Genomic DNA, 139,827 nt, shown 5'->3' on the forward strand with positions numbered 1-139,827 from the left:
AGCCAGGCTCAGCTCTGCTGCTTCTGCTCCTCGGCTCCCCCTGCAATGGGGACAGGGAGGAAGAGGAAGTCTGGTGCTGGGGAGGGCTGCGGTAGGGAGAGGAGCTGCAGCAGCAGAGCCCTGCACATCCGCTCCTGTGGGATGGGGGCACCCCCAGAGCGTGAGCAGCAGCGCAGGGAGGGGATCCTGCCCCTCTGCTGGGCTGTGGGGAGACCTGAGAGCAGCTCCAGTGCCTAAAGGGGCTGCAGGGAACTTGGAGAGGGGCTTGGGACAAGGGATGCTGGGATGGGAGGAGGAGTAATGGGTTCATCCTGGAAGAGGGAAGAGTTAGATGGGACATTGGGGTGAAGCTCTTCCCTGTGAGGGTGCTGAGGCGCTGGCACAGGGTGCCCAGAGAAGCTGTGGCTGCCCCATCCCTGGCAGTGCTCAAGGCCAGGTTGGACACAGGGGCTTGGAGCAAGCTGCTCCAGTGGAAGGGGTCCCTGCCCATGGCAGGGGTTGGGGCTGGATCAGTTTTAAGGTCCCTTCATCCCAACCCATTCCATGGTTCTGATTCCCAGGAGTGCCTGAGCTCCAGGATCCCTCCCTGAGCACCTTCACTGGGACTGCCCCAGGCCCCACTCTTGGGCCAGCACCTCCTGCCCTCCCCACTCTGGACATCCCAGTGCAGGCCATGGGCACACGGTGCTCCCATGGCCCCAGTACCTGACACAGGGAGCCTGGAAAGCCAGGAGCCCTCTGCAGCCCCTCACTGGGGCTCGAACCCCCCCAGCCCCTGGCAAGACCCCAGTCTGACATGGCCAGAGCTGCACTGGTTCTGCTGGGGACCTCCCAGGGGTGGAGAGGAGGCATTGCTGCACCAGTGCTCAGCATCTTTGGGCTCAAAGAGGCTTTCTTCTTCCCACTGCTGGTGGTGACACAGGCTCCAGAGCATCAACCCCCAGGGTCAGGCAGGCCCCAGTTCCACACTGCAACACAGGCGTTTTGGGAGTGGAATGTCCAAGCCCACCCAGTTTGTGCTGGGAGAAGACCCATGAGAAGCTTCCCTGTGTTACCCAATGGCAGGCAGAGGTTTGCAGCCTCAGCCCCCGCAGGCAAACACGCGTGTCCATGACCCAGCAGTGCAGGTCAGTACAGCGCATTCCCAGCTCCAAGGCTTCCCCCAGCACAGCCTTCACCCCAAGGCACCCAGTGCAGCACCCAGCCCTCTGCACCCTCCCGACTGCAGACACAGGCAGGGGGGGACAGGGGATGTGGGGTGATGGGAGGCAGGATGCAGCCTGGCACCTACTCTGTGAGCCTTTGCACTGCAAGATGCAGCTTGGATGCTCCAGTGGGAGCAAATCCCAGTGCCAGAGCAAGGCAGGGAGCTCCTGCCTGAAACAGGCTGGTTTCCATGGTCAGGATAAGGAGCAGAGTCCCCCCTCACCTTGGCAACAGAGTAGAACCAGTGCCTGGCTTCCTGAAGCCCATAAATTCCCATTAACTCCATCCCATTTCAACTCTCAGCTGGGGGGGAAAAGCACCCCAAGATCCCAGTGCCTTTGCTCAGGCAGGGGAAGGACAAAGCCTGCAGCAGGCTGGGGCTGCAGGGGTTGTTCCTGTTCCTTCTGCAGGCTGTGGCTTCCTGAGCAGAGGCCACCCTACTCGTGACACACACGCACGTGATGCTCTACCAGCACCCCATGGGGTGCACAGCCCTCCCCTGGGTGCTGCAGGCGGGGAGACAAGGGGTTAAATATACCACAGAGCAGCTTGTTTCTTCCAAGCACGCCTTTTGTGGTGGCTCTTTGCTTCTGCAGAGCTCATGTGTGACAAGGCAGGCCATGGGGGCTATGATAAACCCGTGGCAGGATGTTTGCTGTCAGCAGATACAAGCAGGATACGACGCTGCCTGTTGGAGACAGGAGAACAACCTCACACCACCAAGAGTTCCCATTCAACAAGGGCAAGTGTAGGGTCTTGCATCTGGGGAAGAAGAACCCCATGCACCAGTACAGGTTGGGGACTGACCTGCTGGGAAGGAGTGAAGGGGAAAGGGACCTGGGGGTCCTGGTGGATAGGAGGGTGACCATGAGCCGACACTGTGCCCTTGTGGCCAAGCAGGCCAATGGCATCCTGGGGTGCATTAGAAAGGCTGTGGTTAGTAGGTCGAGAGAGGTTCTCCTTCCCCTCTACTCTGCCCTGGTGAGACCCCATCTGGAATATTGGGTCCAGTTCTGGGCCCCTCAGTTCAAGAAGGACAGGGACCTGCTGGAGAGAGTCCAGCGCAGGGCAACTGAGATGATGAAGGGAGTGGAGCATCTCCCTTATGAGGAGAGACTGAGGGAGCTGGGTCTCTATAGTTTGGAGAAGAGGAGATTGAGGGGTGACCTTATTAGTGCATATAAATATATAAAGGGGGAGTGTCCCGAGGATGGAGCCAGGCTCTTCTCAGTGGCAAACAATGATAGGACAAGGGGCAATGGGTGTAAACTGGAGCATAGAAGGTTCCACGTTAACATCACGAAGAACTCCTTTACTGTGAGAGTGCCAGCGCACTGGAACAGGCTGCCCAGGGGGGTTGTGGAGGCTCCCACATTGGAGATACTCAAGGCCCACCTGGATTCTGTGGTCTCTGTTTCAGAAGAGCTCTCTGCAGTTGGTCCTGGTCTCTACATGCAGCTCAGCACAGCCTGTGCATGCAAACGGCCCCATTGCAGCCTCCACCTCGCAGCTCACCCCAGGTACAAGCTACCCACACGTCCCTCCGGGCTGAACCCAGTCCCAGATGCTCAGGGAGCCATCGCTGGCTGCTGATAGCAAAGTCCTTGGTTTCTGGGGGTGCCACGTGTGAGCTGTGACCAGGGGAGGGTCTCCATTGCTGTCCTCTTCCCCAAACGTGTGCCCTTGGTGGACAAAGGTTGGCTCTGCTGGTTTGGAGGAGCTGGCCCAGTTCCCAGTGTCGTACACATGCACAGTGCCATCGAAACCTGAGGAGAAGGAACAAGAGACAGCACAAATCAATGGTGTTGGGGCCGTGCTGCTGAGGGAGAAACCAGGCCAAAGGCTCAGCCTCAAAACCTGTGTGAGCAAAGCAGCCAAAGCCTCTGAGGAGCTTGCCTTGAGCTCCCAGCTGCTGAGGTGAACGCAGGCCAAACCCCCCCCCAGCTTCCACATTCACTGCGTGGGTTTTGCAATGCTCTGGCCCTGTTATCAGCAGTGTCCCTGCAGCCAGGAGGTCACTGGCACCCTCAGGGCAGTGTGTGCACAGGGCTTGGGGTGTTTGTGCTCCTAGGGGGGAAGCTGGAGCCCCCCCAAACCCACCCAGGCTCCACCAGTGGTTGCTGGGGAGAAGAAGGAGTAGAGGACATTGAGCAACCAGGTCTGCTGGCTCCAGGGGCCACCGCCTGCCTGGGGTGTTTGAGGTGGGGTGGAATTGGTAAAGACACAGCTCAAACTGTCCCTGTCTTTGTAAGAGGGTGGAGCAGCTCCTGTATGGAGCCAGGCTGAGAACATTGGGGCTGTTGAGCCTGGAGAAGAGAAGCTGCGTGGAGACCTCAGAGCAGCTTCCAGTGTCTGAAGGGGGCTGCAAGGATGCTGGGGAGGGACTCTTCATTAGGGACTGCAGTGATAGGACAAGGGGTGATGGGTTCAGACTGAAACAGGGGAAGGTCAGGTTGGAGATAAGGAAGATGTTCTTCCTGTGAGGGTGCTGAAACACTGGAACTGGAACTTATAGAACCATAGAATAGTTCGGGTTGGACTCTTCATCAGGGACTGCAGTGATAGGACAAGGGGTAATGGGTTAAAACTGAAACAGGGGAAGTTTAGATTGGATCTAAGGAGGAAATTCTTCCCTGTGAGGGTGCTGAGGCACTGGAATGGGTGCCCAGGGAGGTTGTGAATGCTCCATCCCTGGCAGTGTTCAAGGCCAGGTTGGACAGAGCCTTGGGTGCCATGGTTTAGTGTGAGGTGTCCCTGCCCATGGCAGGGGGTTGGAACTGGATGATCTTAAGGTCCTTTCCAACCCTAACTATTCTGTGATTCTATGAAAGGACCTCAAGCATCAAGTTCCAACCCCCCCTGCCATGGGCAGGGTCACCTCGCTCTAAACCATGGCACCCATGGTCCGACCTGGCCAACTTCAGTGCAAGGAAGAGGTACATGCCCCATCCCTGGCAGTGCTCAAGGCCAGGTTGGACACAGGGGCTTGGAGCAAGCTGCTCCAGTGGAAGGGGTCCCTGCCCATGGCAAGGGTTGGAGCTGGAGCAGCTTTAAGCTCCCTTCAACCCAACCCATTCTATGACTCAAGAAAAGCCTCCAGCAAAGGAGCTCTGTGCCCAAAGCACATACCTGAGACAGCAAGGCAGCCTTCCAGAGCAGGAGCCCAGGACACACACAGGAACTCTGCATTAGAGCTGGGCGAGGGAACGCTGCACTTCGCTGAGGCCAAAGGCTCCGAGGGTTTCCTTACATCGGTGAGGGTGAGGTGGCCTCTGTTCGAGAGGCAAGCTATGGGCTGGGAGCTGGAGGCAGAGCCTGGAGCTGCCTGCCTGACACCCATGCACCAGTGCTCATCACCCAGCACCCAGGGCACAGACACAGCCTCCAAGGGAGCCTGCGGCTGCCGAACGTCCCCCAGGTACAGCTGCCCCTTGGCACAGCACAGGAGCAAGGTGTTGCAGTCCAGGAATGCCAGGCCACTGAGCTCCTCGCTGCTGCTGGGGGCTGCAAAAGAGAGCAGGATCTCAGGTGGTGTGAGGGGCATTTGTCTGAGCCTTGTCCCTGGGGGGGGCTTGCAAAGCACTGTGTCCTTGGGCTGCACCCCCAGAGCGTGAGCAGCAGGTTGAGGGAGGGGATCCTGCCCCTCTGCTCTTGTGAGACCCCACTTGCAGCGCTGTGTGCAGTTCTGGGGTCCCCAATACAAGAGGGATGTGGAGCTGTTGGAGTGAGGCCAGAGGAGGCCATGGGGATGCTGCGAGGGCTGGAGCAGCTCTGCTCTGGAGCCAGGCTGGGTCGGCCTGGAGAAGAGAAGGCTCCTGAAGGGGAGACCTTAGAGCAGCTCCAGTGCCTAAAGGGGATGCAGGGAAGCTGGAGAGGGGCTTGGGACAAGGGATGGAGGGCCAGGCCAAGGGGAATGGCTTGAACCTGCCAGAGGATATCACAGAGTCACACAGAAGCAAACCGATGCCAGTGAGCGATGTGAGTCTGAGGCCAGCACCTCCCTTGTCTGGGCCAGCGCATGCAGCAGCATCCCTCTGCTAACCCAGTTCTGTGCACTGAAACCATCTGTGGTGCTCTCTCAGGCCTCAGATCTGGGGCAGAAGCCTGAGGAATCACTGTCATGGGAGCAGTGAGAAGCTGGAGGCAGCCCAGAGCACTGTAACTTCTATCCAGATACATCTTTATACCCCTGGGCATGTGTCTGCGAGCACCCACGCAGTGAAGTGTTTGCTGCTCGAGCAGTTCCTCTTGCTTTACCCAAAGCTTTGCACCAGCAGACATCTGACTTCAATACCTGCCATGTCGATGCTTTTCCTTGATTCCACCTCTGTAATGTGGACACTGTCCAGGGTTGATCCATGCAGGACCCACTGGGCTCTGGCTGCTGTGGTTGCAATTCTAGCCCAAGGATGCCCATTTTCTGTCGGTATGGCACTTAGAGGTTTAATAACATCTGTTGGGAGATAAGAGCAGCTGTAAAGCACATCAGGAGTCAAGTAAGCCCTGAGATTAAGCTGTTTCACAAAGCTAAAACTGACCTACTAAAGCAATAAGGAAGCCAATTACAACTAAAGCCCTCACCAGTATAAACCCAGTGTGCCAATACATCCAGCCAGGATTACCACGGCAAATCCAGCCAGACACAGGGGAAGCTGTGAAGCAAGATGCTGATTTTCAAGGAGGAAGAGTAAGAAAGCTTTTCACAACGTTTTGCACTTCCTTTCTGGTGGTTTCAAAGTGTTTCTCAATGTGCTGCTTCCCAATTTTGCTGTAGCAAAGCAACAGCGACCCTTTCTCTAAGGCAGATGGAGGCTTGGAGAACTGAGGTGTTTTATGGGGTTTCAAAGGTAACACTGTGCCAATTGGATAAGGAAGGGGTTTGTTTGTATGATTAAGAGCTTACAACTAAGTGGAAAGCCACTGTGAGAGGCCTAAATCTCCTCCCTCCCTTAGGAGGTTTATGCTGGCAAGTCCCCATCTTTCCAAGCCACCAGAATTGGCACAGACCCTTCTCTTGTGCCCTTCTCCAGCCCCTGCCATGCAAGGGCAGTCACTCAGGATGTTACCTAATGGGATTGGTGCTCCTCTCCTCATTTTATACCCAGGCAAAAGGGGAAGCTAAAGATGCTCGATGCAAAGACTGCATTGTGAAACTACTCCAACTGAGAAACGTGGCTGTTCCTTACTAGAGTCCTCTGCTGACACCTTCCAGAGCTGCAGGGAGCTGTCTGGTGGGCCACTGGTCACCAGCAAGCTGAAAGAACAAAAAGAACCCCATAGAACTCTTCAGGAGCCTGGGACAAGGTGCTCTGCTGCTCCTCCTGTGCTCAGAGGCTTTTCCCTGTGCTTGGAGGCAAGAAGGGGCTGGAAGGACTCCTCACACCAGGGTAAACACAGTGCCAAGGAATGGCATTGAATTCACAGCATCACAGTATGGTAGAGCTTGGAAGGGACCTCAAAAGCTCATCCAGCCCAATCCCCCTGCCGGAGCAGGAACACCCAGATAAGGTTACACAGGAACGTGTCCAGGCGGGTTTTGAATGGCTCCAGAGAAGGAGACTCCACAACCTCCCTGGGCAGCCTGGTCCAGTGTTCTGTCACCTCACTGAGAAGAAGTTTAAGTGGCACCTCTTGTGTTCCAGTTTGTACCCATTGCCCCTTGTCCTATCATTGTTTGCCACTGAGAAGAGCCTGGCTCCATCCTCGGGACACTCCCCCTTTATATATTTATATACACTAATAAGGTCACCCCTCAGTCTCCTCTCCTCCAAACTATAGAGACCCAGCTCCCTCAGTCTCTCCTCATAAGGGAGATGCTCCACTCCCTTCATCATCTCAGTTGCCCTGCGCTGGACTCTCTCCAGCAGGTCCCTGTCCTTCTTAAACTGAGGGGCCCAGAACTGGACCCAATATTCCAGATGGGGTCTCACCAGGGCAGAGTAGAGGGGAAGGAGAACCTCTCTCGACCTACTACCCACAGCCTTTCTAATGCACCCCAGGATGCCATTGGCCTCCTTGGCCACAAGGGCACAGTGTCGGCTCATGGTCACCCTGTCGTCCATAGGACCCCCAGGTCCCTCTCCCCTACACTGCTCTCTAACACATATTCCATAAGTGCTAGACTAAGGATGGTGCAAAGAGCCCCAGGGTAGCATTGGGGGCTCGTGTGGGAGGAGAGAGCTGAAGGGGTGAAATGAATCAGCCAGAGGGAAGTGTATTCCCTTGGCCTAACAGCAGGAGAGGGCCCCTTTGTGAATACACACACAGAGCCCCTGGGGCTGGCAGGGCTGCAGCAGCAGGGTGCAATCCATTCTCATGAGCACCCCAATCACTGCTCCTCTCCAAACACCAAGACAAGGGGCTGGGAGGAGCACTACACGTCACTGGCCAGCAGCTCCCCTCCGTACTCATAGCTAGGTCAGGAAGCAAGGAAGGAAAAGGAGCTTTCTCCCAGTGGATGAACTCCTTCTGCATGTCCAATACACCCTGGAAGGGCCTCAAGGCCTTACCTGGTGCCAGGCACACACTTCAGGCTGTGTATGGGGCGGTCGGAGAATCCACCACATTCCACCTTGAATTCTCTCTCTGGAAACAGGCTCTGGAAATCAGAAGCAAAGTGGTTTCTTACCAGTTAACAATGCAGAGCTTGGTGTGGTTGGGTACCCTGATAAGAAACAGAGACAAGCCACCCCCTTCTGCCTGCCCAGCGATGCCTGTTCCAGCCGGAGCTGTAGGATTGAGGGATCACAAACAGCTAAAGAGAATCTGGAGGAAGCTCCTGTCAAGAATCATATCATAAAATCCCAGCCTAGTTTGGGATGAAGGGACCTTAAAGCTCCTCCATTCCCAACCCTTTCCACAGGCAGGGACCCCTTCCACTGGAGCAGCTTGCTCCAAGCCCCTGTGTCCAACCTGGCCTTGAGCACTGGCATCCAAACCTTCTCCATTCATCCCATCCCAGTCTCCCAGCACCATCACAGGGAAGAGCTTCTGCCTTGTATCTAACCTGAATCTGAATGCTCCATCCCTGGCAGTGTTCAAGGCCAGGTTGGACAGAGCCTTGGGTGCCATGGTTTAGTGTGAGGTGTCCCTGCCCATGGCAGGGGGTTGGAACTGGATGATCTTAAGGTCCTTTCCAACCCCAACTATTCTATGATTCTATGACTCTCCCCTGTTTCAGTCTGAACCCATCACCCCATATCCCATCGCTCCAGTCCCCGATGCAGAGTCCCTCCCTTCATCCACATCTCCCCTCCATCAACTCAAAGCCTTTCCCCTTTCCACTCAGACCCTGGCCAAGCCCTTAGCAGAGCACCAGGGCACCGGTGAACCCCAGCCTTAGCTCGGCCCCTGCAGACACCGAGGGCCGCAGCACCCACCTTGGGCACCACCTCCCGCATGGGCGGCGGCGGGAGCAGCTGCAGGATCTCGTTCCCACCGGCCTCTGCATACCCGGCCACGAAGACACCTTGAGGGGGGGGTGAAGCACAGGCACACGGTGACCGCCATACCCCGGCCCTATGGGGCTATGGAGCCCTGTCCCGACCCCATGGCCTCCCCTTTCCACCACCACCACCACGGCTCCCCTCAGGCCCAGCGCGCACTCACGGTTCCCCGGGGCCCATTCGAGAAGGCGGGTGGGCTCCTGGAGCTCGAAGAAGTGCAGGTCCTCGTACCTGCGGGGATAAGGAGGAGGGAGCGGCAGAAGACCGGGAATGGGAATGGGAATGGGAATGGGAATGGGAATGGGAATGGGAATGGGAATGGGAATGGGAATGGGAATGGGAATGGGAATGGGCCCCACTCACTGGCTCAGGGACTGCACCAGCCACTCGTCCTCCCTCTCCATGGCGAAGCCCGGCGCGGCGCTGACGTCACTCGGCGGCGCGCAGCGGTGACGCACGGCACCCGCCAAAGGGCGGCTCCGGACCGGATGGAACCGGTTGGAGCCGGAAGCGCTGAGGGGAGAGCGGGGAGAGACCGCCGCCATGAGGGGGAGAGGCGGCGGGACCGCGGTGTGCGGGGGGGTCGGCTGTGGGGAGGGGATCGGCTGTGTGGGGATACCCTATGGGGGGGATACCCTATGGGGGGGATCTGCTGTGGGGGGGGATCGGCTGTGAGGGGGTACCCTATGGAGGGGCTCGGCTGTGGAGAGGATCGGCTGTGAGGGGTATCGGCTGTGGAGGGGATACCCTATGGAGGGGATCGGCTGTGGAGGGGATCGGCTGTGAGGGGTATCGGCTGTGGAGGGGATACCCTATGGAGGGGATCGGCTGTGGGGGGGATACCCTGTGGAGCGGATCGGCTGTGGGGGGGATACCCTATGGAGGGGATCGGCTGTGGAGGGGATACCCTGTGGAGCGGATCGGCTGTGGGGGGGATACCCTGTGGGGGGGATCGGCTATAGAGGGGATACCCTATGGAGGGTATCGGCTGTGGAGGGGCTCCACTGTGGTAGGGATCTGCCGTAAAGGGGGAGTGTCCATGGAGGGGGCAGCGTGTGGCGGTGCTGGGAGGGCCCATTCAGGTCGTGTTGTGGCGTTGTCCTAAATGAAACATCATTTTAATAAAGGAATGATGATGGGTGTGGATCTGTAAGGGTAATGAATAATGCAGTGTGGGTCTGTACCGCTCCTGGGGCAGCCTGGGGAAGAGAAGGCTCCTGAAGGGGAGACCTGAGAGCAGCTCCAGTGCCTAAAGGGGCTGCAGGGAACCTGGAGAGGGGCTTGGGACAAGGGCCTGTAGGGCCAGGCCAAGGGGAATGGCTTGAACCTGCCCGAGGGGAGACTGAGCTGAGCTCTTAGGCAGAAGCTCTTCCCTGTGAGGGTGCTGAGGCGCTGGCACAGGGTGCCCAGAGAAGCTGTGGCTGCCCCATCCCTGGCAGTGCTCAAGGCCAGGTTGGACACAGGGGCTTGGAGCAAGCTGCTCCAGTGGAAGGGGTCCCGGGCAGGGGTAGGGGGTTCATTCCCCCCCTCTTTGTGCAGCCTGGGTCTCCCATGTTTTTGCTGTTCTATTCTTCACCATGTGTTGTTCTCAGCTGCTTCGCTCTTCCCTGAGGAGCACTGGGCTCCATCACATCCACTCTGGTTGCCTGTGCCAAGAGGTTGCTGCTCAAACCAAGGCTCCTGGGTGTGAGCCCATGCCTGCAGGAGGTGGTTGCTCTTCCATGGATCCATTCCTCTCCAGGGAGGCTCAGACAAGGTGCTGAAGGCTCAGTGCAGGGAATCCCTTCCCGCTTTGGGCTCAGCACCGGTGATGGAGACATTTGACAATCACTGCTGATAACTGGGTTTATTATCACTGTGCTTTCTCTGCCTTCTGCCTCGGCTTCCCCCGGTGTGCCGGTGCTGTGGGGCGACCGGTGCCTGTGTTCCACAGCACTGGAAGGTGGCAGCCTCCAGCTTCTGAGGTGGCTCTGGGATACCTGGTTTGGGCAGAAATCCATCTGGATGTGAGCCTCTGGCCCTGGGCAGTGTCTCCTGGGTTAGTTGGCATTCTGGGATGGTTATTTCCCCCTCCTTTTCACTGTGCTGTCAGGGTGGAGTGGAGGTGCTTTAGGTAGGGAGGTTTCCCGAGCTCCTACAGTGCTTGAGGATGTTTCTGGGTGATGTGAAGGGTTCAGGCATGGGTTGTGCTGTCTGAACTCTCTGCCTGGAGGTGCTTCAGGGCTGTCAGTGCAGAAATGAGTGACAGATCAAGGGCAAAAGCAGGCACAGAGGCGAAGTGTTCAGTGTTGAAAGCCAGGTTGGACAGAGCCTTGGGTGATGAGGTCTAGTGTGAGGTGTCCCTGCCCATGGAAAGGGTTTGGAACTGGATGATCTTAAGGTCCTTTCCAACCCAAACCAGTCTGGGATTTATGGTCCTATGGAGCGCTGGGAAAACAAGGATGGGAAGAGGGAAGTCAGACCACGTCTTTCAGCCCCTCTAGGTTCCCTGCAGCCCCTTTAGGCACTGGAGCTGCTCTCAGGTCTCCCCTTCACACAGCAGAGGGGCAGGATCCCCTCCCTGAGCTGCTGCTCATGCTCTGGGGGTGCAGCCCAGCACATGGGGGGGTTCTGGGCTCAAGCGCTCACTGAAGCCAGGTCATGGGGGGCTTCTCCTCACCAAACACCCCAAGTCCTTCTCAGGCTCCATCCCATCTCCCCCAGCCTGGGTTTGAGCTGGGAATGCCCCAGCCCAGGGGCAGGACCTTGCCCTTGGCCTGGTTGAGCTCCATGAGGTGAAATGATCCCACCTCCAGCATTCCCTGGTCCATGTGGATTCCATCCCTTCCCTGCACAGTGTCACTGCACCACACAGCTCAGTGCCATCAGCAAACATGCTGAGGGTGTGCATGTCACCAAGCAGGATCAGTCCCGACACCAACCCCTTGTTGAGACACCTCCTGCCATGTGCCTATGGAGTCTGTAGGGCCCATGGCAACCAGGAATGCTGGTACAGTAGAATTCCTATGAAGCAGAGCTGGAACCCTTTGGAGGAGCATGGAGCCCTGCTGCCTCCTGAAAACAAGCTCTTTATTGAACAGAGAAACAAGAACAAACCCTGTTTAATGCCTCGAAGGTAACTTTGCTGTTTAAAGCTGAACAACCTCTGGCAGCCCTCATGTGCTGCAGAGAGGCTCAGCTCTGGCTCAGAACTCATCCTCTGTTAGGTCATCCTGGAGGAAGGAAAGGTCAGGGTTAGTGCAGCGCTTTCTGACTGAACAGAGCTTATTTTGGTCCAGTGGTGATGATGTTGAGGTGGTGAATTCCCCATCCCTGCAGTGTTCAAGGCCAGGTTGGACACAGGGGCTTGGAGCAAGCTGCTCCAGTGGAAGGGGTCCCTGCCTGTGGCAGGGGTTGGGAATGGATGAGCTCTGAGGTCCCTTCCAAGCAAACCCACTCCATGATTCCATTTCTAGGTGTATCACCTGCAAATGTAACCAGGGCACCTCCTCTCTTTGCTCCTCTTCCCTGGGCTGGTTTCTAACCCCTGCCCTGTGTCAGTGCTTTCCCTGCTATTCTTAACTATGTTTTCTCTCTCCAATGGCTTCTCTCACTTAGGATGCTGTCAAAATTGGAGTGAAATGCTTCAATTGCATCACTTCTCTCATTCCTGGTCTCTGGTGGTGTTCAGAGACCACACGTGATGTGTTAAGACAACATCTAATACAAAGATGTCAGGCTTATCATACTAAGAGTACTCCTGCTCTCCTCTTACTCATGTTGTGGGTTATGCTAATGCTCTGTTGAAGATTAGATTGCTCCTATGATCTCTCCATGTGACTAACCTCCTTTGCATTGTGTTCAGTGCTTCATTTCATCAGCACCTCGTGACAATGACAGATGTTTTTAGCTAACTATTGATAGACAAAAGTAACTTCCCCATCTCTCTTTTTAGGTTCACCCGTTCAAAACCCTTCTCCTGGGGGCTGGCAGTGCTCAAGGCCAGGTTGGATGGGGCTTGGAGCAAGCTGCTCCAGTGGAAGGGGTCCCTGCTCATGGCAGGGGTTGGAACTGGATGGGCTTTAAGGTCCCTTCAACCCAAACCATTCTAGGAGATGTGGTGGGTCTCATTGGTGCTGAACGTAAAGAAACAGCATTATTTTTACATCTTTCTAACCAAAATCTCTTGTTTCAGTTTAGCCTCACCCGGTTTTGTTCTGCCCACAATCAACCTAAAAGATAAGGACTCACTCGTTGCCTTGCATGGATTTGGGGGTTATTATCCCATAGCTCCTCAATCACCTCTTCGAGTTGCACAACCCACGCTTCCAGTTTTTCCTTGAAAACCATGAGTTTCCCACCCCATGGCTCTTCTCTGGGCCTCCTGGATGGGTGACCCTGCACATGATATGAGGTGAGACCCCAACTGCTCTTCTTCCTTGCTCTCTTTCCCCTTTTCTGCTTCCTGAGCTGTTTTCTGCTTTTCTAACTAGAAGCAGCAGGATTTTCTTTATTTCTATTTCTTTTCCAAGGAGCTTTTCCTTGGAAAACTTAAATCTGATCAAACTGCATCAGCTTTAGATTAGCCACATTCCTGGAGGAGTGAGCCGCCTCTCCAAACAGCAGCACCACAGCAGGAAAGCCCCATGGCCAGGACACTCTGATGTTTGCAGCCTCATAGAGCTTGTTTTGGGAGAGATCTCCTATTTGTCCCAATCTAGACAGAATTCCTGCTTTTGCTTGTGCTTCCTTCAGCTGTGCCACCATGAAGCTGTCAATGAAAGCACTTCTCTTTGTAGGAACATGCTGCTTTTCACCCTAAACTGTCTTTTGGCTGCTGCACCCTTTGCCTGTGTCCTCACTGGCAGCTTCCACCTTGCACTGAAAACAACTGGGGGAGCAGAATTACTGCGAAAGGGGATGGAAGTTTGGAAGGTTCCAAGAAGCTAAAGCCCTTTGAGAACATGGATTTTAACACTTACATCTTTCAGAGAAGAAGAACGACTCCTACTGCATCCTTTGTCCTCTCTTCTAAGTAGCCACCTACGATACCTATAACATCAAGTGTGCAGTGAGCATGGACTTTGGACAGTGGTTTCATGCAGCATCAGCTGCTTTTGTTGATGGACAAATACCTTATGAGGAATATTGGGTGGGGTTTCCTTGTTCTCTGACACTGGGATGTAAAACAACAAGGAAAGAGAGCTATGGGAGAAGTTAAAGCCTGTTTCTTACCTGGTTTCACATAAGGTTAAATCCTGATCTGAGATTAGACCCACAGGTCACTGTGGTAAGGGGAAAACATTCATTCAATCTGCTCTGGACACTATCACATAGGGTAGAGGTCCTAAACTGGGAGTACAGGAGATAGCTGGGTACCAACACAAGCTTGCTGCACAGAGCAGGGCAAATCTCAATGGGAATCTTTCCTGCTTCCTGGCAGGATAAATGAGCCCACCAAATGTGAAGCCTGTGGACGTGCAGAGATCACAGAGGGGAATGCGATGGCTCATTTTCTGGTTTGGGATTGTGAATGGGTTTGTGATGACACCGAGCTGTGTGGTGCAGTGACACGTGGAGAGAAGGGAGGGATCCACATAGACCTGGACACACCGCAGAGGTGGGACTGTGTGAACCTCATGGAGCTAAACCAGGCCAAGGGCAAGGTCCTGCCCCTGGGCTGGGGCATTCCCAGCTCAAATCCACACTGGGGGCGATGGGATGGAGCCTGAAAAGAAGGACTTGGGGTGTTGGGTGGGGAGAAGCTCCCCAGTGAGCGCTTGAGCCCAGAACCCCCCTGTGTGCTGGGCTGCACCCCTAGAGCGTGAGCAGCAGCTCAGGGAGGGGATCCTGCCCCTCTGCTCTCATGAGCCCCCACTTGCAGCACTGTGTGCAGTGCCGGGGTCCTCAACATAAGGAGGACATGGAGCTGTTGGAACAAGTCCAGAGGAGGCCACGAGGATGCTCAGGGGCTGGAGCAGCTCCTGTATGGAGCCAGGCTGAGAACATTGGGGCTGTTGAGCCTGGAGAAGAGAAGCTGCGTGGAGACCTCAGAGCAGCTTCCAGTGTCTGAAGGGGGCTGCAAGGATGCTGGGGAGGGACTCTTCATTAGGGACTGCAGTGATAGGACAAGGGGTGATGGGTTCAGACTGAAACAGGGGGAGTTCAGGTTGGAGATAAGGCAGAAGCTCTTCCCTGTGAGGGTGCTGAGGCGCTGGCACAGGGTGCCCAGAGAAGCTGTGGCTGCCCCATCCCTGGCAGTGCTCAAGGCCAGGTTGGACACAGGGGCTTGGAGCAAGCTGCTCCAGTGGAAGGGGTCCCTGCCCGTGGCAGGGGTTGGAGCTGGAGGAGCTTTAATGTCCCTTCCAACCCAAACCAGTGTGGGATTCCATGATTTTCCCTCTGTGCAGTTACATTCCCATGTTCTTTCAGTTAAGCTTATAAACCAGTTTGACCTGGGAAAAATGTGCAGAGCAGTAAGAGGATAAGAGTGTTTATCCTCCACAAACTGTTGTAAAATATTTCCTGTTTTTTCCACTGTTATAAAATCTTTCTTTTTCCTTTGTTTTTCTAACTTTCATTTGCATTTTTCAGTGAACTAAAAAAAAAAAAAAAAAAAGGGAAAATCAAAGGAAAAATCTAGAAAATGGGATTGAATATCCCAAAAGAATTGCCTTTTAGAAAAAGCTGAACTTTAGGACAAAATACCCTGAAATTGGACAATTTTAGTTTCAAAATCTCCATGGAAAACCTCCCAGAAATGCCAGGAAGGATTGAAACCTCTTCAAGCTGGAGCTGCCCTTTTGGGATGAGAGGCAGGAAGCTGTGACAGAGCCCTCCTCACGGATCAGAGCCCATTTGCTTGCATTACCTTGCGGGTTCTCTCTGATGCCAGAGGAACCTGGCTCACACAAAGGGTGGCCAGCATTGCACTGTGAAGCCCTGACATAAAGGCTCTCCATGGAAGGGGATGCTGAGAACCTTGGTGAGAAGAGGTGGGATGTGGAGCTCGGTGGAGCTGGACTCACCTTTGGAGGCAGTGAACAAAGGCAGCCCTCTTGTGCAGCAGGAAGGCCAGGATGAAGAACAGCATCAGTCTAGCCGTTGTGATGATGTTCCTTGCAGATGTGAACGCTTGGGATGGAAGAGAGAAAGGAAGAGCATGATGCTCACGATGCTGCGTGCACACTGGGCATCCCTGGAAGCATAGAGCTCTGGTGGGAGCAGCACTTGTCATGGGTGTTCAGATAGTCAGGAGTGCACAACCCTGGACCAAGTGATGCTCACTTGGAAGTGGTGACTCCCCATTACTGGACACTGTTAAGATTGGGCTGATAGGGTGGAAAGTTTGGAGCAGGAGATCCTCGAGGTCTCCTCCAACCTGATGCTCTATGATTCTATGATTGTCTCTAAGTTCTGCTCTCAGTCTGGGTCTCCAAATGACCTCCAGCACTCCCTGCTTGGGAGCTACCATTGTTCTCATCCTTCTGAGAAGCAATGAAAAGCCTTGAGTGTACAGTGTGGAGACTGAAGTAATGTTGCATGGAGCTGGAACCAGCAAGTGTTTGGGACTGCATGAGAGGAGTTTGTGGACATAACGAATGGGCAGGAAGGTCTCCTGTGTGGTTCCTGATAAGGACACACAGATGAAGGATGTGGGGTGCCCAGAGAAGCTGTGGCTGCCCCATCCCTGGCAGTGTTCAAGGCCAGGTTGGACACAGGGGCTTGGAGCAAGCTGCTCCACTGGAAGGGGTCCCTGCCCATGGCAGGGGTTGGGGCTGGAAGAGCTTTAAGGTCCCTCCAATCCAAACCAGGTTGGGATTCCATGAGGAATACAGCACTGAAGGAAAAGGCAATGTGAGCTGAGCATCTCCTTCAGCTAAGGGCTGATGCTTCACTGTGTCATTAGTGTGTGGGTAAAGTCATGTAATCACAGAGTGGTTTGGGCTGAAGGGACCTTAAATCTCATCCAGTTCCACCCCCCTGCCACGGGCAGGGACACCTTCCACTGGAGCAGCTTGCTCCAAGCCCCATCTAGCCCTGCTTTGAGTATCTGAGAGGTGAATACCACAATGGGTTGATACTTGAAGAACAGCTGATTTTGCAGATCAATGCTCAATGGAGCTTGGTTTCTGCCTTGCCAGTTACTGCCTGAGCAATGTGGCATTGGCCTGGTCAAATGAAGAGCAGAAAGACCCACAAGTCCTTCAGCAGCAGAAGGGATGAGCAGAGAGGGGTGGGAAGAGCTCGAAGATGCTGCTGGGTTTGTGCAGTGCTGAGGGAGTGCGTGGTACAGGAGCACGTGTGCTTGCCTCCTGCCCCCTTGGGAGTGGAGCTCTGCTGGGTGCCTGTGCTGGGAGGACAGGAAGGTTCTCCTAGGAGAATGAGCATCTTCCTCAAGTGTGTGCTGACTGCTGGGGCTTAATGGAATCGATCTGCAGCTCGTGTGGGTGCACTGGGAATGGTCTGGAGAGCTGGGAAGGGCGAGTGGGTGCAGCTGGAGTGATGGAAAAGAGGTGAGGAGAGGAGGGAAGAGAAGGGAACAGAAAGAGGAGAGAGAGGAGGGGTGAGGAGAGAAGGGAAAGGAAGGGAAAGAGAAGGGAGAGGAGGGAAGGGAAAGGATGGGAAGGGAAGAGAAGGGAGAGGAGGGAAGGGAAAGGATGGGAAGGGAAGAGAAGGGAGAGGAGGGAAGGGAAAGGATGGGAAGGGAAGAGAAGGAAGGGAAGGGAAGGGAAAGGATGGGAAGGGAAGGGAAGGGAGAGGAGGGAAGGGAAATGATGGGAAGGGAAGAGAAGGGAGAGGAGGGAAGGGAAGGGAAGGGAAGGAAGGGAAGGGAAGGGAAGGGAAGGGAAGGGAAGGGAAGGGAAGGGAAGGGAAGGGAAGGGAAGGGAAGGGAAGGGAAGGGAAGGGAAGGGAAGGGAAGGGAAGGGAAGGGAGAGGAGGGAAGGGAAGGGAAGGGAAGGGAAGGGAAGGGAAGGGAAGGGAAGGGAAGGGAGAGGAGGGAAGGGAAGGGAAGGGAAGGGAAGGGAAGGGAAGGGAAGGGAAGGGAAGGGAAGGGAAGGGAAGGGAAGGGAAGGGAAGGGAAGGGAAGGGAAGGGAAGGGAAGGGAAGGGAAGGGAAGGGAAGGGAAGGGAAGGGAAAGGAAGGGAAGGGAAGGGAAAGGATGGGAAGGGAAGTGTAAGACAAAGGTAAGGTAAGAGAATGGTGAGGTAAGGTAAGGTAAGGTAAGGTAAGGTAAGGTAAAGAAAGGAGAGTAGAGACAATAATCCAACGTGGCTAAATAGCAAGGGACAGAGAGATGCCAGGACAAAGTCTGAACTGATCTTGAAGTATAGAATCAGAGACTCAAGTAGGTTGGAAAAGACCTGCAAGACCATTGTCAAGCTAAGGCAGGCAGTGCCATGTGCAGGGAGGTCCCAGTGCTTACGGTGCTGAGGAGGGGGTGGCCCACTGTCAATGCTGCCTCCGACCCCTTCCAGCTGGCAGTCCGGAGGGGCCCATCCGAAATCACAGTGACAGTTGTCCTTGTTGTTGCACACCTGAAAGAAAGCATGTGGTTTATGGCATGAAACCCAAAGAGATCACAAGTGGCCCTGTGGGGATAGGCTGTGAGCACAGCAGGGCTGGGCTGGGTGATGCTGTGTCCTGAGATGCGTTTGGTGCTCTGCTTTAGCTCCACTGTGGCAATGTTCAGCCTGGTTTGGGCACAGGTGATGGATGGGGGGCCCTGATCCCAGGCTGTTGGGGGCTGTGGGCTTGTACCCATCATTAGGTGTCTGCTGCCACCCATGAAGTGAGGGCGCTGCAAGTCCCTGATCCATCACTGAGGATCCAACAAGAGGTGCTACAACAACAGCAAGGAGATGACAGAGTAGAGAATGAGTAAGTTGGGGTTTTCTTTCAAGTCGGGACTGTGACTGCCTTGGTTGTGTATTCATTTCTCTGTCCAGGCTGGATTACTCAGTTCCTGTGTTTCCTGATGCTCACTCATGGCCTGTAACAGTGGAACCTCTCATGGGGTACAGCAAACTGTTCCCTACAAGTGCCTGAGAGGAGGATGGAGCCAGGAGGGGCTGGGCTCTGCTCCCAAGGAACAAGGGATGGGACAAGAGGAACCGGCCTCAAGCTGCACCAGGGCAGGTTTAGATGGAGCTGAGGAGCAATTCCTGCCCCAGAGGGTGCTCAGGCATTGGAACAGGCTGCCCAGGGCAGGGCTGCAGGCACCGGCCCTGCAAGGGTTCACACCCCATGGAGAGGAGGCCTCAGTGCCATGGGGCAGTGGTGGCTTTGGCACTGATGGGGAATGGTTGGACTGGATGGGCTGAAAGGGCTTTTCTGACCTGGCTGATTCTATGATTCTAATGTGGTAGGATGACCCTGTCTGGTCAGGGGACAGGAACTGGAATGGCAGGCTGGAAAGGGGCAGCTACTGGAAGTGATGCCATAAAGATACCCATATGAAACAATTCTGCCAGCATTAATGTGCCAAATGTAGGTTATCCATAAGATGAAGTGCAGACAATGTGGAACAAAATGGGCCATCTCTGTGCTATTTGTAAGGAAAGTGGATTTCTAGACTTGAACATGTGTTTTTAGATGCTCTCTGCAGTTCCACCCATGTTCCATTCCGTAGCACTGACGGGTGCAGTGAAGGGTGAAACGCTGTGATGTGGAAGTTGCTTTTCATGTTATTTAAGGGAACAGAGAGAAGTAAAAGGGTAAAAGGAACCAAGAGAAGAGTTTTGGGTGGTCAGAGCTCAGTCACGGGTGAAACCCAAATGAATCCCTGTGTTGCTGAGCCAGGAATGATTCTGGACTTCTAACAGTGCTGTTGAGAGGCCAGTTGACACTTCATGCTTTCATAGTCAAAGACCACTCCGAGGTGTCCTACGTACCCCTCTGCCATAGCATTTGGTGTCCCCACAGTCATTGTTGAGGAAAGCTGCACCAACACACATCCTGTTCATACAGATCTGCAGGAAGAATAGGTTGGGATTAGCAGGATGCTAAAAGGACAGATGAAAGCAGTGAGAAACAGCTTGCTTTCTCTAAACAAGCATTAGGGAAGCATAAAATGCAGTTCTGGGGTTCCAGGTTGAAGGTAAAGCAAAGGAGAGACAGAACAAACCGAGTGAGGGTGACAAAATGCACAGCAACCACTTGTACCAAAGGAACGGAGCAGCTAAGAGCTGAACATGATTGAAGGTAGGGCCAATGCTAGTAGGAAGGACCATATGTGCCTGTTCTGTTCATACCCTTCCATAGGTATCTGCCTGAGGCTGGTGGAGGGCTCTGGATGGATGAGCTCTTGGGCACAACCATCCTGATCTCTGGATAGAAATCAACACATTTCCCCCAGCTCCCAGCACTTTGTGGCTCTGGTCTTGTCCTGTCCCTGATGTGAACCAGACCTTGGAACTCCATTGAATAACGTGGAGGCATCTCCCAAATTTAGCAGGCACAAACTCATCTCTGTACAGAAGGAGAACGAAGGAGATGTATTTTCTACTTTTTGCCTTGCAAATGAGTTCTTTTTGTAATGACCCTTTGCATTTGGTGATGTGAAAGCCACATCTCCTGAAAGCACAACGCTACCAAAGCCAGCCCTCAGGAGCAGCTTCCCTTTCGGTGGAACTCAGCACCTCTGTTTTCCTCCAGAGTACTTTCCCTGCCATGTAATAGCAGCAGACTCATCCTTTAGTACGTCACCAGCTCAACAGGAACTTGGTTTCCTATGTGGGCCAAAGGGAAGGAGTGAGTCCTGTTCTTGGAACAACACTTTGCATTCTTTTGTATGCACAACAAATAAACGTTGGCTTTGGTAATAACCCCAAAAGAAGAACAAAATACATTTCTTTTCCCTTCTAATTGGGGAAAAAACCCCAATGATTGTATTTTTTCAATCAATCTGGGGGAAAAACCCCACAAAACCAATACAAGATGGGGTTTTTTTCAGCTGCCAAAGGAGGCTTTAACAGAAGGCACAATGGGGTTGGGATCGGAGACCATGAACATCTCCTTTAGGACCAAAATCCTCCCATTCCATCTCAATCCCTGCGCTATCCATGTATCCTCCTAGTGTTCACAGGGTACCTTGTTCCTACCACACGATGTCCCGTCCTTCACTGCCCCCTTGTCGGCAGTGCCTGGATCCAGATGGAAGTCGAGTCCCCAGCAGAGCACGTTGTCGATGGCGGTCTGCACCACGGTCTCACCATCCTCCCTGACTGGTACCCTCTTGATGTTAACACACTGCACCCTTCCACACAGCACGTTCCTGGGGCAGACAGGCTGCTCTAAGGGTTTGTAGGGACATGTGGGATGTGGTGATCATGGGGCACACAATGGTATCAGTTTAACCCGCTCCAGCTCCATGCTTGGAGCAACCCTGGGCATGGTCAGAGGTTCCAGATGTGCAGGGAGAATCCTGTTGGACGTTTTGCATCCAAACACCCCTTTTCTGAGGTTAGGACACTTAAACAGCATCCACACTGACTCTTTTAAGCCAGTTGGTGGCAGTGCATTGGGCACGTCAGCGCAGCCCTTTGGTGTATCGCTCCAGAAGCTGCAGGGATGCTTCCATTTGTCATTCTGAGTCTCAATTTCATGTGTTTTCCCCTTTTTGTATACTATGAGACTTGCTGAACCTGATGGAGTCCAACAAGGACAAGTGTAAGGTCTTACCCTTGGGAAGCCTAATCCTGGAATGCAGCCCAAGCTGGGATCTGCCCATGTGGAGCAGCTCTGGGAAAGGGCCCTGGGGGATCCCAGCTCCATAGGAGTGAGCAGTGAGCAACTGAGCAGAAACCCAGCAGAGTGCTGGGGAGCATCCCCAAGGGCATCACCACAGGGATGAAGGTGCCATCATCCCACTGTGCTCAGCGCTGGTCAGGGCACCCCTGGAACATGGGGTCAGGTTGGGTCCTGCTGCACAGCAAAGCTGTGGATGGGAATGAGTTACTCCTGGGGAGATTCCCACTGGACACCAGTATCCAGCACTTACTCTTCCAGGCATTTTGTGAAGTGTGTCCCGTTCCAGCCGCAGTTCCCACACCGGTCACCTCGGACATTCACCTCCAGGAAGCAGCTCAATGGAGCACGTTGGGCAGCTGTGGAGCCAAAGGAGATGTTCATGGAGGGACAGGGACTATTGCATCCCTTTATCCCTCTGGATCATTTCTGTGATTGCATTTGCATGGTTTATGGTTTATGCTCTGGTCCTTTTCAGGACCAGAATAGTCAGTGTAAGAATGAAGGGACTAAACAAAGAGATTTGCCACCAAGACATTGACCAATGGTCACAACGAACCATGATCATTTATACAGAAGAATATGGAGCATAAACTGGATTCAAAGCCTAAAATCTTTCCCAGTCCAATTTTTCTCTGTAAGTCTTTAGCTGGCTGCATGACACAGGTCAGTATGTGACACAGGTCACTGTACCTCCCATTGACCATAAAACCAGGATTGCCACCATTCTATTCCATATGAGGAACACTTAATTCCTGTTAGGGGTCAGAATCAGCTCAAAGATGTGGGTTTCAATAAGGCAGAACCATTTCTAGACTCCAGTTTTGTCAGAACATCTTCATGTCCATGGAGTACCAGAGGATGGAGGGAGAGCACGGAGAGCCTGAGGTCAGTGCAGGGCTCCCAGGTGTTCAAGCATCTAAAATGCTCTCAAAGTAAACCCCATTGCCCAGCTGCCCTGCAGAGATCACTGCTGGTGATAGCACCATGTAAAGGCTGGTGGGGCGATGCCTTTGGGTCCCATGTCGAAATGAGGACAAAACTGTTCTGCCTTATCAATAACCTTGTCTTCCCCAGCAATGCCTTCCATGAGAAATGCTACTGGCTTCATTTGCAGGGGTTCTCCAAAGTGCCCATAAATGGGGTAAGGCCACAGAAGAACCTGGTTTTACTTACAGAAGGCTTTTGTATGCTCATATTCTTTGTTTGAGGGTGGTGAGGCATTGGAACAGAGAAGCTGTGGCTGCCCCATCCCTGGCAGTGCTCAAGGCCAGGTTGGACACAGGGGCTTGGAGCAAGCTGCTCCAGTGGAAGGGGTCCCTGCCCGTGGCAGGGGGTTGGAGCTGGATGAGCTTTAAGCTCCCTTCCAACCCACCCCATTCCATGATTCCATGAGCTATCTTGCCTTTGCCAAATAAAGCTTTGCACTGTGCCTCGTGGCTGTGGCAGTTCCCTTCATAGCAGTGGTCATTGTCTCCACATACAGTTCCATCTTGCTTGAAGGTATCCAAGGGGCAGAGTGCTGAGGAGCCGTTGCAGTACTCGGGGAGGTCACAGATGTTGGCCTCTTCTCTGCAGATCTTTCCTGCTTGATGGAACTGTAAAGAAAGGCCCCAAGATGAGCTTTGGTGGATTCATTTTCCACAGGATCTGGCCCAATTTACTGACACCCCTGTGGCAAGAGCTTAGGAAATGCCCCAAAAGGGTAACATGAAGAACAGCGACTTGAATTTGCAATGAGTGAGGCAGATGAAGGACTGGAGGCCTGAAGTCCTTGCTGCCCTATGGAAATGGAGCCCTTGCACATGGAGACTGCTCATATTCCAGCAGAGAAACTGGAATTCTTGGTGCATTGAGTCCACAAACACCACGTTGCTGCATTTCCCTAAGACCCCAACATCAGCAGGAATAGAAAGGAGGTTTTAAAACCTCCTTCCTTTCAGGCACACTGGTGATTGATGGACGTTAGATCCATGGCACCAGTGCTTGTGTTGGGTTAGTAGGTTCTGGCCTCACCCTCTCTCTTTGCTGCTGCTGCTGCTGGCTTTGGTCTGACCCAGTTTGGTGCTTCTAAGCTCTTTGTTTCCTACCTAAGCATGAGCAGTCTCCAGTCAGCTTGATACAGCCCCAGGTCCTGCCTTAACCAGTGTCCCAATCCTCATTGAAGGCATTAGAGAACAACCTATGAGGTGTTCCTTCGGTTGAGTTTGGGATGTAGGAGGGGAACAGGATGACCAGGAAGGGTTTATTTCCTAAGGAAGTCAATGTAACCGTTGCCTCTTGTTCTTGAGGTCTAATATTGCTTGTGAGGGGAGAAAGGCTTCTTAGCAGGGGCTGTTGTGACAGGACGAGGGGTTATGGTTGTAAACTGAAAGAGGGGGATTCAGACTGGATGTGAGAAAGAAATCCTTCACAGTGAGGGTGGTGAAACCCTGGCACAGGTTGTCCAGAGAGGTGGTGGATGCTCCATCCCTGGAGACATTCAGGGCCATTGGATGTGGCTCTGGGCTCCCTGATCCCATAGAAGATGTCCCTGCTCATTGCAGGGGATTGGACTGGATGAGCTTTGAAGGTCCCTTCCAACCCAAGCCATTCCATGATGATTCTATGGTATTTTCAAGCCAGATATAGTGAGAAATAGAGGAAATAGGGCACCTCAGAGCTGTGAAACCCAATTCCATCAATGCTTTCCCATCCCTCACAAAGCCAATAGCAGTTGTTGCAGTTGAAACTTGCCTGACAATGGTGACAGCATTCACCTCTGTAGCAAGAAGCCCCTGGCACGAGCATGCAGTTGGAGGGGGAGCAGCATCCTTCATGGACGCATTCCTGCAAGGACACAATGCTGCGTCATCTCAGTATGAGGGTTTCTTACCTGCATCATTTACTCTGGCTTAAGAGACACAGAAGTAAAGGAAATGAAGGGGGAAATGGTGTTTTCTGCTGCCCTACAAGCTCTGGGCCTTCTGGAGTTGAGGGAGCTGCATCTTATAGAGATGCTTTTAAAGCAATTCACATTTCCCTCTGAACACGAGTGCTTCCATCTCATCTCCTCTGTGGAGGGATTTGGGTTCTCCTGGTATCATTCCTTAAGGCGGGTGATCCTCTTTACCAACAAGGTGCAGGATGTTCAACCCAAGCCTGGATCTAACACACAGGGATCACTTGATGGGGGAAATGTCAGTGCAAAGGCTGGGGTTTGACAGCAGCTTTGTACAGATAATGATCCCACAAAGGGCAAACAGGAGTTTCCATTGGGAAACTCCAACATTCCAAAGTGGCACAGCCTGGAGTTAGAGCTGAGGAGGTACCAACGTGCAAGGGCTTCTGAAAAGCACTTTCCCACTGACTTCAGGGTAAATAAAGAACAGAAATAGCAACATGAACATGAGTAGAGGCAGGAGGAAAACCCCTTCCCGTGTGGATGAGGTATGGAGAGGCCTCTGAACACCTCAACTGCAGGGAATTGCGCACCTCATCACTGCCACAGTCGCATTCCTCCCCTTTCTCCAAGATGCCATTGCCACAGTGTTTAAGGAGAGCTGGTTTTAAAGGGGGGATGTTGAGGAGACAGGGTTTATTTCTCCTTCTTACTTCATTGTAATACTGGTCTGAGCTGCAATTGCTGAATGCCAAGCAAGTTCTGTAAGAGAACCATTAATATATGTAACCACAGCATCTCCATGATGAATTGATGGAGCTAAGGAACAAGTAGATTAACTGGCAAAGAGGAATATGAATAAGAGAGGGAATAAGCCTTTTTCATCTCCCTTTTTCATGTATAAATCATGGAATCATGGAATGGTTTGAGTTGGAAAGGACCTTAAAGCTCCTCCATTCCCAACCCCTGCCACGGGCAGGGACCCCTTCCACTGGAGCAGCTTGCTCCAAGCCCCTGTGTCCAACCTGGCCTTGAGCACTGCCAGGGATGGGGCAGCCATAAATGAATGTGGGCATGGGAGCTACTGTAGCCAAATTGGAAAGAACTCAACCCCAAGGCTGGATCGGATGATCCTTGAGGTCCCTTCCAACCTGGTGTTCTATGCTTCCACTGAACATAGTGAATCATTGAGTTTAGGGATTCTGGAGGAACTATGGGCTAAAGGGAGAGGTTTGGAAACCTCTACATTTAATGCATAGGTTTGGATAACAGGGTTCCTATTGGAAAGGATGGCAGCAAACCTGAAGGATCAAAGCTATGAAACACAGTGCTCTGTCTTGCTGAGGTTTTCACCCAAGTCTTTGTGTGCTTGGTGCTCCTTCCCCTTGAGGAGGTGACTTCCATGTGCATGGGATAGGAGGACCATCCTAGGAGGACCCGGCAGTGTTGGATGGAGTCTTGGGTGACAGGGTTTAGAGTGTGGTGTCCCTGCCTGTAGCAGGGGGTTGGAGCTGGGTGAGCTTTAAAGTCCCTTCCAAACCAAACCATTCCATGGTTCTATGAGATGTCTTCCCTGTGCCCAATGAAGCTGTGCATTGTGGCACTCACCCTGGTCTTGATCTCATGATGCATCCTCGTTGGGTGCAGTTGCAGCTGCAGAGTTTGGTTTTCAACTCTTTCGAGTCATCATGGGCGAAGCCCAAACTGTGCCCGATCTGGTGGGCGAGTGTCATCACCTCACTGACGGTGTCATTGCCAGGGAACTGCAGGTGGGAAGAGAAACCAGAGCCATGTTTGCCCATGGTGGTGTATGGTGATGTGGGGACCTTCAGGTCCAGATCCTTCCCCCTGTAGTGGGCACTGGTGAGGCCACCCCTTGAATCCTGTGCTCAGCTCTGGGCCCCTCACTGCAAGAGAGACATTGAGGGGCTGGAGCGGGGCCAGAGAAGGGAATGGAGCTGGTGCAGGGCCTGGAGCCCAAGTGTGATGGGGAAGGGCTGAGGGACCTGGGGGGTTCAGATGGAGAAGAGAAGGCTCAGGGGGGACCTGATGGCTGCCTCCAAGTGCCTGAGAGGAGGATGGAGCCAGGAGGGGCTGGGCTCTGCTCCCAAGGAACAAGGGATGGGACAAGAGGAACCGGCCTCAAGCTGCACCAGGGCAGGTTTAGATGGAGCTGAGGACCAATTCCTGCCCCAGAGGGTGCTCAGCATTGGAACAGGCTGCCCAGGGCAGGGCTGCAGGCACCGGCCCTGCAAGGGTTCACACCCCATGGAGACGAGGCCTCAGTGCCATGGGGCAGTGGTGGCCTTGGCAGTGCTGGGAATGGTTGGACTGGATGGGCAGGTTTTTGTCATCAGTTTTGCCTGGATGGACAGGTCTTTCCCAAACTGCTTGATTCTGTGATTCTAAGTCCAGCATCACCTCCTTTAGATGCAGTTTTGGTGTTAGCTCGTAGTGGATGAAGCCCAGGGGTTATGTAGGATTAACTCCAAGGTTTCACTGTCAATGTGAACTTTCAGGCAGTGCAAACCCATCCTTACCGAAACAACACCCATGGAATTTGGCTTGCACATTGTCCCCTTCCAGGCAAATCCCCTTTCCTTGTAGTTCTGGCCACTGCAGGGGGAAGATGTAAACGTTAAAGAACACCGAACAGTTTGTCTCAATAATGGGATGCATCCTCTGAATTACAGCTGGAAAATGATGCTTGGGGTGACAAAAAGCTGCTTCTTAAAGAAAAGCCCAGTATCACTCATTCTCTATAACACCCCCATATGGGGTGGTACCCGCAGATGCTAGGGGGGGATAATAAGGAGGCAGAACCATGGTTTATGAACTCATTGGCCTCGCCCCTATTTGAAGAGTGGCCTATTTCGATAAAATATGATTATTCAGACTGATTTGTTAAAGATTTGACAATATAATACATTGAATTTGAAAAAGAGAAATATTCAGTACTTTCATATATCTACATTTGACTCTCCAGAAGGTTTCTTCCCCCAGAATGAAGGAAAAAGGAACAGACAAAACAGACACAAGGTCTGAGACAGCGAAAGAGTGGAGTAAGTGCTATTAAACATCCTCATCCTAGCAGGGAGGTTTGAGTTGTAAACGGTGTACCAATGAGTTATTACAGCTCAAAAACGAGTGGCTTGTATAGGTGGAAATGAGTAAGAAGTTAAAATGAGATGAGGATAATTCAGTTACAGTCAAGTGTATCAGAGTTGGAAATGAGCCGAGTGCTGTGTGTGCGTGGGGGGGGACTATAACAGAGGACAGGGAAAGGGATGAGTGAGTTCTTGCAGCAATTTACATGACAAAACCCTGCTGATTAGTACATTAGGTGAAGCTGTTGTGTTCTTTTCCACCAGATACCCCCAGCACAAAAGACTTATCAGCAGATAGGTGTCAAAAGGAGAAGAGATGGGAACCCTCTTGCTTTCTGCTTATCTCCCATGGTCTGGGAGTGGGGTGATAAAAGGCACATCTCTTACAGCAGGAACTGGAGGTTGTCGTAATTGATGCGAGTGGCAGCTTCCTTCTGGGACCACGTGGAAAAGGACCTGAGCGTGCGGGCCAGGCTGCGGGATGGGGCCACTTGGTCCGACCCGGTCCACATCTCCACCGCGCTGAGGATGATGCGGAGCTTCAGGGGCTTGTAAACCTGGGGAGAGCAAGAGCTGGCAGGGCTGAGAGAGCTGGGGAGAAGAGAAGGCTCCTGAAGGGGAGACCTGAGAGCAGCTCCAGTGCCTAAAGGGGCTGCAGGGAAGCTGGAGAGGGGCTTGGGACAAGGGCCTGTAGGGACAGGCCAAGGGGAATGGCTTGAACCTGCCCGAGGGGAGACTGAGCTGAGCTCTTAGGCAGAAGCTCTTCCCTGTGAGGGTGCTGAGGCGCTGGCACAGGGTGCCCAGAGAAGCTGTGGCTGCCCCATCCCTGGCAGTGCTCAAGGCCAGGTTGGACACAGGGGCTTGGAGCAAGCTGCTCCAGTGGAAGGGGTCCCTGCCCGTGTGCTGTTTTGGAGGACTCAGAGCAATGAGGAGATGAAGAGATGGGAGATGGTACTGAGCTACCAGAAATCTTTCGGTAGCAATAATGTGCATTCCCAATCAGGTGGTTTAAAGGGGTGATTTCAAAGTTATCTTTAAAGTGACTTCACTCCCGTCTGAAGCAGTGTTTTAACATTGAAGTGGGTTTAAAAGCATTGTGGAATACCGACTGAATCATAGAATCAACCAGGTTGGAAAAGCCCTTTCAGCTCATCCAGTCCAACCATTCCCAGCCCTGCCAAGGCCACCACTGCCCCATGGCACTGAGGCCTCGTCTCCATGGGGTGTGAACCCTTGCAGGGCCGGTGCCTGCAGCCCTGCCCTGGGCAGCCTCTTCCAATGCCTGAGCACCCTCTGGGGCAGGAATTGGTCCTCAGCTCCATCTAAACCTGCCCTGGTGCAGCTTGAGGCCGGTTCCTCTTGTCCCATCCCTTGTTCCTTGGGAGCAGAGCCCAGCCCCTCCTGGCTCCATCCTCCTCTCAGGCACTTGTAGGGAGAATCCCTCATCTCTTTCCCAGGGTAGGCTGCCAATGGAGCAGTGACTGTATTCAACCACATTAGAACTCACCGTGTTCAGGAGGTTGCTGATGGAAAGGAACATGTGAAGCATCAGGGTTTCATTCTTCTTAATTTTAAACTGAAAGGGGAGAAAGGGTGATGGGTTCAAACTGAATCAGGGGAAGTTTAGATTGGATACAAGGAAGAAGTTCATTACTGTGAGGGTGGTGAGGCACTGGAATGGGTGCCCAGGGAGCTGTGAATGCTCCATCCCTGGCAGTGTTCAAGGCCAGGTTGGACAGAGCCTTGGGTGCCATGGTTTAGTGTGAGGTGTCCCTGCCCATGGCAGTGGGGTTGGAACTGGATGATCTTAAGGTCCTTTCCAACCCAACCCATTCCATGATTCTCTGCTTCTATGAAGAGGCTGTGTTCTGATGCTGGACACCAGGGTCTGCCTCCATCAGAACTGCACGCTCTAATTCCTCCTGCTTACCAGCTCTTTGTTAGTGATCAGAGCCAGCTCCAAGTATCTTGCAGGCACAGGCACCGGCTTGAGACCACCAACCTGCAAGAGACCAAAGGTGGTTATTGAGGGGCTTGGAAAGCTCCCACCTCATTGCAGAGAACCAAAGAGGCATCGCTCAAGCTAATCCAGAGTCCCTTTGGGCCAAGAGCATGGAGCAGTTACACATTAGAGGAGGACTGAGTGTGATGTGGAACTGGGGGGAGAGCAGAGAGATGCAGAGACAGAGCAAGGCTGTAGGTGGGGGGTTCTTGGTACCAGGGGGATTCCCTGGCATTGCTCAAGTCAAATCAGCTCCCTGCAAGGGTTCAGACCACCTCCTAATCCTTATCCAACTGCAGCTGGGTAATGGGTAACCTGGGGGGTTGTTCCTGTCCTCTAAGCATGGTATTGCCCCATGGCAACATTATCCCATCTGTGATGGAGGGAGCGGACAGTGAGCCGCTGAGAGCACTCAGAATCAGCAGATTTGGTCCAATAACAAGGCGGAAAAGGAGCTGACCCTGCACAAGCCTTGGTGGCAGCTGTGGCACTGGCTGGGATGGGAAGGAGGAAGGCAACTCCTGGGTAATTCCAAGGAGTTCTGACGGTACAAGAGAGGAGGAGGAGTTGCTGCCTCTCAAAGAGACAGCTCCCTGACTGCTTTGGCTGCTGCAGAAGCATGCATGGCTAACTACATGCTGCCACTCCAGCCATTGTAAGCACAGGGCCTCATGGCTCTTCCCTGGTGAACAAATACCACTTTCTTATTATTCCTGTTATAAATCATCCTCTTTCCCTGATGGCTTCTCACTACACCCAGCACAGTTGTGGCCATGTAGAAAGCTGTCTTTCCTCCATGGGAGCTGACCAGTAACCCTTCCATCTCAATGCTTCACGTTCCTATCAGGAGGCAGCATCCCTGAATGTCACCCTATTTCTCACACCGAGTGCAAGCACAAGGCGCTGGCACAGGCCAGGCTGTCACTATAGATAATCCATGCTCATAGGTACAGAAATAACACGGTCTCTCAGGCCTTTGGAAAGCAGGAGTGGTGATGACAAAGTCCGCCCCAGCTCAACCAGCATTCCCAATCCGAGCAACCTCCTTTTGTATCCAAAGGGAATCAGGTCAGGAATGCCCAATATCAAACGATGCCAGAACGAACTGAGTTCATTGCAAGCGTAGAAAGCAACAAAGCAGCAGATGGGTGAACGTGGACATCACTAAAGCTCTTTTTGGGTGTGATTTAAGCAAATTGGGGCAGTGGAGTTTAGATTTAATTACTAGAAGGTGAGTACTAAAGACACGGAGACGGTGGTTGTTGGAGCTTTATTGCTGAGATGTGAGGATGGGTTAAATGAAGTCCCAAAGGAGTCAGACCTGGGGGGGAAGCTGCTCAATGTGTACCCCAGGAGAGTGTGGCTAACACAGCGTGTGGGCAGGTTTGGGGACAGCTCCATCACAGAGGTTCAATGAATCGTGATGAGACTGGAAAGAATTCTCCTGCTCAGTGAGGGAAAAAAGAGCAGACAAATACAGTGTAGGAGCAGGAACTGTGTCAGTTCAGCCTGGAGAAGGGTCCTGAAGGAGAGACCTGAGAGCAGCTCCAGTGCCTAAAGGGGCTGCAGGAAAGCTGGAGAGGGGCTTGGGACAAGGGCCTGTAGGGCCAGGCCAAGGGGAATGGCTTGAACCTGCCCGAGGGGAGACTGAGCTGAGCTCTTAGGCAGAAGCTCTTCCCTGTGAGGGTGCTGAGGCGCTGGCACAGGGTGCCCAGAGAAGCTGTGGCTGCCCCATCCCTGGCAGTGCTCAAGGCCAGGTTGGACACAGGGGCTTGGAGCAAGCTGCTCCAGTGGAAGGGGTCCCTGCCCATGGAAGGGGTTGAAGCTGGAAGAGCTTCAAGGTCCCTTCCAACCCAAACCCCTCTGTGGTTCTGTGCTGCTGCACTGTGGGGACCAGGCTCAGCTGCAAAGTCACATCCAAGGGGAACATAAGGCACCAGGAGGAGATGGAGAGACCTTTGGTGGGTTCCCCATTCTCCTTTCATCCCCAAAGCCACAACAAGCTCCCAGATGGAATCTCCAAATGGGATACTTTCAGCTCCTGGCCTATTAGCCACAGAGAAAGGCAGAGCCACACTTTCCTCCTGCCATTTCTTGTTAGGGTCTGAAGGGTGGGATAGCCAAGCCACGGCACGCTGGGCAGAGGAGCTGTGGCTGCCCCATCCCTGAGGTGCTCAAGGCCAGGTTGGACACAGGGGCTTGGAGCAAGCTGCTCCAGTGGAAGGGGTCCCTGCCCATGGCAGGGGTTGGGGCTGGAGGAGCTTTAAGCTCCCTTCCAACCCAACCCATTCCATGACGCTATGGTGGGATCACTCCCAGTGTTTAACATAAGGGGTTCACACCCCCAGGAATGTGCAGCATCAACACGAGCATCCCATGGGTCCTTACCCCAACAGTGTGGATTTTACGACTCCCATTGGCGCGCTCCCCATCCATGGGGGGCTGATCCTTGTGCTCTGCAGGCACTTGGCACAGGCGGCGCGGGCCTCCTTCCAGTGCCCTTCGGAAGAGGAGGTGCTGGAACGTTGTGGAGTTCTTCAGGGGCTCCATCTCGTACCTCAGGTCTCCCATCTGCAGAACTCCACTGCGGGTTTGCAAGCAGAGGGCTCAGTGAGAGACGTGGACTCCAGAACCCACCCTGGTGTGCAGGGCTATTGGGATCAGCCCCTGGTTTATGCTGGTTTCCTTTTGAAAGAGGGGTATGGGAAGATTTAGCTCTTATCACTGCTCCTATGGGCAGGGATCCCATGAGGATAAACAAGGAGCTCACCTAAAAGATGTCTGATGGCACAAAAGGGTCATGGGCAAGGTTTAGGATGCATAAGAGCCTTGAGAGGGCAATCATGCAGCTTGGGGGAGGAAGAATTGCTGCTGAATGCTATGTATTAAGTGAGAGTGGGAAGGCAATAAAAGCTCCTCCAAGGAGACTCCGTCCCTAAGACATGTTTATCCTCACACAGGCAGTGTTATAGACTGCATCTAATAAGTGCATCCTAAATACCTGACTTCATTTGGACACCTTTTGGGGTGCTTGTTGGAGGAAGAAGGTGTCACACCTCAGACTCATGCCTGGTCGCAGAAGAGAAGCTCATTGGGTATTGATTTTGCCAGGGTTTGAGTTAATACAGCCCTAAAATGTTCCTGATTACTGGGGTGTGCATCCCAATGGGAAAACGTGGCCTTCTCAAACACTGAGCTGGAATCCCAGAAAGTTTTGTTAAGGAAATGGTGCCTTAAAATCCCTATGGAGATGGTGTAAAATCTGCAATGCTGAAAGATGTCTCAGCTCTGCTTGAAGAGCTGAATGTTTGTAGTGAGATGCAGCATGAAGGAATGAGGGCTCCTGGTTTAAAAGGACACAGAAATCCCTATCCCAGTTAACCACGTGCTTCTGGGCAACCTGGTCTGGTTGAAGATGTCCCTGCTCATTGCATGGGGTTGGATGAGATGAGCTTGGAAGGTCCCTTCCAACCCAACCCATTCCATGATTCTATGCTTCATTTGGGGCTGCCCCACATCCTCCCATGGGAAGAGCCCTACCTCATCCCAAAGCACGTGCTGAGGGAGACGATGGAGCCCGGGAAGCCTTCCACAATCCCCTCGTAGTAGCAGTCATCCTGCAAGGTGCAAATGTGGCTTGAGACTGTGGGGAAACCTCCCGTGCCCTGGTCCAAAAAGCCCCTACAGCAGTAAAGGGACACAAACCCCTGCCCACATCCATCCTTGACCGCTTTGAAGGGGTTGGAGCTGGATGGGCTTTAAGCTCCCTTCATCCCAACCCATTCCGTGTTCCTATGATTCTACAATCATTGCATCATGATGATTTTTGGAGGGGTTATTTTGTGATTTCTCACACAACGGAGATGGACTTTTGATGGGCTAAAAGTACTTTAAAATCTTTCATAATCTGGCAGGGCAATCCATGTGCTGATGACTCTGAAATGGTTCTTCCCATTTTTTATCAGTCTCTTTACCATTTCCTTCCTTTTTTAAACAAACAGTGTAAAAATAACCTGTGTTTTCGCAAACAGAAAGCCACCCCTTGCTTAGACCCATGAGTATATTTGAATGAGCTGAGGAGGGTCATTTATTCCTGGCTTTTGATGCAACCCTGACCTAAGCTTACCTGGATATATGGGAACTCAGTGATGAGGTCTCCCTCCTCGCTGTACTTGAACACTGGGATATCCCTGACTAACAGATTCCTGGAAAGCAAAGCAGAAACATTCCCTGTCATGGCCCCAGGCAGAACATAACAGAGGAAGGAAGCTGGGGAAGAGCCTTACTTGGCCTGTCTCAGATGGACGATGTGGTGGTTTCCTTCTGCTGTTATCAGATAGGACCTGTGCCCCTGGAATGGCCAAAGCACCCATTAATGCCACCTATTCATCCAGTGGAAAGTGTCCCAGCCCATGGCAGGGGTTGGAACTGGGTGTAAGGTCCCTTCCAACCCAAACCATTCCATGCTATCGGTTGGGAAGCTGGAGCCATCTCCTCGCCCCGCTCTCCCTCCAACACCCACCCACAGCCCGTAGGGATCCAGTCCAGGCCCTAGAGCCCTGGTTGGGAAAGCCAACGACCTCTGGGAATGCCCCATCCTTCGCCTCCAGCCGCTGGGGCACCGTGACTTCGGAGTAGAGGATTCTTGCTGCTTCAGAGGGACCTGAGCCTGGTTCTGCATGGAGGGAGCAAGGGCATCAATGACAGCAGCAGTAAGGGTTACCCAGGGCAGGAGGAGGGGTTTAGGGGCAAACACTGACAGATTGGGTCTGTTCAGTGTCGGGTGCCCATCAGTCCTCAGGGAGGGGATGCAGGAGGTGATGGTGCAAGCTTAGGATGCAAACCCAGCCAAGAGTCCCAGCAGATCCAGGGAACGCGTTAGAAAAGGGGGGGAAATGAGGTGACTTCTGTGGTTACAGGGGGCTGAGCCCTCTGCCCAGGCTTGTCCCCATCCTGCATCCCCTGCCCGTGTCCCTCCCCTTCATCTCTGCCCTTGTATCCGCATCCTTCACCCTTATCCCTAGGATGCATCCACCAGCCTGGGCAAGCTCCCCATGTCCCCAGCCTGCACCCCTCATCCCACATCCCAGTGCCTGTGTCCCCACATCCCATATGTGTCCCCCCATCCCAATGCCTGTGTCCCCACATCCCATATGTGTAACCCCATCCCAATGCCTGTTGTCCTCTGTGTCCCCACATCCCATATGTGTAACCCCATCCCAATGCCTGTTGTCCTCTGTGTCCCCACATCCCATATGTGTAACCCCATCCCAATGCCTGTTGTCCTCTGTGTCCCCACATCCCATATGTGTAACCCCATCCCAATGCCTGTTGTCCTCTGTGTCCCCACATCCCATATGTGTAACCCCATCCCAATGCCTGTTGTCCTCTGTGTCCCCCCATCCCAATGTTGTCCTCTGTGTCCCCACATCCCATATGTGTCCCCCCATCCCAATGCCTGTTGCCCTCTGTGTCCCCACATCCCAACGCCTGTTGCCCTCTGTGTCCCCACATCCCAACGCCTGTTGTCCTCTGTGTCCCCACATCCCATATGTGTCCCCCCATCCCAATGCCTGTTGCCCTCTGTGTCCCCACATCCCAACGCCTGTTGCCCTCTGTGTCCCACATCCCATGAGCGTGTCCCCATGTGTGCCCCCCATCCATGGCCATGTCCATCCCATGCACATCCCTCTGCCCACTTCCACCCCATCCCTTTCCCAGCCCCTTACCTGTGCAGAGCAGCAGGGTCACTGCCATCACCCACATTCCTCCTGAGGCTCTGCAGTGCCCGATCCCCATCCCTGCGCCCGCCTGTGGGGATGCTCCATGATCCTCATCCCGCCCGGGCCTCGTCCCTCTTCCATCCCCACCGCCATGTTTGGGCCCTGCTCCCCGTGCCCCCCAGCCCCTCTCTGACCCCCCCAGCTCCCCTCAGCCCCCTCCCATTCCCCTGCCTCTGCTCTTCCCCCCCATCCAGCCCCTCTCCTGCTCCTCTCCCTGTCCTTGGGGTCCTCCCTGCCCCGTCCCCCCCCACAGCCCCTCACAGCCCCCAGCCCAGCGCCGCCATCTTCCCCCTGCCCCCGGCCCTGCGCCGCCATCTTCCCCCTGCCCCCGGCCTCCATCTGCCGCCTCCGGCCGCCCCACTCCGCTCCTGCCTGCGCTAATCCCATCCCCTGGCATTCCCGGGCATTCCACAGCGCCCCTTCCGCAGGTCCCATCCCATCCCATCCCCATCGCCATTCCCCATCCCTCTTCCAAGCACCGCCTCGGCCTGTCCTGCCACCGGTGCCACAGGCACACTTCCCACTGCTGCCACCGGCCCTCCACACACACACACCCACACCCACACCTCTTACCTCCCACCCGCGCCTCTCCTTCTCCTTCTCCTTCTCCTTCTCCTTCTCCTTCTCCTTCTCCTTCTCCTTCTCCTTCTCCTTCTCCTTCTCCTTCTCCTTCTCCTTCTCCTTCTCCTTCTCCTTCTCCTTCTCCTTCTCCTCCTTCTTCTTTCTCCTGGGTCCTCTCCTCTGTCCTCCCACCAACATCAAACTGGAACAGGGGCAGTTCAGGTTGGATCCAAGGCAGAAGCTCTTCCTATGAGGGTGCTGAGGCGCTGGCACAGGGTGCCCAGAGAAGCTGCGGCTGCCCCATCCCTGGCAGTGCTCAAGGCCAGGTTGGACACAGGGGCTTGGAGCAAGCTGCTCCAGTGGAAGGGGTCCCTGCCCGTGGCAGGGGTTGGAGCTGGAGGAGCTTTAAGCTCCCTTCATCCCACCCCATCCCGTGTTTCTGTCTGATTCTGTCCCAAAGCAGAGGCACACAGGGAAGACCGAGGGTTTCATGGAATCAGCCAGGTTGGGAAAGAGCTTTAAGCTCACCCAGTGCAACCATTGCCCCACGGCCACCACTGCCCCATGGCACTGAGGGGGTGTGAACCCTTGCAGGGCCGGTGCCTGCAGCCCTGCCCTGGGCAGCCTGTTCCAATGCCTGAGCACCCTCTGGGGCAGGAATTGGTCCTCAGCTCCATCTAAACCTGCCCTGGTGCAGCTTGAGGCCGGTTCCTCTTGTCCCATCCCTTGTGATGGCCACTGGAAGGTGCCCAGCTCCTGGTGGGGTTTGCAGCTGGGTGGATTTCCAAGGAAGGAATGAGGAAAGCCACCAAGCAGGGAAGCTGCAGTAAAGCCTCACTTGGGAACGGCTTCCCCCTGGGGTTTGCCCATAGGGTTTCACTTCTTCTGTGTACAAGAAAAGCCCTTTTCCCCCCTGGCCCTGCCTGTTTCCGACCTCCACAGCATCATGAACCCAGAGCAAATGTCACGGAGCGCTCCAGGAGGGAAGGAATGCAGGGAAAGGCAGAGAAATCCATGCCAAGAGCAGAGGGAGAAGGCAGATATTTGCATCCCCATGTGCTGCTGGTGCAAACAGCCCAAATACGGTGTTAAAGCACCATGGAAATGATGGATCCACACTCCAGCCCCTGGGATCTCTGCTCTGATGTGCCCTGGTGGAGCAGCTGGGTGACACAGACCCAGTTCTCACCCTGCAGTTCCTATTCTATTGACTAAGAAATGGAGATGTGCATTGCTCTGCTGCAGATGCGCCATTCCCAACGCAGATTCCTGGCTCTTCAATCCATAAACAGCCCTGGGAACCTCCCTGCTTTGTGTTTCCCTGCTGTGATGCTGCAGGAAGATCCCCTGTGAGCTGAGCAGAGCTGATCCTATTGAAAGAGAGAAGAACCCAGCCCACTCCCTCTGATGCGTGCCAGCATTTCCAGGTGCAGAGCATCCCACATGGAGAAACACAAGAGGCAAGATGACTGACCTGGGAATAGGGCTCTGTTTTCCATGTTGGCTATGGAGGGGCTCAGCTGCAGAGCTTGGCTGATGGATGGGAAAGGGGGGATGTCAGCTCAGGGGGACAGGGGATGCTGCTTGTGGTACTCAGGGGCTTCTTTGGAGGCTTTTGAGTGTCCCCAGCAAGGATTGTGCTTTGTAGTGGGGAGGAAGGTGCATGAGGGTACCCTTGGGTGCCTTCTCCATAGACCACGGTGGTGGGTGTGGAAAGCTCTCATAGGATGATGGAATGGTTTGGGATGAAGAGGGAAGAGCTTCTGCCTAAGAGCTCAGCTCAGTCTCCCCTCGGGCAGGTTCAAGCCATTCCCCTTGGCCTGGCCCTACAGGCCCTTGTCCCAAGCCCCTCTCCCAGTTCCCTGCAGCCCCTTTAGGCACTGGAGCTGCTCTAAGGCCTCCCCTTCAGGAGCCTTCTCTTCTCCAGGCTCCATCCAGCAAACCAGCGCTCAGAGGCTGCAGGTTCTGCTGCTCAGTGTGATGCTTATTCACGGTTTTCTGTGCCATATAAACCAGAGATGAAGGTTTGGAGCAGAAAATGCATTATGTGAATGCAGTGTCTTGTAAAAGGCAGCGGCGTGACCCTCTGGGTATGAGTATGATGCTATTGCTGCTGATAACGAATAATAGCAGCTGGGAATGGTTCCTAGCTGTTAGGTGAAGTTATTATAGTGCCAAAGGTGATGAATGAGGGAAGAGGAGGAAGCTTTTGCCTCCTGGCTTGGTAGTTCTATTCCATAATGTTATTCAGAGTGCTGGTTCTAACCCTCTGTACCCTGTTTGCTCTGACCTTGCCCTTCAATGCAGATGCTCAGCGAGGACAAGAGAAGGTTCCGGGGTCAGCATCTCACCCCTGTGGCTGCAGGAGCTGGTTTCCACCGTTATTTGTGGTTATGAGGCATCCCCCTGGACCACCATGGGAATTTAATGGCAGCTGGTTGCATCCTACCCACTGGCTCTGGGGGAAACCCAGATACATCCTTTCTCCATGGCTTAATAGTTCTTTTCCTGATGACTAGCCAAGGGAAGAGCTCAGCATTCCCCATTTCCTCATAGACCATGCGCTTCCTCTGGATTGGAATGAATTGTTAATCCCTTCCCAGCATCCCATCCCAGGGCTTTGGGAGGCGTTTCCAAGCTGTAGATGAATAAGGATGAGTTAGGAGATACCCCTCTGGGCTTGAGCATCTCCACAATGCCGGGCTCTGCACCGTTCCCTGCTCAGTGCTATGGCTGCTTCCTCTCATTGAGGCACTTGGAAAAGCAATGCAATCAAAATAATAGCTAAAATCCATATATTTAGGGCTTTTTTTCTTGGGAATAGAATGACTTGTCGAGAATAGTAAACCAATCCTCTATATATCAGGAGGGGATGCTGGAAGCATGAGGTGAGGATAATCTCTGTTTGATGATGGTGCAGCCAATACAAGATTATTCCATTGAGTTTTTATGATTATTCTCCAAGAAGAATATTAAAACATAAAGAGGTTTTTGGGGAAAAATCGTGGCAATAGTGAAAAGTTTGGGAACTGTTACAGTGAGAGCCTCTGAGCAGTCATTCCATGAGGAAGAGGTGGATCTTCTCATCTGTGAATTCACAGGGGCAGCAGGGATCTCATCTGGCATCAGACAGAAAGTGAAATGATGGGAAGTGAATAACAGTGAAGTGGAAACAAGGCTTAAATATAAGAGCAATAAGAAAAGAACATTTATTGATCATTATGAGTGGTTCTTTGCTGCTAAACACTTTGTTAGGAGGGGATTTGGGCTGAAAACTCCACTCTGGTTGGCCTAGAAGTGATGGAGCTTTGTGCTGTCTGAGACCCAAAGGCCACATTGGACAAAGTTGGGTCCAGGGGTAGTTGAATGATCCATGGTGCCCACTCACACAGTCTAATCCTAGGAGTCCCCAAAGCTCATTAGAGACCTCCAGGTCCTTTGGAAGCTCTTCAGGCACCTGAACTTGGTGTGGTTCTTAATGCTCCTGCAAGATCCCTGATGGAAACCTCTTTCTTAACCCAAGTGTAGGTCTCCTCTCATGGGGACAGGGATCAGTGCTGGGTTTTCCCATGCTAATGGACTAATGGGCATCTCTGTTCCCATCTGGATCCTGTGGTGTCTCCTCATGTGGAACACCAGCCTTTGCCTGAGCGTGGTGGCCACTTTAAGCAACCAAGATGATGCCGTGCCAATGTCTTCAGTGGCTCTTACAAGCTCACAGCTCCTGCTTGCATGGTGATGATAGAGAAGATGCTCTGCACATTGGGGACTCATGTAGTGGGAGTCTCATGATTCTGTGATTGATCCTCACCCAGGAGTAACAGCCCAGGGTCACCTCTATCACTCATGGGGAAAATAACTCCATCCACCCTCAAAGTGTTGAATGGAGGAGTCAAAATAACACATCCTCCTTGGTGCAGTGGGGAGGGCGATGTGTAAATGAAGGTGGCACCGCTCTAGTTCAGCTTTACTCAATGCATTTCTACCCTTATTTAGTGCATGTTCATTCTTATTTAATGCAATCACAGCTTTATTTAGTGCATCCTTGATTTAGTCACTGAAGGATAGAAACCAAAGAAGAAAATGACAAGTTTTACAGCAATTCTACTCAAACTTTCACAGAAATAGGCTGAAACACATTAACACGAGATATAGCACGGCTCAAGGAAACAGAACTCCAAAGATGATGATATCTTAATGAACCAGAGGGCTCAAGTGATAAATAGCATGAGGATTCCACACTACCACACATTTATTTTACCCAAATAAATAGAACTTTATAGAAAGGGAAGAGGTTTTCTGGAAAATGGACTTTTTAACAGCAGTTTTTACCTCCTTGTTGCATAAAGTGTAAATGATGGGGTTTAGCAAGGGAGTCAAAATAGAGAAGACAACGTTGCTGATTATGTGGACATCATTAGGGATGTCTGCTCTGTAGGACACGTATGCCATGGTGATGGAGGAGTAGTGCCTACCACGAGCAGATGGGAAGTACACGTTGAAAAGGCTTTCATGCGTCCTGCTTTGGAGTTGATCCTCAGTACAGAGAGGATGATGTGCCCTTGTGGCCAAGAAGGCCAATGGCATCCTGGGGTGTATTAGAAGGGGGGTGGTTAGTAGGTCGAGAGAGGTTCTCCTTCCCCTCTACTCTGCCCTGGTGAGACCCCATCTGGAATATTGGGTCCAGTTCTGGGCCCCTCAGTTCAAGAAGGACAGGGACCTGCTGGAGAGAGTCCAGCGCAGGGCAACTGAGATGATGAAGGGAGTGGAGCATCTCCCTTATGAGGAGAGACTGAGGGAGCTGGGTCTCTATAGTTTGGAGAAGAGGAGACTGAGGGGTGACCTTATTAGTGTATATAAATATATAAAGGGGGAGTGTCCCGAGGATGGAGCCAGGCTCTTCTCAGTGGCAAACAATGATAGGACAAGGGGCAATGGGTACAAACTGGAACACAAGAGGTTCCACTTAAACTTCTTCTCAGTGAGGTGACAGAACACTGGACCAGGCTGCCCAGGGAGGTTGTGGAGTCTCCTTCTCTGGAGCCATTCAAAACCCGCCTGGACACGTTCCTGTGTAACCTTATCTGGGTGTTCCTGCTCTGCAGGGGGATTGGACTGGATGAGCTTTTGAGGTCCCTTCCCATCTCTACCATACTGTGATGCTGTGATACTGTGATGATGTGGGCGTATGAGATGGTGACAAGCAACAGAGGGACAATTGACACCGTCATAGCGATGGAGAGCCCCAAGAAGGTCTGGAAGTTGGCACTGGAGTCCAAGCATGCATCGTGTACCACTGCCAGGTGGTCACAGAAGCAGTGGTGGACCCTGGCTGTGTGTCCATAGGCTAGTTGAGATGTCTGTGTGATGACGGGCACGGGGATGAGCAGCGCAGTGATCCAGGCACTTGCTGCCAGTTGGATGTTCATTCTGCTGGTCACCTTGGTTGGGTAATAGAGGGGGTTGCAGATGGCTTCATAGCGGTCATAAGCCATGACCACGAGGAGAAGTGCCTCGGTTACCATCAGGGAGTGAAAGCAGCCTTGGAAATAGATGGTTTTAGCGTTGGCCAGGAAGATCAGCAGCATTTTGGGCATGATGGTGGTGGTGAGCAGCACGTCTAACACAGAGAGGTGGAGCAGGAAAGTACATGGGTTTGTGGAGCGTGTGGTCTATCACAACCACGGTGATGATAACGGCGTTACCAGCCAGGATCAGCAGGTAGAACAGCAGGAACACAATGAAGAGCAGGGGCTGGGAACCCCGGAGAGCTGGAAACCCCACCAAGAAGAAGACTTTGGTGGAGGCATTGCTGCTGCAGCTTTCCATGGTGGGGCTGGTCAAGGGTGAAGAGGGAGCAAGGGGAACAGGGTGATGTGCAGGAAGACGTTTGTCTAAAGAGCTTTGCAGAGGTTCTGCAAGGAAAACATGTGTTGGAAGAGCTCTCACAGAGCTGAGCACACTGCAAGCCATGGCTCATTCCCTCTTGTCTCTAACTCCCAATTAAGATGATTTGAATTCACTTTTGATGATGCTGGAGCAGCTCTGCTCTGGAGCCAGGCTGAGAGAGCTGGGCTGGGGCAGCCTGGAGAAGAGAAGGCTCCTGAAGGGGAGACCTGAGAGCAGCTCCAGTGCCTAAAGGGGCTGCAGGAAACCTGGAGAGGGGCTTGGGACAAGGGCCTGTAGGGCCAGGCCAAGGGGAATGGCTTGAACCTGCCCGAGGGGAGACTGAGCTGAGCTCTTAGGCAGAAGCTCTTCCCTGTGAGGGTGCTGAGGCGCTGGCACAGGGTGCCCAGAGAAGCTGTGGCTGCTCCATCCCTGGCAGTGCTCAAGGCCAGGTTGGACACAGGGGCCTGGAGCAAGCTGCTCCAGTGGAAGGGGTCCCTGCCCGGGGCAGGGGTTGGAGCTGGAGGAGCTTTAAGCTCCCTTCAACCCAAACCAATCTGGTATTCTATTCTATGATTCCATGCAATCTGAAGCAATAGTTCATCCTCAGTACCTTTTCTATTTCCTGAGGAAAAGGGGCATTTGGGAGGATACAGCTCTTCTGCCCTATTCTGTACTGAGGAGGAGAGGAGCCGCATTACAGACATGCCCAGCTCTCCTTTCCAAGGGAATTCAGGGCACCAGCTCAGCAGCATTCAGCCATCCATCTCTCCCTTGCTAGGTTCTTACAATCCTTCCTACCCAAAGCCGTTCCCACTGCCCTTATTCATACCCCTCTTATCTCTGCTTGGCTACCTGTGGCTCACTGCTTTTCCCATGGCCATTGCAGCACCCGGTCAATTCCTGCTGCTCTTGCTCCAATTCAGATGGAAATGTTGAATTATTCCAGGTTGTTTCCTGCTGTATAAAAGGAAAGGAATTTTCACAGTGGCTTCTTGGACAGATGTGTGTCTTTTACATTAAGATGTTTTAGAGATTCATGAAGTTCAAAGACACCGTAATAGCAAAAACCAGGAGCACGTATCCACCAGTGACTTGAGCTGGGATGGAAGGGGACTCTATGTGACAGCTTTACAGCCCTTCTATCTCTTTATTTTACATAGAGTAGTTTTACAATTGCATTGTCCATATAAACCTGTGATCCTGATTGGGTTTCTCCAGGAAAGGAGCTTGCTGTTCTTTCCCTTTATTTCACATTATGGGCTCATAAGATTCCTGAGTTATATGGATTTTCTTTCCTCTTGACAGAAATACTTCCTTTGTTACCCATAAAGATTTAATGCAGATTGGATGCCCAAACTGTATGGAATATCCTTGTTTGCTGTGGCAGAATAAAGGGGCCTTTTGGAAACTTCCAGCATCTTCTGTTCAAGCCATGAAGCAGCTGCTGCACTTCCATGGGCACAAATTCCTTTGTAATTTGTCTGTTTTCTCAAACATTGGACAAATCAAAATGAATGCTCAGAAGGAAAAAACACCCTTGTTTTCATGAGGTTTAAGCTAAAAAAAGAAGCTTAATGAAGTTTTTATGCCTTTTCTTGCTTTCCTCATCCCAATGTAAGAGAAGGGAAATAAAGCTCTCTTGGAAATGGTTCGTGCTTGGCCAGAAGTAGTTGAGACGAATGGTTGGTCTCAAGCAATTTCCTTCTATTATTAAATCTCTGCTAATTCTCAGATAGCTTTACCTTTCCCCCAGAAAGTCATCTCCAGAACCAGACGGGGAGGATCCATTTAATATTACAAATAGACAGATTTGCTGCTGCATGGAGGTTTAAATACAATCAGTATTTGCTTACTCCCTACCTCTCATCTCAACTCTCCTCCTCCATTTCTCCTTCTTGTTACTGTGTGTTCCAAACTGCTCAGCTTCAAGGATGTCATTTGTAAAGATAATGCCGTGCTATTACAAACCCCTAAGAGAATTTATTGTGTTGAATTAAAATTGCCAGCGTGGAATAGCCTTAAAATGATCATTAATTTGAAGCTGTTTCCTGACAAATTCCCATTTTTTGGAGCCTGTTGACATGTTTTACCATCATCTGAGAAAACAGTAAATCAAAGCGAAACACTTCATTAGGCTGAATAATAAAAGAAGAGCGGCAACAATAACTCACACTCTGAAGTTACAACAAGGTCTTCCCCTTCTTGAATGTCATCCTTAGTGGAAAACTCCTGCACTACATCAACAGGCAGAGCTGCTGCTGCCATTGAGTACATGTGAATGTGCCACTAGAGATGCTCCTCAGAGATGTTCTCCATGAGGTTTCCTTGCCTCAATCTGGGAGACCCACATGGCATCTTCCCGACGGAGCATCTCCTGATGGAGCATCTCTCCCTGTTGCTCACTGCAGCTCACAGCAGATGGAGAGCGTAACAACACATTTGCACAGTCAAGAGCAGCAGAGGAAGAGTTTTAGCTACCCTCAGTCTGTCGTGTGATGGACGTGGGCTGTTGTGTCAAGGCTGGTGGAGAAACACTGCAGGAAGGCCAACCTTTCCTTCCCAGATCTGGAGGAGCTTCCCATGGTTCAATAGTGGCCCTTCCTTTGGCGTTCCCTTTCCAACGTGTGGGTTGCACTCGGAAGGGTGTGGAAGTCTCCATCTCCCCCTTTACACCACCCAAGGCACCCACTGAGGATGTAGTGCATGGCCATGGCTCTCAGGTAGGGCTAACAGCAGCTCTCCCATAGACAAATTCAAATGCAACCACAGAAGATCCTGGCCTGTATCTGTTCTAGCTCCATCTCCCTTCTCCAGGTCAAGTGCATGGTGCATGGCTCAGCCTGTGCAGGAGTGGGCAATCATAGAATGATGGACTGGTTTGGGTTGAAGGGAGCTTAAAGCTCATCCAGTTCCAACCCCAGCCACGGGCAGGGACCCCTTCCACTGGAGCAGCTTGCTCCAAGCCCCTGTGTCCAACCTGGCCTTGAGCACTGCCAGGGATGGGGCAGCCACAGCTTCTCTGGGCACCCTGTGCCAGCGCCTCAGCACCCTCACAGGGAAGAGCTTCTGCCTTATCTCCAACCTGAACTTCCCCTGTTTCAGTCTGAACCCATCACCCCTTGTCCTATCACTGCAGTCCCTAGTTGAAGAGTCCCTCCCAGCATCCTTGTAGCCCCCTTCAGACACTGGAAGCTGCTCTGAGGTCTCCACGCAGCTTCTCTTCTCCAGGCTCAACAGCCCCAATGTTCTCAGCCTGGCTCCATACAGGAGCTGCTCCAGCCCCTGAGCATCCTCGTGGCCTCCTCTGGACTTGCTCCAACAGCTCCATCTCCTCCTTATGTTGAGGACCCCAGAACTGCACCCAGTGGGGGCTCAGCAGAGCAGAGGGGCAGATTTCCCAAAATATGCAGATCAACACCATCCCCCCTCATACACTTGTCTAGTTTCTACAATCACTTCTTGGAGCACCTCTTGGTGCATGATAACCATGGGCATGTGTCTCTTTATTCCCATGCAGGAGGCAGGATGTGGCTCTGCTCCATCACAGGAGAGTAAATAACATCAACCCTAAGCCATAATCATCAGCACAAACAGGACACAGTGACTGCTTGTTTCCATGCATCCTCTGACATGGACCTTCTGGAATGATCTCCCACTTGAACATCCGATTGCATCAAGTGGATGTGGGGCCCCTTACGGCAGCACTCCTGGGTCCTTGTGTTAAAAACACTGCCCATGGGCACCAGGGAGAAGTTCTGTTGCCAAACATGTTTGTTTTGAAGCACTGATTCTTGCAGTTGGGTGGCAACGCGAGTGGAAGAGCAGCAAATTGGTCTCTCGGTGCCTTGCAGATCCCTTGGGATGTACTAATGGTTGTCAGCGTAATTAATGCCCAGGGATGGTGTAATCAGAGTTTGTGTGTTCAGTGCTGGAGTGTGCTGGAACCTCAGGGAGCACAAGCCTCAGATTGCGTGGAGACATAGAATAGAATCACAGCGTGGTTTGGGTTGAAGGGGCCTTAAAGCTCATCCAGCCCCAACCCCTGCCACAGACAGGGACCCCTTCCACTGGAGCAGCTTGCTCCAAGCCCCTGTGTCCAACCTGGCCTTGAGCACTGCCAGGGATGGGGCAGCCACAGCTTCTCTGGGCACCCTGTGCCAGCGCCTCAGCACCCTCACAGGGAAGAGCTTCTGCCTAAGAGCTCAGCTCAGTCTCTCCTCGGGCAGGTTCAAGCCATTCCCCTTGGCCTGGCCCTACAGGCCCTTGTCCCAAGCCCCTCTCCAGCTTTCCTGCAGCCCCTTTAGGCACTGGAGCTGCTCTCGGGTCTCCCCTTCACACAGCAGAGGGGCAGGATCCCCTCCCTGAGCTGCTGCTCACGCTCTAGGGGTGCAGTCCAGTTGTGCCGAGCATCTCTTGGTCCTGCTGTTGGGTGGTTCATACGTCAGGCCTGCATTCACTCTATCTCCATCCCCTCTCACCCTGCTCAGGCTGCAAGTGATCCCATATATGATCAAACCAATGTTTTTGGAATAGTGAACCCATCTTCTCCTAGTTTAAAAGATGATTTCCCACCCCATTGATCCCAAATTGCAGAAGTTCTGCCTAGGGGAAAGCTCATTTCTCTTTGTGTGCACAAAACGCTGGATGTCCCCCTTCAGCTTCCCCATTTCCCTGAGCGTGCACAGTTGATTCTTAATCAAACAGCTGAAAAAGGGAAGATTAATAAATGGATCTGCTCTGAACAAGGTGACACATCTAGACTTGATGCTTTAAGAATTCACTTCCCAACAGCACATGAATACCATATAGATCATCCCCATTCCTTAAGTTGCAACAACAAGAACAGCAAAGGGATACCGAGGGAGGGTGAGAATGGAACCTTCCTTTCCTTATTGTGGTTGTGTTCTTTCTATGCATGAGGCTTGTGCAATGTATTTAGAAAGGGACAAAGGACTCAAGGATTACCCAAAACCCTGTCAGCCTGGTGCAGCTCATACCCTGCATCCTCCAGGATGCTCTTGAGTGAGAACCCCCTGATTTATAAGCAGGGCTGAGGATTTCCATGCAGTGGGCTGAGAAAATGGGTGATGGTGACTTAATTCACTTGGGAATTCAGCTGAGCAGCCCTGGCTTTGCCGATGGGGAAACTGAGGCTGGTGGGAAGCCGGGGTGTGCCTAGGACCTGCTCAGGGTGCGGGTGGGTGCGATCCCAGCTCACACAGAACCGGGAGCCCCAGGCACCCAGAGCTGCTCTTTGCTTTTTCCTTTTGCCTCCGTGGTCCAATCCGTGATTTTATCTCCTCTCTTTACCCAGAGGCGTGCACAGGACTAAAAGTCATCCCTTGCCCCAGGACCCTCTGAAGAGCTGCTGGGCTGTGGGGTGAAGGATGCTCAGGGCTTGGGGTATCCTGACTTCAGGGCACTGCAGGTTCCCTGCTTGCATCCTTCTTCTCTGCTCTAACACTGCCACCCCCAGGCACACCAGCACACAGCTTTGGGGAGCCAGTGTGCCCAGGACCTGATGGACACCTCCTCTTCTCGACCAGTGCCAGAAGAGGTCAGGTGTCCATCCATCAATCCATCCACCCATCCATCCATCCATCCATCCATCCATCCATCCATCCATCCCCTCCACAATCCATCTCCATATGGAGATGCTAAATACCAGAGGATGTGCTGGCTCTGCATGTTCACACCAGCTTTTCAGCAGGTAAATAGCACCCACTTAGTTCTTTTGGGGGATACAGGGCCCAGAGTGCTATGAGACAAGGAAGGGTTTGGGGCTGAGACTTTGAATGTGCTGGTGGAGCAAGGCTCACCAGGGTTTGCTCTGGATTCATGGTGCAAACCATGGTTGCATTGAATGGAAAAGACTTCATGGCCACCAGCTTGGCCTCCCCATCCAAACCAGGCTGTCACCTCCATGGGACAGGGCATCACATCCTCAGAGCATCCCTTTTTCCCCTGCTGAGCCCAAAGGAGCTACCTGGAGGTGGAAAAGTCCACTTGGTCAGTTTGAGCTCTGCTGTGAGACATGGGCTGGTCAGGGTCCTGCAAAGGTTGGGTGAAGATCACAGAATCCAAGACTGGTTTGGGTTGGAAGGGACCTTAAAGCTCATCCAGTTCCTATCTGTGACTCCAGGGACATCCAACGATGCCACCACAAGTTGCATCAAAGCAAAGAGGAGGAGGTGGATCTCTCCATGTTGGGGTCCCATCTGCCCTATCTTGAAGCTCCCTAATGTGGGATGCTATGAGACAAAGCAGACACAAGTCCAAGGAAGGACCTGGAATGTCAGTGGAAGAGAAATTGAGGCTTGCTAAATAGTTAATGACTGTTCTGACTCAGGGAGCGTTGAGCTGCTAATGGTTATACCCTCGGGGCCACTGTTGGACCATCTCCTGGATGGAGTGGGCTTCTGGCCACCTGGGTATGGGTGTCCTCTTCCTAATTGCTCCTGCAGCGTGTCAGGGTTCCTCACAAGCAGGGAGTGGCTCAGATGTGAACATTCTCCTCTCCTACAATTAGTCTGGTTTAATGAGAAGGTGTCCTTGTGCCCTTGGGGGTATTCTGATGGTGCCACAGCTGAGCTCGGCCCTTTGGAGAGGTGGCCAAGTGTGCTGCTCATGGGAGGCTCTGTTGGTGTAAAACAGAGATCAGTGATGGAGAGCATCAGCTTTGCTGTGAGGCTGCTGATCACTGGAAAGCAAGAAAAAGCAACATTACATCTTAATACTTTGAGGCTATTCTGTGTCACCCCAAGAGAAGGTGCTGGGGAGACCTGAGAGCAGCTCCAGTGCCTAAAGGGGCTGCAGGAGACCTGGAGAGGGGCTTGGGACAAGGGCCTGTAGGGCCAGGCCAAGGGGAATGGCTTGAACCTGCCCGAGGGGAGACTGAGCTGAGCTCTTAGGCAGAAGCTCTTCCCTGTGAGGGTGCTGAGGCGCTGGCACAGGGTGCCCAGAGAAGCTGTGGCTGCCCCATCCCTGGCAGTGCTCAAGGCCAGGTTGGACACAGGGGCTTGGAGCAAGCTGCTCCAGTGGAAGGGGTCCCTGCCCGTGGCAGGGGTTGGAGCTGGAGGAGCTTTAAGGTCCTTTCCTCCCCAACCCATCCCATGTTTGATTATCCAAGCATGCCCAAAACTCCTCTTCCATCATTTGTCTCTGTCCATTCCTCTCCACTGTCAGTGTCTGCTTCGCTCCAAGCTGTAGTTCACCTTTAGGTGAAGATTGATGTAAAAATCAATGCGGGTCATAAAATCCTAGAATCCCAGGTTGAAAGGCCCTCAAGGATCATCTGGTCCAACCTTTCTAGGCAAAGCATGATGCATTAAGACACATCCTTGTATCAAGACAGTTGGGTAGACTTGATCCATCATTATCTGTATCCCTGTTTTCTACCCCTGTTAGGACTAGCCCTACTTCTGCATGGGTCTTAACTCCTCATCTGTGTCCTGCTCCTGCCCTGCTCTCCCTGCTTGTTTCCTCTGCTCCTCATTCAGGCTCTGTGGGTGAAGGCCGGATGGGTGAAGTCTCTATGTGAAGAGCTGCTCATCATGCAACCCTATTGCATCTTCACTGGCCTCCTTCTTCCCAACAAGGTGAAGTCTCTATGTGAAGAGCTGCTCATCATGCAACCCTATTGCATCTTCACTGGCCTCCTTCTTCCCAACAAGGTGAAGTCTCTATGTGAAGAGCTGCTCATCATGCAACCCTATTGCATCTTCACTGGCCTCCTCCTTCCCAACAAGGTGAAGTCTCTATGTGAAGAGCTGCTCATCATGCAACCCTATTGCATCTTCACTGGCCTCCTTCTTCCCAACAAGGTGAAGTCTCTATGTGAAGAGCTGCTCATCATGCAACCCTATTGCATCTTCACTGGCCTCCTTCTTCCCAACAAGGTGAAGTCTCTATGTGAAGAGCTGCTCATCATGCAACCCTATTGCATCTTCACTGGCCTCCTTCTTCCCAACAAGGTGAAGTCTCTATGTGAAGAGCTGCTCATCATGCAACCCTATTGCATCTTCACTGGCCTCCTTCCTCCCAACAAGGTGAAGTCTCTATGTGAAGAGCTGCTCATCATGCAACCCTATTGCATCTTCACTGGCCTCCTTCTTCCCAACAAGGTGAAGTCTCTATGTGAAGAGCTGCTCATCATGCAACCCTATTGCATCTTCACTGGCCTCCTTCTTCCCAACAAGGTGAAGTCTCTATGTGAAGAGCTGCTCATCATGCAACCCTATTGCATCTTCACTGGCCTCCTTCCTCCCAACAAGGTCTCTTCCAGGGAAGAGCAATTCCTGGATGTTTTTTCTTGTTGCTTGGTGGTCCCGGTGAGGATGTGGTAAGAAACCACAACCATCCTTTACCTGCAGTGTTTCCTCCTATGGGGAAACCCAGCTTGAAGTGTGCTGGAGACCATCTGCCCTTCCCTGTCCCCTCATCCTTGCAGCATCACTCTCCAGTTTCAGTGATGTGCAAGCTGGTGACATCACAGAGAGCCAGATCCCCAAGTGCTTCTCTTCCCATGAGGGTTTTCACATCTCATTCCTTCCATGGGCTGCATTGATTGGAATGATGGTATCTCCCAGTCACAGAGTGGGGACTTGATAATCTTAAAGCTCTTTCCCAACCTATTCGATGCTCTGATTCCCTGATTTGGGCTGAAATTCTCCCAGGTGGATTTTCATAACATCAAAATGACTTTTTAAATGACTTTAACCCAACCAGGACGAGTCTCATTGCTGGGCCATAGAACCTCATTTTCCTTCCCACGTTCTTTCCATTCTAGGAGCCAACTGCAATTCGTCCTCATCCCTTTAGATTTGACTGGGTCTGGCCTTGGTGGGATTACATTTCACTCGGTAGGCGATAGCAGACACCTTCCAAACCAGAGAAAAAGTGCTGAAAACGGGAGGAATTCAGCGCTTTATCAGGCCTGAAACAACATTTATGCACCGAGCAATTTGTTTGGGCTCCTGTAGTAAACACAAAGTGCATTGTAATGGTAATTGAGCTGATAACAGCACAGTTCTTCTCAGGATTCCTGTCTATGAGTTAATGCAAAGCTTCACTCCAATAACAATGGCAAATCAGATGCTTCCAAGAAGCAGGAACTCACTGAATTATTCAGCACCCAGCGGTGCCCGCAGTGAACTGGGTGCGGATTCTGGCTCAGGAGCTAATTGCTTCTCAGCCTAAAATCCTTCTGAGGACAGGCTCTGGCCCTCCTCATGGTGCTGCTATCAGCAATTAGGGCATTAGAAGCAATTAAGACTAATTGGAAGCCTGCATGGATAGAGATGCTGTAGGGAACGGCAGGAGATAGCAGGACCTTGCATCTCCTCATTAGGTGTGGGTCAGGCTGCTCACGCTGGCCACGGTCAGGGGGCTCTTTCCCATACATTAAGTTCAATTAGGTTGGACAGGGCTTGGAGCAAGCTGCTCTAGTGGAAGGTGTCCCTGCCTGTGACAGGGGTTGGGACTGGATGAGCTTTAGGGTCCCTTCATCCCAAACCAGTCCATGATTCTATAATTCTATGATTCTCTGATGAAATAAATCTGCTGCCATCACAAATGCCATTTGACTGAAAGACTATGAGGACAGTGAAGGTGTTGCAAGGCACCTTCTGCATTTTAAAGCTGTGTTGAAAGGGGGACAGGTTTAAGTTGACACCCTCGACCAAGGGAAAACCTTGTTTCCCACGATGTCTGAGGTGCTTTGTAAAGAAAAAAGAAAACCAAATAGAAAACCAGATGTTTCAGGGCACTCTTGTGATTTATATGGTCGTGTTTTAGCCATATGCCCTTATATCAAGCCATTAAGTCTCGTAATTAACACCCAGCCCTCAGATGCAGCGAGCGATGGAAACCTGGACCGGCCTGCGAAGGATCATGACTTGCAAGCCGGTTTCCCCTTTAAAACTGAGTTCCAAGCAGCGTGATGGGCTTGGCCCATAACTCAGTGTCTGACACCACATCCCAAAGGAGGGAAGTGCATCAATAGGCTCCAAACGCGCCCAGAAGCGCATCTTGTGCAATTACGTGGCCACATCAATGCACTGAGCTCAGGCAGCCGCCGAGCACGGTGTTAATCCCCCCCCTGGAAGGTTTTCAAGTCCAAGCACATCACAGCATCACAGCATCACAGTATGGTAGAGATTGGAAGGGACCTCAAAAGCTCATCCAGTCCAATCCCCCTGCAGAGCAGGAACACCTGGATAAGGTTACACAGGAACGGGTTTTGAATGGCTCCAGAGAAGGAGACTCCACAACCTCCCTGGGCAGCCTGGTCCAGTGTTCTGTCACCTCACTGAGAAGAAGTTTAAGTGGAACCTCTTGTGTTCCAGTTTGTACCCATTGCCCCTTGTCCTATCATTGTTTGCCACTGAGAAGAGCCTGGCTCCATCCTCGGGACACTCCCCCTTTATATATTTATATGCACTAATAAGGTCACCCCTCAGTCTCCTCTTCTCCAAACTATAGAGACCCAGCTCCCTCAGTCTCTCCTCATAAGGGAGATGCTCCACTCCCTTCATCATCTCAGTTGCCCTGCGCTGGACTCTCTCCAGCAGGTCCCTGTCCTTCTTGAACTGAGGGGCCCAGAACTGGACCCAATATTCCAGATGAGGTCTCACCAGGGCAGAGTAGAGGGGAAGGAGAAGCATTATTCCTTCTGTGTTATTCATAAAAACAACCCCCCCCCCCATTCTCCCCTTTGGAGAGGGTTTTTCCCGAGGCTGGAGGCATCTCACACATCAGGAGATGCTCTCCCAAAATAGCCGTGCCCATGGGAGCGGGCTGGCGACAGCACAATGGGAAAGTTGGACTTTCCCCCTTTCTCTTGCTTTCCTCTGCCTTACCCAGGGCAGGGTTTCTCTTTGGCCTTTCCCAGCTGTTGCTGCAGATGTTGAAACCCAGCTCTGCTGCAGTTTGCTCTCTATAGCACTGCTCACTCCTATGGATTGATGTTTCAGTTGAATGCATTCCTCTTAGCTGCTCTAGAAGAGTTGTGGGGTGAAGTTCAGCAGCGGGACAATGAGGACACTTCCCACTGCATGTGCACAGCCTTCAGGATTCCTTTTGCTCCGGGACAGGAAGGAAAGTCCTTGGTTCAGGGACAGGAAAGGGAACCGTGAGTTCAGCCTCTGGTTTTGTCCTTCTGAACCCACCCTGCATCGACGCCTGCGTTGCTGACAGATCTCAGTGCAACCCCTCCATGCATTAAAGGCAAGGCAAGGATTCCAAAGCAGCCCCCAACATATAGGAAGTGGCTGTTTACTGCTGGTGGCCTCTGAACACCCCGTTTAGAGCCCATCTCTGCAAACAATCCCTGCAGGATTCCAAGCATTTGCCCTTGGGTTTTGGCTGGCTCCCTGTACAACGTCAGCAGAGCTCAGATGGGAAATCCCAGCCCTAATCCAGATGGTTTTTTCCTAACCCCGCATGCAGAAAGGCATTGGTCTTGGCCCCACATGTGGAAATGGGTCCCATTTCCCGTGCAGGTCATAGAGCTGTTCCTTTGCAAACCCAGTTTAACTCTTGGACCAAGAGCAGGGCTGGAGTAACCAGCAGAGCCTGGGCAGATAGGAGCTCACTAACGCGGCATCTTCCTATCAGGGAGACCCAGTTTCTTCATGTGTGGACCCGTTTAATCTCAGACATGTGAGGTTTTATGACCCCTTTGCACTAATTAGGGTTGAATCTAATGATCTTTGGAGGTCCCATCCGGCCTGGACTGTTCTATGATTGTATGGAACCAAGTGCTCCTATTGTTGGCTGCAAACTGGTTTCAGTTATTCCAAGAGCTAGTCCTCCCACCACATCCTCCAGAGGATTTAACACCACTGAATGGGCTGTAATGAGGTCGGTCTTAAAGCATATTAAAGCACTGCATGTGGCTCATTCAGGTTTTATCCCTGGGATGTTCCTGATGCTCAGCTTTCAATGGGAATGATCCTTTCACTCACCCGGGATGCTCCTGGGGGTCTCAGGGGCAAGTATCTGAGGGTCAAAGGCTTGCAGTGACCCAAAAGCTGAGAGAGATGCAGGAAAGCTCTTGGTCAGAGAGGGGCAGCAGCAGGCAGGAGACAGCTCCGAGCCGGTACCCATGGGACTGCTGCACCAGGAGAAACACGGTCCTTCTCGGGGCCTTTTTAGGAGCATGGAATGGGTTGGGATGAAGGGACCTTAAAGGGACCTTAAAGCTCCTCCAGTCCCAACCCCTGCCATGGGCAGGGACACCTTCCATAGAGCAGCTTGCTCCAAGCCCCTGTGTCCAACCTGGCCTTGAGCACTGCCAGGGATGGGGCAGCCACAGCCTCTCTGTGCCAGTGTTTCACCTGCATCCCTTTCCCACACGACGCAGCATCAATTCATCCATAGCTACATAAAGCTCTTTGCATCCTACAAGGGAAAAGAGCAGCCTTTGGGGCTGCAGGAGGAGCCTGTCTGACCACGGAGATGCAACCCAGTGCTGGGCCGTTGAGCTTGGACCAGCAACAAGGAGATGATGCTCCTCTGCCTTTGAGGGTACAAACAGCCAGGGGCTGGGATGGAGCAGCAACCTGTGCGCTGGTGAAACTCCTGCTGGCTCCCAGGAATAGGAGTCCTATGAGGAAGAGGAGTCGATAGATGGTGCTCTTCTTTCATGCAATATCACAGTGTGATCTTGATGCTGAAAGGGGCGTCCATGCTGCTTTATAGGCATGGGGGTGATGAATCCCTCATCTGGACCACTTTGAGCATCTGCCTCTTGCTCCTCTCTAGATGAAGTCTCCCCTGTTTTCCCTTGCTTATCGAGGAGCTCCCACCCCCAAATTAAGCACAGTTTGTGCATCCTGGGGGACAATCCTTGCACGCTCTGAATAGAAAGGGATTAATGAAACACTAATAATACATTCTTAGATCTAATAAAGCCTTCCTGAGATACTGCAGAGCCAATGGGAGCTGATGGAGTTTCTGCTCCCTGCAGTGCACTCTCTGCCTGATACAGCTCTGCTTGGGAGGACAGCTCAGGGTCACTTGGGCAAAGAGCATCTTTGAACGTGCTGGTTCAGCCATCTCCTGCTTAGCAAAATGTGTTTCTGCTGCTTGAGCTAATGAGGGGCTTGTTTAATTGCTGTTTAATGAGGTTGAGCAGGAAAGCAGATGATCTTCCTTTGGAAACATCAAGGCCCTCTGCCCATTGTGCTGTGTTCCCCATGGTTTGGCCATCCCACACTTCAGACCCTAACAAGAAATGGCAGGAGGAAAGCGTGGCTCTGCCTTTCTCTGTGGCTGATAGGCCAGGAGCTGAAAGTATCCCATATGGAGATTCCATCTGGGAGCTTGTTGTGGCTTTGGGGATGAAAGGAGAATGGGGAACCCAGCAAAGGTCTCTCCATCTCCAACTGGTGCCTTATGTTCCCCTTGGATGTGACTTTGCAGCTGAGCCTGGTCCCCACAGTGCAGCAGCACAGAACCACAGAGTGCTTTGGGTTGGAAGGGACCTTGAAGCTCTTCCAGTTCCAACCCCTGCCATGGACAGGGACCCTTGCATGGAGGGGATGGGACCCTTGCATGGAGGGGATGGGACCCTTGCATGGAGGGGATGGGACCCTTGCATGGAGGGGATGGGATCTTTGCATGGAGGGGATGGGAGCCTTGCATGGAGGGGATGGGAGCCTTGCATGGAGGGGATGGGAGCCTTGCATGGAGGGGATGGGAGCCTTGCATGGAGGGGATGGGAGCCTTGAATGGAGGGGATGGGACCCTTGCATGGAGGGGATGGGAGCCTTGCATGGAGGGGATGGGAGCCTTGCATGGAGGGGATGGGACCCTTGAATGGAGGGGATGGGACCCTTGCATGGAGGGGATGGGACCCTTGCATGGAGGGGATGGGAGCCTTGCATGGAGGGGATGGGACCCTTGCATGGAGGGGATGGGAGCCTTGCATGGAGGGATTGGAGCCTTGCATGGAGGGGATGGGATCTTTGCATGGAGGGGATGGGACCCTTGCATGGAGGGAATGGGAGCCTTGCATGGAGGGGATGGGACCCTTGCATGGAGGGGATGGGACCCTTGCATGGAGGGGATGGGAGCCTTGCATGGAGAGGATTGGAGCCTTGCATGGAGGGGATGGGACCCTTGCATGGAGGGGATGGGACCCTTGCATGGAGGGGTTGGGAGCCTTGCATGGAGGGGATGGGAGCCTTGCATGGAGGGGTTGGGAGCCTTGCATGGAGGGGATGGGAGCTGGCATTTGGGCTGGGGCTGGGTGAGCAGCTTGCAAAGCTCTGTCTCAGCAAAGCACAGGGGCTGCTCTCTCCTTTGGGACTGCAACTTCAGGAGAGCCCCCAGAGACCCTATAGGGAGAGCCTGCGCCAGTTTGGGTTCAAAGCACTCCGGCTTTGGGAGCTGCAGCCGAAGCCCCACCTCCGACAGCCCTCCCCACCTCCGGGCTGGAAGTTAAAGTGAATGGCCCCAGGAAGCGCTGGTAGAGGAAAAGGGCTCCCGGTGCAGTGGGATTGGGATCGGGAGAGTGCTGGAACTGTGAGTATGGCCGGGGCGGGCAGGGAGATGCTGCTGCTGGTACCGGTACCGGTACCGAGCTGCGGGACGGGATGAGGGCTCGGCCAGTGGGAAGTTCCTCACGCTGCTTTTCCCTATGGTGTTTTGAAGGCTCCCTGACCCATCTGGCTCCCGAGCTGGAGTTTTCCAGCCGCTTAAAAGCTGAAGGGGAGGAACCCCAGGAGCGATCCCAGTGCCCGTGCGCCTCTTCCATGGCGCTTTCTGCACTTGGCTGTCGGGGCTTCCTCTCTGCTTGCCCTGATTTACCCGAGCCCTTTGTGGCACTGGGGCAGCTGCGCTCGTTCCTCCCTTCGCAGGGACCTTTCCCAGCCCCTGGGGCTGCCGCGGTTCATTTCTCATGCACTTCTGCTCCTTCTCTTATGGCAATGCCTCTTCTCACCCCCCAGGCCTTGGTGGGCTCTCAGGGTGGGTGCCATGGACCTGACCTGGTGATGGGACCTTGGCTGAACGCAGGCATCTCCAGCAGTGCATTGCTTGGAGAGGAGCCGATTGACACCCACCCAGAGCAGGACCCGCTCCTGCTCAATGGCTGGATGTGATGATCTGAAGGGTCTTTTCCAACGCAGTGATGAAAAGCTGATGGGAGCTCCTGGCTCTGGGAAAACCGGTGGCAAGGAGCAGGAAAGGGTTAATGCAGAGGGAAGAGCCTTGGTGCAGCTCCAGGCTGTGGGTGAAGATGCAAACAGGTCAATGATGGGCTGCATTCCTCTGGTTTGCTGTGTGGTTGTAACCCTCTTGTGCATTGCTGTGCTCAGGGGAGAGCCTGGGGCCAAACCCGGTGCTCAGGGCTGAGGTCCTGCAGCATCCTGCTGAGCTTTTGTCTATTGGCCTAGGGGGGAAAGCAGGCTTCTGGGTTTCTCCTTGGTCTTGCAATGGTGGAGCTGTTGTGTCCCCGAAACCCTGATTTAGAGATGAGGTTGATTCAGGATCAGAGATATCAGATGGAGATGGGATCATAGGCAGGAGCTCTTCCCTGTGAGGGTGCTGAGGCGCTGGCACAGGGTGCCCAGAGAAGCTGTGGCTGCCCCATCCCTGGCAGTGCTCAAGGCCAGGTTGGACACAGGGGCTTGGAGCAAGCTGCTCCAGTGGAAGGGGTCCCTGCCCATTGCAGGGGTTGGAGCTGGAGGGGCTTTAAGGTCCCTTTGAACCCATGAGATTAAAGCTGGAAGAAGGCTCTGTGCTTCACACAACCCAGCCCATCATGTGTTGGCCGTGCTTGATGCTTCTATTGGGTTTGGTTGTCCCAGGTGGGAATGGGGACAATAGGGTTGGCAGTGCAGAGATGCTGTGGGGACACATCCCACCCTGGCTGGGGGCTGCTGCACCCTCTGCTTCCAGCCCCTGCGGATCAGTGTAGAACCATGGAATCCCAGACTGGATTGGGATGAAGGGACCTCAAAGCTCCTCCATCTCCAACCTCTACCACGGGCAGGGACCCCTTCCACTGGAGCAGCTTGCTCCAAGCCCCTGTGTCCAACCTGGCCTTGAGCACTGCCAGGGATGGGGCAGCCACAGCTTCTCTGGGCACCCTATGCCAGTGGGATCTGCTCAGCCAGGGTTAAGGCTGCTCCATCCTTAGCCGTGCATCCAAGCCGCAGGGAAAGGGAGCAGTGCTTTAGCTGGGAAACCTGAGGGCGCAGGCTCCGGGTTGCTCAAGGATCCTTTGTGTCCATCTGCAGAGGCTGTAAAACCTGTTAGTGCTCCAGTTCCGGAGCAGGTTTCTCTCTGCTGAAGAGGCACGTTATGCCCAAGGCGTTTGCAGGATGTGTGCAGGGATTCACCCTGCATCTCCCGTATCCCTGCTGCTTTGGGGCAGTTGATGTGTCAGGAGGGCACATCCCTCCCTCCCTCCTTCCTGTCTCACCTGGGTATGTGCTCGGGTACCTTTCCACAGGGTTTGCCATGGGCTTGCTCCAGTGGAACCCCTGCAGTGCACCTTAAAGCGTATGGGACCTCTAGACCGTGATGCTCTCAGGTCCTGCTGCTTCATGCCCAACCTCTGGATGATCTTAAGGTCCTTTTACATGATCTTTAGGTCCTTCCTTTCAGATAATCATGATGTCCCTTCCAACCCTAACCAGTCTATGGTTCTATGAGCTCTTCACTGCTTCGCTTAGTGCTCCAGGTCCAAAAAGGAAAACGCCAGTTGAGGATGTTGGAGTAAATCAAAGACAAATGGGGCAAAAAAGAGACATTTTGGGCAGGTTATGAGCAGCACCAGGGATACCCAGCTACCAGCAGGCCAGAGCTGAGCTGCTTCAGGAGCTTATCAAAGCCTTCCACAGCTCCCATTCGAGGCAGTGCAATGCAGCTTGCCTACTGGTGCCGGTACAGCTCCAATGGGCAACGGAGCATCCTTTCTTCAGGCTCCCATCAGGATCTGCTTTCTCACCAGTGCTCCAACCACACTGATCTGCACCAAAAGGCCTTTTATTGACTGAGTGCTGGTGTTTCATGGCTTACACTTCCTTTTCCACTCCCTCCCTCCCTGCACCAGTCTCTGGTGCCCTGTGCTCAGGCAGAAGATGCTGGAAAGGGGAAAAGCATCAGAAAGGAGCATCTCCTCCCTGCTGTGGGCACTACCATTCTATCTGTCTGCTATGAGAGCCCTCCTTCTAGTTGTTGCTTGTTACAGAGTCATGGAATCATTTCAGTTGGAAAAGCCCTTTAAGGACATTGAGTCCACCCATTAGCTCAGCACAGCCGGGTCCACCACTAACCCATGTCCCCAAGTGCCACATAGGATCATATTATTTGCTTAGTTTGCAACATATCCTCATTTCTCCTCATTTTCCCTCCTACTCTTCCCGTTTCCTTGCTTTTCCCACCCCTGCTGCTGGTTTAGGTGCCATTTCCAGGCTCTGAAGGGCTTCATCCTGGCTCAACCCAGCACCCAACTCAACTCAACTCAGCCTTGCTTGGCTGCTGGCTTTGCTGCCTCCCCTTTGCAGCAGCTTTGGGTCTCCGGGGACCTTGGTCTGGTCAAAAATAGATCCCAACCCTCTTTCCTCTGTGGTTCCTGGCTCCAGTTGGCTCCCAGTGCTCCCCTGGGGATGCTGTAGCTGTAGCTCAGCTCTAACCGGACCCAGATGCATGTGCCCTGGCTTGAGGCATCCCAGGGATTAGATTCTTGGTGTCTCAAGCTGTCACCTTGCTAAATGTGGACTTTGGAGCTCCATGACCCTCCCCAGGACCTGCCATTGCCCCCAGGCCTTGAAAATGTTCCTTTTAAAGAGAAATGGAGACAGTGGTGCAAGACTGCAGAGACCTAAGGGCAGATGGGATCATAGGCAGATGAGCTCTTCCCTGTGAGGGTGCTGAGGCGCTGGCACAGGGTGCCCAGAGAAGCTGTGGCTGCCCCATCCCTGGCAGTGCTCAAGGCCAGGTTGGACACAGGGGCTTGGAGCAAGCTGCTCCAGTGGAAGGGGTCCCTGCCCATGGCAGGGGTTGGGAATGGAGGAGCTTTAAGCTCCCTTCATCCCACCCCATTCCAGGATTCTGTGATTCTATGAAGGGGAATTTCTGGCTTGAAACATGCTTCCAACCCTGGAATATCCTCTGGGAGGGATGGATCGTGTGTGGATGGCTGGAGAAACCCTAGCTCCTAGGGATGCAGGGTTGGGCTCGCTGCTGGCCAGGCACTGCAGTGCAGGCAGGCAGCGTGGCTGAGGCCAGATGTGGCTCCAGCTGCAGGTCTGCGGCCTTCCAGGATATAACCCCCTTTCTCCCTGGGCTTCCTTGCTGTTTGTGAGCATCCCAGCCTGGAACTGCTCCTGGGGCAGCACACACAAAGGGTGTGAGTAACCCTGGCACAGAGAAGCAGCCCCATCCCTCGGTGAGAACGTGGACTTTGTGCAGTCCGTTAATATTAGATAATGGGGAAAGGACACTTGGCTGTGACGTGAATTAATCATACACTCATACAATAGTTAGGGTTGGAAGGACCTTAAGATCATCCAGTTCCTCCATGCTGCCCAAGCTATCAGTGTTGCTTCCCTTCCCCATGCCAGCTCCAACCGCCAATGGTTGCACTGGGCCTGAGTTTGCTCCAGTGCTTGCTCCTTGTGCCACCATCGCCCCATAACCATGCCAAGTGCAAGGTCCTACAGCTGGGTGGGAGCAATCCCAGGCACAGCTCCAGGCTGGGCAGAGAAGAGATCCAGAGCAGCCCAAGGAGAAGGACTTGGGGGTGCTGGGCGATGAGAAAATGAACATGAGCCGGCTTCAGTGTGCGCTTGAGCCCAGAAAGCAACCGTATCCTGGGCTGCAGCAAAAGGAGCGTGACCAGCAGGGCGAAGGAGGGGATCCTGACCCTTTATTCTGCTCTGGTGAGACCTCACCTGCAGCACTGTGTGCAGTTCTGGGGTCCTCAACATAAGGACATGGATCTGTTGGAACAAGTCCAGAGGAGGCCACGAGGATGCTCAGGGGCTGGAGCAGCTCCTGTATGGAGCCAGGCTGAGAACATTGGGGCTGTTGAGCCTGGAGAAGAGAAGCTGCGTGGAGACCTCAGAGCAGCTTCCAGTGTCTGAAGGGGGCTGCAAGGATGCTGGGGAGGGACTCTTCATTAGGGACTGCAGTGATAGGACAAGGGGTGATGGGTTCAGACTGAAACAGGGGAAGTTTAGATTGGATCTAAGGAGGAAATTCTTCCCTGTGAGGGTGCTGAGGCACTGGAATGGGTGCCCAGGGAGGTTGTGAATGCTCCATCCCTGGCAGTGTTCAAGGCCAGGTTGGACAGAGCCTTGGGTGCCATGGTTTAGTGTGAGGTGTCCCTGCCCATGGCAGGGGGTTGGAACTGGATGAGCTTAAGGTCCTTTCCAACCCTAACTCTTCTATGATTCTATGATTCTATAATGTGACCCCCAGCATTTCCTCCTGGATGTTTGTCACTCTCTGCCTCTCTTTTGCTGGCTAAGGGAGTTTGGAACTTCTCCTGTGCTCTGCTTTCGGTTCCCCCTTTGTTGTAGCAGTGTTTAGGTTAGATGGGATCCTAAGAAGCTGCTCCAGTGGAAGGGGTCCCTGCCCGTGGCAGGGGTTGGAGCTGGAGGAGCTTTAAGCTCCCTCCTATCCCAACCCATCCTATGGTTCTCTGATCTCTATGAACCACCCTTCGGTCAATCCCTCTTCCATGTGGGTGGCCAGCATCATTCCCAGCTCACAGTGAAGTAAATCTTACTGGTCTTCCCCCCACATTTGGGGATGCTTTGATTGCTGATCTATGCATTAAACTGAAAGCAGGGAAGAGCTGCCTTTGACTATCCCATGGGAATAAACGGGTGGGAAACAAGCGAATTGGTGCTCTGCATGCAATCCTTGGGGTGAGCAGCTCCATGGCCCTGGTTGCAGGGACCATGGGTGCAGGTGGAGAATCTTCCTTTGCACTGGTTTGTTACTCAGAAGCTATGGACAACATATAGCAAACAGCACCTGGATTGCTCCAGGAGGACTCTGCTCCATGGAGCTCTTGAGGCTTTCCCTCCACTGCGTGAAGGGTTTCTGCAGCATCTCCAGCTCTTCAGTTTGCAATGGCCTCCCTTGGGAAGGTTGGGTTTCCTCATTGGAGCAGGTCAGACACTGGAACCCCTTTGGCTGCTGCCTTTTCCTTGCTTTCATGTGTGTTCCTCCAGCTGCTCCTTGCAAATGGCACCACAAAGTCCTCCAGCTCTTTAGAAGTAGTCCCTGATACTGCTCCTCAGGCTTCACTCCTGTCCTAGCATAGGAGAGATAGAGGAAAAGAGCTGTTAGGAACGTATTCATGGTGTACAAAACCCCAAAGTAGGAAAGCAGTGTTTTGGGATCACCTTCCCCTAGACTTCTATTGGCAGATGTTGCTCCATGGACTCCAATACCTTGTCTGCAGGCAGGCGCCCACTGGGGAGCAGGCTTTTAGTACATCATATTTCATACTTCATTCATCATTTGAACTCCTGTCCTGTGGTTTGGAGCTGTTTGGAGCAGGGAACGTTTCCCAAACACACAAGAGGTGGTGCTAAAATAGGAAATCCCCACCGAGGACACGAGGCATGGGTTTCTGTAGCGCACATCACGTCTGGTCATCCCCTATAGCAGAGCAAGCTCAACATCTGGCACGGTCCATAGGGAGAGGGGTAACGTTATTCAATGTTCTGCATAAAATCCTACAGAGAAGGAGTAAAACTGGGACAGATGTGAGCTCCTGCCTGCACATCCTCACACACTGAGCCTAACTGCAGTGACCCACAGCTCTGCCATGGAGCCAGGCTGAGAGAGCTGGGCTGGGGCAGCCTGGAGAAGAGAAGGCTCCTGAAGGGGAGACCTGAGAGCAGCTCCAGTGCCTAAAGGGGCTGCAGGAAAGCTGGAGAGGGGCTTGGGACAAGGGATGCAGGGATGGGAGGAGGAGGAATGGCTTCAACCTGGAAGAGGGAAGAGTTAGATGGGACATTGGGGTGAAGCTCTTCCCTGTGAGGGTGCTGAGGCGCTGGCACAGGGTGCCCAGAGAAGCTGTGGCTGCCCCATCCCTGGCAGTGCTCAAGGCCAGGTTGGACACAGGGGCTTGGAGCAAGCTGCTCCAGTGGAAGGGGTCCCTGCCTGTGGCTGGGGTTGGGAATGGAGGAGCTTTAAGGTCCCTTCCAGCACAAACCAGTCTGGGATTCCATGGTTCTATGGCAACTTCCAGCAGGGACAGACCCGTGGTTCACATGGGTCAAAAAGGAGCTGTGGGAAGGTTTAATGGGACGTTGCTCTTGAGGAGAGCAGGAAGCATCCCACAAGAGCTTGGGAAGCAGCAGGAGCAAGATGTCATGGGGGGGGTACCAGACCCCTGATGGCTCCATAGCCCTGGGCATCCTTTGAAAATGAAACAGTGTGAGTGATTCATGTCACTGTGCAATCCCAGCCTCGTTGCCCATGTAACTCAATGAGATTGTGGATCTCATCCCCATCATGACCCCTGCGATTCCTCACCTCTGTGCTCTGAGCCAGTTCTGCCCTTGGGTGCTTTCCCCTCTTGTAGGGAAGGCCACCTCAGCCCCTGCAGTGGGCACCTTCCTCTTCCCAAGGATGCATGGATGATGGCAAGTGCCAGCACCGAGGTCATCGAGCACATGGGGACAGTCCCAAGCTGTGCTTCTGGCTCTGCTGGCCTTAATCTGCAGAGCAGCAGGACAGCTCCTTCAGTGCTTCAGAAATGACCCCCCAAACGACCCAGTGCTGGACTTCCCACCATGTCCTCAGGCTGGATTTGTGCTGCTTTGCCATTAGCAAATACACCTTGAACCATGGAACCCTGCACTCCCAATGGAAGGGACCTCAGGGATCATCTGCTCCAACCTCTCCAGGCACAGCATGACCTAGACTGGATGCCCAGCACCCTGTGCAGCCCCATCTTAACAGTGTCCAGCACTGGGGAGTCCCCACTGCCCTGGGGAGATTATTCCAGTGGCTGCTTGTTCTCACTGGGATGATTCTCCTCTTGTGTCCATTGGGAATCTCCCAGCAGTAACTTGTGCCCATCACCCCTGGGCTTTCCCATGGGACTCCTTGTCCAAAGGGAGTCTCCATCTTCTCTGCAGCCTCCCTTTAAACACTGGCACATGGGGATGAGGGCTCCCCTGAGCCTTCTTTTCCCTATGGAGGTGGTCCAGGGGCAGAGGTCCCCAACTGCAGACATAGGGCCAGGTGAACTCCACATCTTCATGACAGCACCCACACCTCCAGCTCCTCCACATCACCATTGGGGATGGTTGTGGTACCCCCAGAGGAGCTCCAATCCCTTCCCTGCACCTGGAGCTGGTGAGGACCCCTCCAGGAAGGGCTCCAGCATCCGGCAGCATCCTGGGGTAGGCAGGAAGCTCTGAGACCTCATCACCGCAGCAGGGAGAAGGGCTCCATCCTTCCCAAGGCAGAGGGGCTCAGGGCTGGCAGGGACCTCTGGAGGGCATCAGGGCCTGCCCTGTGCTCATCACCCGTGGTTGTTTTCATGGGTTTCAACACCAGTTTCCCCTTTCGTTCTCATCCCTGCACTCCTCCATCGCAGCTTTCCTCCTGTTCTGTCCCTGTGAGGTTGTTGGGATGTGTCATCCCTGCCACATTCCTCATTATGGGGAGGAATTGGGCTCATTTCATTTGCACTTTGGCTCTGCCAATCGGTACGAGATAGAAAGAGCTTTAGGGTGCATCTCCACATCCCTTTTCTTTCCATGGGAATGATGGGCATGCACTGTCTTCTGTTGTCTTACAGAGCATCTTTGCCATCCCCATCATCCAAACCAGCTTCACGTTTAACGTGCTTGCAAATACCCACACTGACACCATTCCTGCTTCCCTGCCAGTGAATGGGAATTGTTCAGCAGGAAGGCAGATTCTGGGGTATTTGCTGCCATTCTGTGTCCCTGCTGGGGTTTAATTTGCTGTGTTGCATTCGCTGTTATTTACCCAAGCTCTGCTGTGCTTGTGCCTGCTCAGCTCACAGGAGCCGTGCTGCTATTGCTAATAAAGGGCTTGTGGTAGGTTTGTGTCCTTGGGAACAGGACAGGATGCTGGTGCCACTGGGACCGGTCCCCTGATATCCCAGTCAGGACATAGTGCAAATCCCAGTGGAACTGGGAGGGTTGGGGCTGCTTCCACCTTGTCACGTAGGGATTGAAAAAGGGGGATGGCTTTAAACTGACACTGGGGCTGTGGTTATGGGATGCCTTGCATGCAGGCCCTGCCTGCAGGATGAGGACAGAGGCTGCTGCAAGCTGCCTTCAAACACGAGGGCAGCATCCTCTGTCCTTCCCTCCAGCCAACCCCATATACAGGGTTTCTCCATGCTGGTCTGTTGCTGCTGGCAATGGGATATTTCTGCCAAGCTGGGGTAGGTGCCACCACTTCACTTCAGCCCTGAGTGGGACACTCATCAGGACAATGTGGCCACTGGAAGCCTCTTGGTGACCAAAGGGGATGACCTTCCTCCATAGAGGGATGGGATGTCCAAGAAGCACAACGGTGGGCAAGGAGTGATGGCAAAGGCATGGTTCTCCCTACACACCTCCCCATAAAGGTGCCTTAGGAGCAGGGGGTCTCCTCCTCCTCCTGGGATGGTCTTCACCATGGATGGGAAGCAGGGACAGCACAGGCAGCGCCTGCTCCCATCGCAGCTTCACATCCCTGTCTCACAGAGCTCGGAGAAGCCCTCTGAGCATCTCCATCCAAACACTTCACCATCCATCCTCCTTTCCCCTCCTCACCACCAGCCCCATGGTGAAGCAGCCCTGCACTGCTCTCTCCTGCTCAGCTTTATCCATCATTCACACATCCAAGGGGAGAGGGGTTATCTCAGCCCAGGGAGGGATGCACGACACCAAACTGCTCTGTTGAAGCTCTCAGTGGTGCTTTTCACCTTTTCTCCCCCAAAATCCATTTGCCAGGGAGACAGAGCCACAGAGGCTGGGGCCGGGTAGGATGCAGGCAGTGGTGGCAGGATGGGTGACTGCGAGCAGTGTCACCAACCCTGGCACAAAGCCCTCTCAAGCCATTGCTGCACCCTAATGAAGAGGAAAATCACTCCTTTATGTGCCTGCAGGTAAAGTCTCCAGTGAAACTGCTTCTCCCATCAAACCCAAGGGGTTTCAATAGGAGGCCAGTGAGGGGCATGGGTGGCTGGGTTTCACCCATCCTCTTTCAGTGCAGGGGCTTGGAGCAGCTCATGCAGCAGGACCCCAACCAGCACCCATGGGTTTCACTCACATACTGCAGGGAATCCTAGCATCATGGAATCGGGTTGAAGGGACCTTAAAGCTCATCTAAAGCCATGGGCAGGGAGCTTGCATCCTGCAGTGCTCCCATCACAACACTCTCAAAGCAGTGCTTTGCTGCTTGGCGCCTGCTCCGTATGGGATAACCTTGGTCTGACACGCTGGTTTTGAGCTGGAGGAGGGGGTTTGGCGTGGAGCAGATGCTCAGCTGCAGGGATGCTGTGGAATCATTAGAAACTCATTGCAGCATCTCAGCTTTATGGTGCTTTATTGCCCAGGACAAAGTTCCTTCATGCCTGAAGCTGAGTGCACAGTGCAGGAGGTGCAGGGAGGGAGGGAGCAAGGCTTCCTACAGCACCCTTTCCTCCCCAGTATGACCAGTGCTGTGCTAAGTCAGCCCTTGATGCCTCATTCCCAGCCTTTGCCTGTCCCAGTTTATCCACCACTCCCCAAACCCATTATAGGGGCAGGCGGTGTCTATTCCCTGGCTTGTTCCTGGGGAAACTGAGGCACAGAGATGGGAAGCAGCTTGCTCTGGAATGGAGGTTGGGAGCTGTTGGCCCTGGTCCCACTGGGCTCCAGGAAGGGATGGCATTCCAAACTGGACCATTCCTCAGCTCTCCTATTCTCCTTCATGAGTGAACACAGCTCCATCAGTGCTGTCTGCTGTTTCCTGCTACCAGGAACACTATGAAGGCTGATGAGGGAAGAGGTTGGATTAACTGGATGCCAGGCTTGGAGCAACCTGCCCTAGTGGAAGGTGTCCCTGCCCATGGCAAGAGGTTGGGACTGAATGAGCTTTAAGGTCCCTTCAAGCCAAACCAGTCTGTTCTATGGTCTGATTCCGTGTCCAGCAGCTTCCTGGGCACCCAGGAGGGTTAAAGGGTGCGCACATTCAAAGTGGGGCCTCAAAAGGATGGGCAAGGGGACCAAAGACTCTACAGACCACAGGGGTTGTGGTTTGCAGGTCTCATTGAGTGCAGCTTTGGTGAGGCAGCAAAGGCATTCATATGGATAACCAGGGAATCACAGAATCATAGAACAGTTCGGGTTGGAAAGGACCTTATGATCATCCAGTTCCAACCCCCTGCCATGGGCAGGGACCCCTCACACTAAACCATGGCACCCAAGGCTCTGTCCAACCTGGCCCTGAACACTGCCAGGGATGGAGCATTCACAACCTCCCTGGGCACCCATTCCAGTGCCTCAGCACCCTCACAGGAAAGAACTTCCTCCTTATATCCAATGTAAACTTCCCCTGTTTCAGTTTGAACCCATCACCCCTTGTCCTATCCCTGCAGTCCCTAATGAAGAGTCCATCCCCAGCATCCCTATAGCTCCCCTTCAGATACTGGAAGGCTGCTGTGAGGTCCCTTACCAGCTCCATAACCATTCCCAGCCCTGGAAATCCAGGCTCAGGCTCCTTTGGCTTCCTCTCTTAGCACCCTGGCACCCTTCTTCTTCCTCCTGTGTCCCCCTTGAGCATTCCAGAGGCTCCAGCAGCAAACTCAGTGGCTGTGAATGGTTCATCCCAGCTCTGCTCCTGGAGACAGGCTGGTGCTTTAGCTCCTGCTCTGCTCAACCCTCCAGAGGTGCAGGGCAGCTTCTCAGATGCTTTAGTTCACAACCGAATGTACTGCATTGATCCCATGCTGTATTTCATTGCAGCAGCATCTTGTCCTTCCAATGGGGCTGAGGGCAGCAATTGATGCTTGCAGAGGATGATGTAGGGGTCCCCTGTGCACTGCACTTAATGCTTGTATAAATGCCACTGTTAAGCCTCCTCTTGCTAGAATACACATCACCCCATTCACTTGCTAATTTGAGGCTGTGCTACTCGCTCCTTTGCTTTCAATAGGGGGAAATGGAAGGACTCAGTAATGCAAAGCCTTTCACCCCCTTTGCTGTAGATGCCACTGAGATGGAAACATCGATTACAGTGCGCTCAACAGCAAGCCTAATGGGTTTAACGTGCCTCCAAACAATGCAGCTTCCTGAGCAGGAAGCCTGGTGCTAAAACCCTACCAAGGCCTCATCCTCCCGAGCATCCCAAGCATCATTCGTGCCCCAGATGGAGCTGGTGAAGGGAGGAGGGAGCTCAGCTCAGTAAGGAGAGGATGGAGCATTCCCATGGATTCATGTGTCTTTGGATGGTTAGATTGAGGTGACAGGGACCTCCCATGAGGAAACACCAGGGGTGGAAATGAGAGGCTGGAAAGGACAGTTTTGGTCATAGAAACAGGGAATGGTTTGGGTTGAAGGGACCTTAAAGCTCTTCCAGTTCCAATCCCCTGCCAGGGGTGGGGCAGCCACAGCTTCTCTGGGTACCCTGTGCCAGCGCCTCAGCATCCTCCATCAGAGACCCAGCGTATGGAGGGGTGCAGAAGAGCTTGCTGAGCCTGCAGGGAAGTCCCCCAAACCCCCCCTCAGACAGGCAGAGCAATGGTTGTCTATTGGGAAGGCAGTTTGGCCAGCCAGCACCTCCAAAACCGCTTGATGTCACTTCTTCACCCCATGCCCCTTGCAACCATCAGCCTTGGGAGCTGAAACCAGTTACATCCCATGAGGACATGCAGCAGCCATAGCTGGTGAGCTCAGCATCACCTTGGTGGGATCTTTATGTCTGGGCAGATCCTTTATGCTTGGCACAAGACTGGTCCAGCACTGTCCAAGGGCTGAGCTAATGCTCACATGGGGCTTTCTTCTGAACCCCTTTTCCCATCTGTCCAATGCCATGGGTATTTTACTCCCTCCATAACATTGACCTTCAACTACACTATCACCATGTGATGCATATTGCAACGGGCCTGGAAAGCTGAGGCAGCTTATATAGAGCTTATATAGAGCACCCTCATAGGGAAGAGCTTCTGCCTAAGAGCTCAGCTCAGTCTCCCCTCGGGCAGGTTCAAGCCATTCCCTTTGGCCTGGCCCTACAGGCCCCTGTGCAGAGCCTGGATCCTGGTCTCAGTTGTATCTGACCAAATCAAAGGAGCTGCTATGGGACAGTAGAGTCCCATGGCAAAGAGAATAAGGCTCAAGAAGGTTTGCACCAGGACAATGGAGACCAGAGCCTGCCCTAGGCACTATATGAAGCCCTTAGGATGCTCTTTGCAGCCAGGGTTCAGGGTGGGAACAGGGGGGTGTGGAGATCTGCTTACAAATGTAGATGGTTGATATAGGCATGTGGTCAATAACAGACAAAAAGAAACCAGGATGTCTTGTGTGATTGAAGGATATAAAGGGTTTGATCAGAGCAAATAGAGTCCTATAGCTTGGGACAGTAAAATATTACCCCCTTTCCCCTATGGAACCCTGATTGCAGGATCACTGGGTGGCTGAGGTTGGAAGGGACCCCTGGAGATGAAGGCAATCCTCCTAATGCAGCCCAGCTGCCTTTCCCTGCTGGCTTGTGTTCAACCCTACAGAGCTGGTTGACCAAAGGACCCTGCTGGTGCCTCCCCAGGGGCAGGACTTGGCTCTTGTCTGGGTTGGACTCCATGAGGTTCCCCATTGAGGTCCCTCTGAAGGGCAGCACAACCGTTGGCTCTATCAGTTGCTCCTCCCAGTCTTGTATCTCCTGCAACTGATAGAGGTGTTCTCTGCCCTTCACCCGGGGCACTGATAACTGGTAAACAGCACTCACCCCAGTAAAAGACTGGGTGTTTGGGTGGAAGGGAGCTTAAAGCTCCTCCAGCCCCAACCCTAACCACAGGCAGGGACCCCTTCCACTGGAGCAGCTTGCTCCAAGCCCCTGTGTCCAACCTGGCCTTGAGCACTGCCAGGGATGGGGCAGCCACAGCTTCTCTGGGCACACTGTGCCAGCGCCTCAGCACCCCCTCTGCTGAAGGATGCCTGCCCACTTCCTAGGTGCTTGATCCTGCCTATTGAACTTCCCCATATCTGACCAAAGTCTTCATTGCTGCATCTTAACCCCATAGCTGCTGTGAACAGCAGAGATCAGGTTATTCCTCTTCTCTGTGCTGAAGCCCTTCTGGAGGAAGACAAGGTTATGCCGTTCCTCTCCATCTCAGCGCTCCATCATGTCCCCTGAACCACGTTCTCCAGTACTCCTGCTCTCTGCAGCTTGTGTGAGCTTGAAGCAGATGAACTGTTTCTGCAGGAACCTTCTAGCACTGCCTGGAGCAGAAGGGATACAGCAACCCCTGCTCTCATTAACACCAATTAGCACCTAATTATCAACCTAATTCTGATTTGCCCTCTTCATCATAGAAGCATGGAATGGGGTGGAAGGGACCTTAAAGCTCATCCAGCTCCAACCCCTGCCACGGGCAGGGACCCCTTCCGCTGGAGCAGCTTGCTCCAAGCCCCTGTGTCCAACCTGGCCTTGAGCACTGCCAGGGATGGGGCAGCCACAGCTTCTCTGGGCACCCTGTGCCAGCGCCTCAGCACCCTCACAGGGAAGAGCTTCTGCCTAAGAGCTCAGCTCAGTCTCCCCTCGGGCAGGTTCAAGCCATTCCCCTTGGCCTGGCCCTACAGGCCCTTGTCCCAAGCCCCTCTCCAGGTTTCAGTGTTCAAGCAGTGCTGTCCTTGCACTCATCAAACAGTGTGTAACCCCTCAGCACCCCCAGTCAATGTTTTGCACCAACTGCTGCTTTGCACAAGCCAAGCTCAAGGAGAAAATGAAAGCTGGGGATAATCACTGATTGCTTATGAGGACCATGTGCTGCTGGGGGGGTGCTCACAAAGCACGGCAGGGTCTGGCTGTGCTGAGCAAGGTGGATTCAAGCAGAGCCACTTATCCTTGTGCTGGATGGCTTCTTTTGGCAGGTGGGTAAGGCTGAGCCGACAGGATGACAAGTACCGGCACCAAGAGCAGCTACATGGAGCGGTCCCGGAGAGTGCTCTGCAGGAACCCATTGCTCAGTATCAAGGTAAACAGCTCCTGCTTTCTGTCACACCTCCGTGTGTTACACAGGGCATCACCTGGGGGAGAGGAGTTTGGCTTTCTGCAGAGGATGCTCAGGGGCTGGAGCAGCTCCTGTATGGAGCCAGGCTGAGAACATTGGGGCTGTTGAGGCTGGAGAAGAGAAGCTGCGTGGAGACCTCAGAGCAGCTTCCAGTGTCTGAAGGGGGCTGCAAGGATGCTGGGGATGGACTCTTCATTAGGGACTGCAGTGATAGGACAAGGGGTGATGGGTTCAGACTGAAACAGGGGGAGTTTGGATTGGATATAAGGCAGATGAGGGTGCTGAGGCGCTGGCACAGGGTGCCCAGAGAAGCTGTGGCTGCCCCATCCCTGGCAGTGCTCAAGGCCAGGTTGGACACAGGGGCTTGGAGCAAGCTGCTCCAGTGGAAGGGGCTGGAGCTGGATGGGCTTTAAGCTCCCTTCCAACCTCAAACCATTCCATGGTTCTATGATAATCCAGAGCCAGTCTGTATGGAAGTCACCAAGGCAGAGGGTTGCCAGCGCTGCAGGCACAGCAGAGGGTGCCATGCAGCCCTCAGGGTTCACCCCATCCTATTTCCACCCATTCAGCAGTTCTCTTTCCAGTCACCAGCAAGATGGGCTTTAAAATCCACCCCATTGGTTTTTTCCCTGTGCTGATGCTCTAAAGGGGTTGAAGCTTCAGAGATCCAAGGTGCTGAGGTGCAGTCAGCTTGGTCTGTGAGCATCTCCTTTGCTGTGAAGGCAGATGCAGAGGAAACTCTTTGGGGGAGTATTTCAGGCCAGACGTGGTAGGGCAATGCCCATGTCTCCTATTGCTTATGGCTGTTCTGGAGCCTACCCTGAGAAGGGCAGAGGTTTTGGGGGGGAGCAGCCCTGCTCCTGATGGACACCCCACTGCTTGGGAAGCTCAGCAGGGAGATCCTGATGGATCTTTCCAGGTCACAACAGCATTGCAGGAAGCTGCAGGCATCATTGCAATCACAGCATCCTCAATGAAGCCATGGCAGAGGTTTTGGGGGGGAGCAGCCCTGCTCCTGATGGACACCCCACTGCTTGGGAAGCTCAGCAGGGAGATCCTGATGGATCTTTCCAGGTCACAACAGCATTGCAGGAAGCTGCAGGCATCATTGCAATCACAGCATCCTCAATGAAGCCATGGCCAGGCCTTATCCTGCCTTTGCCAGGCATTACCCTGGCTGCAGCCCATAGCCAAGGAGATCAAATCCTCCTTTCCAATCCTATCCTTCACATTCAAACCACTTCAGGACCTGTTTCCAGCCCCGAGGCACAGCTGACCTGGCCTCTTATGTCCCTAGCACACCGCTGGCCTCAGCACAGGATGTTTTTCCCCAATCTCCTTTCTTTTAGTGTGGTTTTCTGGGGTGGTTTTTGGTTGTTTTTTGCTTTCAAGAAGTTAGGTCACCGTGTCCGCTTTCTAAATGACTTCCTCAGAAACCAGCACTTCAAGGCCAGGGTTGGAATCAGAAGCACGACACCATTGCACAATGGGGTTTATGGGCTCGACGTGGCTGGAGGACCAAAACTCACAGCGCTGCAGGTTGTATATATAGATGTATCCCCAGAGAGAGGGGATGTGACTTGAAAACGGGTTGCCACGTGTTGAAATGCAGCTGAGAGGCTGTCCTCCTTGGGAATGATGGTCCCTGAGCCTTTAGGGGCACTGGGCATGAATCCCTATGGTTAAATGAGGTTTGCTGCTCCTCCCATTGAAGTCCAACGTCTTGTCTTGGCTCCAAGCAGCGTTAAGCATCCAATGCTGGATGCATGAGTTTGGGAAAAGCTGCTTATGCAAAGACATGGAGAAGTGCTTTGGGATGGAGATGGAGACTGCTGCAGAAGGAGGAAGCCTTTTGGGAAGACTGTGTGGTTATTATGGTACAGCTCATCTGCAGATGAAGGGGAAGGAGGCTGGGGGTGATTCATTGCTTGGCAGCAAAGCATAGCCCATACAGTCAATAGAAAGAGCTTTTGTCCAATACAATGGGATATCTGGAAGACCTGCAGGGCCACTTGGACTGTGGTTGTTGGTGTGCTCACTGCTGGGTCATCAAGGTGCACGTTTTCAGGCATCGTGCCATTGATGAGCTTGATGAAGCCCCTCTTGGAAGGGGCATGGGTGGGAAGGTGAGCAGCCCCATAGGGGTGGCATAGTCCCATGGACACGTGCTTCCCATCCCTGCCTGTTGCCATCCAGCACCTTGAGGATGTGCCCAATGACTGTCTCCCTCTGAGACAGTTCTGCATCCAGCTCTGGGCTTAGAGCAGCTCCAGTGCCTAAAGGGGCTGCAGGGAACCTGGAGAGGGGCTTGGGACAAGGGCCTGTAGGGCCAGGCCAAGGGGAATGGCTTGAACCTGCCCGAGGGGAGACTGAGCTGAGCTCTTAGGCAGAAGCTCTTCCCTGTGAGGGTGCTGAGGCGCTGGCACAGGGTGCCCAGAGAAGCTGTGGCTGCCCCATCCCTGGCAGTGCTCAAGGCCAGGTTGGACACAGGGGCTTGGAGCAAGCTGCTCCAGTGGAAGGGGTCCCTGCCTGTGGCTTTAGATGAGCTTTAAGCTCCCTTCATCCCAACCCATTCCATGACCTTAATCATAGACAATCACTCTCTGTAACAGCTTCAACTCTTGATGTTCTCTGCTCTATGCTTTAGCTAAGAGCAAACCAGAGCTTTCCCTGCCCCAAGCCTTTATTACCAGTGGATGTGCCCAGTGGCAAAGGCTTTGTGCCCCATTACACGCAACTGGTTTGGATTAAACTGGAACAAGCTGATTCGTCACGGACCCCTTTTCCCCTCTCTGTAAGCACAGCCCAAGCACAAACCCCTTCCTTAAAATAGCAGCAGAAGTCTCCCATACACATGGGAGCAGCGTGATGGGGACTTCCCTATGGCAATGGGGCAGGAGTGTGGGGCTGTCAGAGCCCTCGCATGGAGGATCTGCTGCCAAACTGCACCACCAACACCAGAAACACAAGGGAGGCTTCGTGGGGTGTCTGCAGAGCACCAAGAGAGGAGGTGTTGGGGTCTAACCCCAAGGTCTGCAGCTTATGGGATGCTGAGGGGTTGAGTTGTTCTCAGTCTCTGTTCTCTTACACATATGGACTGGGAGCAGAAAGAAGTCACCTACGAGATACAAGGCTTGGTAGGGCACAGCCTGCAAACACACAGTTAAAAATATATAGAGAAAATGCATATTTTATATATAAAGTATATAGAATATATATGTAATTACCTATAATATAACTAAATATAATTATAATATAATTTATAATTAAATTATGTTATTTAAATTATATTTAATAATGTAATTTATAGAATATAGTATATAATTTAATCATATATTTAATACATTTATAAATAAAAATATAGAGAAAAGCAGAAAATAAATCAATGATGGCAGAGAAACTCCTCCTTCAGTGGTGGTAGAGGGGAGATGCACCCATCCCAGGGCTGATTGTGGAGGATGCAGGCACTGAGTTAGGACATCACTGCCTATGGGTGAAGGCACCTCAGCAAAGACCTGGCAGGGATGCTGCTCTTCCCTCTGGGAAGATGCCCTCTCCGTGGTGGGAAGTGGTGGTGGCACATCCCCAGAGGAGGAGGGTTGCTCTTCTGGCACTGCAAAGGGGTTGTCAATGGTAGGGGTTCCTTGGTACCAAGCACCCCCTGCCCTTGCTCTGGTTGCTGTGATGGGAGTGATCCCAACACAGAGCCTGAGCAGGCTCTTATACACCCCCTCCCAGCTGTTTGTTAAAGCAAGCCATTAATGAACCTCTCCCTTCCTTCCTCCTCAGCTGCACCAGGGCCCGGTTGGATTCTCTGGGTTGTTTCAGTCCGACTGATGCTAGGAGCAGGGCTGAGCTGTTCATGGGATGGAGCTGGGCTTGGGTTCTGCTCATGGCATTCCAGGCCTTGGGAAAGGGTTGGTGTCTGCGCACCTTCAGACCCTCTCCTGGGGTAGCCCATCAGACCCAGGCTGGCTGATCCCAGGAGTCCAAGTCCAGGCATGGAAGGACCCCAGCCTCAAGTCCTTGGGATGGCAAAGGTGACACAGGGGATCTGCCTGCCCTGTGACAGGGACTGTGTCCCAGATCCAGCTGGGAAAGGCATAGGGTGGCATCTGAGACTGTGTGGTCAGCTCTCAACCAATTACCATGGTCCAAATACTATGGGAGGTTCCATAGGAGCCCTGGGATAGATGCGCTGCTGGGGCTCGACCACCCACCACCATCATCCCATTGCAACTGGGAATCACACACTAGCAATTACCAGCGCTCTGTGCCTCACCATGGGAGTATTTCCCAGCTTAAAACTGCCCCGTGGTTGTCCACAATGACTCCCTGAGGAGCAAGAAGGAGACTTGTAGGGCTTTAACTGCAAGAGCTTCCATTTTGCTGTGTTAGGAAAGCAAATCACCACCATGGGGAAATGGGAAACACACAAACCCCAGGAGATCCTGCAAAGAGCAGGGTTTTCCTATGTGATTTCCCAGAACCGGTTGAATGGAATCCCTATGGCAGCTGGAGAACAATGGTCTCCGCATTCCTCTTTGTTTCCTCCTTCTCAACCATTTCCACCTTGATTTTGACTTTAAATGTTCCCTCGCTTTCTTTGGGGTTCTGTGTCTAAACCCCTTTGTGCAGTTCCCACGAGGACATCGGGGTTCCTTATAAACCCCTTGGCCTTTGCTCTTTCCCCACACGCAGTGCAAAGCGTTAAACGTTGGCTCCTCTCATGCTGGGGTTTTAGCACTCATTGTATAAAAGGGAAGGGATGGAAGTGTTTAATGAGAACCTGCTCTCCATGGCTTCATCTCCAGCAGCTCCACTGAGCAGCCCCTGGGTATTTCCTTCCTCTCATCCTGCTCTCGGATGCCTTTGCAGCTCTTCCATCATCCCTGCTCCCTCCGTTGGGCTTGGTGCCTGCCTGAGGGCTCCTGCAGGGCTGTTTTTAACCACCCCACAGCTCCTGCTGCTACCCAGGCCTCCTGCTCTCCACCTCCAGGATGCCTTCAGGATGCCCCAGCGCCAATGCTGCCCCCATACCCTTGCATTGACCCTAGCTTTACTCATCCCTATTGCTCCTTCCCCAGGACCTGTGGTATGGATGGCATCTCCAAACCCAAGCAGACTGCAGGCACACAGGTCCTGGTGCTCTGTGGGCTGCAGAAAGCACAGGATCCTCCTTCCAGTGCTGGGTTTTGGTCTGGATGAGCAGAGCTGCAGGCAGAAGCTTGTTGGGAGGAAACCAAGCCCCTCTGGTGATGAGCATCGTGGTGTGGTTGCGTTTCTGGGCTCCTTAGAGAAGCTTCCAGTATTTAAAGGGGACCTACAGGGAACCTGGAGAGGGGCTTTGGATGAGGGCCTGTGGGAACAGGCCAAGGGGAATGGCTTTAACCTGCCAGAGGGGGACTGAGATGAGCTCTTAGGCAGAAGTTGGGACTGGATGAGCTTTAAGGTCTTTCCCAACCGGTATCTGAAGGGGACCTATAGGGATGCTGGGGATGGACAACTCATTAGGGACTGTAGTGGTAGGACAAGGGGTGATGGGTTCAGACTGAAACAGGGGAAGTTTCGATTGGATATAAGGAGGAAATTCTTCCCTGTGAGGGTGCTGAGGCACTGGAATGGGTTGCCCAGGGAGGCTGTGAATGCTCCATCCCTGGCAGTGTTCAAGGCCAGGTTGGATGAGGCCTTGGGTACCATGGTTTAGAGCGAGGTGTCCCTGCCCATGGCAGGGGGTTGGAACTGGATGATCTTAAGGTCCTGTCCAACCCTGACTATTCTGTGATTCTATGATTCTGTGACTGAAGAGCAGGACCATTCCTAGCAAGCATTTGGGGGGAAACCACCCTATTTTGAAGGCTCAGTGAGTTTGGTAGGATGGATGCAGCCTGTTCCCATCCCACTGACCTTGCTATCAGAGAATGGACCCTGGCCTGTTTCATTTACAAGTATAGACTCACCCTTTGGGACTGGGCCAAAACTGAGCTTGCATTAGAGTGGAGGGGACCTGAATCAGGGCTCTTGGTGTCACACTCCTCTTCCAAGCCTGCAGTAGGTTTGTGAGTGGACAGGATCCACAGCCTGTGCTTTGAGGGGATGGGCAGGGATGCTCTAGGTTGGGATTGTTTCCTAGGAGCTAATAAGCCCATATAATGGGATTTTAATGTGATGCCTTCATTCATAACAGCCCTGCTGTTTGCTGCCTCCCCCTGCTCTTGCTGGGAGCAGGAAGGAGGAGGCTCTGGTGACAGGAGAGGTTCAGATGAAAGCAGGCTTCCTGCAGGAGAAGCTGAGCATCGTGTGTGCAGCCAGAGCATCAGATCTGGGGTGCATGAGTCTGCTCCTTCCTTTCCTGGCACCCCAGCAGCCGTGCTGTGATGGGATGGCAAACAGCAAACAGCTCCTGGAGCCAGCACTGGGGTCCTTGCCCGGTGCTGACACCAAGCCAGTGCTTTAAAGTGCCAATATAGGGGAGAATAAAACACCAGAATCCCATTCCCAAGCCATTTTGACCTCCTGAGCTGAAGAGGATGGGGGGGCAGTGATGGGCAGCTGATGGGAACCATCATGCCATGAAGATCCTGGATACCCATTGAGCTGTGTGCTATGAATCCCAGGGTAAAATATGAACCTAGCTTTGGAGTTTCCATCTGAACTCGTGTATTCAGGAAGCAGTGGCTGGGAATAGCCAGCCTGTCCTGCTGGAATGCAGTTTTAGCAAAGCTGGCTCTGGGGAAGCTTCCCTTTGGCTGGGTGACACTGTCCTGGTCCAAACATAGGTTGTGACATGAGCCAGGAAAGGGGAAGATGCTGCACTGCATGATGCCAACGCATCACTTGTGGTGGTGGTACCCGTGCTCCCGTGCGCCAGCTCTTGGGGAGCCAAGGGAGCTTCACCATCCTCTTGGTGTCCCTGTGCCTACAGAGCAGCCCAGTTTGGCAGTGAGCACGCTTCAGCCCTGGGTCAGAATGAGACACAGCAGAAACCAGGGCCAGGCTGAGCAGCTCCTCTGGGTGGGAGCTGGCTGCAGAACACACAGAGCCAGAGCAATGCCCTGCCCTGGCCAGGGACTGGGAGCAGGGCTGCCAAAAGCAGTGCTTGTGGATCTGGGGTTGTACCCAAGGCTGAGGGCAGCAGCTCTGCAAGGACCCAGGGTACCCAGTGCAGTGAGAGGGCTGCACCCCAGAGCGTGAGCAGCAGCTCAGGGAGGGGATCCTGCCCCTCTGCTGTGCTATGGGGAGACCTGAGAGCAGCTCCAGTGCCTAAAGGGGCTGCAGGGAACCTGGAGAGGGGCTTGGGACAAGGGCCTGTAGGGCCAGGCCAAGGGGAATGGCTTGAACCTGCCCGAGGGGAGACTGAGCTGAGCTCTTAGGCAGAAGCTCTTCCCTGTGAGGGTGCTGAGGCGCTGGCACAGGGTGCCCAGAGAAGCTGTGGCTGCCCCATCCCTGGCAGTGCTCAAGGCCAGGTTGGACACAGGGGCTTGGAGCAAGCTGCTCCAGTGGAAGGGGTCCCTGCCCATGGCAGGGGTTGGGGCTGGAGGAGCTTTAAGCTCCCTTCACCCAACCCACCCTGTGACTCCATGACTCTATGAGCCATCCATTTCCTTAGGGAATGTGGCTGCTTGTGATGCTGTTTGTTTCCACTCATTCTGGGACTGGAAGGATGCCTGTGAATGAGCCACGCAGCAGCAGGAGAGGAGATGCTTTGCCAGCTCCTTGCCTTTGCAGGGCTGTGGGTGAATGGGACGTGGCCTCTGTCCCTATCAGAGCAGTTCATTTGGCACTTGTGTGAGGAGCAGGAAGGTGGATGCTGCTCTTGGCAATGGTGGGGCAGCTTGAGCCGTGTGTTTTCCTGGGCAGCTGAGCACATCCCAAAGCCTGCAAGGGATGAGGTCAGATGTTTTTGTGGGAGGTGACGGTCTTTGACACCATTTCCTCCTCGAAATAGAAAAGAACCGTCATGTTTTCCCAATGGAGATGTGCCCTTGGGATCCGGAGCTTCACAAAAGGAAAGGAAATCAGGGAGTCCCAATTATCCCCCCTGCTCTTCTCTCCAAGGGAGCTGTTTGCTGCTGTGTTTGGAAGGGCTCGCTCCCATCCCAGCAGAGCTGCTGCCAGCACTGGGAATGGCTGTCTGCCTCGGGCTGGACCGGAGCAGGAGCGTTGCGCAATGTCCCAGTTCCACTGCTGGATCCTGAGGTCGAAGCCAACACAAACTTGGAGCGTCCCAAGTGAAGGGATTTGTTGGTCAAAGGCACTTCCAGCTGAAGGAACAGCACCCTCCTCGCAAGCACTGACCCTGTGGTCACTGCTGGCGTGTTCAGGGGCCATGGCCCCGTTTCAGATGGCCATTGATGGTGGGCAGTTCAAAGGCTGATGGGGACAGGTTTATGCCCAACGATCAGTGGGGTTGAGTGCGCCCCCAGCCAGTTTGCTGATGGCACCAAGCTGTGTGATTGGGTTGATGCGCTGGAGGGAAGGGATGGGATCCAGAGGGACCTTGACACGCTTGTGAGGTGGGCTGATGCCAACCTCATGGAGTTTAACCATGCCAAGTGCAAGGTCCTACACCGGGGTCGGGGCAACCCCAGGCACAGCTACAGGCTGGGCAGAGAAGAGATTCAGAGCAGCCCAAGGAGAAGGACTTGGGGGTGCTGGTCAATGAGAAAATGAACATGAGCCGGCTTCAGTGTGCGCTTGAGCCCAGAAAGCAACCGTATCCTGGGCTGCATCAAAAGGAGCGTGACCAGCAGGGTGAAGGAGGTGATCCTGCCCCTTTATTCTGCTCTGGTGAGACCTCACCTGGAGCACTGGGTGCAGTTCTGGGGTCCTCAACATCAGAAGGACATGGAGCTGTTGGAGCAAGGCCAGAGGAGGCCACGAGGATGCTCAGGGGCTGGAGCAGCTCCTGTATGGAGCCAGGCTGAGAACATTGGGGCTGTTGAGCCTGGAGAAGAGAAGCTGCGTGGAGACCTCAGAGCAGCTTCCAGTGTCTGAAGGGGGCCTATAGGGATGCTGGGGAGGGACTCTTCATTAGGGACTGCAGTGATAGGACAAGGGGTGATGGGTTCAGACTGAAACAGGGGAAGTTTAGATTGGATCTAAGGAGGAAATTCTTTCCTGTGAGGGTGCTGAGGCACTGGAATGGGTTGCCCAGGGAGGTTGTGAATGCTCCATCCCTGGCAGTGTTCAAGGCCAGGTTGGACAGAGCCTTGGGTGCCATGGTTTAGTGTGAGGTGTCCCTGCCCATGGCAGGGGGGTTGGAACTGGATGATCTTAAGGTCCTTTCCAACCCAAACTGTTCTATGATTCTATGATCATACGTTTGTGTAGGAGCTGCACTGGGTTCTGTTGCAGCTCACAGTAACCGTGCCGGATGCTCTCTTTTTGTCTTGGCAGTTCTTTGTCTTGTGCCACGGGTTTCTGCAGCTCTCCCAGCTCCTGGTCTCTGGTTATCTGAAGAGCTCCATCTCCACCATCGAGAGACGCTACGGCCTCTCCAGCCAGACCTCGGGGCTGCTCGCGTCCTTCAATGAGGTGAAAACCAGCTCGCTTCTCCTGGTGAATGCTCTCCCCACGCTCCTGGTGCTCCCCGCTGAGACCTCTTGGTGTGTGTGTGTCCTGCTGCAGGTTGGGAACACGCTGCTCATCGTCTTCATCAGTTACTTCGGGAGCCGGGTGCACAGACCTCGCTTCATCGGCTGTGGGGCCATCCTCGTCTCCCTGGCTGGGTTCCTCATGTCTCTGCCCCACTTCATAACGGGACCCTACAAGTATGACCAGTCCGTTGCCAGTAGGTACTCTAGGAGCTTATCTTATGCCTTTGGGGACAGTGAAAATGAGACCTTCCCTGGAGGGGTTGGGAGCTGCAAACTGGAGGTTTGTCCTCAAGGGATTTGAATTGCTTGGGATTGGAATCATCTCAGTCCTAAGAGGCAATGGATGCTGGAAAGCAGAGCCAGGGGTAGCTGGGACCATGGGAAAAGGCATGAAAAGAATCAGAACATAGGCTGCTCCTGTTTCTCCTTGTCTTTTGCACATCCACACAGCAGACAAACCCTGGGTACCGGGAAGGTCTTCTCCAGCCATTGGAGCTCTCGTCTTCCATATATTGAACCGAGTTGTCCTCATGCACATGAATTGCTCCCTTATTGTCCTCACATAGATAAGATAAAGTCTCATGAGCTCTGTCACCTTTATGGGAAGGAAACAAGAGGTGCGGGAAGGAGCTTCTCTCAACCTGATGGGGCAGCTTTGGGGGTGAGACACTGGTGTCTGCCATGGGTGAGTGGTGGATTCACACCCAGCTTCTGCCTTTGGGCCATCTCACCTGGCACCCCCGATCTGGCTCAGCTGTCTGTGGGTTCAAACTGAAACGGGGGATTCAGGTTGGAGATGAGGAAGCAATTCTTTACTATGAGGGTGCTGAGGCGCTGGCACAGGGTGCCCAGAGAAGCTGTGGCTGCCCCATCCCTGGCAGTGCTCAAGGCCAGGTTGGACACAGGGGCTTGGAGCAAGCTGCTCCAGTGGAAGGGGTCCCTGCCCATGGGAATGGATGGGCTTTAAGCTCCCTTCCAACCCAAACCATTCCATGATTCTATGAATGCTTTCAGCCTCTAGACCCCCCCAGAGAATCAACCTCCTGTGAGAAGCGTGCAGCTCTGAATCGCTCATGGAGGAACAGGTCACGGATTTGGGATTTTCTCCCTGAAATAAGGTGAAGGAATGAGAAAGGAAAGAAAGGAGACAGCCACGGCCTTGTTACCTCCCTAAATCCTGCTGTGAAGCTCCAGCAAACCTTCCAGAAGCATCCACTGACCAGCTTCTCCCTGTCTCATCAGCTGCAGCCACCAAAGCCTTAATGGGTGAATAAACCATGGCTGCAAAGAGGGGTCAGGAACTAAGGACCGTTTGGAAACCATCAGCCATGCTTTGCAGTGGTGTTGGTGCAGGTGCTGTGTGTAAATGCTGTGCAACCATGGCAATCCTGCTGTAACCACCACTGTCCTTCCCCCAGGGCTTTAAGGAAGATGAAGGTGCTGGAATCAGCGCTTTCACTTTGACATCCCTTTCTGAGGGAAATGAGTTCTCATTTCCATCCCTGGCAGTGCTCAAGGCCAGGTTGGACACAGGGGCTTGGAGTGAGCTGCTCTATGGAAGGGGTTGGAACTGGATGAGCTTTAAGGTCCCTTCATCCCAACCCATTCCATTATTCCATGTCTGTGTGCTTGCTGCTATCCCAGGGAAGCTCTTCTTCCATACAGAGCTCCTTAGCCCTGCTTCCCTTCTCATCACAGGCATGTTCAGCAACACCACCGACCTGTGCCAGCCCGGGGTCCCGGGCCCCCAGGGGAACACCAGTGATGCCGGCTGCACCCCCCATGCTGCCAGGGAGAACCATGAGGTTCTCCTCGTCATGTTCATTGCCCAGGCGCTGCTGGGCATCGGTGGTGTCCCCATCCAGCCCTTTGGGATCTCCTACATCGATGACTTCGCCAGTGAGAGGAACTCCCCCCTCTATCTGGGTAAGGCTGGGGCTGCTGTGGGCAGGCTGAGAGAGCTGGGCTGGGGCAGCCTGGAGAAGAGAAGGCTCCTGAAGGGGAGACCTTAGAGCAGCTCCAGTGCCTAAAGGGGCTGCAGGAAACCTGGAGAGGGGCTTGGGACAAGGGCCTGTAGGGCCAGGCCAAGGGGAATGGCTTGAACCTGCCCGAGGGGAGACTGAGCTGAGCTCTTAGGCAGAAGCTCTTCCCTGTGAGGGTGCTGAGGCGCTGGCACAGGGTGCCCAGAGAAGCTGTGGCTGCCCCATCCCTGGCAGTGCTCAAGGCCAGGTTGGACACAGGGGCTTGGAGCAAGCTGCTCCAGTGGAAGGGGTCCCCATAGCAGGGGTTGGAGCTGGGTGAGCTTTAAGGTCCCTTCCACCCCATTCCATGCTTCTATGATGAAGAGGGCAAATCAGGATTAGGTTGATAATTAGGTGCTAATTGGTGTTAATGAGAGCAGGGGTTGCTGTATCCCTTCTGCTCCAGGCAGTGCTAGAAGGTTCCTGCAGAAACAGTTCATCTGCTTCAAGCTCGCACAAGCTGCAGAGAGCAGGAGTACTGGAAAACGTGGTTCAGGGGACATGATGGAGTGCTGAGATGGAGAGGAACGGCATAACCTTGTCTTCCTCCAGAAGGGCTTCAGCACAGAGAAGAGGAATAACCTGATCTCTGCTGTTCACAGCAGCTATGGGGTTAAGATGCAGCTATGAAGACTTTGGTCAGATATGGGGAAAATCATAGGAGGTTCAATAGGCAGAATCAAGCACCTAGGAAGTGGGCAAGTATCCTTCAGAGGGGATGCTGGAGAATTGCTTGGTGTCTAAAAGAGATGACTCGTGTGCTGGGATGGCCTTTGCAGGTCTTTCTAGCCCTTTTTAGCTGAATTGGATAACAAGGGTGGCTGAAAACCAGTTGTTCTCATCAAGAAACTGGGAGTACTACATTAGATTTTGCTCTGGTACATGCTCCAAACCTCTGAACCGTATTTGAAAGGCTCCTCTGTTACAATGGGATCTTGTGTGCATTTGGGGTTTTTACCAGTATTTCACACAGGAGAGTTGGCTGATAACTTTTCTCTCCTTAACCTTGTAAAAACCATTGCATTTCCTGCATTTCTTGTGCCAAGGGGCACATCTTGTTCCCGGGTGTATTTCAGTCTTTCTAGGAAGCTGAAGAAAAGGGGAAGGAAGGGTCTGAGTTTTGCAAACCCTTTCCTGTGAAGGGAGCATGGAAAGCACGGGGCTGTTGCCCTTTGAATGGTGTGGGATAGGAAAGCTGCCAAGGAAGCAGCTGTGCTGGAGGGGGTTGTATGGACCTTGTTCCATCCCTGTCCTGCCTCAATATTCCCTCTCTGCTCTCCTCCCTCTGCAGGCATCTTGTTCTCTGTGACTGTCATCGGGCCAGGGGTGGCCTTCATGCTGGGCTCTGCCATGCTGCGCTTCTACGTGGACATTGACAAAGTCACTGGAGGTGGGCGAATGTGTCCTTGGAGACCCAGCAGCATCCTTCACGCTGCATCCCATGCACTGAGCCAGCCGCTCGCTGAGCATCCCAATGCCCCATGGATGAGGGTGCAACCAGGGTGTCTAAAGGAAAGATGGAGAGGGGCTTGGGACAAGGGCCTGTAGGGACAGGACAAGGGGAATGGCTTTAATCTGCCCAAGGGGTGTTGGATATGGAGCTGGATGAGCAGTGCGTGTTGATAATAGAGATGCATTTAGGAGCTTTGTCTCCTTTTCAGGGCCTCTGGTTCATTCCTACTCACTGCCTTCACCAGTGTTTTTTGCCCTGGACTTTATCATTATACACATATATGATGTTTGTAGCACAAGAGCACACTCTAGTCTTGATCTGCCTCCTCCTCTGAGGGTTATTGCTGCAGCTATCCATCCTCTTCAGTGGGTGAACTATGGAGAGGTGCCTGGAGTCTTGTCTCACCTGATGAAGCAATGGGATGAAGGGTTGCTGTTTGCCTGCACACCCTGATGCTCAGTTCTTCTAAACCATCTTCTGCACATGGACCTTAAATGAGAAATGTGCCCAAGCAGCCAGCACTGGAGAACACCCAGTTTTAGAGCTGTCTTCAGCCTAAAGATGGTTTCACCCCACTGGGACCAGCCAGCGAGCTGGGGCTGCTTCATGCTAAACCTAACTGAAGTCCCTAATGTAATTTAACTATGAAAAAACACAACTTGGTGTTTATTCAGGAGCAGATTTAAACCCCCAGTTTGCTGAAAGCATCCTGCAGGGAGGAGATGATGCAGTTTCTTTGGCCTATCGCTTGCTCCTGCCATAGATGGGAGATGAGATGCGGCTGCATCCGCTGTGCCGAATCCAGTGAACTGGTTTCAGGTTTAATTGCACCCCCCCAGTGAGGGTAGCTCACTTGTGTTAAACCTCACCATGAGCAAAGAGGCTTCTGGAAGCACTCATTTCCTGGGGTTGCTCGTGACTAGAGCCTAACCACAGGTATCCCCTTTCCCTGTACAAATGGATCTTGGTTCACGCTCGCCCTGTTGTGAGTTTGCATCCTGGCTCCTGCATGTTCTGTGTTGTTAATGCCAAGTACCAACCCTACAGAAAATGTTATATTTGGCAGTGTCCTGAGGAGGATGGGATGAACGGGGGGAAGACAGGGAAGAGGAAGGGATGATTTTAAAGAAGGGCTTCTGTTGGTTGAACTGCAAACCAGGCCCTGATGGATCAGACTGGTGGGAGCAGCTCCATGGTCCAAGTCCTGCTGTGAATGGGGTCCTTGTGTGGGTAGCCAGACTGTGAAGAAATCTAAACCAGTGGTCTTGGATGCTGAAAGTGAACTGTAGTTAACTCCATTTTCATTCTAATAAAGGGGTTTTCTGAAGGGAAGTCAAAGGGGAAAAAAAGGGAAAGGAAAGGGGAAGAAAAAGGAAAAGAAACGGAAAGAGACAGGAAAGGAAAATAAGGGAAATGAAAGGGAAAGGGAAAGGAAAAGGAAAGGAAAGGGGAAGAAAAAGTAAAAGAAAGGGAAAGAGACAGGAAAGGAAAAGAAAGGGAAATGAAAGGGGAAGGGAAAGGAAAAGAAAAGGAAAGGGAAAGGAAGTCCTATTGACAGATACTCTGACTTAATCCCCTTGAGTATTTCCAAGCTTTGTCACAACATGGTTATCCCTAATCTGAAAAGGCTGTGATGGGGATGCTTTCCTTTGCCTTTCCAACTCAAGCCCATCCCTGTCCCAGTTGTCTCCATCCAAAGGGCTCAGTGGGTTTTTAGACACTAAAAATGGTGATAAAGGAGAATGAAATGTGATTTAGCACCATGGAATGACTCGGGTGCAAAGGCTGCTCAGCCCCCAGAAGCGATGCTCCCCAGACTGGGAGCCATTGCTTTGGAGCAGGATGATGCTTGGGACACCCATCACCATCTCTTCAGGATCCCTCCATTCACCTTTGATTTAATACCCCTATCTCCATGTGTGTTGCAGGCAAAGTCCAGCTCACGAACAAGGACCCGCGGTGGGTTGGAGCCTGGTGGTTGGGTTTCCTGGTGGCAGCCAGCCTCGTGGCCCTGTCTGCGGTGCCTTATTTCTTCTTCCCACGGGAAATGCCAAAAGAGGTAGGAAAGGGGCTGCAGATTCCCCTTTGTGTATTGCACACAAGTCCCTTGTGTATTCGTGTGTGTGTTCCTCCATCACCATCACCATTACGTGCTGCATCTGTGGGAAACATGACTGTGGATGTGGTTGTGATGTATGTAGCTGCATCCCAAAGTCAGTTGTGAGCTGTGATTTGGTCTCATCTCTCATGTCAGAGGCCTTTTTGTGCTGGGCTCAGTGAAACCCAGCGTGGTGCAAGTAGCTTAATGGATGGGATAATCTCCTTGTTGGGCACTGGAGTAGTGCCTGTGTGTTGATCCCTCTGCATAGGCAGGATGGGGCTTGGAGCAAGCTGCTCTAGTGGAAGGTGTCCGTGTGCATGGCAGGGGGTTGGGATTGGATGAGCTTTAGGGTCCCTTCAACCCAATCCCATAGAATTCCATGATTCCATGAGCAGTCTATCACCTTAAAGTGTGTGACCATTTCCCTGAGATCTCTTCTCTGGTCGAAAGGGTTTTAGATGCTTTCCATCCCCTAAACACCCTGGCTCTGTACAGCCCTCAGTGATAACTGACAGGGAAAACCCTTTAACAGCCTGAACATGTCACTTCAAGCCAACGTCTGTCTGCCTGCAGCTTGTTCAGGGGATGCTTGTCGCTGGCTCTTGCTGGGACAGTCCTTTACTCCATGCTTACTACAAGGGTTTTTACTCCTCTGGAGCCTTCCTGAGGGCTTCAGTGCTCACCCCAAGCTGCAGAAGGCTCCCAAGCACTTCACTGCCTGTGGGTCCCGGCGTGTCATGAGGGGTAACCCAAACCAAAGGACTCTTTAAGAGGAGGCATCACGCTCCGGTTTGGAATGTTACAGAGGCTGCTGGCATGGCTTCGGAGGTGAAGTTGCACTCAGTTGATACTCCAGCCTGTGTAACTGCCTTTCACATGTGCGTTCCCTTGGGGCACTGTCGAAACTTGCTTGTCTGAACAAGCCCATGCACTGCCTGGTGCAGGATAATTCTTCATTTCAGCTTCTGCTGCTTGCATTTCCGCAGGGATGAGTAGTTCTCACAGAGGTTTGGGTTTCATGTGCATGGGAGAATGGGGCTGCTTGTAGCAGTTACAGTTCTGGGGGTATTGTAATCTGCCCCTGGGTTATGAATCATAGAATCACAGAATAGTTTGGGTTGGAAAGGACCTTAAGGTCATCCAGTTCCAACCCCCTGCCATGGGCAGGGACACCTCGCTCTAAACCATGGCACTCAAGGCTCTGTCCAACCTGGCCTTGAACACTGCCAGGGATGGAGCATTCACAACCTCCCTGGGCACCCATTCCAGTGCCTCAGCACCCTCACAGGGAAGAATTCCCTCCTTATCTCCAATCTAAACTCCCCCTGTTTCAGTCTGAACCCATCACCCCTTGTCCTATCACTGCAGTCCCTAATGAAGAGTCCATCCCCAGCATCCCTATAGGCCCCCTTCAGACACTGGAAGCTGCTCTGAGGTCTCCACGCAGCTTCTCTTCTCCAGGCTCAACAGCCCCAATGTTCTCAGCCTGGCTCCATACAGGAGCTGCTCCAGCCCCTGAGCATCCTCGTGGCCTCCTCTATCCTTGCTCCAACAGCTCCATCCCCTCCTTATGTTGAGGACCCAGCACTGCACACAATGCTGGAAGGAATGCTGTGTGGTTTTCAAAGGTGCTGTGGTCCTGCAAGGGAATGGGGTGTGAACTGAGTTTAGAGGATAAGGGTGATCCTGCTTTGTCCTCATGAAGCTTGGTTCACTTTCAAGTCATTTGCAGATGATCCATGTTCAATGCACAAGGGTGGCACAGTGCAGCTCAGGAGAAAGGTCCTTTATTAGGGCTGATGGCAATCTTTGTTTCATAAATGGCTCTTGAGGGAAAATAATGCGCTTTGAAGTGAAACAACTGACTTTGATTTTGTGCAAGTGCTGCTCTCTGATCAGTCTGAGCCATTGGGAAGAGCTTCAGGGAGGGACTGGTTGGCTGTTGGTTTATAGAGGCAGCAGGAAGGGTTGTGAGTGACTGTAGGGAGTGCTCCCACATGGCTGGGCGCATTTATCCCTTTGTATCCTGGAGCTGCTTCAATTTTTCCCCATTTTACCGTTTCCACCAGAAAACTGTTGGAAACTGCTTCTGGTAAAAAATAATGATGGGAAAATAACAGAAGTGATGGCAAAATTCGAACCCCTTGAAGGATGGGGGATGCCAGGACCAGCCGAGCCAGTTCATGACCATCCCATGGGGTCATCAGTGCTGGACCAGCAGTAAAGAGCTCGCAGCCAGGGTTCCCCTCCAAAAGAGCATCAGTCAGGGATATATGACAAAGCCCTGCAGAAGGGATGGGTAGAGCTGTTAAGACATGTGATGGAGAATGGAAATGTCTGTCTCCAGGTGTAAAACTCAGCTCTGGTAGAGCTTTGACCCCAGTTTTCATAGAACAATAGAATCCCAGATTGCTTTGGGTTGAAGGGACCTTAAAGCTCCTCCAGCCCCAACCCCTGCCACAGGCAGGGACCCCTTCCACTGGAGCAGCTTGCTCCAAGCCCCTGTGTCCAACCTGGCCTTGAGCACTGCCAGGGATGGGGCAGCCACAGCTTCTCTGGGCACCCTGTGCCAGCGCCTCAGCACCCTCACAGGGAAGAGCTTCTGCCTAAGAGCTCAGCTCAGTCTCCCCTCGGGCAGGTTCAAGCCATTCCCCTTGGCCTGGCCCTACAGGCCCTTGTCCCAAGCCCCTCTCCAGGTTCCCTGCAGCCCCTTTAGGCACTGGAGCTGCTCTAAGGTCTCCCCTTCAGGAGCCTTCTCTTCTCCAGGCTGCCCCAGCCCAGCTCTCTCAGCCTGGCTCCAGAGCAGAGCTGCTCCAGCCCTTAGAGCATCTCCATGGCCCTTCCTCTACCCCAGCTGGAACAGACATCCTGTCTAAATACAGCTGCAGCTTCAAAGACAATCAGCATTTCCTTTGCTGCCTTTGCTTTCAGGGCTCCTTCCTGTCTAAAGCAGGAATAAAGCAACCAGCAGCCACAAGCTGCAAGCACTTGAAGCATCAGCTGGGTTTTCTCTGTTTGTAAAGCCCCAGCACAGCATCTTACCCACACCAAATACCCATAGGCACATCAGCCATAACAGCACATAGGAAAAGCACAGACCTGCTCTGTCCACAGAAGAAGCTGAGATGATTCTCCACCACCAGCTATAGGGTTCATTCTTGGAGGCCAAAGGCTCAAGCTGTCTTTGTGCCTGTCTGCAGACCCCTGCCTGTCTCAGTAGGTGATGAACCTGCCTGGGATAACGTGTCCACATTGAGCTGTGGATGCATTCCACTGCTTCAGAGTCCACCAGACGAGATCCCAGTGATGCAGACCCAGTCCTTCACCCTCCCAAAGGGATTATTCCTCTTCTCTCACCCTACCTTCATTTGTCCTTCTTTCTCCTGCCTTACTCTACGTAACTTATCAGAGCCCTTGGTGGTAAATCCATACCAAACACCATCCCCTTCAATGGGCATCGTCCAGCAAGCACTAACAGCGCATCCCTTTGCCTCTTTTGATGCTCATTTGCCTCCTCCCATCAGCCAAGGCAGATCCCCATTACTTATTCTACGACCACATTTCAGCTTCTCTTTTATTTGATAGCCTCTTCCTTTGAAGTTCCTGGGATGATTTGTGCACCCAGGGTTAGCATCAATGATTGTCAAAGTTCTCTCTTTTGATCTTCCTTTTCATAAATCAATCACTTCAGACACAGAGCATCTTTATTCCTCTGCTTTGATACTTGCCAGTGAGTTTCTAGCACCAAAGCATCCCAAATAAGCCCATTAAGGGATGATCACAGCAAAGCTGTAAAGTTGTCCTAGAATCATGGAATGGTTGGGTCGGAATGGACCTTAAAGCTCATCCAGTTCCATCATGATCCCAGGCAGGGGATGGGAGGACGAGGCTGTTACTGGACAAACTACTTCCAGTCAAAACCATTATTTCCCAATAATTCCAGTTTAATCCTGCCTCCATGGACCTGAACTCTTTCCCTGGGACTGTGCCCTGGATTATGGGGAACTACAGCATTGGAGCACTTTCCAGTCGCTGAGTAGCCAAAGCTTAGCTCATTCTTTACTATCTGTTGATGTTGTGTCCCAACCCAGGCAGTTGTATTCTGACTGTTAAAGACTTTCCCTTTAGGAAAGGCCTTTCTTGGGCACGGTGTCTGTTGCAGGCTCATTGCCTGTTGCATTGCAGCAGGTAAAGCACCTCCCCAGTCGCTGTATCCCTATCGGTGATGGGAAAAGGGTTGGAAAGGGGAAAGGTGATCTCAGGAGCACCTCAAACAAAAGCAGGAGCTTTGCCCTTGCTCAGCATTTCTCCTGTACAAGATCTGTCTTTCCCAGCCCATTATCTCCCAGTTCAGGTTTCATTCTGTGACATTCCAGTCACACAGAACCAAACACCTCCCCAACCTGTGTGAAAGGGGTGAGTGAGAGACGCTTCCTCCTTGCCCTGACAAAGCCTCTCCTGTAATGTCAGCCTTTGTCATCTGCAAACAGACGCCTTGTGAGAAAGCTGGGATGGGTTTTATGGGAAGCAGGTCTGCATGTCCTGGCCGTGTCCAGGCCCTGGTGCTGTCACACACCCTCTCTGGGTATCAGTGCATCCATCACTGCTTCCCTCCTAAGCCACACTGGAAGGGGTGTTCGGACATCACCATCCCTGATGGAGGTGGCCTTGCTTGGTGACTCCTGTCCCACCAGTCCCAAAGCAGGTTTATGATGGGAGAAGCTCCTGCAGGTACAGTGCAGCCAGGACCCCTCCTGCCCTGCGCTGAGGATGCCCCATGGATGCTGCTCTTGGCTGCACACAGGATTGCACCAGCATGTCTGAGCCTGCAGGGAGCCTCCTGCCCTTCACCAGGCTCTCTGGGGACTTCCCATCCCCTTCCCAATGCACAGAGGGTGTTTCAGGGCGCAAACAGCTCTGTTTGGGGTTGTTCTGGGTGCTGGCATGGTGGGAAGGTGCTGGAGCAGTGATTTGACCCTTCAGTGCAGGCAGAGACATTGCGCAACGGCGCCGGGGGAGTGCAAAATCACATCTCCAGTGTCTGTGTGGGGACAGATTGCAGCATTTACCCAACCCCTCCCCTGTTTGTCCAGCAGTGACCTGGTGTGCTTCCAGTGATGCTGACATGGGAGGTGATGGGGAGCTCTCCCCGATGCCTGCTCCAGTTTGGGTTAGCAGGGAAAGGTTAAAGAGAGGGGAGAAGGGAATCTGGGGCTTAGCCTGGAAACTTCATCCCTGGGATGCTCTGAGGCTGCCTCATTGAACCTGCCTCAAGGCAAAGGTGTATAGAGAGCATTATGAAGGGAGCTAACGGGGGGACAAGGGCAGGGCGTGGAGGTGCTGTTGGCAGGAATGGGATGACCTCTGTGTTTAGATGTTAGAGGGAACTCTATAGATGGGCACAGCCGGTGGCTGAATACAACCATCCCATTCACACAGCATCACAGTATGGTAGAGATGGGAAGGGACCTCAAAAGCTCATCCAGTCCAATCCCCCTGCAGAGCAGGAACACCCAGATAAGGTTACACAGGAACGTGTCCAGGCGGGTTTTGAATGGCTCCAGAGAAGGAGACTCCACAACCTCCCTGGGCAGCCTGGTCCAGTGTTCTGTCACCTCACTGAGAAGAAGTTTAAGTGGCACCTCTTGTGTTCCAGTTTGTACCCATTGCCCCTTGTCCTATCATTGTTTGCCACTGAGAAGAGCCTGGCTCCATCCTCGGGACACTCCCCCTTTATATATTTATATACACTAATAAGGTCACCCCTCAGTCTCCTCTCCTCCAAACTATAGAGACCCAGCTCCCTCAGTCTCTCCTCATAAGGGAGATGCTCCACTCCCTTCATCATCTCAGTTGCCCTGCGCTGGACTCTCTCCAGCAGGTCTCTGTCCTTCTTGAACTGAGGGGCCCAGAACTGGACCCAATATTCCAGATGAGGTCTCATTCCACGCGAGCAAGGTGCCTGTGGGCTGGTTGTTGGGTGCTCCAGGAAGCCCGGTCCCTGGTGGGACCCACGCTGGCTGCGAGAGGCACAGGGATGCGTTGTGGGCAGCGTGTCCTTGGCAGGAGGAAACAGATTCCTTCTCAAGCTCTTTGTTTGCTCCAGATGAAAACAGCTCCTCCCTGACCCTGTTTGGCACCGAGCTGGGGATGCGCAGCCAGAGGGGAACGCTCCAGAAGCATCACATTGAGCAAGGAAAACCTCTCAGCCACAGAGCCCGGCTTTTATCCCCTTGTGCAGGGCTGTGTTTGAACAGCCCCAGGGCTGCAGCACCTCTGGCTGCCCTTCTCCCAGGGGCAGTGGCAGCAGGGGGAGAGCAGGAGGCTGGCTCGTAGGGAAAATGCTTTCCCTGCAAAGCAAGTCCTGGTCTCAACCCTGCTCAGACCTCGGTTATTCATGGCCATGCAGGGGAACAGGGCTGGATGCCTTTAATCGTGGAGATGAGAAGGATCTGGGGAGACCTCAGAGCAGCTCCAGTGCCTAAAGGGGCTGCAGGGAACCTGGAGAGGGGCTTGGGACAAGGGCCTGTAGGGCCAGGCCAAGGGGAATGGCTTGAACCTGCCCGAGGGGAGACTGAGCTGAGCTCTTAGGCAGAAGCTCTTCCCTGTGAGGGTGCTGAGGCGCTGGCACAGGGTGCCCAGAGAAGCTGTGGCTGCCCCATCCCTGGCAGTGCTCAAGGCCAGGTTGGACACAGGGGCTTGGAGCAAGCTGCTCCAGTGGAAGGGGTCCCTGCCCGTGGCAGGGGTTGGGACTGGATGGGCTTAAAGCTCCCTTCATCCCAACCCATTTTGTGATGCTATGAAAGACAAACTCCAGCTTCCTTTCACTTCACATTTAGGTTACAAACTCTCTCCTCTCTGCTCTAAGACTGCAGTGTTTCCCAGAAATACATCCAAGCTGTTCCCTCAGCTTCCAGCTCTTTGTCCTTCAGAGAGGAATCACTGCTGGGCGCTCTCTGCTCATCCAGAAAACCACAAAAAGCCCCAAATCCCCGAAATTCCCCGCTCTGAATGCCTCTATGTGAGCATGACCCCTGCGAGTGGGATGTTCCTGTGCACATCTGCCTTAGCACCCACTCGAGGAGCAGCTGCTGTCTGCACATGGAGCCAAGCCCTTGAGGAGGAGGAGGAGGAGAACTCCTCTCCCCAAGCTGGCTTGGACCCCTGGTGTATTTACTTGCTGTCTGAAAGGATCAGGAAGTGCATTCCTCTGGGATGAAGCAGGGACATTCACATGCTGGGAAACAAAGATGCAGAGGGACCGGGATCAATCCTGCCTCCTCACTGTGGGCAGGAAGGAGAAGGATGCTGGGTCTACCATCAGAGATGCTCAAGCCCTGCTGCTGATGCTGTGCTCCTGCCACAGAGGATGTGAGCATTACTCAGAGCAGGCAATTGGGCAAGCTGGAGTTGGAAGGTGCAATAACATGGGCTGGTTGCTCAGCACTGCCCAGACTGCAACAGCACCAAGCCAAGGAAAACCAGACAAATGTGGGAAGCACCTTACACAGGTCCCCACGCTTGGATTTTTCAGGATGATTCCCTAAAGGATGGGTGCGTGTCCATCAGTGAATGGGCTCCCACTGCAGCCCATGTTTTTGTAAAGGGATTTTGTCTATAGCCATCACGTCTAGCCTCATGTGGGGATTATGGAGGCTTTTGAGGAAGGAGGATGAAGCTGCTCCATGCTTTCCATTAGGAAGAGCATCCCTGACCTGAGCTCAACCTGGGAAAAGCCAGAGAATCCCAGCCTGGTTTGGGTTGAAGGGACCTTAAAGCTCATCAAGTACCAACCCCTGCCATGGGCAGGGACCCCTTCCATAGAGCAGCTTGCTCCAAGCCCCTGTGTCCAACCTGGCCTTGAGCACTGCCAGGGATGGGGCAGCCACAGCTTCCCTGGGCACCCTGTGCCAGCGCCTCAGCACCCTCACAGGAAGCCACATTTGAGAGGTTCATTAAACCCCGATCTCCAGCAATAGAAGCCATGAAGTGAGCGCTATCACTTTCTCCTTGTAGAGGCCGGTCCACAAGGGAAGGTGGGAGTGCAGCAAGGATGTTTTGACTTCCTCGATGCTTAATAATCAGCCTTGTTTTCAGAAGAAAAGAGACCATTTTAGCCCAAGAGCTGCCCAGTTCTCTCTGTGAGTTAAGGACATCTCATTTCTGTTGAATGAACTCATTGGTCTGTCTCAGTGAACTGGTGCTGACTGTTACCACAGCGCTGCTGCTGAGCCGATGTGCGATGCCAGAGGCTGAGCTGCTGCAGCCAATGTGGGTGTCAGAGGCTGAGCTGCTGCCTCTGGCCTTGGGCTAAAAACACACTGCGGTTTTCCATGAAAACCACACTTTTGAGCACTTTCTGCTATTGCATATGGATAATAGCACGTCTATTGTCATTAATGCCCTCCATCCCAGTGATTCCCTAGCAGCCTGCAGAGCAGGGGATGCGATAGCCAAGGGAGGAATCCTCTTCTCCCTTGGCTTGCTGCTTGCTGGCAGGAGAATGATGCCCGGGGTGTTGGACCCTTGCCTCGGACGTGCAGTCATCTAATGAGGCTGCAATGGAGCTTGGATGATTCAAGCCCTCCATCTTCCATCAGCATCTCTTTGCTTCTAAGCAGCAGCACCAGGTCCTGTGGGCACCCAGGTTGGTGACCCACAGAGCCCTCAACACTGGATGAGGCTAAATTAAGCAGAGATACACGGATCCATCAGACCTCCAGCAGCAAAGATGCTCTATGCTGATCTCCATAGAGAAGGATAAGGGGGAGAGAGCTGCAGGATCTGTCCCGTTCCACGGACCAGTGTGGGCAAAGGCACTCACACAGCAGCTTGTTATGGTACTTATGGAGATGGGGGGGAAATGCTCATCCTCCACCCAAACCCAGCATCCAAACCTTTGGTTGGAGGTCTAGGATCATTGCTCTTTCAGTTCCTGTGCTTCCTTCCCCCCTCCCATGGTAAAGCAGATCCTCCGGGGAAGAAAAGTATCTCCCTAAGGTTATCCAGGTTTCTGGATGCAGAGATGTATACCCCTTGAGTTCCCAGGTTCATGTGAGCTGAGGACATGCTGTGCTGTACGTGGGTAATGGCCTAGAATGGTATTTAGGAAGTGGGATTGATTACAGCGGGGAAGGTGGCTCTTATCCCTGTAACAGAGATGTATGCGTGGATGCTCCCACCCCACAGGACATGGGCCGAGCCCAAAAGCATTGCAGACTCCATCTCCAGGCTGGGCTGCTCTCTGGCATGAGTGGGGAGGGATAAAGGGGGTTCAATGGGAAAGGCATGGTGAGGGCAGTGACAGCCTCTTGTGTGTCCCCAGGTGGCGAATGGGATGGAAAGCGACAGCAAGAAGAGTGAGGATGTGCTCAGCCAGCTCAGGGCGAGATCTGAACACGTGCAAAACCTCTCTCTAACCAAGTTCATCAAACGTAAGTGTCTGCATCCTCGGCATCCTGCTTGCATGGGTTCCCTCTGCTTGCACAGACACACGTCCTGGCAGTGGGCAATGGAGGGACTTGCAGTCATGGGATGGGGTGGGATGAAGGGGGATTAAAGCTCCTCCAGCTCCAACCCCTTCCATAGAGCAGCTTGCTCCAAGCCCCTGTGTCCAACCTGGCCTTGAGCACTGCCAGGGATGGGGCAGCCACAGCTTCTCCATTCATTCCATCCCAGTCTCCCAGCACCCTCACAGGGAAGAGCTTCTGCCTAAGAGCTCAGCTCAGTCTCCCCTCGGGCAGGTTCAAGCCATTCCCCTTGGCCTGTCCCTACAGGCCCTTGTCCCAAGCCCCTCTCCAGCTTTCCTGCCTCTCTCCATAGCAGAGGTATCATTAGATCTGCAGGTCTCTTCCTGGTCTGCTCACAGCAGATGCTTTCCATCACATCCACACTGCTCCATTCCATCTCATGCTGATCAAAGCATCTGGGGTCGGTAGCTTGCGGTGTTGTGTGGCTTTGTGGCTTGTCTAGGCTGTGGGAAAAGGATCCCAAAACCTCCTCAGAGCCCTAAACAGGCAGGAAAAGGGTGCAAGGTGCAAGCCATGGGAAGGGAAAGAGCCCCATTTAAAGGGCTTTTGCAGTATGGGTGCACTGAGCTGCCATTGCCCATCTCTCAGGTCAGTGAGAACCAGACCCCCAGCATCACCCCCAAAAGCCTCCCCAGACTCCCTCTTCCAAGCCAGGTGCCCTCCCTGTCCTTCCAAGGACACCCAGGCCTGATGTGTGTTTGTCTGGGGTGGTTTTAACCCAGTGCAATGCGCTCAGTTAGCACTGAGCAGGCTCTTTGTGCTGCAGGGATTCAGCTGGGCTTTAGCCTGCTCCGAGTTGTTTCTATTGAAGGAAACACTCTGCACTTGGGCAGTTACTGAAGGGAAGAACCTTCTGAAGCCAGCCCTATCTCCTCAATAGCATCCCTTTCATGTATTGGACATTCTCTGTGTTATTGAGGTCAGTGCAGGGCAGGCACGGCCGGAGCAGCACGGGAAGGTTCGTGTTCTGCTCCTTGCACTGTTTGCTCGCTACCTTAATGCTAAATTAGAGGAGCAGGCTGAGGGTTTATCCCCCCACTGACCCTGTTGGGTCATCATTGAGAAACCCCCTGTGACGGGAACAGATTTATCACCCTCGGATGGGATTTTTCACCCCGATGCTGCTCTTTGCCTCTTTAAAATGAATAGGACTGGGTGAAGAGGGAAGGGAAGGGTTGTGTGGGGTTGAGCTGCAGCGCTGCTGTTGTCAGGGCTGTGGGGCTGTGCTAATAGAAATCCAATCTTTCTGAGAATGCAGCCCCCAAAGCCCAGTCCTAAAGAAAATGAAGTGTCCGGATGTAATCATAGACTCATGGAATGGTTTGCGGTGGAAAGGACCTTAAGATCAACCAGTTCCAACCCCCTGCCAAGGGGAGGGATGCATTACTGGGATCTCTAACACAAACCTCTTTTTAGAGCTAGAAAGTGGGTGGGAACTAGTGTGTGGTGGATAGATGGGGACAATTTGGGTGAAATCTCAGGATTGGGGTGAAATCTCAACTACAGGTCACCAGAAAGAGGATTTTGCCTCCCATTTTATGACCTTTTTTTTACTTATTCTGTTTCTGTTCTTTTTGGATGCTGGAGAGGGGCTCTTCATCAGGGGCTGGACAAGAGGTGATGGGTTCAGACTGAAGCAGGGGAGGTTCAGGTTGGAGATAAGGCAGAAGCTCTTCCCTGTGAGGGTGCTGAGGCGCTGGCACAGGGTGCCCAGAGAAGCTGTGGCTGCCCCATCCCTGGCAGTGCTCAAGGCCAGGTTGGACACAGGGGCTTGGAGCAAGCTGCTCCAGTGGAAGGGGTCCCTGCCCATGGCAGGGGTTGGAGCTGCATGAGCTTTAAGCTCCCTTCATCCCAACCCATTACACGATTCTATGATTTTTTCTCTCAGCAGGCATCCTTTCCTCTCTTTTATCTCTCCTTTTCCACACAATGGTTTATGAAAACAACATCTGGAGATTTTCCAGCCTGAGTCACCTTGGAATTTTATGCCTTCTGTTGTTTGAGAAGAGAGGCAGAACGAAACACACGTGATGGGGAAATGCTGTAGGACAGTCTGGTCTCTGTGCTGTGCTCATACTGAGCCTTTTGTACATCACACCCCAGTACAAAAGGATTACCCATCCCGAAGGAGGATGGTCCCAGTTTGCGGTCTCAGCAGGCTGGAGGTGATGCAGTTGTGATGTGGAATCTTTGAGAGGTACCTCCTTGGCTTGCCTGGTTGCATCTGGCATCTCTGCCTGCAGCATGGGGCGCAGAAGGGCAGGAGATGGGCAGTTAAGAGGTGGGCTGTATCAGTCCATCAGCAGAAATGACACAAAGCAGATTCCTATCGTATCTGACAGGAGAAATAGCAACCTGTATATTAATTCAGCCTTGATGCTCACACCTTTTCACTGCTTGTAACTGATATGTTAGTTTTATGGGCAAGGGGCTAAGCCTTGTGATGGAGATGGATGTTGGCAGCACCTCATCTGCTTGCTGGTCCATCTGCATCTTGAGGGGAGCTTTAATAGATGGTCCCAGAGCTGCTCAGTGCTTTGGTGCTATCCTTGGAAGAGACAGCCCCAGAACTGCCCAGTGCTGATGGCTGTGGGTCCCCTGTATGGGATGGGATGGAGGAAAGCCTTAGGATACCAGCAGGGATTGGATCAAACAGGAACTGCACAGGTTTTTCCATGGGATATTTCTGCCATGTTATCCCCACATCCCATGTAAAACAGAGTCCTCCCTCTGAGCCACCCATAAGGGATGGCTGCAAACCCAACCTGGACCAGGATCACTTCACCTGGGAGAAAGGCAGCATCTCCCATTAGGAAGCATCCCTTTGCCTGTCAGCTGGAGGGAACAGGGATGCCAAAGCACTTGAGGATGCTCCTTGAGAAGCATAAGGCTGAAAAGCACCTTTAAGGGCTCATCATTCTCTTAAGGGCTTGGCAGAGGCAAGCCTTACATTACTAAACTGACCTGGAGCAGAAAGATGTTCAGAGATGTTGTTTAGTCTCTTAGTTCAGCTTAAATGATGCAAAATGAAGCGTGATTATGGAGCAGGAAATGCGTTCTGTCATTTGTTCTGTTGCTTCATTGCACATGGAAAGAACTGAGAGCAAAAGGGAATATTTCCCATTTGCTTTATTGGGAACGAAATGCGGATGGGTTAGAGCCCATCCCATAAAGTGCTTCATGTTCCCCCTTTCTCTGGAAGCCTCTGGGCTTTCAGTGTTCCTGGGGCAAGGTGTGAGGAGCAGAGAGCAGTTTGCACAGCCCTGGGAAGTCTGCCTCAAGGACAGGAAGAGCTTTTCCCTCCCCAGGCTGCAATAACAGGATGGAGCCGTGTACAGGATAAATCCTCAGGCAAAGCACTGGGGACAGAGCCAAGCAATGAGGTCAGTTAACCCGAGGAGGGAGCAGCATCCACTCGCTGAAGTTAGAAGTAGGAAAGTCAAAGCACTGTTGGGACTGCTTTTGGCTCCCGCACAGATGCTGTGGGTGACATTGGGTTGCACCCCGCTCGTTGCACTCACCAAGTGCTCCGTTTGCAGGCGTTGGACCTGCTCTCAGTAATCAAAAAGGTAGGATTTAGCCTCAAGTAATTTCCATTGCTAATTCCTGCTGAAAGCACCTTGGGAGGATGTGCAGCTTCTGTTGCACGTCCTGGGAATTAAGCCATTAAAGGTGATCTTCAAAGCAATTAAAACACTGGGCTTGTGGCTTGTTTGGGGGGGTTTATCTCTGGTGCCTAAAGATGGATTCAAGGATATTCTTGTGTTATGGGTTCAAAGCTTCTGTTTGCTTTTAGCATCTGCCCAGCTTCTTCTCTGGAGCTGTAAGGCTGAATGAGTAAATAGGTGGTGGTTGCAGAGGATGGTTTCTCACTATGAAATGGGGAGCCTGCTTGCTGTTGTAGCTTTGTAGCTCTGATCAGGGTGGTAGAGGGGGTGTAGTGTGCTTCAAAAGGCCAAAGCACCCTATGGGAAAGGAATTGCTTTGGGGTAAGATTCCCATTGCATCCCACAAAAGGCTGGCTTAGTTCTTAGGAGATCTTTCAGCAAGCAAGTTGAGGTTTCACATTTGCAATACATCTGAAGTATTAAGACAACTAAGCAGGTATGTGCCTCAAAAAGCAGAAGTGGTGAATGCTCCATCCCTGGCAGTGTTCAAGGCCAGGTTGGATGGGGCTTGGAGCACCCTGCTCTAGTGCAAGGTGTCCCTGCCCATGGCAGGGGGTTGGAACTGGATGATCTTAAGGCCCTTTCCAGCCCAAACTATTCTATGCTTCTATAGCTAAAGGTAAAACCAGCTCCCTCTTTGGGGTTCACATTGGTCTAGCCCAGAGATATCACCGCAGGTCATAGCTGAGTGCTAACCTCCCACCTCTCCAACATATCAGTATTTCAGGGTCCTTGAACATGCCTTGCATGCTTGGACCCTCTCTTGTGCCCTGCTTTTGCTGCTCCCCAATGTCTTTAGCTGCTTGCCTAACCCTGAGAGCAGAGTGCTGAGCTGGAGAGGCAAAACTTCCATGAACAAGAGCTTTGCCTTTGAATAGGGGCCATCCATGGATGGACCTTTGCTCTTCACATAAGAGGTGAAGACCACTGCCTGCTCTAGTGGAAGGTATCCCTGCCCGTGGCAGGGAGGTGGAACTGGATGAGCTTGAAGGTCGCTTCCAACCCAAACTCTTCCATGATGCTATAACCTTTTAGGACAGCTAAAACAAATACACAGCTTGGGACAGCTCCCACACAAGCAGCCGCAATCTCCCAGCGGCTCCGTACTGGAGCAGATATAAAGATTGTCCCAATTGTTTGTGAGCTGCAAAGAATTAACACCATTAATTTATGGCCGGCCCCTGCATTAATCCTCCCTGTTAATTCCTTATCTCTGCCTCAGCATATTGCCTTTCATCGGGGAAACTCATCATGTGTTTGTCTGGAAGTTGCCCTTACGCGCGCCCTTTGCTTGCGCGCTGCGAAGCCGGATACGGAGCACGGGAGGAGGAGATGGTGCAGGGGGAGCAGAAAGTGGGTTTGGGGTGTGCATGAAGCAGAAATCACTCCAGCAGGGAGACCTGCAGCTTGCGAGCTGGTGGGTGCCAGCATCAGGCACCCCAAATCCCATGGCACTGGGGGGGAGCTGTCTTTGCTGACCAGGATGAAGATGTCTTTTCTCAAGCACTAAGGGTTCAGCCACAGGGGAATTCACTGGAGCAGTTCTTGCCTATCCAAATACATCCCCAAATACATATTTTTTAATGCTGGGAACAGAAAGGACGTTGAAATTGCAACCGCAGCAAACAAATGAATTAACTTTTAATGACTTCCCAGCTCCTTTGGTATTTGTTTTAGCAGAAGCACTGCCAGAAAGCTCCAGGGAAATGAACCGAGGCCGTGTTCACTCAGGGCATGAGTGTTTGTAATGACCCCTATAATCATTCGGTGCCACTCATTCTGCCCTTTTGTAAATGAAGTGTTCAGAAGAGCTCATCACTCCTAAAGGATTAGTTTGGTGCATAAAATGTAGGAAAATCCAGGGTTTTACCACTTTCCATGGGTTATTTTGCTGTACATCTCCTCTCTATGCAACAGTTCTCCCTTTTCCTTTCAGATTTCCCTCTGGTGCTGCTGAGGAACCTGCGCCATCCCGTCTTCCTGCTGGTGGTGCTGGCTCAGGTCAACCTCTCTGCCATGGTTGCTGGGTTAGCCACGTTCATGGGGAAGTTCCTGGAGAGGCAGTTCTCCCTTACAGCATCCCTGGCCAACATGATCATCGGTGAGTGTTGCTGTCAAGGCTTTGAGCACCTCTTAGAGCATAAGCTGGAGATCACTGTTTAGGGCAGAGGAGGCCACGAGGATGCTCAGGGGCTGGAGCAGCTCCTGTATGGAGCCAGGCTGAGAACATTGGGGCTGTTGAGGCTGGAGAAGAGAAGCTGCGTGGAGACCTCAGAGCAGCTTCCAGTGTCTGAAGGGGGCTGCAAGGATGCTGGGGAGGGACTCTTCATCAGGGACTGCAGTGATAGGACAAGGGGTGATGGGTTCAGACTGAAACAGGGGAAGCTCAGGTTGGAGATAAGGCAGAAGCTCTTCCCTGTGAGGGTGCTGAGGCGCTGGCACAGGGTGCCCAGAGAAGCTGTGGCTGCCCCATCCCTGGCAGTGCTCAAGGCCAGGTTGGACACAGGGGCTTGGAGCAAGCTGCTCCAGTGGAAGGGGTCCCTGCCCGTGGCAGGGGTTGGAGCTGGATGAGCTTTAAGGTCCCTTCACCCAAACCCATTCCATGATTCCTAAGAAGGAACATTTCCTGCAGAGCCGAGACAGAGGTGACACAAGGTCCTTGCCCATAGTTTCTCAGCTGCTATCCACTTCCCTTCCTTTACACTTCTTGCTAGAAGACAACCTTTTAAGACCGGGATAGATGTTTGTTATCTCAAGCTGTTCCATATAATCAAGGAAAGGAAACGGGCTCACTGCTTCAAGGGAGCAAAGAAACAACGGATATGAACCGTGCGTGTTGCTGTAGCGGGGGTTACTTTACATCAATCCTTGGGTTAAGGGTCTTGAAATAGTCACTAGTAAATAAAATGAAAGCCTGCAGAAGGAATGCATCTGAAGGCACTTTGGAGGAAGAGGCCAATCGGGCTCTGATCGCACCTGAACTCTTCAGCGTGTTTTCTATAGTCACACTCATTGCTTGTAGTTGTTGATCTAGGTGTGTGCCCTTGGTGTTGTTAGGAAGGAAAAGAGTAAGTGCTGAGCAGGATATGTGCTCAGGAGATTAGCCTGCTTTTGCTTGCGTTGTAATAGCCAGAATATCCTGTCCGAGGCTGAGGTCTCCCTCTGTGATCTTCTCATGGCAATAGAAGTACAAAGAAGAGCGCTCTCCTCTTGTAAAATCAGAGCTCCAGATGGGGAAGTATTTTAAATACACTTTAGCACAAACAGCAGGGCTCCTCATAAGAAAGAGTTTTCTGAAGTCCACAGCAAAGAAATCAGAGGAAAAGGAGCGGAGCGGAATGGCAAAGCCCAAGCTAAATACAGGCAGGAAGGTTGAAGGCAGCAGCAGTGGTGTCCTGCACTGATGTGCCCTGCTGAGCTCTTCCCAGGTTTGATTTACCCATCCTGTTAAAGGGTAAGAAACCTGTTTCTTGGGTGAATTGATCTGGCTTTTGTTCCCAGCTACTAAATCTTGTTTTGCCTTCTTCTGTCAGATCAAAAAGCCTTCTGCATTGGAAAACCCTTCCTCGTGTGGGTATTTATTGGCTGAAAGCAACCTCCCCATTGATTCTTTGTTGAATTAAACAGGTTGCGCTTTGATATCCCTTTATAAAGGTGGGCTTTGTAGAATGCCAAGTGTGTGATGGAAACCTTCACAGTTTTACACTGCTAACAACTGAAGTGGGTGGATGGCTGCGTTACACAGAGATTTAATGTCTTCTGTGGGTTCAATTGGTGTTTTCTCCTTGTCTACACTGAAAAATCACATTTGCTGGGTGAAACATAGGTTTTGACTGGTCCCTACATCTTCCACACAAGGATACATAAGACAGCCAATCTGCTGTGGGATCCTGCTGGTTTTGCATCTTAGCATCATCCCACCGGTCCTTGCAAAAGCCTTGGTACTCATCAGAGCGCAGATGCTACAAACCAGGAGCCCAAGAGCAAATCCTCTGGACTGATAGGGATCAGAGGATGGAGAACAGGGTTCAGGACCTGTCTTTCCCCAGGTGCTGTGAACATCCCCGGGGCCATGGTCGGCATCGTGGTCGGTGGTGCCATCCTGAAGCGGTTCCAGATGTCCTTGAGGCAATGCAGTGCTATGTGTGTCCTTGGCATGTTCCTCTGCCTGGTCGTGGCCTTCCCCCTCCTCTTCCTCGGCTGCCCCACACAGAAGGTCATGGGTGTTACCTACAGTGAGAGGTACTGACAGGATGGGAATGGGGGGGTCATTCCTAGGGATATGGGTACACCCCAATTCCCATCTGCACTGATTGGGGTGGAGGTGGGAGTTAAGCAGAATACCCAGAAATGGGCTTATTCCCTAATGATAAACAGTGAATGGTGATAAAATAAGGCTAGGGATGAACGCTGCTGTGAATGAACACTGATTTCATTGCATCCTTACTCCGTCCATCTTCATGGACTGGTTGTGAAACCCAAAGTGAGCGTTTTTGGCACAAAGAGCCCACGATTAAAAATTCATCTTGGGAAGTGCAGCACTTACTCAGAGGAGAAGAGTTTGGGCAGGGGCCAGCCCTGGGATCACACCTTCAAAGCTGTGGCTGCTTCCCTATGCAGCTAAACATGGGCAGGAGCTTCTTGGTCCAGAGTGCCTATAAAGTCCCATGTTCAGCATCCTGCGGTCTTGGTGGAAGCGGGTCTGAGCCCTCAGTGGGAAGCTCATCACCTCTGTGGTGTTGCAGATACCCCAAGAACCCAGATTTGGGGCTCAGTGTGAAGGAAGTGGGTGGTTTTCTGGACTGTTGGTGGTCAGGATGCTTTATACAGGCAGAGCAAAGGCTTGGGGCGGGGGTTGTAGTGGGATTTCTGTGGGTCCTCACATTTAGGCCAAGGGGAATGGCTTGAACCTGCCCGAGGGGAGACTGAGCTGAGCTCTTAGGCAGAAGCTCTTCCCTGTGAGGGTGCTGAGGCGCTGGCACAGGGTGCCCAGAGAAGCTGTGGCTGCCCCATCCCTGGCAGTGCTCAAGGCCAGGTTGGACACAGGGGCTTGGAGCAAGCTGCTCTATGGAAGGGGTCCCTGCTCATGGCAGGGGCTGGAGCTGGATGAGCTTTAAGCTCCCTTCAACCCAAACCATTCCACGATTCTATGACATGGGGAAGGTTTTGTTGAGCAATCAAATGGTTCTCTGCTAATCCCAATATACCCACAGTATATTTTCAGTGTAATGATGATACCCAATACCATGCATTAACATTTGCCTCCTGCTGTAGCTCTGAATTTGGACACCACGCCTTGGAGTGCAACCTCCAGTGCAACTGCCCTGAGAAAGCCTACAACCCCATCTGTGGCTCCAACGCTATCGAATACATCTCACCCTGTTCTGCTGGCTGCAGGGGTGTGAATATCGATGCAGACAACACCTCCGTCCTGGTAAGTCATTCCTGCGCTGCATCCCTGTCCTGGCATGGGATGGATAATGAGGGATGGCCCATGCAGTGCTCAGGTCTGGTGGTTGGGTTTTCTGATGTTTGTTAGTGTTGGACAAGCTCTGCATGACCCTGTGGGATGGGCAGGAGGAGGTTGGGAGCATCCCAGGAAAAGCCTGGTGTCTGTTAGCACTCTCCAGGATAACACAGTCCTTGGCCAAGGTATCCAACCTTTTGGGACACCAAAGTGTCCTTCCCCATCAGCTGCTCCCTCATTGGGTCTGGTTTAGCTCCACAAACCCCAGCCTCAATATCTCCCTGCTACCCAGCAGCTTGAATGGACTTCATGCATGGAAGATGCAAAGACCATGCAAAGATGCATGGAAGATGCAAAGACCATGCAAAGATGCATGGAAGATGCAAAGACCATGCAAAGATGCATGGAAGATGCAAAGACCATGCAAAGATGCATGGAAGATGCAAAGACCTTCTGCTTTCCCCTCACCCTTAAATGCTCATCAGCAAGGATGAGCTTTAAGGTCCCTTCCAACACAAACCAGTCTGTGATCCTATGATCTCATTCCACCCCCCTGCCATGAGCAGGGACACCTTCAACTGGAAGCTGAAAACACTCAGCTGGTACCTACAGCTGCAGAAGCAGCCAGGTTGTCTCCACCATAGAACTTGGTTTAGCTGTGTTACATCTATAGATGAAGAGAGGGGAGGCAGCTCTGTGTGCTCTGAGCCAGCCAATGGAGGGACCATTGCCCCAATACACACAGCACTGGTACTTAGTCAGTGAATGCTGTGGGAGGGCCTCAATAAAGCAATGTTATTCCACCTCTGAGCCTGCACATTTGCAGGTTACAAAGCCATGATCCAGTTGCAATGCGCATCCTCCCTGTGAGTACCGGTTCTCGAACCATGTGTCTGCACAAGAGGATGCTTTAGTGGGAAAATCCTGATGTGGGAGCTGGAGAAATGGGGCTTGCTCTTGGCTTTGCCTTGATTTCAGACCTGGAAGTGCCATTGTCCTGCCCTGTGCTTCTCTCTCTGCTGCTCCCAGCCTGTCACCCAAACCCCAATGGGGCTGAGTATTCACAGTGCCCGTTGTCAGCTGAGTCTCCAGGCACTACAGTTCAACAGATAAATAGGAAGGAAGGCTTTGCCAATTCAAATACCTATCTGAAACACATTAGCAATCCATACAGGGTGAGTAGTTTCCCGCTGGGTTCTTGGCACAGGATGTAATGGCAGCAAGGGACTCTCTGGGCACTTTTTAGCAGCATTTTGTTAATTAACAACACTTCATTCTACAACCATTATGTTTTATGCCAAGGCTTAGTCCCAGATGTACTTTTCTGCATCCCTGTGCCTGTGTTTAGAACAGCAGCGCTTTTTCAACTGCTTCTTCCTTCCCGAAGATGCCTCCAGCCCTTTGACATCCTAAACCCCTGAACGCGACCCACTGCATTCGTTATATGTGTAATTACATGGAGCCAGACGCTAAGCAAAACTGGGTGCCATCAAATACTACTTGGTAAAGCCAACATTAGCTCTTCCTTTAGCACTGAGATACTTTGCTGGATCTTCTTGCCACCTATGGAATCATCTTAGAGTCATAGGATGCTCTGGGTTGGGATGAAGGGAGCTTAAAGCTCATCCATTCCCAACCCCTGCCATGGGCAGGGACCCCTTCCACTGGAGCAGCTTGCTCCAAGCCCCTGTGTCCAACCTGGCCTTGAGCACTGCCAGGGATGGGGCAGCCACAGCTTCTCTGGGCACCCTGTGCCAGCGCCTCAGCACCCTCACAGGGAAGAGCTTCTCCCTAAGAGCTCAGCTCAGTCTCCCCTCGGGCAGGTTCAAGCCATTCCCCTTGGCCTGGCCCTACAGGCCCTTGTCCCAAGCCCCTCTCCAGGCTTGGAGCCTCCAGCCAGCACAAAGCTGCCTTTGAGTCCCTGTAATTCCTGACTCTGGCTCTTTGCAAGGTGCTGGTTGCACGCATCAAGAGAGTTTGAGTTTATCTAATTGCATTTCTGTTGGCCCGAATTCATCTCAGCTATCCAAAGCACTCATCTGTGCTGGGTCCCCTGGAGACCCTCCTCTGCCCATGACTGCAGAAGAAGCCCAGACGAGTTTGGTTCCGTTCATTTCAGATGGTTGAAGAGGATAAAACCCTTAATTTAGATTCTAAATCCTCTTTCCTTGAGGTGGGAGGAGGGATTTTGTCCCCTTCCATCCCAAATCTCCCCTTTGCTCTCAGCCAAGAGCAGTTCTTTGTGGGTCTCTTATGGGCATCAGCCATGCCCCTTCCCCAGGCCTTAGGAGACCCTGGTCTGCTCCTGCCTCTGGGGTCACCCTTGTGCAAGCTGCCAGCCTGGTGTGGGCCTGGCTCCCTCCAGCAACAATAAAATCACACCCGTTTCATCTAAAGGTCTTTGAAAAGAGGTTTCTTGCTCAAGAAAAAGAGAATTGTGACTGAAATCTGGAGAACAACACAAAATTCCCTGTTTCTTGTCCCAGGGCATCTTCCCTTTGCTAACGCTGTGCCAGGGGTTTAGGACCCTCTCTCAAAGGTGAGAGTTTGCGTTTTCCCCATGCAAGTGGTTGCTGATTTAGTCCTCCCCTGAGCCTGGCTCTGGCTCTGATTGCAGCTCTGCTCTGCTTGGAGGCACTGATGGAGGGGTTTGCAGCAGGAGACAAGGTGGGTACAGGGGATGGAGCCCAGGCTGCTCCCCTGGAGATTTCCTGCTAAATATCATAGAATCAACCAGGATGGAAAAGAGCTTCAGGTCCATCCAGTGCAACCATTGCCCCACGGCCACCACTGCCCCATGGCACTGAGGGGGTGTGAACCCTTGCAGGGCCGGTGCCTGCAGCCCTGCCCTGGGCAGCCTGTTCCAATGCCTGAGCACCCTCTGGGGCAGGAATTGTTCCTCAGCTCCATCTAAACCTGCCCTGGTGCAGCTTGAGGCCGGTTCCTCTTGTCCCATCCCTTGTTCCTTGGGAGCAGAGCCCAGCCCCTCCTGGCTCCATCCTCCTCTCAGGCACTTGGAGGCAGCCATCAGGTCCCCCCTGAGCCTTCTCTTCTCCATCTGAACCCCCCAGGTCCCTCAGCCCTTCCCCATCACACTTGGGCTCCAGGCCCTGCTCCAGCTCCATTCCCTTCTCTGGCCCCGCTCCAGCCCCTCAATGTCCCTCTTAAATACAGATGTAGCACAGGTGGGTAAACTCACATCAGGCTTCAATGTTTTATCAGCTGTGCTTATTTCATGCCAGGAGTCCAGATTTTTCAGGATGCCAAAGCATTCCTATGGCAGATGATGACATTGAAATAAACCTGTGTGTAAGCATCTTCAGCGCACAGCAGACGTGAAACAGGCATAGAAGGATTGCTGCTGGGAGTAGGGGGCATTGCTGCAGCTCACACCAACAAGGCAGGGATGCTTCTGGGTTGGGAGCACTTCCAATTGCCTCTGGAAGCACAGAGATGAACCAAGGTACCACTGTAGATGATACTGGAGGACCCCACCTCCATAGGAGTGAGCGGTGAGCATCTGCAGCAGAGAAACCCAGCAGGGTGCTGGGGAGCATCCCCAAGGGCATCACCACAGGGATGAAGGTGCCCTTGTCCCACTGTGCTGGGCGCTGGGCAGGGCACCCCTGGAACACGGGGTCAGGTTGGGTCCTGCTGCACAGCAAAGCTGTGGATGGGCTGGAGAGGGGCCAGAGAAGGGCCTCAAGGATGCTCCAAGGGCTGGGCAGCAGTGAGGAAAGGCTGAGAGAGCTGGGACTGTGCAGCTGGAGAAGAGAAGGCGCAGGGAGACCTGATCCATGTGCCAGAGGTAAAGGGGGATGCAGGGAAGATGGAGACTCCCTTTGGACAAGGAGTCCCATGGGGAAGCCCAGGGGTGATGGGCACAAGTTACTGCTGGGAGATTCCCAATGGACACAAGAGGAGAATCATCCCAGTGAGAACAAGCAGCCACTGGAATAATCTCCCCAGGGCAGTGGGGACTCCCCAGTGCTGGACACTGTTAAGATGGGGCTGCACAGGGTGCTGGGCATCCAGTCTGGGTCAGGCTGTGCATGGAGAGGTTGGAGCAGAGGATCCTTGAGGTCCCTTCCACTGGGATTCCATGATCCTGTGATGTGAACCAAGGTACCGCGGTGGTACCAGCTTCCCCATCACCCTTGTGTGCTCACCCATGTGACACCCTGGTGATGCCCTTGGGGACACTGTGAGCCTGGGACCTCCTTTTAGTGATGGCAGCACATTGTAGGCTGCAAGTGGGATGGGAACCTGTGTTTCCTCAATCCATCATTCTGTTATTCCCATCTATCTTTATCATATGTGTTTCTTCATCCCCTTAACCCCTCTTTGAAATGCTGAGTGCTGATTACTGCTGACTATGCACAGACAACCCCATGGCAGCTGGCATCTACACTGGTATCTCCATAGCCTTGAGCAGATGAGCAGCCTCTGCTTTCTCTCCTCTCTGCAGAACTACACCAACTGCAGCTGCATCCCCGACCAGGGGCTCATGGGCTCTGCCAGACCCGGGACCTGCAGCACCGGCTGCTCCCACCTCTTCCTGCCCTTTGTGGTCCTGTCCTGCCTGGCAGGGATCCTGGCCAGCACGTCCCACACGCCGTCCTTCATGCTCATCCTCAGGTGAGCACCTTGGGGTTGGCCACGGTCTGGGGGCAGCTGGAAAAGGCATCAGAAAGTGCTGTTTGGGAGCCCAAGAGGTCCTTGAATTGAGGAAGGTTCTCTCCAGCTGAACCCACGCTATATTGCACCTCCTGCCCTGTTCATCCCATTGTTTTTGCATGTGTTGGTGCAGGGAATGGGGCTTCCTTGCTCCCATCAGGGCACTGCATGTGGTTGTCCATCTCCTAGGCTATGCCTGGCTCAGGAGACCTGGCATTGCTGGGCAGGACACAACCATCAAGCATCTCCAGTCTCAAATGCTGGAGCAGGAGAGACCTTCAGGGCTTGCTCTTGAAGACCCAGCTCTAACAGAGCTCCTGCTGCCCTAAGCCTGCAAAGGCTCCTCCAAGGTCTCTGTGGTTATTGCTGCTGATCCCTGCAGAGTTAAGCAGCCAAGGGAGGATTTCAGGCTGCTGGAGGCTGTATCATGGAGCCACGGTGCTGTAGGGCCAATTGCTCTTGTAGGGAGCGTGGTGTTCAGCAGCATGCCAGGCCCCCACAGCCCCACCACCCAGCAATGGGGCTCGCAGGAACCCCCCATGGCCCTCAGCACCCCTATTCCTTCAGCTCCAGCAGCAGATCCTGTTCCTTCTCCCCACCGTGGCTGGTGCCTCAGGAACGGGATGCACCATTAAACTCAGCATTAACTCAGCACTTCAGCACTTTTTAATGCAGCTCTGTGCTCAATTAAGAAGTTTAATTACTTTCCTTCCTTGTGGTGGATCTCCCTTGGGCACAGCATCCCTTCCCAGTGCAGAGAAGCAATTAGGACTGCAGTTGCCCATACCCTTGGAAAGGTGCCCATGGGGCAGGCTGGAGCCAGCCTCAGCACAAGCCCCAGGCTGGGATGGGCAGGAGAGGGAAAAGCCATGGATTAGTGTGTACATGATATTCCCGAGCACATTTCTGTGGTCAAAGCCCTCCAAAGAGTTGCTTTTTAGGGAAAAGCTGTGGTTAAAAGCTGGTTTTAGCTTGACTTATTATTAAATCACATAAACCCCACCTTTAATGCCATGAGTGAGGTCTGTGTACAGCAGGCAGGCAGAGAGGAAACGGAAGCTGAGCCCCCCAAAGCGATGCCCCATCCCTGGCAGTGTTCAAGGCTAGGAGCTGGATGAGCTTTAAGGTCCCTTCCAACTCAAACCATTCCATGGTTCTATGATACGTGTTGGCCTGGAGGTCCTCTCCCACCGTGCGTGACCCCATCAGGAGCCACAGCCTGAAATAGATCCAGAAAACTGGGGTACCACCAAAGCACACACTGGGACATCCTCAAGGAAAGCCGCTTCCTCAATGGGTAAATCTCCTTTGCAGCTACAAAAAGCATCCCTTCTATTGCTTGTGTTTGCAGAGCCAGCAGCTAAATCGGGTTTTGTTTGTGCCTTACCCTTTAAACAAGAAGCAAAAATACTCCACTGAGCTCCTCCCTGTCTCTTATGGAGCTCAGCAGGTTTTCCAGGCCAGGAAAAGGCGTCTGGCCTTGATGAATGAAGCTTCATCAAGACACTGATGTAAACGGGAACTGCCTGGGGTCCTGGGTTGGGTTGAAGGATGATCTAGGGGGTGAGGTGCCATAAGGCTTCATGTGAGACCAGGGAGGGAAACATCCGTCTTTGTGGCACAGTTTCCATTCTGTGTTTCAGGAGCATCCAGCCTGAAGACAAATCCTTTGCTGTCGGGATACAGTTCATGCTGCTGAGAGTTTTAGGTAAATGGGAACGTGTTGAAATGTCAGCCTGGGACATCGAGGCAGCTCCAGGGGGATTCGGCAGCCCTGGGGCTGTAGAAGTGATGCTTAATCAGAGTTTCAGACTGAATAAAGCCTGTTCTAAGCCAGGGAAGATGCTGCCTTGCAGGGTCTGGGGGGCTGCACATGGTGGGGAGGGAATGAGGCATCTCCATTGGGTATACATATGGTGAAATAAAGCAGGGAATAAGTTTAGGTCCAGGTAGGCAGCCCTTGGCTATGTGAGGACACTGCCACTTTTGCCCTCAGTGTATCAGGGTGCCTGCAAGCCGTGTCTTGTGATCCCACTACTTAGTTTTAGTATGGTGAAAATCCATGTTCTAGTGGAGACCCCCAGCACAAGCCGTTGCAGCTGTGGGATGGAGCATACATGCACAGTGCGTGAAGGAGGTGAGCATCATTCCTTTGTCAAAGAGCAATGAGAAAGGTCCTTTATCAAAGAGCAATGAGAAAGAAGGACCATGTTGCATCCCACTGGAGTGCAAACACACAGCCAGCCCCTGGTGTTCTGTGCAGGACCCGTGGCTTCATGGGCCACCACAAAGACCATCCCCAGCCACTTTATATCCCCTCACACGGGAAAGTAACCAGGGTTGGGTTTGTCATAGCAGAGTTGCTTCCATAACATCCCAATGCCTTCATTAACCCTTTCTGCTTCCAGCATGGATGCCAGGACCTGTTCTGTACGGCAGCGCCATCGACACGACCTGCATCCTCTGGGAGAAGAAGTGTGACAGGAAAGCAGCCTGCAGATACTACGACAACAGCCTCTTCAGGCAAAGGTAGGGATGTGCATCAGGATAAGGGCTGAGTGTGCAGAGGGAAGCCCGGGGGCAACGTGGCATCAGGCCATCTCCTACATGGGATCAGTTGCTGCATATGCCATGGTAAGCAAGCAGAGAAACTCGCACCCCCCTGACCCATTCTAACTCCCATCAATGCTTAGGAATGGCTTGGGAAGTCATTGGCACAAGTCAGCCCCCTGAAAAGGACCTTGTTAACTTGCTGCTGTAGACCACAGAGGTCCCATTCCAGAGCATCCTACACTGAACTCCAGGCTTGCAGCAGCTGCTGAATGTGCCCAAGAGCCAGTCCCCATGTTCAGCGTCCACTGGGTGCCTGGGGACACTGGGTGCTGGTGCTTGATGTGCACAGGAACACGCTTCCTACCCTGATTTATTGTGTTTCCACACCACAGGTACCTTGGTCTCCAGTTTTTCTTTGAGGTCGGTGCCTTCCTGTGCTTTGTGACCGTCTATGTGATCCTCAGAAGACAGGAAAGGGAAGCCAGCAACGCAACAGGGACAAAGGCAGACCCAGAGAAGGAGAAACTGGCAGGAAACTCCATAAAGAGCCCAGAATCCAAAGTGTGACACCAGAAATCCATGTCCTTGGAGGTGAAGCCATGTGAATCGTGCCACACTTGAACTGTGAAGGACGGATGGTTGGAGCGGTGGAGGATGCGACTGCTTCCTAATGTTCTGGGTGGGATGTACTACACCTGTAGTGCCGTGGGTGCCTGCCTCCTCCACCTCAATGGTGCAGCTTGCTCCTTCACGTGGATCAGTCCACACACATTAACCTTTGGACACTGCAGCCTTCTGGATTCATGTCCTCCAAAGCACTTGCTCCTGCTGACGGTCTTGGTGACGCCAGCACTGAGCAGGAACCACGGAGCTGAAGGATTCTGTGGGGGTTTTAAATAAATCCTTTGTAAGAAATGGTTTTGTACTGGATCCATCCATCTCTATGAGTGATGGCTTGTCCTTGTCCCCAAAACGTCGCTGTGCTTGTTCCTTTTGCTCTTGCAGTGTTAGATGGTCTCTCTTCCTTGAAGGCTTCATCCCACTGGAGCTGACATTGATGAGGTGTTTGTCACAGGCTGTGGACCACTGCAAGGACAAACTTGTCTGCTTCACCCTGCTGCTGTGCAGAGGCTGCTTTGGAGGTGAGGGGAAGGGATGAGGATGCTGGGGATGGGAGGACGTCAAAAGGAGCCACAGGTCCAGCCTGGGAGAGAAACTGCAATACCTGTTCAGTGCCTTCTTCAGCCTGGAGAAGAGAAGGCTCCTGAAGGGGAGGCCTTAGAGCAGCCCCAGTGCCTAAAGGGGCTGCAGGAAAGCTGGAGAGGGGCTTGGGACAAGGGCCTGTAGGGCCAGGCCAAGGGGAATGGAGCAAGCTGCTCCAGTGGAAGGGGTCCCTGCCTGTGGCAGGGGTTGGAGCTGGAGGAGCTTTAAGCTCCCTTCCAACTCAAACCTTTCTGTGATTCCATGGTTCCACCCGCAGACTTTGGCAGTTTGGCCACGTTTTGCATCAGAAATGCTAATATTAATGATTCCTATTTTTTAATTATCAGTACTTATTCAGGGGCTTCCTGAAGCATGGCAGGGTTAAGGCTCTTTCCCATTTTCCAGCTTGAGAAAGGCAGGACTTTCCCCAGGGATGCAGGACCAGAAAGGGAGGTTGAACCCATCCCTCTCACAGGCAAAGCTCATGGCCAAGCCATTTGCCCACAGCTCATCCAGCCTCGCTGTGCTCCTCGAAGGGGTTACTCTCAGAGGCAGCTCTAATTATGGGGTGAAAGTCAAGTGTGGTGTTATTTTGGGGCAGTTTCCTGTATTTCCTGCATTCTTCCCATCTCAGGGCTCCTTTCCACCCAAGCATAAATCCTGTTCCTGGTCTCATGCTATCAGCGTGCAACCGCAGACCATTGGGTAACTTGTCATTTTTGGCTGAAGAATGGAGTTCAGTAGAAACCCTCAAACTACCGAGTTCAACCCAAATGTGCAGGGGAGAGGAGATGTAGACAGAGGAGAAAACTCATTAACTCCTCACACCCCGGCAAGCAGTCCTATGGTGAGGTCTGGGTGTGCAGTGATGGAAAGGGGAAAGGCCAGTGGTTAAGTGGCTGGTTTAGAGAGTTCACCAGACTCTTTGCCCAGCCATTGTGACACCAAATTAACACACATCAGAATGAGAAACTGATTTAATTTAATTTAATTTAATTTTATGTTACTTTATTTTGTTTTATTTTATTTTACATTATTTTATTTTATTTTACTTTATTTTATTTTAGGGATTTTTGGGGGGCTATTTTTTTGCAGAGCATTTTGTTCATTGGGATGAGAGACTCTCCAGCCCCTTTCACAAGTACCTAAAGGTAAAGAAGTGACTTCTGGCTTAAAGAAGCTTGTTAGAAGACAGACAAAAGAGTGGATGCTGAAGAGATGTAGGTGGACCCACTCAAGGAAGGACCGGTAGCGTATGCTAGCCACGAGCATCAGAAAGCCAAACTTAGGGGAGTTTTACACTGTTGTTTTCGAGCCATGATGAGGTAGCGTCTGGTTCTAAACCAGGATGTGAGCAGGCATGGGATAGAACTGAGGTTCTGTGCTGGGTTCAGCAGTAGCAGGCATTTTTCTCCTCCTTGGTAGCTGGTGCAGTGCTGTGGTTTGACTTTTGGGCTGGGAACAGAGCTGATGACAATGATGGTTTGGTTTGGCCAAGGGCTTTGTGGGCCTCATGCTCTGCCAGGGAGGAGGGGAAGCAGGGAGGAAGCAGAGACAGGACCCAAACTGACCCAAGAGGTATTCCATACCTCAGCACATCATACCCGCTGTATAAACTGGGGGCAGTTACCTAGAAGAGAGATCACTGCTCGGTCAGGCTGGGTATCGGTCGGCTGGTGCTGAGGTGTTGCATTCGCTTCCCTTGTTATTCCCTTTATCATGATTATCATTGGTGGCAGCAGCAGTGGTTTGTGTTATACCTTAGTTACTGGACTGCTCTTATCTCAACCCAGTCTTTTGATTCTCCTCCCCATCCCTCTGGGAGCGGGGTTTAGGGAGGAAAGGGGGGGAGTGAGACAGTGACTGCGTGGCAGTTGGGCTTAAACCCCAACAGGTTCTATGGACAGGAGTACAGAAGAGATGGCCCATGGTGCTCAGTGTGGTCCCTCCAGCTCTTGGCAGCCCATGAATGTGCAGCATCCCCACTGCATCCGCTGGAGAAGAAGGTTCTTTCCTGGCTCAGCACAAGCCTTTGGCTCGCAGGCAGCTTCCTGCCTTGCTCAGCACAACCTCAAGTGGCTCCAGGGTATTTCCCACCCACCACAAAGGAACACCACTACAGTTTGCTTTGTGTGGCATGAAAACCCAAGAGCCACGCTGTGCTGTGCCAGGAATACCCCGGGATGGGCTTGCAGAATGACTTTATGAAGCCAGAAGGGCTGCACCTCCCTACCATTAGAGCAGATGGCTTCAGATGGGGACCAGACCATGCTTGAGCACCAAAGCAGCACACTGCACAGGTCCAAGGGGTCCTGGGCGCTGTGTTTTGGTGTGCCAATGCAATCCATCTGTGGATGCAGACCCTTTGATCATCTGGGTCTGCTGATGGGCAGTGATGGGGACAGGCTTGAGGGGTTGCTGTTCTCCTGCAAAGCAGCCAATGGAGCCCTAGAGTTCCTCTGTTCTGAATCAGAGGGACCCAGTGCTGGTTTGGGCTGGGGTAGGGTTAATTTTCTTCACAGTAGCTGGTGTAGGGGCTGTGGTTTGGGTTTGTGCTGCAGTGTTGGTAATTCAGAGAGGGTTTAGGGATGCTGAGCAGCACTTAGACAGAGGCAAAGGCTTTCCTGCTCCTCGCCCTACCAGTGAGAATGGGGGTGCACAAGGAGTTGAGGGGGGACATGGTTGGGACAGGTGACCCCAATTGACTCAAAGGATATCCCATTCCATATGATGTCGAGTCAGAGAATCCCAGACTGGTTTGGGTTGAAGGGACCTTAAAGCTGATCCAGCCCCAACCCCTGCCACAGGCAGGGACCCCTTCCACTGGAGCAGCTTGCTCCAAGCCCCTTCCAATCCATTCCCCTTGCCCTGGCCCTACAGGCCCTTGTCCCAAGCCCCTCTCCAGCTTCCCTGCAGCCCCTTTAGGCACTGGAGCTGCTCTCAGGTCTCCCCTTAAGGAGCCTTCTCTTCTCCAGGCTGCCCCAGCCCAGCTCTCTCAGCCTGGCTCTAGAGCAGAGCTGCTCCAGCCCTCGCAGCATCCTCATCATGCTCAGCTTATAAAGCTGGAGGAAGAAGGAAGGAAGGGGGGACATTGGGAGTGATGATGTTTGTCTTCCCAAGTCAGATTTATGCGTGATGGAGCCCTGCTTTCCTGTAGACGGGTGAATACCTGCCTGGCCCTGGGAAGATGGGAATGAATTCCTTGTTTTTCCTTACTCTACTTGTGTGTCTTTTACTTCCCTACTAAACTGCCTGATCTCACCCACAGATTTCATCACTTTTACCCCTCTGATTCTCTCCCCATCCCACTGATTGGAATGAGTGAGGGAATGAGTGCCTGAGCAGGGCTTAGCTGCTGGTTGGGGTTGAACCACAACAGAAACCCTCAGAGGGATGACTGTGCAGCCTTTCACAAAGCCCCCTTGTTCCTTAGCTTCACATCTACCACAGCAGTGGTGTTGCTTATAGAAAGGAGGGGAAAAAGGGGAAAACCCCAACCTTACCCAGCAGTTTGTCTTGTAAGTTTGCTCACAAAGAGCATTACTCAAAGAGGAACAGCTTCAATCACATCCCTTTGCATTCGTGGTGCTCTTTGAGGTGGCAAGGCAGGATACTCCATCCCTCAGGCATCTTGCTCACGATGGATGCAGAAGCCACCCGCAGCATGTCCTGGCCACCTCAATCCCTCTTCTTGCTGCTGGATTCAGGACTCCACGTCCATTTTCCACTTGGAAAACTCCTCTCACATCACACAGAGAGTTTTCACAGGCAATACACAGCCTGAATTCTTGCCTTCCCCGTTACCCCATCACCAGAGGAGAGCTCCCTGCGGATAAGCATCCAAAGCAACCAGCGTGCCTTAGCTTTGTGGTCAACTATAGGCCTGTTCGTGTGCTTTTGCTGGGGTAATTTCCATTAACTTGGGCTGGAGTTTCTCTAAAGAGAACTAAACCCACTTTCCACCCTTCCCCTCCTCTGTGCTCTTTCAGAACACCGTTGAAAGGGACTCACTTGCAAGGGAACATTAAAAGAAGGCGGTTTGGGAAGGCAACCTCCTGCTGCCAGCAGGAAGGGAGATAAAACCCAGGCAATATGAAAGGTTGTCAGCTCCAAGGTGGGAGGAGGAGTGTTTGATGGAGAGCGAGGGGCAGGCAGGTAGGACTGCAAAGGGAGGTGTAGCATCAGCAGAATGCAGCCTGTGCTCTTATGCGTTGCCAGGTTTTCCCTAGAGGAGATATTCCCCTGGAGATAACTTAAAATAGACTTTACAAAGGATATATGGTAGGCAACAGCCATGAATTACATAAGGGAGGTTAATATGAGTCAGTCCAGCTGGGACATAACTCCATTGACTTCTTTCTATCTTGCCGCTTTGTGGTCCAGGAAGTCTAAAGAAGATAACCCACAGCAAGGCAGGTATAGGAAGGACATCCAGACCAGGAACTGAATGCACTGGATCATAGAATCATAGAATAGTTAGGGTTGGAAAGGACCTTAAGATCATCAAGTTCCAACCCCCTGCCATGGGCAGGGACCCCTCACACTAAACCATGGCACCCAAGGCTCTGTCCAACCTGGCCTTGAACACTGCCAGGGATGGAGCATTCACAACCTCCCTGGGCACCCATTCCAGTGCCTCAGCACCCTCACAGGAAAGAATTTCCTCCTTAGATCCAATCTAAACTTGCCCTGTTTAAGTTTTAACCCATTACCCCTTGTCCTGTCACTGCAGTCCCTAATGAAGAGACCAAGGATGTGCCTGTGCAGCACTTTGTACTACCAGGTTCACAGATATGAAGGTCAAACAGTGCCTTTAGTGCTGGTGGGAGCTGCACAGGGACAAAAGGATGAATTAGAGCCAGAGGGAAAGCTATGTCCCCAATTACAAGAAGGCTTTGCAAGGTGCAAGAAGGTTGGGTGGATGGCATCAGCTCCAGCAAAGGCAGCAAGCTGGTGAGCAGAGACAGAGCTCTGCAGGGAAACGTCTTCAAAGCTGGTTTTGTGCAGTTATGGCTTTTAAATCACCCTGTTCAGGTCAATCCATTACAAATCCATCTGTGCTCTGCAGCACCTTTTCATCATATGCTGACACTCCTTATATGTGTGCCTTGTTCTCCAGTACAATGCAGCCTCCAGTTTAAGCAGTTACTAAACACAGCATCGTAGAAGCTCCTCAAGAGCCCAACTGTCCCATTTGAGGGTCAGGAGGACAGAAATGCTCTAAGAGACCTCTGGAGGTCATCTGCTCAGCAAGACCATCACCAACACTAGGTGAAGGCAGCCATGACTTTGACCTGACTTAGAAGAACCTCCAAGGATGGAGACACCACAGCATCCTGGTGCCAGGGCTTCACCACCTTTCTGGTGTAAGATGCTTTTCCTAGTGCCCAGCCCCAACAGCCCAAACCACATCTTGTGGCTGTTGCCCCTTGTCGTGCTGTTTGTTGTGGGGGAAGAGTGCAGATGCATTCCGGTATCTGAAAGGGGCTACAGGGATGCTGGAGAGGGATTCTGCATCAGGAACTGTAGTCATAGGGCAAGGGGTGACAGGTTCAAACTTAAACAGGGGAGATGTAGGTTGGGTATAGGGAAGAGATTCTTTACTGTGAGGGTGGTGAGGATCCTATGTTGATTCAACCATTGGTAGCCAAGGCAGTATGATGCTGGTAGAGCAGTGAGAACACCCCAATGTACCTCACTCAACGAGTTACCCTCTATCATCTTCAAACCAGAAGGAGTTAAGACACCGAAATAAAGCTGGACCATTCATCTCAAGAGCTGGCCTTCCCCTTTTGCCCAGGCTGCCCAGTGGTCAGTGCACTGGGAAGCCCTTCAGAGCAGACAGCTCAAATCTTCACTGCAGAATTAACTCACTTCCTCATAGGGAAAACCTGATAGTCTCCCTCTTAACAGCAACTTTGCTTTTACTTATCCATTACACTTTGACCTTCCCTTTCCTGGAGTAAATAAACCCAAGAGATTCAACCTTTCCCTCGTCACTCTTGTTCTGTAAGCCCCCAACAGATCCATCACCGTCTCCTCTGGTCTGTCTCTGTTTCCTTCATCCATCAATGAACATGCAGCACTTGGCTGGGCACAGCTGGGACCTCCTCAGGACCTGCCACGGCAGGAAAGTGATGATGCTCAGTGCTAACACCTCTAGAGGACAGCTTCATCTCTCAAACCCCCATCAACAGGGAGAACCCATAACACTGGAGCATCGCTGTGTCCGGGACAGCATCTGCACACCCAAGGCACTGCTTGGCTGCAGGGGAGGTGGGGAAATGTCAGAGATGGTGTGAGAGGGGGTGTGGGGATCAGCACAACACTTGACAGAGGCTCTCACTTGAAGAAACAAGGATAGGGATGAATTTGAAGTGTTCCCCAGGATTTGGGGGTTGGAATTAGATGGGGTTGGAGCTGGAGGAGCTTTAAGGTCCCAAACCAGCCTGAGATTCTATGGTTTGAATTTCCTCAAAGGCAAAGCCATCACCTCCATCCCTCATGAGGGATATCCCAATCCATCCCCACAGCCCCTCGCCTGAGGCCAGCAATTCGTCAAGCAGAAGATGCGACACCAACATCTCGTTGGTGCCTGACTCACTACCAAGGAGTGACAAACGGCAGCACAAATGGTGAGAGCAGCAGGTTCTGTAATTGCTATTGTCAACGGTATAAGATTGAGACAGCTTTAACACACACAGCAGGTCCTCTGCATCCCTGGCCGGCACCCAGCCTCCATCCGTCCAGCAGTAAAGGCAAGCTGGGTGCCTTCAAGTCCCACCACGCACAGATGAAGGCTCACAAAGGGGCAGAGCTGCATTCAGTGGAGAGGACCAATTCCTGGCTGGGATAACCCCTGCCACAGTCTCTTACACAAGGCAGGGATGGAGACCAGCACCTCAAAATGGGGTTCATAAAGCGGAGGTGCAGTGCTGGGAGCTGCCTGAACCCAGCAGAGATAAGTGAAGGTTGGACTTGATCTGAAGCATCTTTTCCAACGTGGTTGATTCTATGATTCTATGAAACATCAGGGAGGCGAGAGGGAGATCTCTGCCTACAAAGCCATAACACCTCTCTTTATCATCCAGTTAACCCATGATTACAGCTCTTGCTTGGACAGAGGACCCCAACCTCCAGACCTTGATTTCCATGAGGGTTTTCAACGCACTGCATCTTACAGACATCGCATTGATGCTGTTCCTGGCGTTTTTACCCCTTCCCACTAAACAACTGTATTACAACACAAGAATATTCACTCCTGGTTCAAATCTCTGCAGGCTGGAGAAAGAAAACATCAGAGTTGGCCAAAGATATAGTGAACCTGATTCATCTGAGTGGGGATGGATCCAAGGCATTTATGGAGCTGAGCGCTATTTTATAGCTCAGCACAGTGCTCATTCTTCTGGAAAAGAGCAAAGCCAAAGCTATTAAATAACCTCACATCCCTTCAGTCTATTTATCTCAGCTACATCCCTCCTTGGGGTGCTCCTGGCCACTGCTCGGCTCCAGTCCAAGCCCAAAGGGGTTCTCCTGGTTGTCTGCTGCTGTTAAAGGGTGTTCAGCAAAGGGAATAGGGATGGGGATTCGGTGACTGTTGCAGGATGCCAACACAGAACGTCTATCAAAACCCACTCAGTGTTTCTATTAAAACTCACTCAAACTGCCTCTGGCAACCCAAAATCTGTTCCCAAAACGCTCATTGAACAGACACAAAGAATCCCTGTGCCTGGCTATAGGCTAGGGCTGAGGCACAGAAAGGAATCCAGGCCCAGGATGGGGAAGAGGAAAGCAAATAGTTCATGTATTTGCATACCAATGGTAGGAATACCCAGGTTAGGGAGGTCTGGGAAGTTCCCGATGGGATACAGAAGAAAGGAGCCAAGGAATCACTGAACTGCTACCAATTACCCCACAGTTTTCAGGGACTGGGGATTTCTAAAGGATCTTAGAAAGGGAAAAAGGAGAAATCAGTCAGATCCAGACCCAGCTCAGCCCCCAGCACCAGAAAGGTGGTGAAGCAACTACTAATCCATGTACCATCACTTGCATATTAAGGTCATGGATTGCCATAGACAGATCACATCGAGCACTTCGTTTCTCCTTTGGACAAGGAACTGGCTTACCTGGGGAAGCTCTTAAGGAAGGATTTCAGCCTTATCCCACCCTATTCTTGTGAAGTAATTATCAACCATAAGAAATGATCATGCAGAGAGGAGTAAAAAGAAAGGGGAAGAGCAAGTTGCATTAGAAAGCTTCACTTCCAGGGGTGACAAGTAGTTTATTACCTACCCAGAAGGACTGATCCCTTAGCATCAAACTGGGTCTATCCTGTCTCTCATACTAATCAGTACTGTAATTAATGGCTTGGATGGTGAAAGAAGAGCCAATCAGATCTGTGCCTGCAGGTGGGAGCACTGCCCATGGCAAGATTGGAATTCAAATCACTTGTGCCATATGGGAGGAATGGCCTGAAATCAATAATGGTGGGATTTAACATGGGGAGTAAAACAGCACAGCTGAAGAAGGAGGCCTTGGGTGCAAAGTGTGCCCTATGAGAGAGGGGATGTGTCAGCCCCCTCGTACAGAGGAGCTGGAAGGAGAGGGGAGATCAGTTGTTCCTAGGAGAAGAAGCTGTGAGTTGGGGTAAAGATGTAGGTGGAGGAGCAGGAAAGAGCTTTGAGTGCAGTGAGGTGTCCCAACGGGGTCTAAAGCCCTGGGTCCATCAGTGGAAGGCTTTAGGAAACATGGAATTGTACAACACCAGGATGGAAGGGACCTCAAGGATCATCTGCTCCAACCTCTCCATGCACAGCCTGACCCAGACTGGATGCCCAGCACCCTGTGCAGCCCCATCTTAACAGTGTCCAGCACTGGGGAGTCCCCACTGCCCTGGGGAGATTATTCCAGTGGCTGCTTGTTCTCACTGGGATGATTCTCCTCTTGTGTCCATTGGGAATCTCCCAGCAGTAACTTGTGCCCATCACCCCTGGGCTTTCCCATGGGACTCCTTGTCCAAAGGGAGTCTCCATCTTCCCTGCATCCCCCTTTACCTCTGGCACATGGGGATAAGGTCTCCCCTGAGCCTCCTTTTCAGGTTGGGTTTCACTGAACACATGGAGAAGTATTCCACTGTCAACCCTCTTAGATATTAAGTGAAGTTACATTTGTATGTTCACTTCTTTGGGGAAAAACACCAATAAGACCAGATTTTGGATGCAGGAGAGTTGACCTGGAAAGTGAAAGAGGAAGAAGAGACCTAGATCTTGGACAGTAACATCCTCTTTATTCCAGTTGTAGTTTAGGTGGGAATGGCTCCCTCTCCCTGAGCCAGAGTATGAGGATTTACAAGTCAGTTTAAATCAAAGAATGCTTAAATCTCGCATAATTCCATTACTAAAGACAGAATGGCACCGAATGGCAGGTGGGAGTATCCGTTCCTTTAATCCAAACTCCCAGGGTAACTCTAATACAGATAAAGCCTTTTCTTAGACCAAAATATCTATGAAGCTGTTGAGCCTCTTCCAACCCTCGCTTCCCAGCTCTACTGCAGCTCCAAAGGGCAGAGAAACAGAGGGGAACATCTTGGGACCCCACAGGGATGCTTGGTGCTGCTCCAGAGCTGGCATCCCTGCTGGGATCATCCCTGTGTTGGTGCTACCAGCCCTGTGACAGTGAGTGAACCTGGCAGGAGACACGTTCAGTACAGTCACAGCAAGCATATCCCCAAAGAGCAGCTTTTCTCGCCTGCACATTCCCTGGTGGGTGGGAGAGCTGAAGCCGAGGCTTGTTTGGGCGTTCAGAGGATGTGGGATCCATCCAGATCCTGGGAATGCCCTGAATTACACCAGGAGTGGATGAAAATGGAAAAGGGAAGAAAATGTCATGTTTTAATCATAGAATCATAGAATAGTTTGGGTTGGAAAGGACCTTAAGATCATCCAGTTCCAACCCCCTGCCATGGGCAGGGACACCTCGCTCTAACCCAGATCACCCAAGGCTCTGTCCAACCTGGCCTTGAACACTGCCAGGGATGGAGCATTCACAACCTCCCTGGGCACCCATTCCAGTGCCTCAGCACCCTCACAGGAAAGAATTTCCTCCTTATATCCAATCTAAACTTCCCCTGTTTCAGTTTGAACCCATTACCCCTTGTCCTATCACTGCAGTCCCTAATGAAGAGTCCCTCCCCAGCATCCCTATAGGCCCCCTTCAGACACTGGAAGCTGCTCTGAGGTCTCCACGCAGCTTCTCTTCTCCAGGCTCAACAGCCCCAATGTTCTCAGCCTGGCTCCATACAGGAGCTGCTCCAGCCCCTGAGCATCCTCGTGGCCTCCTCTGGACTTGTTCCAACAGCTCCATGTCCTCCTTATGTTGAGGACCCCAGAACTGCACCCAGTGCTCCAGGTGAGGTCTCACCAGAGCAGAATAAAGGGGCAGGATCACCTCCTTCGCCCTGCTGGTCACGCTCCTTCTGATGCAGCCCAGGATACGGTTGCTTTCTGGGCTCAAGCGCACACTGAAGCCGGCTCATGTTCATTTTCTCATTGCCCAGCACCCCCAAGTCCTTCTCCTTGGGCTGCTCTGAATCTCTTCTCTGCCCAGCCTGGAGCTGTGCCTGGGATTGCTCCCACCCAGCTGTAGGACCTTGCACTTTAAAATATCTTCTGTCCAATGGGGAGCAGGAGAACTTGCTCTTGGGGTTTCTTCCATGGTCCAGCACTGAGACAGGTTATAGAGCAATGCACAGCACTGCTGGGATCTGATGGAGGAAGGAGATCATCAAGAAAAGACTGTCCCCTGCAGGAAGTGCTGCTGGTGACTAACGGTTGGCTTTGCTCTGTCCTTTTGTTTGATCGCTGACCCACCACCAAACTGAAACAGGGGAAGTTCAGGTTGGATGCAAGGCAGAAGCTCTTCCCTGTGAGGGTGCTGAGGCGCTGGCACAGGGTGCCCAGAGAAGCTGTGGCTGCCCCATCCCTGGCAGTGCTCAAGGCCAGGTTGGACACAGGGGCTTGGAGCAAGCTGCTCCAGTGGAAGGGGTCCCTTTGTTGGAACTCAATGAGCTTTAAGGTCCTTTCCAACCCAAACCATTGTGTGATTCTATGAGCATCATCCCTATTATCCACTTACCTAAATGCTCCCTCCTTCCTTTCCTGCTCCTGTGTGGCATCTGACTGTCCCTTTAAAGAAGATCTTACACTGCAGTACTGGTTACTTGGGTCAACATTTCCTTCCAGGGCTGTGCCACCGAAGGCCACAGAGGACCTGCCATTTACAAACCTGCCTTCATTGGGCTGTATCTCAGAACCCTGTCAGGGAAAAGAAGAATAAGCAAGTTACCCATCAAAGAGCGACCATCCCATCAAGGGATGCAGCTTCCCTGGGTGACCTCTCTGTCCCTTGGCCAAGAGCATGGCAGGACATGGGGGAGATGGCAGCTGCCTTAATGCAAAAGAGTGCTGGGATTTGGCTGAGATGCTGTGTCTTTGTTATAGGAGTTTTAAGCACCTATCATCCCTTTAAGTTAAACTGGCATTCACACGCACTCCTCTGAGGAGAAAGTACAGCTCCTTGCACTTTGAGGCATAAAATCATCTCCCCATCTCACTCAATGGAGTGTGTTTCCTTGCTTATTGCTGAGTGTCTTCCCCTCTTCTCTTCCAGTTGTGCTTACGTGAAGGTCCAAGACAAACAGAATAAATCAGGAAGCCCATTCTGTGTTTAGGGGCAGGTTGAGTAATGGATTACTCATGAAATATGGAACTCAGCTTTGAGGGTTTGATGTGGGTGCAATGAAGCTGCACAGGAGCTTGTTGATGGAGGCTCTGGAATTACTGTGGTGAGCATCCTTTATCCTCGCGGTGTGATAAGAGCTGACACTGCGTCACGGAGCATAGTCCCATCTCCATCTCAATCTGTTGCGTTCAGGGCGCTGAAGGACAGGAGTGCTTTCAGACAGTGAAATCCCTCTAATCCCTCCCACCTCACTTCTCTAGTTAAAATGTCATTTGATAAAGAGGGCAGAACCTGAGACGGTTCCGAGCTGTGCACGCGGTTCCAGCTCCCTGAGCAAACCCCAGTGATGGAAAAGCATTCCCCAGCCAAACGCCCTATTGACACCTGCTTGCTGCTATACCTGCTGTTAGAAAAGGTTCCCTTTTCCACCCTTCCCATCCCCTGCTTCTCCCAGTCCGTGACTTAACCATATCTGGGACTGGATGGACTGGATGTATGCAGTCAACCTCATACAGTTGTGGGGACTCTGTGCTTAACTTCTTTACCTTCAGCTTCTGATTTCCTGGAGCAGAGGCTGGGCACAAATACAGAGATACACAGAAGTCATTGCAAGCAGGAGGATGAACAGCCCCATAGGAGGATGTGGGTCTCTGTCAAGGCAGAAGCACAGGGGGGCTTGTACATCACCCATTCCTTCAGCCTAGGTAGACCTGGCAACCTAGGTAGACCTCCAGGCAACCCTGGAGAAAGCAGAAGGATGTGGATAAAGCAGTGGCCTGGGGCTGAGGGACTGCCATGGTGGGCAAGGACACAGCATGAAGGACCTTGATAGCATAGAGGCAGTATCTACACCTCCACTGGTGGAAGTATAGAGAGAAAGGTAATCAGGTCAGTCTATGGAGACCCCTAGAGATGGAGGGGGTGGAAAAGGATCACTGGAGAGGAGGTGGTCATGGTAGACAAGGACAACAAGAGAACTGGAAAGCACCAGCTATTCCCAAGTCTTGATCTTCTTCATCTCATGCAGGTGGTCCTGAGCAGGCTGAGGCACACAGGCCTTGCTGCTGGCAGATACATGGGTAGCAGAGAAGGAGTGTGTGAAATCTAGGAGCAAAGGACTGAAACGCATGGGGATTAAGCCAAGTACCCCCTGCCCTTCCAGACAATCTCATTTTGAGTCTTGTTGCATCGATCTGGAGCAGAAAAGGGCAAAGCTCTCCCCTCCAGCAGAGATGTGGCACAGACAGCTCTGAAGACCTGATGATCTTAAAGCTCTTTCCCAACCTAGTTGGTTCTATGATTCTATGACGATTGATTCTACGTTTAGGCATACAAGGCATCACATTGCTCTTGGGCCCTGGTGATAACGACAGGCAAGCCCAAAGAGAACTACAGCTTTACTCTTTCCATGGGCCTGGAGAGAAGCTGTGATTAACGGCCTGGTGTGCCAATGTAATTCCCTGAAAACCCAGCTGCAAACTCTCCTGGAATCCTCATAGCTCAAGGGAGCAATCGGGGATGTTCTGGGAACAGAGGACAAAGGGCTCTGTGATTTGTAACAAAAGCCAGGACTCGAAGGCAGCTCAAGCAGGGAGCGCGCTGCAAAGCGATCCCACCTCCCAACGATGCGATGCCTCATCTCCTGTGTGGTCCCCACCATCCTGTTCCCATTCCCTGGGCCTGCCCCTAGGGTCACAAACCTGTTTTCCAGAGGCTGGGAGGCATTGCAAGTGCAAGCTGTGCACAGAGCAGAGCAGTGAGCCACGGGACAATGAGGCCCATGATGGTTGTCAAGCCAGAAGCATCTTTCCTCACCCTCATATACAGATGCTGGGATGTGATTCAGCTTGCACATTAAAACCCCTAAACATAGATGCCTCAATGTGCTCTCATATTTCAGCTCTCACCACATCCTAGATTCCTCTATGCAAACACAGCTGTGCAAAATCATTTAAGACACTGGGATCCTAAATGTTAATATATGTTCCTGAATACCCAGTTCAGCAAGGGCATCCCACATCATGATGGATGCACACGACCCGCTGCATGGCCACCAAGCAGAAGGCACAGAAGAGGTTCTTATGGACCAGACCAGGGAACAAGAAGATGGTTTTTGCCTATGAGCCCTCTCTTGGAGAGGTCAATAAGGGGAGGATGCACAGGGGTTAATGCGGGCCCTGCTCTGCCTCCTTCCACCAAGAAGTTTTGTGTTTGTTTTTCTCCATTAATGTAAAAGAACCAATTTCCCAGAGGGAAACGGCTCCTTCCGCTCGTTCCTGGGCTGGGAAGTGAGAAAACTGTGCAGGTGCTGGGAAATGCATGGGAAAGGACCATTCCGCAGCACATCCCTTTGAGACCAGCAGCACATCCCACTGCGGGGTTCCCAACCCACTCCTCTGATCCATGTAGCTCTCTCCTGTGCTCCTCTGTCCACCTAAGCGTGCAGGATGTGAAGTATTCAGAGGAACACAATATCCCTGCAGGCTGCAGGATGAAACCCTTCCAAAGATAACAGCCCTGCTGGAATTGTTAAGGTTCCATTTGGCACCGACCAAAGGGCCAGGTCTCAAAGGACACGGCTCTGTAAAACCTGGATGTCCTCAGATCCCATCGTGTTGGGCATGATGGGAAGCAGCACGCACTGATCTGAGCCCTGGAAGGTGATGGAGGCTTCCAAACACACCTCTTCTGGTCCACGCACAGCTGCAGCTTTGATTTTAAAGCATCTTTTGAGCCAGAGAACCCTACCTGGGACCTGGGTATAGTTAAATAATAGAAAAGGAGGGAGAAATGAGGCAGAAAATTTATGTATTAATAATAAATAGGGAAGGAGAAAGAACTGAACAAAAGCAAAGGCAAGAGTGAAGCAAACAGATGAAAGGTGAAGTGGAAAAGGACAGAGGACACGGTGCACAGCTGTGGAGGAGAAGGCTTGGGGTCTTCCTTGGCTTCCTCTGCTGGGGCTCCATCATGAACTGGAGTGTTGCTGGTTTGATTTGGGGTCAGATGCATCAAGCACTGTGCACATGATGCCATGGGGATTACTTGCATGAGACAGAGCAGCTTGAGGAGTAAGAGCTGGGAAAGCCACATCTGGCTTTTAAATCCAACGTCCCTTCACAGCTGTAGGAGGAGTGTGAAGGTTTCTGCTTTGTGCAAGTGGCTTTAACTCCATCCATTAATAACCTGCATACGCTGCTGCAGCAAAGTGTGCGCATCCCTGCAAGGCAGAGCTCTTGTGCGCTGGCACAGCAGGGCACAAGGTTAAGTCATAGCATCACAGACTGGTTTGGGTTGAAGGGAGCTTAAAGCTCCTCCAGCCCCAACCCCTGCCACGGGCAGGGACCCCTTCCACTGGAGCAGCTTGCTCCAAGCCCCTGTGTCCAACCTGGCCTTGAGCACTGCCAGGGATGGGGCAGCCACAGCTTCTCTGGGCACCCTGTGCCAGCGCCTCAGCACCCTCACAGGGAAGAGCTTCTGCCTAAGAGCTCAGCTCAGTCTCCCCTCGGGCAGGTTCAAGCCATTCCCCTTGGCCTGGCCCTACAGGCCCTTGTCCCAAGCCCCTCTCCAGCTTTCCTGCAGCCCCTTTAGGCACTGGAGGGCAAGTTCACCCTGGCAAACCACTGCAGTGCCCAGCCCATCACTTGGCTCAAAGCCACCTTTTCTCCTCTGCTTCTCTTACAGAGTACCCCAGGATTCCCAGTGTGTGTTCTCTGTGCATGCCCAAGGGTCCCTAAATCCTGTCCACCATGGGGGGTGTGTTTAGAGGTGATGCAGCAATCAGGCAGCTCAGGGGGGCACAGGGGGCATTTGCTGAAGGCTACAAGACTAAGTCCTCAAAGCTGGGCTGAAGAGCACAGTAGCATCTCCTCCTCCTCCTGACGTCCTCCTCAGGCTCATTCTGTGCCTGCCTCCAGTGTTGGAGTGGTCCAAAGACTAAAAACAGGGGTCTTTGGGGGAAGGAGGGCGCCTTCATCATGAGCAGGCCCCCACACGCCAACACCACACAGTCTGTGCTCCTCTGAGCTCTTGTGCACATCAGCTGCTCGCCATCTTTATCCCCCAGCACTTCTGCATCTCCCTCCCACCCATCTCCACTGACCAAAGGGCTCCATGGTACCTCGGTGCCATTTATCCTCCTTCCCAATCTCCTCTTCCTCCACGCCTGGGATTTCCCTGAAGGTTCTCACTTCTCCTTGGCTTGATTTATGCAGCTGCATGAGATAAACGGTGCTTGCACCATCCATCCTGGCTATGACAGCCAAGCGCTGGGCACTGCGCATTCATTTCTCTCCCCACTGACCTCGCCTGTCTTGGAACGTCCTCAAACAAGGAGGAAAGTGGGAGCGCTGCAGTTACCCTCTGCATTGAGCAGGGAACATCACAAGACAGCAATGCAAGTGCCACGGTGATGGGCTGCTATTCTTGTAGGTAATAAAATGTAGGGATAGGCTTTTTCATAGGGCCTCTAGTGATAGAATCATAGAATCATGGACTGGTTTGGGATGGAAGGGAGCTTAAAACTCATCCAGCTCCAATCCCTGCCATGGGCAGGGACCCCTTCCACTGGAGCAGCTTGCTCCAAGCCCCTGTGTCCAACCTGGCCTTGAGCACTTCGAGGCATCTCAGACAGCTCCTGACACCTCTGGTAGGCAACTGGACCTGTATCACTTATCCAGTTTCCCATCATTGCTCGGGAATGGATGAATGGACTAAATCATCCAGCACGCTGGTGCATCTGCAGGAACCCCCTGTGCAACTGCACTTAGTGCTGAAGGCTGTCTCTGTTAGGAAGAGGAGAGTGGGAAGCACAGCCCTGTGTCTGCAGAGATGAGCTTGGAATCATTTAGGTTGGAAAGACCCTTATTAAGATCACTGAGTCCAGCACTTACCCCATCAGTGCCAAGGCCACCACTGACCCATGTCCTTAAGTGCCACATCTACTCATCTGTTAAATACCTGCAGGGCCGGTGCCTGCAGCCCTGCCCTGGGCAGCCTGTTCCAATGCCTGAGCACCCTCTGGGGCAGGAATTGCTCCTCAGCTCCATCTAAACCTGCCCTGGTGCAGCTTGAGGCCGGTTCCTCTTGTCCCATCCCTTGTTCCTTGGGAGCAGAGCCCAGCCCCTCCTGGCTCCATCCTCCTCTCAGGCACTTGGAGGCAGCCATCAGGTCCCCCCTGAGCCTTCTCTTCTCCATCTGAACCCCCCAGGTCCCTCAGCCCCTCCCCATCACACTTGGGCTCCAGGCTCTGCACCAGCTCCATTCCCTTCTCTGGCCCCGCTCCAGCACCCCAATGTCAAACAAAAGCTTTTACCTGGAGCCAAAATCTCCAAGACACCCCAGAAACAGCTGCTGTGCACCAAATGAGAGCGGAGCTTTTAACACATCCTGACTGCACCACAAAGAGCATCACTTGTGTGTAAATCTTGGAAACCTCTGCCTCGAGTGAGGCCAGACGGATGACTATAAAACGTGGTGCAGTTTGTAAAGAGCTGCTTTATTTCCCTTCAGAGATGTTCAGATCTATGCTCTGGTTATCGTGACTAATAGCAGGCCCTCCCCAGTAATCACCTTGCTCCAGCAGCACACAGAGCTGGCCGTAAAACATCCAGACTCATTTGTTTCCTCTGTTATCCCCAACAGCAATTGGGTTCAGTGATGTCTAATGGTTTGCTTTGTGCACAGAGAATGGGACCTGGCCCTCTTTGTACAGCTGTCAATTGTTCATAGCTGGTGGGTTCTTTTCACCTCCCAGTCAGTTATTTCTGATTCTCTGTAAGCTTTGACAAATGCAAAGGGCTTCTGGTGCAGATGAATGGGGAATCACACTTGGATACCCCTGGAGCATCTTTATTGTCTTCCTCTTGTCGTACATCCCCATTCTTCCTGTCTGTGACAGCGATGTCCTCGGTAATTTCAGGGCTGTCCCCATGGCTCCCTGAGTGAAGCAGTTCTGGAGAGCCACAACCCATTCATCTCCATCATCTCGCAGCATCAAGGTCCTTGTCAATCAGTGTGGATGTGGAGCTGTTGGAGCGGGTCCAGAGGAGGCCATGGAGCTGCTGCGAGGGCTGGAGCAGCTCTGCTCTGGAGCCAGGCTGAGAGAGCTGGGCTGGGGCAAACTGGAGAAGAGAAGGCTCCTGAAGGGGAGACCTTAGAGCAGCTCCAGTGTGTGAAGGGGGCTATAGGGATGCTGGGAGGGACTCTTCATCAGGGACTGCAGTGATAGGACAAGGGGTGATGGGTTCAAACTGAAACAGGGGAAGTTTAGACTGGAGATAAGGCAGAAGCTCTTCCCTGTGAGGGTGCTGAGGCGCTGGCACAGGGTGCCCAGAGAAGCTGTGGCTGCCCCATCCCTGGCAGTGCTCAAGGCCAGGTTGGACACAGGGGCTTGGAGCAAGCTGCTCCAGTGGAAGGGGTCCCTGCCTGTGGCAGGGGTTGGAGCTGGAGGAGCTTTAAGCTCCCTTCATCCCAACCCATTGGGTGATCCTCACAAGTCGACTCCTGGATCAATCCTGCTCCATGGTGGGATCCATCAGGATGTATTCGTTGTTTTCAGGCATGAACAGAGCCCTGGGCGATCCCCCCAGTGCTGGCACAGTGCGGAGGTGGCAGCAGAAGTGGCACTTTACCTCTCCTCCACTTACAGACAACAGCTGGAACACTGAGCCCAGTTTCAACATCTCGCCTCAAGGACAGCCCAAAGAGAGTTCATGTGACACCAACAGAATAACCAGGAGCTATTGGGAAGCAGTCGGTGTCATTTAATCTGGAGGAAGGAGGATGCAGAGGAGCAGTCTTCAATTATGTAAAAGGTCATTGCAAAGAGGGGGGAATAAACGGCTCGTCCAGGGACAGGACAAGAAGTCATGGACTGAAATTACAGCAAGAGAACCAGGCTGAGATAGCTGTTACAGCCAGAGAGAGAACACAGAGAGCACAGCCTGGGGCCGAGCGCTTGTGGAGGGAGGGAGGTTTATAGGCAGATGACAGCCAAGAGGGGTTTCATGGAATCATGGAAAGGGTTTGGATGAAGGGAGCTTAAAGCTCCTCCAGCTCCAACCCCGGACCCCTTCCACTGGAGCAGCTTGCTCCAAGCCCCTGTGTCCAACCTGGCCTTGAGCACTGCCAGGGATGGGGCAGCCACAGCTTCTCTGGGCACCCTGTGCCAGCGCCTCAGCACCCTCACAGGGAAGAGCTTCTGCCTAAGAGCTCAGCTCAGTCTCCCCTCGGGCAGGTTCAAGCCATTCCCCTTGGCCTGGCCCTACAGGCCCTTGTCCCAAGCCCCTCTCCAGCTTTCCTGCAGCCCCTTTAGGCACTGGAGCTGCTCTCAGGTCTCCCCTTCAGGAGCCTTCTCTTCTCCAGGCTGCCCCAGCCCAGCTCTCTCAGCCTGGCTCCAGAGCAGAGCTGCTCCAGCTCTCAGTGAGTTTCCAGCTGAGCTCTCCCAGTCCCTCCCAGTCTTGTTTGCTGCTGCTCTGGTCCCCAAACACCCTTGATGGTTTGCTACAAACAGCCCAGGAGCTGAGAAGCAGAAATACCTGGTTGCGACCCAGCTCTGGGATGTGCAAAGGGGAATCAGAGCATCATAAAGTCATGGAATCCCAATGGAAGGGACCTCAAGGATCCTCTACTCCAACCTCTCCATGCACAGCCTGACCCAGACTGGATGCCCAGCACCCTGTGCAGCCCCATCTTAACAGTGTCCAGCACTGGGGAGTCCCCACTGCCCTGGGGAGATTATTCCAGTGGCTGCTTGTTCTCACTGGGATGATTCTCCTCTTGTGTCCAGTGGGAATCTCCCAGCAGTGACTTGTGCCCATCACCCCTGGGCTTCCCCATGGGACTCCTTGTCCAAAGGGAGTCTCCATCTCTGCATCCCCCTTTACCTCTGGCACATAGCTGCAAATAGCTCCTGAGGCTGGATTAGGTTGCAGAGGAGCTGGGAGGGTTTCAGCTGTAGCTGCACTCCTTGGAAAGTCATTCTGAAATGATGGATCTGCTCCTCTACCCAGGCTAGGAAAGAGCCAAGAAATAAATGGGAGAGGCTGCAGGGAAGAGCTGTACCAATGATTCAGGAGCTGGGATAGCACGAACCAGAGATAAAAGAAGCCCTGGCTATGGAGATTATAACAGCAAAGGTTAAGAGGCTGTTAAATTGCTCTCTCTGCTTCCCAGTGAAGACAGAGAAAACCTGATGTAAAGGGAGGCTTACCTTTAGCTAACGGCTAGAAGATACCATGGCCCAACACTGCATGCTCCAACTGGAAAGAAGCCAGTTTTAACACTGAGGGGGTTAGAACTGAATGATCTTAAGGTCCCTTCCAACCCCAACCATTCTATGATTCTCCAGTTCTATGATCATCATCTGGTGATGGACATGGGCAAGGCTCCTGCTCCCCTTTCCCCACTGCTAATGCCAACTCCCCTCTTGTTCCTGTTAGAAATAACAGCAGCCTTGCTCCAACACATTGGATTAAAGAGCCACACAGCAAAGCCCTGATGTGAATTAGATGGATTGGGGCCATCTGCCCACCTCGATTCTTTTGCCAGCACTCATTTCACTGCTCCCTTACCTTTCTTACAGCTGACATCTCCATTTCGACTCGTTCCAGCCACTATTTTCCTCTGCATCCAAAGCCAAACTCCCCCACAAGGCAGAGCACAACTTTGCTCACGACTTCCTAACCAGGTCCTGACCATGTCCATCATCAATTAAAAGGGAGATGGAACCCTCCAAGAAAGCCATTAGCAGCTGAGCAGAGGGTCAGGGAACAGGTCATTGACTTGCTTTATCCCAGCTCCCCAGTCCTCCCAGTAATAGAGCACTTTAGATTAATTGGGGGGAAAATGGCTTGGAAAGTTGCAATTAGGTTGATGTCATAACTTTGAAAGGATCAGGTGCTTTGCTCCGGCTCTGGTTCTCCTCTCCCTGCCTTTAATTGGTGCTCTAGTCCCAGTTGCCTCTATTGAGAAGATGCTGCCCATAAGAGAAGTGTAATTAGCATTGGTTTAAGAGGTGCCAACTTTTAAAGAGAAAATGAGGAGGAACTAAACTGCAACTTGGGGTTTTTGGGCTTTTTTAACCTTCTGGAAGCTTTGGGTGATTATAGCTCAATGCAGGAGTGAGCTCAGATAAACAGGGGAGAGCAGCGTGATGCTTAATTGCACAGGCACTGGCTTAGCTCAGCAGTGACCTCCCAGCTACACCAGTGACACCAAGGAGCTCATTAGTGGGGTTATCGTGTAACAGTGATCTAATAGGGTATAATCATTCTGCAGCCCACTGAGATAGAGGTGAACTCATCTAGAAGGGAAAACGATACGGCTGGAATCAAGTATTTCTGCAGCACAGGAAACCAGGGTTCCTCCTGATGGAAATACAGCCCATCCATGTCTCCTTAAATGGATCTTGATGCTAATAACACTGTGGGAAAGGCTTTTCCCAGCCTGGGTAACTTACAGCTTGCCAGCATTCACCTTGCTCTGCAGGGGCACCATCTGAGCAGCACAGCCAGATTGGAGTTTCAGATCAAGCAAGCCCATGAGAGCAATACCTCCTGCTTCAGAGGAAAGCAGATATCGCTCTGTGCCTCTGCCTTGACTGGTGTTTGCAATATGTGCCAGCACCAGGACAAGTCTGTAGGGTCTTGAGCTGATCCCTGCTTCCCCCGTGATGCAGCAGTGCTGAGCACAGAGCGATTCAATGCACTGAGGAGCCTGTGCAGGGAAAAGGGAGGAGAAACAGAGTTTCTGGCTGCCTAACATGATCTCTGCTGCATTAGAGCCAATGATCCTTCCCTGCATTGAAATTGGGGTGAATCGGGAAGTGTGGACCCTGATAACTGCAAGCTCACAGAGAGCAGTTCCCTTTGCTTGCCCCAGGCCTTCCCCATCTCAGCAATGTCACCGCTTCCTTTTGGGTGTTTATGCCCTTCATCGGCCTCGGATTCTCCTTTGCCATCATTCACTTGAGCTTTGCATATTTAACTCTTTTAATTTCCCACCAATAAATCATTCCCTTCCAACCTTTAATCATTTTCAACGCTGTCCTCAAGAGTTCCTTCAGGATGATGGCACCCATCAGTACCCAGTTTATAATAGATGGCAGAGCCCTTCCAGCGCTGAGAAACTGAAGAGTGCAAAGGGAAGAGAAGATCAGGTTTAACTGTGGGATGGGGCAGCCACATCTGCCTCAAGAGGAAAAACCGAGGAGCAAGTGGGAGAGAAGCCTGCATTCATTGGAAATGACGTGACCAAAGGGGCCATAGGTTCATGCTGGCACACATCTGGATACGGGCTCTCTAGACCTGGGGCAGCCCCATAAACTGCAGGTCAGACCCACGGTGCAGAGGTAGTAGCAAGTGTGACACCACTCACAGGTTTTTATGGCATGGAACAGTCATGGGGATCTCGTTTAGGTGGAAAATGTGGGTACAGGTTGGGTCCTGCATCTTGATGCATCAGTGGAGGTACCTGGGAAGAAGTGCCTGCATCTAACCCCTGTGCTACTCAGTGCAGATGCAGTCACTGCTGTTGGTGGAGGCTGTTCTGCTCACCCTAAAGCAAGCATCTACCTACCAGTAACCCTGCTCTCCACTGGACTCAATCCAGCTGCCTTTAGCATCCTGCTTTGCCTACAAGGCTCTTCCACACCTGGGGCACCTCCAGCCCAGCTCTAGGCACCCACAGATGCCATTAAATCCCTTGTCTCAGTCTGGCAGCCTGTACCTGAGCATCTGAAACCATGTGAGAACCCTGGGGTATCTCAGACATCCATCTGCAGAGGGGTGACAGACACAGAACCTATGGGGACATGTCCCACGCTGGACTGGCTGGACCAGGTGGGATCACAGAGCCACAGACTGGTTTGGGTTGGAAGGGAGCTTAAACCTCACCCAGTTTCAAGCCCCTGCCATGGACAGGGACACTTTTCACTAGAGCAGCTTGCTCCAAGCCCCTTCCAAGCCATTCCCCTTGGCCTGGCCCTACAGGCCCTTGTCCAAAGGCCCTCTCCATGTTTCCTGTGTCCCCTTTAGGCACTGGAAGGCTGCCACTGTCCCATCTCCCCTCTTTACCTCCTTCTGTCTCAGACACGCTTCACTTTGGCTCACTGGGGAGCTGCTCTCACCTCCTTGGAGCTGAGCTGGTGCCCATCCTCATGGTGCCATGACCAGCAGTGTGGGGCTGCTCTGAGCACTAGGAGCAGGAGCTGATCAGATTTCCCCTGCAATAACTCATTCCCCTTCTCCATAGACATCCCCAGCTCTCCTTCCTTCAGAGAGGAGGGAACTCAAAGCACTGTGACCAGGAAATAAGAGGGTGTCACATCTCTGTGCCAGGCCAGCGATGGGATGAGGACATGGAACAGGTACTGCTCAGGGGAAGATTTATTAACCTCTTGCTGCCTTTTTCCAGCAGCTTCAAAGTCACCTCCGTGCTTCTGCATCACATCCAAAGAGAGTTGCTGGTGCTGATAACATCTGACATGGCTCTGATTTACTGACAAACTGCTGGGGAAAGCAAGCAGAGATAAAGGAAGTCAATTCATCTTGCTCTTCCATGCGGATAGATCCTCTGGAGCTACAGAGATCCATACCCTTCAGTGTAAATCATCCAAGCTGCCTCTGTTGTAAGCCCTTTGGCTGCAAGGAAAGTCCATGCTCGACCTTCTGGATACCATCACCATGGCTTGGCTCAGCCCGACTTCCCTTTTGAATGGTGTAACTGGGAAAACAGGGGGGTTTTGGACAACAGGGACACTTGGGAAGGGAGAGACCCCTCCGGGATGACCTGGACAGGCTGGAAGTGTTGCTCCAAAGGAGAGGAGGAACGTATTCATGGAGATGTTTTCCATAGGAATAAGACCATTGACCTTGCACTTGACAGCTCTACAGGTATTAAGCCATTTGGGGGCTCAAGCTGCTTCAGATGAAAGGTGTCAGAAGCAGTTATGCTTCTTTTTGGTAAAAGGAAAGGAAAAAGGCCTCAAATGATAACAGCCAGGAGGAAAGCCCCATGGAGAGGTTGAGGTTATAGGGACTGAAATCAACTGCAGAGGCTGAGTATGTGCAAGCAAGGCTGAAAGAGAGCTAAGGAGAGCCAGAAAGTCTTCTACAGCACACTTAGGAGAGAGCTTTGGGCATTCATGGCTCGCTAGTGCTCAATACTGTGCAAGGACTTTGCCTTCAGTACTCAAAGACCTTTAGGGGATCTTCCTCTGCTTGCCTGTTCTTGGTCACCCCTTCCTTGCAGCTCACTTCTAATAGCACCGAGCCAGACCAGTGAAACAATGATCCAGGTTAAGAGAACTCCAGCCTCAACACCCTGATTTCCAGGAGGAAAGGGATGGATGACACCTCAAAGGTTTGGGCCAGCAGCAGGCTGGTGAGATGGATGTGTGGGATGGGAACGGTTGGTTGAATTCTGTGTGCTCACATCCATGTGGAGGAAGCAGATGGGCTTTGCAGGCAAACGGTGTTACATCAGTGGTCCTCCCATCCATCTCCCAGTAGAAAACAAGACCCACAGCAAATATTGGCTCAGAGGTGGAGTGCAGAATGGGGCTGTCTGTGTGTATCGCTCCTGGTCGTGCTGTGCTTGTTAAAGGCTTACGTCATAGGGCCAGCAGAGAAAGTCAGAAATGGAGCAGGAGCACTTCAGATAGGCCTGGGTTGATGCAGGAGGGGTTTTAAGAGGGTTTAAGCTGGGGACTGCAGGGTGGGAGGCAGGGAATATGCATGCTTAAGGAAGGAATAATCATAGAATCATTGAATGGGTTGGGTTGGAAGGGACCTCAAAGCTCCTCCAATCCCAACCCCTGCCACGGGCAGGGACCCCTTCCACTGGAGCAGCTTGCTCCAAGCCCCTGTGTCCAACCTGGCCTTGAGCACTGCCAGGGATGGGGCAGCCACAGCTTCTCTGGGCACCCTGTGCCAGCGCCTCAGCACCCTCACAGGGAAGAGCTTCTGCCTTATATCCAATCTAAACTTCCCCTGTTCCAGTCTGAACCCATCACCCCTTGTCCTATCACTGCAGTCCCTAATGAAGAGTCCCTCCCCAGCATCCTTGCAGCCCCCTTCACACACTGGAAGCTGCTCTGAGGTCTCCACGCAGCTTCTCTTCTCCAGGCTCAACAGCCCCAATGTTCTCAGCCTGTCAGTTACAGTCCTGCAGAATTAAAGTGCTGTGGCATGGATGTGCCTCCGGTCGGGCATTCCCAGAGATTCCCACTTCCACTTGCACCTCCAGATTCACAAACCTGCTGCAGACCTTGGCCACACATTGGGAATATCTGCTTGAGGGGAATGAGGAGGCAGAGGATGTGTCCTCTCCTCCTGGGCTGCCTCTGCCCTGAAGGGTGATGTTAAGCCTGGTTATATCTCATGTATTTCTACTCCACTGTTGCCTTCTATTCCTCTCCACTGTAAAACTGGGACACACACACACACAATGATGATGATGATGACGATGATGAAGACGATTTCTTCTTTTTCTCCAAATAGAGAACTGGGGCAAAAACCCCAAGAAAAAGCTTTCTAACAGCGTTTGAGATGGATTCCAAGCTGATGGAAGAGCCTGCACGGCTCCTTGCGGGAGTGGTTGGACCCCCATCCCTGCCAGCACATACTGCTCCAAGGATGCACATCGCCTCCATCCCACATGGGATGTGCGCTTGCTGCTTTAACACCACAATCTGAACTCTTGGCTCCCAAGCTCCTCCTTATCTCTTCAGTTCACAAGTGGTCACCATTTGCCACAGAAATGCTGTTGTTTTGCTGGTGTTCCCTTACTCTGCCCCTCTTTTCTCCTTTCTCTGGGTACCCTCCATCCTCTTACCTGGTGCAGAGCTTTCTTGGTAGCATTGGCTATAGAACTGCTCCTGCCTTTGCACATCTTAGAGCATCCAGGGCAAACTCTTGAGTACTGGACATTGGAGTGTCCTTGAACCCCTTTGGGACAGCACCAATACCTTACAAATACATCCAAACCAGACATGACCACACACATATTCCTCTTCCCCCATCAGTGTTTAACCAGCACAAACCCTCCCTGGCTCCTGTACTAAAGAAAGCAGCAGGTCCACACGGGCTCTGCTGTTTGTATTTGTCTCTGACCAATATTTGCCCATGGCTGTGTGACATCTCATCTGTTTAACCCATGAGCTGTTGCAAATGATGCTGTGTCTTGTGATGGTTTAGAGGTGGGCTTGGCCATGGCTTGTGTAAGGACATGGCACTGGGCTGTTCTCCCCAGGGAAAAGACAAGATGAAGATGATGGGGATTGGTTTTGTGGCATCCTCTTGGGTTATGAGTAAATCACTTCCCTTGTATCATGCAAGGCTGGATGAGGAAGCAGGCAGCTGAACATCGCCTCTGTTCCCCTTGCAGGGCTGCACCTAGGGTACACAGCCCAGAAGAAGCCTCTCTGCTCCTGAAGGGTGGTACAGGGCATGTAAACCAGCACCAGGTACTGGTGTTAGACAAGGAAGACCCAGGTTGAGGTCTGCCAGCCCCCAGCCCACCTCCACACACTATAAACCAACCCCATCCCCTCTGTTAAGCCTTTTGCACTTGGGTGCTCACCCGTGGCTTGCATCCACCTCTCCTCCTGTCTTCTAGGAGGTACCAAAGGATGATGCTGCAGCCTTGGAGTGCTGCAATGCAAACCCTGCCCCTGGAACACAACACCTCCTCCCTCCCATTCATTAAACACAAGGCTGCTTCAGTGCTGTGCCTGGGAGAAGGTGGCTTAATCCTTATCACCAGAGGAGAAATCCATCAAACCAGCGGCAGTGGCGAAATGGAAATGGGGAGATGCATAATTCATGATGGAGCAGACACAATTCAGAAGGTGCGCTCAGCAGCAGCCACCGCCTTGCTCTGCGCGCTCAGGCTGATGTCAGGTCATAGGGGATTAGGCAGACACCAAGGGGTTTGAGAAGCTTTTGTCCTCCCAAACCCCCTCTGCACGTTCTGAGCCCTCAGCCCTGGTGCGGGA

At 52.6% G+C, this 139,827-nt stretch overlaps 4 protein-coding genes across 6 annotated transcripts; 1 reads left to right on the forward strand and 3 right to left on the reverse strand.

Moving 5' to 3' along the window:
- Positions 1-2,712: 2,712 nt before the first annotated feature.
- Positions 2,713-9,055, reverse strand: WDR73 (WD repeat domain 73). Its single transcript, XM_061351345.1, has 8 exons — positions 9,015-9,055; positions 8,815-8,882; positions 8,586-8,674; positions 7,716-7,804; positions 6,393-6,460; positions 5,501-5,659; positions 4,336-4,710; positions 2,713-2,972 (listed from the first exon to the last, which is right to left on the reverse strand). Exons 1-8 carry the CDS (start codon positions 9,053-9,055, stop codon positions 2,734-2,736), a joined length of 1,128 nt encoding a protein of 375 aa, XP_061207329.1. The 3' UTR covers positions 2,713-2,733.
- A 1,422-nt stretch (positions 9,056-10,477) lies between these two features.
- On the reverse strand, positions 10,478-35,207 carry LOC133211190 (disintegrin and metalloproteinase domain-containing protein 9-like). The gene is made up of 21 exons (XM_061351357.1): positions 35,100-35,207; positions 33,951-34,045; positions 33,657-33,721; positions 33,497-33,575; positions 32,911-32,987; positions 31,759-31,954; positions 30,413-30,415; positions 29,299-29,370; positions 28,876-28,944; positions 27,756-27,925; positions 26,802-26,877; positions 25,870-26,024; positions 24,855-25,023; positions 24,117-24,209; positions 22,786-22,978; positions 21,634-21,739; positions 20,724-20,907; positions 19,526-19,603; positions 18,058-18,169; positions 15,659-15,764; positions 10,478-10,621 (listed from the first exon to the last, which is right to left on the reverse strand). The coding sequence occupies exons 1-21, from the start codon at positions 35,167-35,169 to the stop codon at positions 10,504-10,506; spliced, it is 2,286 nt and encodes a 761-aa protein (XP_061207341.1). The 5' UTR covers positions 35,170-35,207; the 3' UTR covers positions 10,478-10,503.
- A 4,727-nt stretch (positions 35,208-39,934) lies between these two features.
- Positions 39,935-41,543, reverse strand: LOC133211164 (olfactory receptor 2AT4). The gene is given in 4 exon segments (XM_061351324.1): positions 39,935-40,183; positions 40,186-40,270; positions 40,895-41,360; positions 41,362-41,543. Coding segments are annotated over 4 exon segments (945 nt in total). The 3' UTR covers positions 39,935-39,971.
- A 14,512-nt stretch (positions 41,544-56,055) lies between these two features.
- Positions 56,056-112,802, forward strand: SLCO2B1 (solute carrier organic anion transporter family member 2B1). 3 transcript variants are annotated; one of them, XM_061351337.1, is made up of 15 exons: positions 56,056-56,132; positions 70,679-70,782; positions 80,218-80,355; positions 80,449-80,611; positions 82,116-82,343; positions 83,730-83,828; positions 85,820-85,950; positions 95,318-95,426; positions 101,127-101,291; positions 103,240-103,432; positions 104,465-104,624; positions 109,126-109,295; positions 110,978-111,042; positions 111,743-111,863; positions 112,280-112,802. In XM_061351337.1, the coding sequence occupies exons 2-15, from the start codon at positions 70,702-70,704 to the stop codon at positions 112,452-112,454; spliced, it is 1,998 nt and encodes a 665-aa protein (XP_061207321.1). In that variant the 5' UTR covers positions 56,056-56,132; positions 70,679-70,701; the 3' UTR covers positions 112,455-112,802. The 3 variants fall into 3 exon arrangements, with proteins under 3 accessions (XP_061207321.1, XP_061207322.1, XP_061207323.1); XM_061351338.1 differs by having other exon boundaries at positions 56,120-56,136; XM_061351339.1 differs by lacking the exons at positions 56,056-56,132; positions 70,679-70,782; positions 80,218-80,355 and having other exon boundaries at positions 80,455-80,615.
- The last annotated feature ends 27,025 nt before the right edge of the window (positions 112,803-139,827 follow it).

This window comes from Neopsephotus bourkii, unplaced genomic scaffold (assembly GCF_033783945.1).
Source record: "Neopsephotus bourkii isolate Nb327-2 ecotype Australia unplaced genomic scaffold, CSIRO-AGI_Nbou_v1 NB_580, whole genome shotgun sequence".
NCBI lineage: Eukaryota > Metazoa > Chordata > Aves > Psittaciformes > Psittacidae > Neopsephotus > Neopsephotus bourkii.

Coding starts and splice junctions, on each gene's coding strand:
- WDR73 (XM_061351345.1), bottom strand. CDS start 9,055: ATGGAGAGGGAGGACGAGTGGCTGGTGCAGTCCCTGAGCCA. Junction 6,461..7,715: donor AAGTGTGTGCCTGGCACCAG/GTAAGGCCTTGA, acceptor TTGTTCTTTCAG/CTTGCTGGTGACCAGTGGCC. Junction 5,660..6,392: donor GGTGTCAGCAGAGGACTCTA/GTAAGGAACAGC, acceptor ATCTCCCAACAG/ATGTTATTAAACCTCTAAGT.
- SLCO2B1 (XM_061351337.1), top strand. CDS start 70,702: ATGACAAGTACCGGCACCAAGAGCAGCTACATGGAGCGGTCCCGGAGA. Junction 95,427..101,126: donor TCTAACCAAGTTCATCAAAC/GTAAGTGTCTGC, acceptor TTTTCCTTTCAG/ATTTCCCTCTGGTGCTGCTG. Junction 111,864..112,279: donor AACAGCCTCTTCAGGCAAAG/GTAGGGATGTGC, acceptor TCCACACCACAG/GTACCTTGGTCTCCAGTTTT.
- LOC133211190 (XM_061351357.1), bottom strand. CDS start 35,169: ATGGGGATCGGGCACTGCAGAGCCTCAGGAGGAATGTGGGTGATGGCA. Junction 33,576..33,656: donor GTCCATCTGAGACAGGCCAA/GTAAGGCTCTTC, acceptor TTTGCTTTCCAG/GAATCTGTTAGTCAGGGATA. Junction 26,025..26,801: donor ATTCCATGGGTGTTGTTTCG/GTAAGGATGGGT, acceptor TCCCACCTGCAG/TTCCCTGGCAATGACACCGT.